The 144,179-nt window shown below is 44.5% G+C and overlaps 1 protein-coding gene across 1 annotated transcript; it reads left to right on the top strand.

The window, feature by feature from the left end:
• The first annotated feature begins 88,963 nt into the window (after positions 1 to 88,963).
• LOC141128393 (uncharacterized) lies at positions 88,964 to 127,208 on the top strand. Its single transcript, XM_073615662.1, has 5 exons — positions 88,964 to 89,104; positions 102,793 to 102,875; positions 113,057 to 113,183; positions 114,801 to 114,914; positions 122,788 to 127,208. The coding sequence occupies exons 2-5, from the start codon at positions 102,801 to 102,803 to the stop codon at positions 123,531 to 123,533; spliced, it is 1,062 nt and encodes a 353-aa protein (XP_073471763.1). The 5' UTR covers positions 88,964 to 89,104; positions 102,793 to 102,800; the 3' UTR covers positions 123,534 to 127,208.
• The last annotated feature ends 16,971 nt before the right edge of the window (positions 127,209 to 144,179 follow it).

Raw genomic sequence — 144,179 nt, 5'->3', positions numbered from 1 at the left:
TGGCCCGGGGTGTACACATGTCATGGTCACATCAGGAATTCTACACCCTGTCACACTTGGCAGGTAATGCCCATTAAGTGTGAGCCATTAAAGTGAAGCACTCTGCCCCCTTGTGGAGTAGAGGGAAGGGTGTGAGTTGTATTCCCTCCTCACCACCTGATTTCACCCCACAAGCTGCAACTGTGTGCATTGCATGGCGTTCTCAGAGGGGCTCATAATCACCCAATGAAAACAACGGGGTATAATCCCTACCGCAGTACGTGTGCACCTTCATCTACTACCTCTGCAGCTAAAGATAGTAGAGATTGGGGGCAGTAAAACCATGGCTCAAATGTAGGTTTTTACCCCCCAACTTCACGTTTGACCGAGCCCTAAGGGTGCTGTCACCGAATGCAACGAAGGGCTCATTCACAAGTGCGGTAGGCAATGCTGCTCCTCTGAAAAGTGATCCGAGTGTGTTTGACAGGTGGTGAGGCAGAATGTTACCTCCTCACGGCCTGGTTTAACCACTTAAGGACCGGAATGGTTTGCACCCTTAATGACCAGACCATTTTTTGCGATATGGCACTGCGTCAATTTAACTGACAATTGCGCGGTCGTGCGATGTTGTACCCAAACAAAATTGACGTCATTTTTTCCCCACAAAAAGAGTTTTCTTTTGGTGGATTTGATCATTTCTGCGGTTTTTATTTTTTGAGCTATAAACAAAAAAACAATATTTTTTACTTTTTGCTATAATACATATCCAAACAAAACACATTTGATAATCAGTTTAGGCCGATATATATTCTTCTACATATTTTTGGTAAAATAAATCGCAGTAGGCGACAGATATAGGGACTTTTATTATTTTTATTAGTAATGGCGGTGATCTGTGATTTTTAGTGGGAGTGCGACATTGCGGCGGACAAATCTGACCCCAAATGACACTTTTTGGGGACCAGTGACATTGATCAGTGCTATAAAAATGCTGTAATCAATGTATACGTGACACTGGCAGGGAAGAGGTTATCACTAGGGGGCAATCAAGGGGTTAAGTGTGTTCTAACTGTAAGGGGGGATGGGCTGCCAGGGACATGACAGAGATCACTGTTTCCGATCACTGGGAACAATAGATCTCTGTCATGTCATCTGTCAGAATGGGGATCCGCCTTCTTTACAAAGACAGATCCAGATTCTGCCTCTCCTCACTGCAAACGCAGGCCGCCACTGGACATCAAGTCCGCCTGACCCGCAGGCATGCTCCCGTAGTGAGAGTGGTGTGTGCCCGCCCGCCCGCAACAGTGCCTGCGCGAGCCCACATACAATGACAGCGGTTCACGTAGGAGAGACGACCTGCCTCAGTACAACTGCAGCGGGCGGTCGTTACGTAGTTCAGAGGTTTATGATGGGAGGCGGGGCGTAAGATCACATGACCGCTGTGATTGGGACCTTTTGGTTAAGCAATGGTAACCGTGGTGGGCGTGCTCTCGGCACAAGTGTATTGGCTGCACGTTACACAAATATGTGGTCCCTCGGCACTAAGGACCAGACACCAAGATACCACATATTTGCATTCGGCCAGCGCCAAGGGTTAATTGACTACTGAGTATGCAGCTCCTCCATCTTTTAATCCTTGCTTATGGTCCAGTTTAAAGAAGTAAACTGTTTATTTACCTGCACAGTAAAGGCATAATGTGCTAGTATGCATTGCATACTAGCACATTATGTGACACTTACCTGCAAATGATGCCCTCGTTGTCCCCGCTGCAGGCCACATCCCTCTTCGCCCGTCTTTCTTCCGGGTCCGTGGACTCTAGCTCTGTGATTGGCCAGAGCTGCGTGATGTCACTCCAGTACATGTGCCCGGGAACCACCGGTCAAGGCACAGGGCTCTGAAGAAACCCCACCTGCAGCCGTTCCTTTCCAGCGCATGCGCCGATGATGTAATTAGCGCAGTATACAGTAAATCTCTCCTAAGCTGTGCAAGTTTAGGAGATATTCACAGTACCTATAGCTGCACCTCAACCGGTTCCCGACCAGCGCACGACGATGTACGTCGGCAGAATGGCACGGCTGGGCAAATGGGCGTACCTGTACGTCCATTTGAATTCCCCGCCGTGCCATTGCGTGCGCGCCGCCGGCCGGGAGCTCCGTGAGTCGGGTTGCGGGTCCCGCGGACTCTATCGCCACAGGGATACCCGCGATCGCCTCACGGAGAGGACGAACGGGGAGATGCTAATGTTCTGCCTAGTGACAAGTGTCACTGATCACTGCTCCCTGTCATCCGGAGCTGTGATCAGTCTAGTGACACACACAGCCCAACCCCCCTACAGTTAGAAAACACTCCCCTAGTACTGATTAACCCCTTCACTGCCAGTGTCATTTACACAGTAATCAATGCATTTTTAATCGCACTGATCGCTGTATAAATGACAATGGTCCCAAAAATGTCTGACATGTCCGCCATAACGTTGCAGTCACAATAAAAATTGCTGATCGCCGCCATTACTAGTAAAAAAAAAATTATTAATAAAAATGCCATAAAAATATCCCCTATTTAGTAAACACTATAACTTTTGCGCAAACCAATCAATAAACGCTTATTGCAATTTTTTTTTTTTTTTACCAAAAATATGTAGAAGAATACGTATCGGCCTAAACTGAGGAAAAAAATGTTTTTTTTATATATTTTTGGGGGATATTTATTATAGCAAAATGTAAAAAAATAATGCGTTTTTTTTCAAAATTGATGCTCTTATTTTGTTTATAGCGCAAAAAATAAAAATCGCAGAGGTGATCAAATACCACCAAAAGAAAGCTCTATTTGTGGGGAAAAAAGGACGTCAATTTTGTTTGGGAGCCACGTCGCACAACCGCGCAATTGTCAGTTAAAGCGACGCAGAATTGTAAAAAGTGCTCTGGTCAGGAAGGGGGTAAAATCATCCGGGGCTGAAGCGGTTAATATAGACTTACCTATCGGTACAAACATTAGAGGGAAGTTTATTTGCTCTTTAAGCTGGTGACATTACCCAGTAAGGGAGGGTTAGAACCCTTCTCAGTTTTGTTTTTTCTTTGCCTTCTGTGTGCCATTGGAGAGATTTCCTTCACTACCTGCCCCATAGCCAAAGGAAATCCCTCCAAAGTGAAGGAATAGCTGCTTGTCCCCGGGGTCAGCAGAACTAGTGTCCCCTTTGGAAGATTTACCCTCTATTACTGTTCTGGGGACAACCCAAAATGTGGGATTTTCTTTCAGTGACAACAGGACAAAAACAGAGGGAAATACAACTAAATAAAATGCCTTTAGGTATGTTTTAACTATTTTCTACGAAGAGTGAAAGTTCAGGGAAGCAGCACCGAGAGAGCAATTGAAGGCAGCATTGACATTTTGAGGTTTTAATAATACTTTAATATCACTTGAAGGGTAAGTTTAACTCCTAAAGCGGTATTAAGTCCAAAAGCAAAAATGTAATATATTGTAGCTTACCAATCATTAGTTGTGGTGGCTGTCTTTCTTTTCTTTTTTTTTCCCCTCTGTTTTCACCTGGAGGTCTTGCCAGTAACACAGCTCCTATATTAGAGTCCCCCCACCCACTCTGGATGAACACAGGGGGGCTCCTATGGACAGCAGCATTGTCAGTCTGGAGGTAAGGGATTGGTAGTTGTATTAGCAGATTTAGATACACTAACACATTGAAGCCAACCTCCAGCTAACACTATAAGCAGTTGGGCTCGGTTCACATCTATGTGAGTCTGCGATTCCTGCAGGAAAAAGGTTCCTGCCTTTTATAAGGCAGCTGCACAGAAATGACGTTTTTTGCACAATGTCTTTCCATGGAAGGTAAACTGCACGGCATTTTTCAGTGCTCGGGGGTCTCATGAAGAGTTCATCGCACTCCTGTGCATCTTCTGTGCAGCAACGTGTTATGTGTGCAGGAATACGTGTGAGTATATGTATTCCCGCACAGATGTGCACCTAGCCTTACACCAAACACATTCTTTACTTTTTAGGATAAAGCTTTTACAGAAATAAAAGCTGATCATTGCAAGCACCCCTGCTAGTGTTAAATGGTTCCATCCCTGTACCTGATACATTCTGCTAGAGAGCTTGTTCTATTGAAAAACAGCAGACTTGCTGGCTGGATCACCAAGTGAAAATAGAAGAAAAACAAGCATAAAAAGAAAACAAATGCAGCCATCACATCTAAAAATGAGCAAGCTGCAAAATAATCAATGTTGGCCTTTGTGTTTATTACTAAGAGGAATCAGTGAAACCCGTGTAGTGGTGCTGTCTAGTAGATGGCTGCTCAGAATTCCAGATCCTTGGTTTATACAGTTCTAATGCATGTTGGTGAGCTATCTATAGGGGCACATGTCCTATATGGCTCCACAAAGTACCCAATGAGATAGACTTTTCAAGTGTCCAAGGACTACACAATATATTGATATTCCTGCTTGTGAGGCCTAATGATATTTGGTGAATATCTCTTTAGGTATAGCAGCGGCCATAGGTAACAATAGTATGGGGGGATACAGCACCTAAAAAGTACTTTCTATAGCTCCAAGATATTTATTTGTTTAACCACTTCCCGCCCGCCCACCATCAAATGACGGAAGAGCGGTGCGGCTTTTGTTCTGGGTGGACGTCATATGACTTCGCCCCAGAACTGCCGCTCTCGCATGATGACGCTGCTCTTTAACCACTTGCCTACCGGCAATTTCACCCCCTTCCTGCTCAGGCCAGCTTTCAGCGCTGTCATACTTTGAATGACAATTGCGCGGACATATTACACTGTAAACCATGTGAATTTTTTTATCATTTTCTTCACACAAATAGAGATTTATTTTGGTGGTATTTAATCACTGCTGGGTTTTGTTTTTAACAAAAAAAATTTGAAAAAAAAAAAAAAGTTTTTCTTCAGTGTTTCTGTCGGTAAATTTTGTAAATAAGTAATTTTTCTCCTTCGCTGATACTGATGTGCGCTGATGAGGCGGCACTGATGGGCATTGATGGGAAGCACTGACTGGCATCACTAATGGGCACTGATTGCTGGCACTGGTGGTGCTTTATAGTAATCAGTGCCCTGATTACCTGCCAATTACCGACATCTCCGTGTTTACATGTGACCAGCTGTGATTGAACACAGAAGATCACATGGTTAAAGGGCCGCGGCTCTTTACAGAGATCGGGGTCGCGCTGTGTCCTAGCAACATGGCTGAAATTGCTGTGCTGCACACAAGAATGCCCTTTCTGGGGCAACGTCATATGACCTCGTCCCATAACGAGAGCCACACTGTCCCTCCGTCATTTGAAGGTGGGCGGGCGGCAAGCAGTTAACCATGTGATCGGCTGTGTCCAATCACAGCCGGTCATATGTATATGCAGAAGTGTGTGTGTATGTATATATGTGTACATATATATATATATATATATATATTTCTTGATTTCAATGAGCGTGCATGCTCCATTAGACAGTGCAAAGGCCTTGTTCACACGGAGCATACTACAGTGTATGTCTGTGTGAAGGCCGTGTTCACCTGCACTGGGATGCACACGTGTTCCATGAACTCTGTTCAGACAGTCCCATTGATATCACTTAGGATGAAAGTGTCTTCATGGACAGCCACTGCTCCCAATTTGACATCTGTGCAGGTTCTCGAACGCAGACAGTATGAGTTCAGTAGAATATTCCATACGTTCCTATGTGGGTAAGCATGGCCCTTGCATTGGCGTATGCTGTAGTACAGCCCATGTAAATTAGGCCTCAAGCCAATCGGAGTGGCTCTGTGTCTTGTGATTGCTGTAAACCAATCACAAATATTATAGTGGTAATCACTGGCCCGTCCAGTGGGGGCTGGGTTTATTTTCATTTTCCACCATGTTCTCTCTTAAAATTCATTCTTTTTTCCCTTCATTTATTTATTCATTAAAAAAAAATTCTTTTAATTCCCAAAATAACTGACTATTAGAGTGGGTGGGGCTTGCGTGCTGACATCATGCCACTGCTTCGAATCTGAGAGGCGTCCATTGATGCTGGTTTGTGACAGCGGTGTACATGTCTCTGTAAGCAGTTTTATGCTATTGTGAATTTGTTTTATTGGGTTAATAAATTCTACACTACGATTCCCCCCATCTCGCTCCATTTTGTGAGTTTTGTCCTATACAGCAATGGTCATCAACCCTATCCTCAGGGCCCACTAACAGGCCAGGTTTGCAAGATAACTGAAATACATCACAGGTGATATCATTTGCTGCTCAGTGATTGCAGAATTCTAGTCTGCATCTCCCCAAGGTAATACATAAAACCTGGCCTGTTAGTGGGTCCTGAGGACAGGGTTGATGACCACTGCTATACAGCTACCTTTGTCACTACTGCCCCTAGTGGAGGAATTGAACACAGTTGGGTTCTAGTGACAAGGCTTGAGAAGACACAATGAGGGGACTCTGTCTATAGCAGGGGTCCTTCAACTATGGCCCGCCAGGGTGATTTACCCACTCCACGGACTTCCCCTTTAACATCGCAGCACTCCCCCCCTCCCCTCTGCTACCTTAAAGTGGAGTTCCACCCAAAAATGGAACTTCCACTTTTTGGATTCCTCCCCCCCTCTGGTGTCACATTTAGCACCTTTCAGGGGGGAGGAGGGAGCAGATACCTGTCTAATACAGGTATTTGCTCCCACTTCCTGGCATAGATCACCGCAGTGATTGCGGTGACCTACGCCACTTCTGCCGCCTACTGTGTCCTCCCCCACCGTTGTATTCTGTGAGACACAGAACACAGCAGGGATCTGAGAGGACGCGCAGCATGACTCGCGCATGCACAGTAGGGAACCATGTGGCTTCACTTCCTTATTCCCTTACCGAGGATGGCGGCGGCAGCAGCTGAGAGCCAAAGGACGGATCGGCTTCGTCTGCCGACACTGCGGGCTCCCTGGACAGGTAAGTGTCCATATATTAAAAGTCAGCAGCTGCAGTATTTGTAGCTGCTGGCTTTTAATATTTTTTTTTTCAGCGAACCTCCGCTTTTATCACACAAGACAAGAAACATGACAGGTCCGGACAAAGGGCGGGACCTTTTCAGTTAAAAAAGCAGGTGATTGGTTACTAGGGAGCGGGGAGGTCCCAGTAATCAATCACCTGCCTTTCACTTGAAAAGTCCCGCCCTTTGTCCGGACCTGTCATGCTTTGTGTTTTGTGTGATTAAGGTAGCAGAGGGGAGGGGGAGTGCTGCGATGTTATAGAAGGGGCAGTGTAATACTACTAGAGGGATCTGTGATGGGGGAGTCGGTGATGGGGGAGTCGGTGATGGGGGAGTCTGTTATTGGGGGCTTTTTGATGGGGGGAGGGATCTGTGATGGGGGGGGGGGGTCTGATTTTTTTTTTTTCAAACTATAGTCCAGCCCCCCAACAGTCTGAGGGATTGTGATCTGGCCCCTGGACCCCTGATCTATAGAGTGAAATAAAGTGTTTTATGTTGCTTCTTATTTTACAGCAAATTCCTCCGGTGAGGGCACACTGTTGGTGGTGGTTTGGTGACATCCGCAGCTGGGATTTGTCTTCCATGTTGGATAAATCTGTATGAACAGGGGAAAGCTTTATTCATTTATTCATGTATTTATTTGAACTGGTGGAAGTTAATTAATATGAAACGATGATTGATTTATTCACAATTTTATGTAATATTTACACTTGATTGCATTGTTTCTGTAATATTTATTTACACACTCATTTATTGTTGATTTATACACACATCCATTTGTGGCACTGCAATTATTTATTTGAACCAGGCACAGCTAATAAGTATCTTCTTGAACCCCAGTTCAGGTATGGATGATTCCCCATTTATATCTTCCTCTTTCTCTGTGATTACTCCAGCTTCGAGTTCATCACTGAAGACTTATTTTACCAGCTTTCAAAAAAATGAGATCAACTTGAGGTGTCTACTTTCAAAAAAGAAGTCCTTTTGGGGTGTCCGTTAACGTCCAGGCATTTTTTATTAGATGTGTTTTATAACAGAAAATAAAGGCAAGTTTTTTTTTTTCCAAAAATGTTGGTCTTGTTTCCTTTTTATATATTAAAAATCTAAGAAAAAAGTGGTTATTAAATGACACTCTATCTGTGTAAATAGCACACTATCCATATAAGTACCTCTCTATCTGGTAGAAAAAAATATATATAAATACACACTCACCAGCCACTTTATTAGGTACACCTTGCTAGTACCAGGTTGAACCCCCTTTTGCCTACAGAACTGCCTTCATTCTTAGTGACATGGATTTAACAAGGTGTTGGAAACATTCCTCAGAGAGGCCATTGGAGTGCAGTGTTCCCATTGTGTTCAAGAAACTAGTGGTGAGATGATTTGAGCTTTGTGACATGGTGTATTATCCTGCTGGAAGGAGCCATCAGAAGATTGGTACACTGTAGTCATAAAGGGATAGACATGGTCACCAACAATACTCAGGTAGGCGATGGCATCTAAACGATGCCCAATTGATACTAAAGGACCCAAAGTGTGCCAAGAAAATATCCCCCACACAATTACACCATCACCACCAGCCTGGACTGTTGATACAAGGCAGGATGGATCCATGCTTTCATGTTTATGCCAAATTCTGACCCTACCATCGGAATGTTGCAGCTGAAATCAAGGCTCATCAGACCAGGCAATGTTTTTGCAATCTTCTATTGTCCGATTTTGGTGAGCCTGTGCAGATTGTAGCCTCAGTTTCCTGTTAGCTGAAAGAAGTGGCACCCGGTGCGGTCTTCTGCTGCTGTAGCCCATCTGCTTCAAGGGTCGATGTCTTGTGAGTTCCGAGATGGTATTCTGCATACCTTGGTTGCAGGGCTAGATTAAGAACATCATGGGCCTGGTGCTGATGATTTTAGTAGGGCTTTTTATAATAAATAAATATGCAAATAATTTTTTGTTATAACAAATTAAATTAAATAGAGAGAGGGAGGTTGAGAGAGAGAGAGAGAGAGGGGGGGGGTAAAGGAGGGGGGATGAGAGAGAGAGGATGCGCGTGAGCATGCGTGGGAGTGACAGCAACACAGCCTGGCCAAGGCAAGTGACCGAAGGCACAGAACCTGGAAGGAAGACCGGGTGATGATGGAAGCACCCGGGACCCGCGGGGATGGATCACAGCACAGTGCTGGAGGGCTCAGTCTGACAGGTAAGTGTACCATAATGTGCTAATATGCTGTACATACTAGTACATTATGGCATAACCTACCTCAGGGCCTCTAAAAAGTAGTAATGTTACTACCGCTTTAATATCACTGAATTCCAGGAGCCTTTCTTGGAGCCCCCTCCTGACCTGTTGGCCCTTGGGCAGTGACCAGGTACATAGTTGCCAACATTTCAAAAATATTTTCAGAGACACTTTTTTTGTGGTATATTTAGAGTAGCTGACATCCCCTATGTTCCTTCATACATCACAGTAGTAATCACAAAATTAAATGAGTACTAATAATGAGCAGAACAAATATGAGGACTGAGAAGATTTCCTTTAGTTGAACTAACAAAAGTGTGCCCATTCTAGAGCTGGTAACATTGAGGATATTCAATATAATTTTAAAGAACTGTTTTGTGGGTAAGAGGCATAGGGGAGGAGTATGGATGGTATAACAGTGGGCACTATGTACAGGAGATGAGTGTGCAGGGTATGACAGTGGGCAGTATGCAGAGCAGAGGGGTGTGGAGGGTATGCCAGTGGGCATTATGTACAGGAGGGGAGTGTGGAGGGTAAGGCAGTGAGCAATATGTACAGGAGAGGAGTGGCAAGGGGGTATTACAGTGGGCAATATGTACAGGAGAGGAGTGTGGAGGGTATGGCAGTATGTACAGAAGGAGAGTGGAGGGTATGATGGGGCAGTATGTACTGGAGAGGGGTGTGGAGGGTATTATGGGGGCAGTATGTACAAGAGAGGAATGTGGAAAGACAGTTGGCAGTATGTACAGGAGAGGAGTGTGGAAGGTATTATGGGGGCAGTATGTACAGGAGAGAAGTGCATGACAGTGGGCAGTATGTACAAGAGAGGATTGTGGGGGGTATGACAGGGGGCACTATGTATAGGAGAGGAATGTGGAGGGTATGACAGTGAGCAGTATGTACAGGAGAGGAGTGTGGAGGGTAAGACAGTGGGCAGTATGTACAGGAGAAAAGTGTGGAGGGTATGACAGTGGGCACTATGTACAGGAGAGGAGTGTGGAAGGTATTATGGGGGCAGTATGTACAGGAGAGAAGTGCATGACAGTGGGCAGTATGTACAAGAGAGGATTGTGGGGGGTATGACAGGGGGCACTATGTATAGGAGAGGAATGTGGAGGGTATGACAGTGAGCAGTATGTACAGGAGAGGAGTGTGGAGGGTAAGACAGTCGGCAGTATGTACAGGAGAAAAGTGTGGAGGGTATGACAGTGGGCACTATGTACAGGAGAGGAGTGTGGAGGGTAAGACAGTGGGCAGTATGTACAGGAGAAGAGTGTGGAGGGTGTGGCAGTGGGCAGTATATACAGGAGAGGAGTGTGGAGGGTATGACAGCGGGCACTATGTACAGGAGAGGAATGTGGCAGGTATGACAGCGGGCACAGGAGAAGAGTGTGGAGGGTGTGACAGTGGGCAGTATGTACAGGACAGGAGTGTGGAGGGTATGACAGTGGGCACTATGTACAGGAGAGGAATGTGGCTGGTATGACAACGGGCACAGGAGAAGAGTGTGAAAGGTGTGACAGTGGGCAGTATGTACAGGAGAGGAGTGTGGAGGGTATGACAGCAGGCACTATGTACAGGAGAGGAATGTGGCAGGTATGACAGTGGGCACAGGAGAAGAGTGTGGAGGGTGTGACAGTGGGCAGTATGTACAGGAGAGGGAAAATGTAAAGGTTTGTGGAAGGATATTTAGGGACTGCGTAGTGGTTAAGCAGGCCATACATGGATTGAAATTAAGCCAATTAAAGCGGGGGTCCACCTATCTATCGTTTTTTTTTTTTTTGAGTTCATTCACAAACTTTTCTTCTCAGCATTACATACTGACATATTGTGTGTAATATGTCCGCCTGTGTCAGATTTCGTCGGAAAAAATAACTTATATTATTCAATGCAGGCGGTTTCCATCTTCATTGTGGGCATTTGAAGCCCACAAGCATTTATTTCCTGGATGTGGTGAATGCTGTGCTCCCAGCATTCACCGCTCGTTCCCGCACATGCTCAGTGGCATCCTGGGAAGCCTGAGACTAGCTCCCAGGAGTCTGGGAGAGGCTAGAAACACGCCTACTCCCACGGGAGGAGAACCAGGAAGTGCAAAGAAGAATAGAAAAATAAAAGGTAATTACGGCGATTTAAATTTTTTTAAACGGCATGTCAGCATCTAGGCAAGGAAGCGAATACATACAGATATTGTTAAAAATTTGGGTGGAACCCCGCTTTAAGCAGAGACCAGCCATGTATAGGCTAGCTGGTTAAAATCTTTAATATTTGCAAACAAAGTGAAGGTTTCCTATTTAGAATAATAAGCTGTCAGGTTACTAAAACAGCAATATCAGAACCAATTTAATCGTACAGTTTGTAGTGTACATAGATTTGCAAAACAATGGGATAAAGGAATATTCCTGAACTTTGTTTTATCTCATAGTTACTGTGACATTGTGTTAATGCATCAATGCAGTGCATGTTATCTCATGGAACATCTAAGGAGATACAAACGCACAAAAGATGCATGTACATCCATGTGTTTTAACCACTTGCTGCCAAATCACATACCTGAACGTCATTGGCTTCAAGTGGTTGTTAACGGGGTGATGCTTGAAGCTGCAGGCATCACCCCGTTACCATTTTTTAGTGCCAATGGTCAGCTTTCTTGTAATAACAACTGATGTGGCTAAGCAGCCGCTCATCTGTTATTACAAGCGGCGAGGGGGGTCCCCTCCCGCCGCTTGTAATAACAGCCAAGCGGCTCACCTGGGCTCTCCCGTCCCACTGGGAGACCCGAGCCACCAGCCGGCATGTCCCCCGGCTGTCTAGGGACCGGAACAAAGCCAGAATTGGCTTTGATCTGGTCTCGGATGTAGAAACACGGTTACGATGCCATAAAGTCACTTTCTGTTAACTAAAATTTCAATGGAGGGGTTTGGGGTCTTTTAGAATCCAGGGGTAGCTACATGTATATTTGTATGCATTTATGCACTTTAGAGCAGGGGTCCTCAAACTACGGCCGGCCCGCGGGCCGAATCCGGCCCTCCAGCGTTTTTTATCCGGCCCGCGGACTGCCCCTTTAACATCGCCCTGCCCTCTTCTACTTTTATCACACAGGACGGGAAACATGACAGGTCTGGACAAAGGACCTTTTGTGTTAAGAAGCAGGTGATTGGTTACTAGGCATCGGGGCGGTCCCAGGAATCAATCACCTGCCTTTCACTTGCAAAGTCCCGCCCTTTGTCCGGACCTACCATGCTTCGTGTCTTGTGTGATACAGGTAACAGAGGGGAGTGGGAGTGCTGTGATATTATACAAGGGGCGGCAGTGTAATATCGATGAGGGGAGTCTGTGATATGGGGGGATCTGTAATATGGGGGGGAGTCTGTGATATGGGGGATCTCTGTTATGGGGAGTCTGTTATGGGGGAGTCTGTGATATGGGGGATCTGTGATGGGGAGATCTGTGATATGGGGTGATCTGTGATGGGGAGTCTGTTATGGGGGATCTGTGATGGCAGAGTGTGATATGGGGGAGTCTGTGATATGGGGGGATCTGTGATGGCGGAGTCTGTTATGGGGGATCTGTGATGGCGGAGTCTGTTATGGGGGATCTGTGATATTGGGGATCTGTGATGGGGGAGTCTGTGATGGGGGAGTCTGTGATGGGGGAGCCTGTTATGGGAGAGTCTGTGATATGGGGGATCTGTGATGGGGGAGTCTGTGATATGGGGGATCTGTGATATGGGGGGGTCTGTTATGGGGGGATCTGTGATGGCGGAGTCTGTTATGGGGGGGATCTGTGATGGCGGAGTCTGTTATGGGGGGATCTGTGATGGCGGAGTCTGTTATGGGGGGATCTGTGATATAGGGGGACTGATATGGGGGATCTGTGATGGGGGAGTCTGTTATGGGGGGGCTGATATGGGGGGATCTGTGATGGGGGAGTCTGTTATGGGGGGGGATCTGTGATATGGGGGGACTGTGATATGGGGGGATCTGTGATGGCGGAGTCTGTTATGGGGAAAGTCTGTGATGGGGGAAGTATGTGATATGGGGGAGTCTGTTATGGGGGGAATCTGTTATGTGGGGCTTTGTGATGGAGAGGAGTTTGTGTTGGGAGGCTTTGTGATGGGGGGATCTGTCATGAGGGGGCTTTGTTATGGGGTGAGTCTGTGATGGGGAGGGGGGTCTGTGATTGGGAGTGGTTCTGTAATGAGGGGGGCCTGTGAAATACTGATAAGTTCATATTGATTACAATTGTTCTTTATTTTAAATATAGTACTGTTAAATATAGTACTGTTTTTTCCTGTTTTTTTTTTGCACTACAAATAAGATGTGTGCATAGGAATTAGTTCATATTTTTTTAAACTATAGTGCGGCCCCCCAACAGTCTGAGGGACCGTGAACTGGCCCCCTGTCTAAAAAGTTTGAGGGCCCCTGCTTTAGAGTATACAATTTTATGAGATTGCACATTTATTTATGGTAATTATTTTTGCTAATCCACTAGAGACATCTAGTGGTCGTTTATGATATCACACCTAATTACGTTGATCTATGTTTACACATAGTAGTAGGGTGCGTGGTTCATTATAACTTTCACATATTAAAGTTATCACCCTTACAACCAGCACCCCCTATAATCAAATTACATTAAAATCATAACGTTTGCACAGGTAAGGGAATCACACACAATTTTTCCCCTTTAACATAAAAAAAATAAAATAAATAAGACATTTTTTTTTTTTTAAGCGCCCCATCCCTCCGAGTTCACTCGTCAAAGCAAATGCATACATAAGTCACGCCTGCAAATGTAAACAGTATTCAAACCACACATGTAGGGGGATCGCCGCGTTCGTTAGAACGCAAGTAATAATTATAGCACAAGACCTCCTCTGTAACTCTAAACAGGTAACTGTTAAACATTTTTAAAAATGTCGCCTAAAGGACCCCGCTCATCGCTGTCACCTGCTGCCCCACAAGACAGAGTAAGTGCCGGGCAGAAGGCGAGCGGGCGGGGGGCACACTGTCACACTGGTAGAATTTGGCACACTGGCAGCATTTGGCACACTGGCAGCATTGGGCACACTGTCACACTAGCAGAATTTGGCACACTGGCAGCATTTGGCACACCGGCATTGGGCACATTGGCAGCATTTGGCACACTGGCAGCATTGAGCACACTGTCACACTGGCACACTAACAGAATTTGGCACACTGGCAGCATTGGGCACACTGGCAGCGTTTGATGGGCACACTGGCAGCATTTGATGGGCACACTAGCAGCGTTTGATGGCACAGTGGCTGCGTTTGATGGGCATAGCCACAGCATTTAATGGGTACAATGGCAGCATTTAATGGGCACAGTGGCAGTGTTTGATGGGCACAGTTGCAGCGTTTGATGGCACAGTGGCAGCGTTTGATGGCACAGTGGCAGCGTTTTGTGGGCACAGTGGCAGCGTTTTGTGGGCACAGTGGCTGCGTTTGATGGCACAGTGGCAGCGTTTGATAGCACAGTGGCAGCGTTTGATAGCACAGTGGCTGTGTTTGATGGCACAGTGGCTGTGTTTGATGGCACAGTGGCTGCAATTGATGGCACAGTGGCTGCAATTGATGGCATAGTGGCTGTGTTTGATGGCACAGTGGCAGCGTTTGATGGCACAGTGGCAGCGTTTGATGGCAAAGTGGCTGCGCTTGATGTTTTTTTTTTCACATTTTTTTCAGTTTATTTGTGCCGCCCCAAATTTTTTTAGCACCAGCCGCCACTGCACTGCAGAGTACATGAGCATCAGGGGAAATGTAATTCCAAAACATCTGGTGGGCCAAGGTTCGCCATCACTGCTTTAGGATCTTTGCTAAAAATATATATATAATGTTTGGGGGTTCTAATTTTCTAGCAAAAAATACTGATTTTAACTTGTAAGCAACAAATGTCAGAAATAGGCCTGGTATACAAGTGGTTAACCATTGAAAAAATGTGAATGGACGAAAGCAGGGGAAATTATAATAACCAGTTACAATTACCGGTAACGGTGTTTCTGGGAAGTCTTCCAGGACGGCACCCTGAGAGATGACCGGTCCACCTAACAGGAAACACAATCAATCAAGAGGTTAAAGGCCTCCGCCCCTCCTGATGCTCCTCAGTTGTGACAAAGTATTGACCCACACCAGTGCACAAGAGTGAAAAACATAACCACCACCACACTCTAAATATTGCATCATACCTAAATAGAACAGTGGGAAGTAGGCCTGCCGTCCTGGAAGACTTCCCAGAAACACTGTTACCGGTAAGTGTAACTGGTTATTTTCTCAAGTCGTCTTCCAGGACGGCACCCTGAGAGAAGAGCAAGTAGCTCAGGCCTACCTCTAGGGCGGGACCACCGCTTGCAGGACCTTCTTGGCGAATGCCAGGTCCTGAGGGGATAGTAACTCCACTCTGTAATGCCTCAGGAATGTGTTCTGGCTTGACCATGTAGTGGCTCTACATATCTGCTCCACTGAAGCTCCGGCCCTTTCTGCCCAGGAGGTTGCCAGATATCGCGTGGAATGCCCTCTAAGATTTCTAGAAGCTGCCCTACCGGACTGCTCATAGGCTAAAGAAATGGTATGTTTAATCCATCTAGCTATAGAAGCCTTGGATGCCTGTTGGCCCTTTCTTTGGCTAGAAAAATTAACCAAAAGATGGCTGGACCTTCTGAATTCCTTAACCCTTTCTAGGTAGGATAATAAACAGCGTCTGACGTCCAGACAATGAAAAGAAACTTCCTCTTCACTCTTGGGGTTACTCCAAAAAGAAGGCAGCACTACTTCTTGAGTCCTATGGAAACTTGATGCTACCTTAGGGAGGTACAGGGGGTCCTGCCTAAGTATAACCCTGTCCTCAAATAAAGTAAAAAAAGGTTCTTTAATAGAGAAAGCCTGAATGTCACCTACTCTCCTAGCTGAGGTGATTGCTAGTAAAAAGGCCAACTTAAAGGTCAGGATCCTAAGAGGGATCTGATCTATCGGTTCAAATGGGGCCCTTGTTAACCCATCTAGTACTAAGGTAAGGTCCCAAAGAAGACACCTAGATATTTGAACAGGGGACAACCTCTCTCTGACCAAGAGAAATCTCTTGATCAGGGGGTGTAATGCCAAACGTTTCTCGAGGAAACAGGACAAAGCTGAGACCTGCGCCTTAAGGGTCTTGGTTGCCAAGCCTAGATCTGCTCCATCCTGGAGAAATTCTAAAATAGCAGGGAAGTCCCTCTCTCCTGACACCAGTGAGAGAAAATCGCCCAGGTCTTGGCGTAAATACGCCTTGTGATTGGCTTTCTACTAAGGAGCAATGTATCCACTACTCTGTCCGATAGTCCCTTCTCCCGCAGGTTCTGCCTTTCAAGAGCCAGGCCATCAGCTTGAAGAAGCTGGGGTCTGGGTGGCGGACTGGACCCTGAAGAGGAAGGTCGCCCCGGACAGGGAGGTGAAGTGGTGGGGCTATGGACCAACCCTGCAGGGTTGGAAACCAGGCTCTCTTGGGCCACCAAGGGGCTATCAGAATCAATTTGCTTTCCAAGAGGAACAGTTTTTGAAGAACCCCCGGAATTAACCCCAGATGGTTAAAGGCATAGGCCAGTCGGAAATCTCAGACTTGTGCCAACACATCTATCCCCTCTGAGCCTCTCACTCGAGCAAGGGAAAAGAATCTCCTTACCCTTCTGTTTTTTCTGCGGGCAAAGAGATCTATTTATGGAACGCCAAACTGCCGACTTATCAGGGAAAAGACCTTTGGATTCAGTTCCAATTCCCCCTGCAGAATCGGCTGCCGGCGGAGGTAGTCTGCCTCTACCTTCAACGTCCCCTTTATGTGGATTGCGGAGATGGAAAGAATCTGACTCTCCGCCCAGGACAGGATCTCCACTGATAGGGATAGGAGTGTTGTGGATCTGGTACCCCCCTGATGATTCAGAAACGCTACTGCCGTGGCATTGTCTGACAAGACCTGCACCTCCTGGCCCCTGATCCTTCCCTCGAAAGCCTTTAGTGCTTCTCCTATGGCCAACAGCTCCCAAAAGTTGGAGGAGGCCCCTCTTTGTTCTGAATCCCAGGACCCTTGAGCTATTAGATCCTCCAGGTGGGCTCCCCACCCCCAGGAACTTGCATCTGTAGTTATCCTTAGAGGCTGAAGTTGGCTCCAAAGGAGGCCCCCCTGAAGCCTCTGAGGAAGAAGCCACCAGTGAAGGGAGTTCTTTACTTCGACCGGAATGGCAATCTCTATGTCCAGAGAGTCTCTTCTCCTGTCCCAAGAGGATAGGAGGAAGTGCTGGGGGGCCCTGGAGTGTAGCAGTGCCCAAGGAACTGCTGGGATAGATGCTGTTATCAGACCCAGTACTCTCATGATACCTCTGTAGGAGATGGTCCTTGCCTGTAACAGCAACGTGACTGCTGATATGAGGCCCTCTACCTTGCCCTGAGGAAGAACTAGGTTTTGTTCTGAGGAGTCCACCAGGAAACCTAGATACAACTTTGTCTGAGCAGGAGTCAGCGAGGACTTTTCCCTGCTGACGATCCATCCCAGGGTTTCTAAGGTCTCCATTACTCTGGATAGATCCAGAAGTAGTTGATCCTGACTCAGACTGTAAATCAAAATGTCGTCTAAGTAGGGAATCAATGCCACTCCCTGGAGGTGCAGGAAAGCCACTACCTCTGCCATGACCCTTGTGAAGACTCTCGGACTGGATGCCAGTCTAAAGGGGAGGGCCGCAAACTGCCAGTGCTGCACTCCCTCTGGAGAGGCAATCGCGAACCTCAGGAAGATTTGATGGTCCTGAAATATGGGGACATGAAGGTAGGCGTCCTTTAAATCTAAGGTCACCATAAACACGTCTTTGAGGAGATGTCTCCTGAGAGAATAAACACTCTCCATGCGGAACTTCTTGTAACGAAGAAAAACATTGAGGTTCCTTAGATTTATAATAAGACGATACCTTCCTGAGGGCTTTGGTACCACAAAAATGTGGGAATAAAATCCCCAACCTTGCTGGCCCACTGGGACAGGTATTATGACCTCCTGACTGGCCAGTTCTCTTAAGTTCTGAAGGATTCCTGCCGCTTTGCAGGGATCCCTGGGAAGGTAGGTCAGGAGAAACTTGGGTGGTGGAGGGGAGAGGAACTCTAATCTGTAACCCTCTCTTATAATTTGAAGAACATGGGGGCTCTGAGTGACCCTTTCCCACTGAGAGGCAAAGTGGGAAAGTCTTCCCCCTACCGGAAAGTCATTTAGGGGCCTTGTCATCTGACTTCTGGCTGGAAAAGAGAACTCCTGACTTTTGCTTGTCTTTTCCAGCGCCCCAACGTCTATTTGGGGAGAGCTTTTTCTCTGGGAAGTGGTTCTTTGCCTAGGGGCTACGAAAAAAACGCTCCCTCTCTCTCCTAGGCTTGGTAGGAAATTTCTTCCCTTTTTTCGGTAGATCTGGCCAGGGCCTGATCCAGGCCAGTACCAAAAAGGAGAGTCCCTTCAAAAGGGAGACCACATAGATGGGTCTTGGATGAGCTACCCTCATCCCAAGTCTTAACCCAGAGGGCTCGCCTGGCTGAGTTTAGTAAAGCACTTGATTTGGCAGTTGTACGTACTGTCTCCACCGCAGCATCCGCTAAGTATGCGACAGCATTCCCTATGACCTCCAGAGAATCCAGGACTTCCTTGGATTTGGAGGTTCGGGATACATGGTCCATCAATTTACAGACCCACATGTCCGCATTCCTTGCGATGCAGGCTGAGGCCAACGCGGGGCTCATAGCCGCAGCGTTAGCTTCCCAGGCCCTACATAAAATGGTTTCAGCCCTTCGATCCATTTGATCCTTTAAATTACCGGTATCTTCAAAGGAAAGATCAGACTTCTTAGAAACCTGTGCTAAGGAGGCGTCTAGTCTAGGAGTCTTGAAAAAATTTTCCTCATTCTCCTCAGAGAAGGGGCATCTACGCTTCCACGTTTTACATTTCAGGAGCCTCCTTTCTGGTTCTTTCCATTCCCTTAAGATGACTTCTTTGAGGGCGGAATGCACCGGGAGAACCCTGGCCTGAGGCTTAATTAAGCCTCTATACGTCTTATCCTGAACAGACACCTGCACAGCAGGCTCCTGAATCTCTTCTGAGGCATAAATAGCCTTCAGAAGATCTTCCATGTCGTCAGCAGAAAATATATTCCTGCTAGACCTGGAATCCTCCCTCCCATCCTCCTCTTGGCTGTCTACCACCCCTTCATCCAAAAACCCCTAATTAGGGGCTTCTGACTCGCACTCCTCCTCTGAATCCTGAGGGAGTGGATACTTCAGAGCATCCGCCCGGTATCTAGACCCCCTAGAGGAGGCGGAGCCCTCCTGGGAGGAGGCGTCCTTACTAGAATGAGCCTCTGAATCCCTAGGCTTAAGGGTGGATTGAAAAGACTTTAAAGTAGACAACATCTCAGTCTGCACAGTGAGGAACTCCTTCATAATCTGAGATGTCTCTTTCCCTGTCAACTTCTGTATGCACTTAAAACAGAAGGGCTTTGGGTGGTCTGGGGGTAATCTGTCATTACAGTTCCAATATCTCTTAGAGCGGGACGGCTGGCAACCTCACGGGCAATAGCATCATCCCCTGAAAAAAACACACAGGCATAACACTGTCAGACTCGGAGGAGAAGCGTTGGGGTACCCTCCCCATCTAAACCTCCGGAGGCCGGTCAGACTCACCCCCTGTGGTCTCTTCCGTGGCTGCAGACCCTGCAGGTCTCTCCTTCTCATGTTCCATACTGTCCTCTGAATCCTGAGGGAGTCTTTCAAAGGAACGTAGAGGAGACGTGGGCGCCTGTCCCCTCTGGCTTTTATATTCTTCTGAGTCTTGCAGCATCGCGCCGCCGCCATTTTGCCGAAGACCGGAAACGGCTCGGCACACCTGACTGCTGAGGTCACTTCCTCTCCTCTAGAGGAGGAAGTGATGTCATTCCCTGAGCTTCCGAAAAATGCCACCAAGCGCTCTCAGGACGCTGAGCTGTACCCAGCAAGGGAAGTACCGTGCGACCTCAGCGAACGGCTGGCTGCTTGGCCGGTTGGACGGCAGACGACCCGGCCAGATTATTTGGATAGGTGCTCCACAGCCCAGGTGAGGAAAAACCCCTAGACAGCCACTTAGAAGGAACACCAAAAACACCCTTATCTGCACGGCCACCGCACAGGGCAGGGAAGGTGACAGAAAGGTTGGCCCCTGAAGTTCTGGGTACACCCCTATACCCAGGGTCCTTCAGCATCCAGGGGGGCTCTTCTATGGACCCATGTATGGTCATCCGCCCAGGGTCCAACTTCTGCTGCCCCCCCGAGAAAGGAATTGGGAAGCCCCCCAGGAAGGATGGAAACATCTGGCCGGACCCAGCGGCTGCCCAGGCATTTGGTCCGGCTCCCAGGGGGAGACCACCAGCCCCAGGCTTTTGGTCACAGAAAAATAACAAACGGTTTCGCTGTGGGGAAACACAATCAAAAACTGAGGAGCATCGGGAGGGGCGGGGGCCTTTAACCTCTTGATGGATTGTGTTTCCTGTCAGGTGGACCAGTCATCTCTTAGGGTGCCGTCCTGGAAGACAACTTGAGAAATATTGAATATAGCATACACATGCTATATTATAGACATTTTATAAACATGTAATATCTGTACTGTGTTTCACTTCTTATCCCCCAGAGTAAAAGGAAAAGTGAAAAACCCCATAGTAAGGAGTAGAGATGAGCCGAACACCCCCCGGTTCGGTTCGCACCAGAACCTGCGAACGGACCGAAAGTTTGCACGAACGTTAGAACCCCATTGACGTCTATTGGACTCGAACGTTTGAAATCAAAAGTGCTCATTTTAAAGGCTAATTTGCATGGTATTGTCCTAAAAAGGGTTTGGGGAACCGGGTCCTACCCCAGGGGACATGTATCAATGCAAAAAAAACTTTTAAAAACGGCCGTTTTTTCGGGAGCAGTGATTTTAATGATGCTTAAAGTAAAAAAAAAAAAAAGTGAAATATTCCTTTAAATATCGTACCTGGGGGGTGTCTATAGTATGCCTGTAAAGTGGCGCGTGTTTCCCGTGTTTAGAACAGTCCCTGCACCAAATGTCATTTTTAAAGGAAAAAATCTCATTTAAAACTGCTTGCGGGTTTAATGTAATGTCGGGTCCTGGCAATATGGATGAAAATCAGTGAGACAAACGGCATGGGTACCCCCCAGTCCATTACCAGGCCCTTTGGGTCTTGTATGGATATTAAGGGGAACCCCGCACCCAAATTAAAATAAGGAAAGGTGTGGGGCCACCAGGCCCTATATACTCTGAACAGCAGTATACAGGCGGCCAAACAAGACAGGGACTGTAGGTTTGTTGTTGAGTAGAATCTGTTTGTCATTTTGAACGGGTACATTTTTAACGTGTTTAGCTCCAGCCAAAAAATATTTTTTAAGCTTTTTGGAAAACCTAGGGAAGGGTTATCACCCCTGTGACATTTGTTTTGCTGTCTTTCCTCCTCTTTAGAAGATTTCACCTCACTTTTTGTCTGAATGACAAATGTTTTTTGTGAATTTGGGGTTTTTTGTGGAACAAGGATTGGAAAGCATCAGTGGAAAGGAGAAATGTTTTTCCCATATTAACTCTTACAGGAGAGAATTTCCCTTCCTAGGGGTAGATTTCATCTCACTTCCTGTTGTCTCCTTCCGTTTGCAGGTAGGAGTCGTTTGTAAGTTAGATGTTTGAAAGTAGGGGCCTGCCCTATATACTCAGCAGAAATTTGGGCCTTAGGTGTTGTTGTGGCCACAACAACGTAAGCCCTCACAGGGCCCTGCTGTGAAATATTAGATCGAGAATTGTAATTACATGCCCCTGTTGAACAGGGGCAGAAAAACTGGGCCTTTGGTGGTGGTGGTGGTGGTGGTGCTGGTGCCACAACACTGTAAGTCCTCACTCGCTCTTGGTGGGTGCAGAAATGGGCCCTGCTGTGAAATATTAGATCAAGAATTGTAATTACATGCCCCTGTTGAACAGGGGCAGAAAAATTGGGCCTTTGGTGGTGGTGGTGGTGGTGCTGGTGCCACAACACTGCAACCCCTCACAGACACTCTAGTTGGAACGCAGGAACGAGCCCTGCTGCAAAGTATTGCATCAAAAAATTGTAATTACACGCCCCTGTTAAACAGGGGCAGAAAAATTGGGCCTTAGGCACTGGTGCTGGTGCCACAACACTGCAACCCCTCACAGACACTCTAGTTGGAACACAGGAACGAGCCCTGCTGCAAAGTATTGCATCAAAAATTGTAATTACACGCCCCTGTTAAACAGGGGCAGAAAAATTGGGCCTTAGGCACTGGTGCTGGTGCCACAACACTGCAACCCCTCACAGACACTCTAGTTGGAACGCAGGAACGAGCCCTGCTGCAAAGTATTGCATCAAAAATTGTATATACACGCCCCTGTTAAACAGGGGCTGAAAAATTGTGCCTTAGGCACTGTTGGTGGCGCCCAGAACCAAAAATGTTCTTACAAGCTATCAGCGTGATGATTGAGGAGGAAGAGGATAATTACTCAGGGATAGTCACTCAGCATCAGCATAGGCAGTCTTTGAAGGGATCTGAGATTTCCAAAAAAATTATTCGGTTACATCAGCATCAGGTGCTTGGTAGCTGGTGGTGATCCAAGACTGATTCATTTTTATGAAGGTCAGTCGATCGACCGAGTCGGTGGACAGACGCACCCTGTGATCGGTTACCACGCCTCCAGCAGCACTGAATGTGCGTTCCGAAAGAACGCTGGATGCAGGACAGGCCAGTAGCTCAATTGCATACTGTGCAAGCTCTGGCCAGTGATCCATCCTCAAGACCCAGTAACCCAGAGGATTTTCGGTGGGAAAGGTGTCCAAGTCTGATCTTGCCCCTAGGTATTCCTGCACCATGTAAAACAGACGCTGGTGATGGTTGCTGGAACCGATCATACCTTGGGGCTGCGGACCAAAAAATTGTCTGAACGCATCAGTCAGACGGCCACCTTCTCCACCGCTCCTTCTTTGACTGACCGAAGCCTCAGCAACACGTTGTCCAGAAACAGGAGTTTGTAACCTCCCAGTCTCTGGGAACGCGTTGCACAGACCTTTCTGCAAGGCCTCCCGAAGATGTTTCATCCTCTGCTCCCTCTGCGATAGCAAGATAAGGTCCGCAACCTTACCCTTGTAACGTGGATCAAGGAGGGTTGCCAGCCAGTATTGGTCCTTCTCCTTGATACCACGAATACGAGGATCCTTACGCAGGCTTTGCAGGATCAGGGAGGCCATGCAGCGTAGGTTTGCTGAGGCATTCGGTCCGGAGTCCTCTGGGTCACTAAGGACGACATGGTCCGCAGCCACCTCCTCCCAGCCACGTACAAGTCCATGTGTTTCTTGGGACTGATCCCTTAAAGACTGCTGCTGATGCTGAGTGCCAGGCTCCACCTCCATACTGACACAATCTTCCTCCTCCTCGTCCTCTTCCTGTGTGATCGGCGGGCACGCAGGAACACTGTCTGGATAAAGGGGGCCTTGAGAGCTAAGGAAGTCCTCCTCTTCCTGCCTCTGTTCTGCCTCAAGTGCCCTGTCCATTATTCCACGCAGCGTGTGCTCCAACAGGTGGACAAGGGGGACAGTGTCACTGATGCATGCACTGTCACTGCTCACCATCCTCGTGGCCTCCTCACATGGTGACAGGACAGTGCATGCATCCCTGATCATGGCCCACTGGCGTGGGGAAAAAAAAACAAGCTCCCCTGATCCTGTCCTGGTGCCATAGTCGCACAGGTACTCATTGATGGCCCTCTGCTGCGTGTGCAGCCGCTGCAGCATGGCCAACGTTGAGTTCCACCTGGGCAGATTAGGCGGTTCTTGTGCAGGTTAAACTCCTTTTGAAGGTCCGTCAGCCGAGCACTGGCATTATATGACCGGCGGAAATGCACACAGACTTTCCTGGCCTGCCTCAGGACATCCTGTAAGCCCGGGTACCTGCCCAAGAACCGCTGCACCACCAAGTTAAGGACGTGAGCCAAACAGGGCACATGGGTCATTTGTCCCTGTCGGAGGGCAGAGAGGAGGTTGGTGCCATTGTCGCAAACCACCATTCCTGCCTTAAGTTGGCGTGGCGTCAGCCACCTCTGAACCTGCCCCTGCAGAGCTGACAGAACCTCTGCCCCAGTGTGGCTCCTGTCCCCCAAGCACACCAGCTCAAGCACCGCATGGCATCTTTTGGCCTGCGTACTTGCGTAGCCCCTTGAACGGCTACGGAGCACCGCTGGTTCCGAGGACAAAGCACAGGAAGAGGCCATGGAGGAAGAAGAAGAGGAGGGGGTGGAGGAGAGAGGTGTGTCACAATCATTAGCATTTTGGAGGCGTGGTGGCGGAACAACCTCCAACACTACTGCACCTTGTCCTGCATCCTTCCCAGCTGCCAGCAGAGTCACCCAATGCGCCGTGAAACTTAGGTAACATCCCTGTCCATGCCTGCTGGACCATGAGTCTGCGGTAATATGCACCTTACCGCTGACCGCCCTGTCCAGCGAGGCATGGACATTGCCTTCCACATGCCGGTAGAGAGCCGGAATCGCCTTCCGTGAGAAAAAGTGGCGTTTGGATACCTGCCAATGAGGAACCGCACATTCCACAAACTCACGGAAGGGGGCAGAGTCTACCAACTGAAAAGGCAGCAGTTGAAGTGCTAGCAATTTTGCCAAGCTAGCATTCAACCGCTGGGCATGTGGATGGCTGGGAGCAAACTTCTTTCGGCAGTGCAGCAGCTGGGGCAGGGAAATTTGCCTGGTACAATCTGACGTCGGTGTACCAAAAGCAGATTGCCCACAAGTACTTGGCTGTGACACACCTAATTCTACACCTTCATTCCTCTCAGTGCAGGTCTCAGAGAGGACTGAAGGTATAGTGGGGTTGGAAATCTCAGCTGATGAGGAGCAAGGAGAGGTCCTCTTTGTTCTTTGATGTGGGTCTTTTAGATACGCTTGCCAACGAACTGCATGGCAGGTCAACATATGTCTGGTCAAGCATGTGGTACCCAAGCGGGAGATGTTTTGGCCACGCGAGATACGCTTGAGACATATGTTGCAAATAGCAGTGGTGCGATCTGATGCACTCATCTCAAAAAAGGCCCACACCAAAGAACTTTTTGAATAACGCGCAGAGACTGCAGCGCCCTGCACATGTGGAGCTTTGGAGTGTGATGCAGTCAATGTGCTGCCCTTAGGCTGGCCCCTGGAGGGCATCCTGCCTCGTTGGTGATGTGCCGCCTCCTCCTCCTCCTCCTCCTCCTCTCTCCTATCAGGCACCCACGTTGAGTCAGTGACCTCATCATCCCCTCCCTCCTCATCACTGGAGCAAACCTGGCAGTATGCTGCAGCAGGGGGAGCATGACTGCCAGATTGCTGTCCTTCTTGGGCACCCCCTCTGTCCGTGCTCATGTTACTGCCTTCATCGAGCTCAGTATCATCATCAGAGCCTTCCAAACGCTGGGCATCCTCCTGAAGCATGTACCCAACACTGTGGTCAAACAGTTCGAGGGACTCCTCAGGAGGACATGGTGGGGCTAGGGAAGGAGTCACTGATGACATTGAGCCGAGGGAAGAGGCCGCTGCTTTGCCAGACAAAGTACCCTGGGCATGGGTGAGAGAGGATGAGGAGGATGAGGACGGCTTGGTCACCCACTCGACCAAGTCTTCCGCATGTTGCGGCTCAACACGGCCAGCTGCCGAAAAAAAGGCCAAGCGCTGATGAGGATGCACCGTCTCCACGACCAGCACTAGACACAGAGCCTGCTTGCCCTCTCTTATTGGCTTGTGACTGTCTGCCTCTCCTTCTTGGCCTTCCAGACATACTAATGGCCTGTAGCTGAACTAAGCTGGGATATATATATATATATATATATATATATGTACTGATACTGCAGCTAGCAAAATCAACTGCCTGCCTGTAGTATGAGAACACCACCAACCTTCTACAGGTAGCTTTAGCTGAACACTGTGAGGTGGACGCACCCCACTAACTTGTAGGTTTAGCTAAACACTGTGAGCAGGACGCACCCCACTAACTTGTAGTTTTAGCTGAACACTGTGAGCAGGACGCACTGCACTAACTGTAAATAGTCTAGCTGCCTGACTGTGGTACTAATAGGATCAAAAGAACACCAGCAATTTTCTTCAGGTAGCTGTATTTACTGTAACAAGACAAGCCTGCCTGTCAGTAAGAAGATAACAGGAACGGATCTAGCTGAACACTGTGAGCAGGACGCACCCCACTAGCTTGTAGATTTAGCTGAACACTGTGAGGTGGACGCACCCCACTAACTTGTAGGTTTAGCTGAACACTGTGAGCAGGACGCACCCCACTAACTTGTAGTTTTAGCTGAACACTGTGAGCAGGACGCACTGTACTAACTGTAAATAGTCTAGCTGCCTGACTGTGGTACTAATAGGATTAAAAGAACACCAGCAATTTTCTTCAGGTAGCTTTATATACTGTAATAAGACAAGCCTGCCTGTAAGTAAGAAGATAACAGGAACGGATCTAGCTGAACACTGTGAGCAGGACGCACTGCACTAACTGTAAATAGTCTAGCTGCCTGACTGTGGTACTAATAGGATCAAAAGAACACCAGTAATTTTCTTCAGGTAGCTGTAAATACTGTAACAAGACAAGCCTGCCTGTCAGTGAGAAGATAACAGGAACGGATCTAGTTGAACACTGTGAGCAGGACGCACTGCACTAACTGTAAATAGTCTAGCTGCCTGACTGTGGTACTAATAGGATCAAAAGAACACCAGTAATTTTCTTCAGGTAGCTGTAAATACTGTAACAAGACAAGCCTGCCTGTCAGTAGGAAGATAACAGGAACGGATCTAGCTAAACTGAATACAGTGTATATATATATATATATATATATGCAACACCTGGGATGCATATATATACACAATACACTGTAAGTGCAGCTAACTGACTGACTATTCTGCCTAATCTAGCTAACTCAAATGAAATGACACTGTCTCTCTCTCTATCTCTCAGCACACCGGAACACACTGCACAGGGCCGCCGTGCAGGCGGCCTTATATAGTGTGGGGCGTGTACTAAATCCCCTGAGCCATAATTGGCCAAAGCCTCCTTGGCTTTGGCCAATTACGGCTCTCTGTTCAGGCGGCGCTGTGATTGGCCAAGCATGCGGGTCATAGTGCATGCTTGGCCAATCATCAGCCAGCAATGCACTGCAATGCCGCAGTGAATTATGGGCAGTGACGCGCCACACGATTTTGGTGCGAACGGCCCATATCGTTCGCAATTCCGCGAACGACCGAACAGCCGATGTTCGAGTCGAACATGGGTTCGACTCGAACACGAAGCTCATCCCTAAAGCTGAGTCATCCTCCAATAACCATACCAGAGATTCTACCTGAGCCATACTGAAGGGGGGAGAAAAGTCATTACTGCCTTTAGGAGTACTAGACAAAGCCAATTCCGCACAGACTTGAATTAATGGCTGAACATCACCAAATAACATATTGCCCTGATCAACTAGGGAATGAGCAAAACAAATGAATTCTAACAGCTGATCACTGGCCCATTCCTTCAGTATTTGGCGACAATATTTTTTTTCCTCTGTCACAAGCAAAGAAAGGTATACAACCTCCTCCGTAAGCATCTTGCCACAAACAGCAGAGCCAAGATGGCTTCCCTGTGCTGCCACTGCCAAAAATGTGTGGACTGCTAGAGAATGCCAGACACAAGTAGTGTAAAATAATAATAATTTATTTAAAAGATAAGTGAACAACAAAGATATAAACGCGATCAAATGATATCAACGAATTCGCGATTCACCCTCTCATTGGGCTTCCTACTGAGGAAGCCCAATGAGAGGGTGAATCACGAATAGAGGGGAGGAGCCGAGTCTGTAAGAACACATTAATCACCGTGGATGAGACCTGCGCTGAACAAACCAATGTTTATATGCTTATCTGAGGTTTTTACTTTGTAAGTGTAATGCCCTGTACAAACGGTCGGATTTTCCGACGGAAAATGTGCGACTGGAGCTTGTTGTCAGAAATTTCAACCGTGTGTGGGCTCCACTTTTTCCATCAGAATTTCCGACACAAAGTTTGAGAGCAGACTATAAAATTTTCTGACAACAAAATCCGTTTGCGTAAATTCCGAGTGTGGACAATTCCGACGCACAAAGTGCCACGCTGCTCAGAATAAATTACGAGACGGAACTGCTCGGTCTGGTAAAATTAGCGTTCGTAATGGATATAGCACTTTCGTCACGCTGCAATGTTTTAAATTGTTTAATGTAGCGCACTCTCTTCTTCTTTATAATTCTAGAAGAATGAAGCTGTTTTGCTGCTCATATTCACACAGACTTCTCACAAACTTCTTTCTTTATTATTTATCGTGATTTCATGAATATAATATTTTGATTAGTCACATCTCCCGAAAAGAATTTTTTTTTAGATTTTGTATTATTTTGTTTTAGTTTGTTAAATCCTGATCTCCTGTTATTTTTTTAATTATTTTTTTTTTTACTCCAGAATAGTTTTGGGTGTGTTTTGTGTGTCAAGTTACCACAACACCATTATTATATTGTATTATTTAATCTCAAGGAGATTGCTTGGTGTTGGGTGTCTCTTGTTAATTTGACATTGTACTTTTGAAATGTACCTGCCTCCTCACAAACAAACTGTACTTTTTGAAGGAAAACACATAGGGGAGTATAATAGAAAAAAAAATACCTTTATTAAGCGGTCATAATCAAGGAAAGAGGGAGGCAACGCTGAAGAAACTGCAGAAATTGGCGAAGCCTTTGGCCCCCAGGGCACACATCAACTATTTTAATGCAAAATTGGTGGCCTAAGGAGTCCATATATAAGGGAGTACAATTTGGTCCAGAAGTCCAAGAGATCATGAACAGCAGCAGATGACATGTATGTCCCCAGGCTGTGGTCATACAAGAGCCTGCATCTTTTGTCAGACCAGACAAAACCCAGGTCATCACTCTCTGGTCTTCCTTAGATGCTTCCTTCAAGGCTGTGACTCTGGTGTTGGAGGTGTGGCAGGAGGATGAGGAGGAGGAGCACCTGGAGGAGGAGGACCATGGTTGAAATCACAAACGTGGCTTTGGTTTGTGAGTTGGCCCCTCAACCCCTTATTTAGGGCTTGTAAGATGAGATACTCACATATTAGGTGTTGGCCCTCCTCAATTTCCAGCATTTTGCAGGCTGTTAGGTATGCAAAGTCCTCTTGAACACTGTGGGGGGTTTTGAGGGCCACAGTAGCCTTCCAAAACAGGCCAATTGCTGCCTCCTTCATGTTACTCCTCTTCCTGACACTTTTTGGTTAAAGGCGGAGGGGAGGGACGTGGATATCGGGCAGGCTATTGGGCCCGGCCACCTCCTGGCTGAGACTTTCCTGTGTATGAAAAAGGGACATTGTTTTAGTTTTTGGTTCATCAATCACGCACAATTTTCATCTCATGACTGTTGCAAATTGAATGTTAATAAATAGAAAAGACTATCATTCTGACCCCAGCATTTTTCATTCTTGTCACAATCAGTTGTGGCCACTACTGTCTATTGATATGTAAAACACTTTGTGAAATCAGAAATTAGGAATCCAAACTAACATATATTTAACATCATTAATTTGACCAACAGAAATATTTAGAAGAATGCTATACCTGGCTCAAGCTGGGCTCCTCCACATGTTGCTGCCTGGAAGGCCCAGGTTGGGCGTCAGAAGCCTAAGCTGAGGTGGAAGGAAGAGTGGAGAGTGCTGGCCTGGGTTCAGTCTGGCCTGCCAGAAAATGCAGTCTGTCATAGCACCACAGCCTGGGGACATAAATGGCATCTGCAGCTCCTGATCTCAGGGAATCCTGGACCTTCTTGTGCTCCCTTAGATAAGTGCTCCTCATGCCACCAATTAGGGCCTTTAAATAGGGTATGTCTGCCGTGGGGATCACCGGCTTCACAAATTAAAGCAATTGATCCAGCGCTGCCTTCCTCTTTGGTTTATTGTTATAATGTGGGTGGTTTACCTGCCACAGACAGGGCGGCTCCCTGAACATATCAATGAATATTGGCATAAAGTCATGATCATTGACTAGATCCATTTTCTCTGCAAGACACAACACAAGACAAACACTAATGTCAGGCTAAAGTCTCCTAATCTTGTCCCAATATAGGCCTCAATCTATAAGCAGTATAGGCCCAATTTTAAATGTTACCTTCGTTATCATGATCGTCGCTTCCTATACGTACGACGCACGCATGTTACGCTTTATATACACTGCGCATGCGTAAAACTCCGCCCGCCCCTGACGTTCTTTCTAGTCTATTCGCCGCCCCTTCTCTTTCGGCGCAGTGGGGAAGAGCACATGGCGGAGAAAGAACAGGTGTGTGATAATTACAGCAACGAGGAGGAGGAAAGGCCGGAGCCAGAAACGTCACGATCCTGGAGGAGAAGATTTAAGGCCTCAAATATGGCCTTTGTTGAGATGGTGGAGATGGTCGACATATTGAAGAGGGGCGACTATGATGGGAAGTATGGACCTTACCCCAACCCAAATGTGAGAAAGGCCAAGATCATGGTGAAAGTTGTGAAGAGTCTGCACAGGAATTTTGGGGTACGGCGATCCGAGGATCAACTGAGGAAGCGGTGGTCGGACCTCAAATTAAGGGAATACGATCAGTTTAGAAGGATCAGGAGAGTGCTGCAAAAAAGTAATTAGTTAGCCTGTGTTCCTATTTTTTATTTTTCTAACGTTCGTGCTGCTCCATGTGCTTTTCTTTAGTGTTGTACATTTTAAATTGGCAACTTTCATGTTCATGGACACATTATTCGTTCATAGGAAACATTGTTTGTTCGGCCAATAAAACACCATGTTTGTTCAGATGCAGTTCAATACATTTTTTATGCCCTACTTCTCTTAAAATAAGTTTGTTGTCTGGATGGGTTTGTAACTAGAATAAAATGCAAACTAGATTCTGTGTAAGGAGAGGACACTCAGCAGCTGTTTACACATCTGGACGCTGGAGCACTAGTGTGGGGAACCTAGAACACCCTTTTTATCGGGGGGCCCCACACAGGTGCTCCAGTGTATACTATAGGGGTGTCCCCATCTGTGAAGCTTGTACAAAACAGGTAAGTATTCAAGCTTGACAAAGGACAACAATATTTCTTCATCTTGTTACTCTGCCAACACAGACAATTGTACCCCACTTCCAAGCAATGTTTCATATTCCTATTTCTGCCATCAAATATCTGTGCGCTAAATATACCTATTTTTGTTCACATAGGGGAGAAAAGACTCAGAGGACACCACTCATCAGAGGAGACCACGGACCCCCCACCTCAGGAAGAAGGGGGAATCTCCCAAACCCAACCAGAGGAGGAGGAGGGAGACGTTGTGGAAATTGTCACCACAACAGGTGAGTGTCTGCGACCACAGCCTCAGGTAAGAGATGGATGCCTGCATATTTATAATACATGGTGTGTTTTTTTATCTCTTTCTTTTAGGTGATCGTGATGTTGTGGAAGAGGAATGTAATTTCACAAGTGAAAGTGCCCAGATCCTCATCGGGGAGATAATGGGGTGTAATAGGGATTTGGAAAACATCAAGCAAAACATCAATGATGTTCAAAACAAAATGAAGAACATCATTGATGTTTTAGGGAGAATTTAAAACACCTAGAAATCCCTAACGTATTGCAGCTTTATTATTGTTATGACAAATGTTTGACATATTATAGAAAAGCCAAATTTTGAAGATGCACACAGTGTGTCAACATGTGCTATCTGCCATCACGGGAGATCAATGTACGCCTTTTGTGGGTGCAACCCCTTCCTCAATAGTTTATAAATACTCATGTCTGATATTGCCTTCACTTTCTTGAAAAGTTGAACTTTGTAAGTTCCAGAGTTGTGTATTTTTTGATGGTTTTAAACATGCCTGTTTATTTTCTACTTATTTTAATGTGACCCAAAAATTGTTCTACAACAAACATGTTGGCTTTTTAAAAAAACTTTTAGAAATGCACATGTGATTGTGCTTTGATTAAAAAGATTGATAATCAACAATGTGTGGCTTCTTCTTTCAATGCTCCAAAGCATTTTTTGGAGTAAAGTTGGTGTTTTCAGTGGCAATGGTGGTTATTTACTAAAGGCAAATCCACTTTGCACTACAAATGCAGTTTCAGTGCAGTCTCAAGTGCACTTGTAGTGCAAAGTGTATTTTCCTTTAGTAAATAACACCCAACAGTGCTTTCTAATTTTACACAATCACGCCATTTTCAGGACTCCATAAATTTCGGTCATGGTGTTGAAAATTATTATTATTTTTGTCAGTAATGCATTACATACATTCACAATAAAAACAAGGTGTGTGTAGCAGACCCACAACATAATAATTAAAAGTTAGCTGAAGAAGAAATTGTCACCTCACGTGTCAACGAAATTTCATTTGCACTGTTGAAGAAAAAGCCCCAAAAATTAGACCATTAATAAAAGATAACCGAGGAGACAGCTAAAAGAAAGCCAAGCAGGGAATCAAAGCAAATATTTGTTCAGTTTAAAATATATTTTTATTAAAAAAATGTCTCAGACATTGTCTGGCATATCGATGGCCCCCTACCCGCAAAGTATTCCATGTATCTTATACGGACCTCACGGGCACTCTGGGGGGGCAAGCCAGGACGGCCAGCTTCAAGCGGCGTCAGGGTTGGTTCATTAATATTAATTCCGGCCTCAGGCCCAACTGAGCCAGCATAGTTCCAAGAATTTCTCCTTATAAAGTTGGTGAGAACACAGCAACACAGGATGATGTGATTCAGTTTATATTCCGCCATGTGTATGGGTGTAAGAAATAGGCGGAACCGGCTGGCCATTATTCCAAACGTGTTCTCCACCACTCTTCTGGCTCTGGCCAGCCGGTAATTAAAAACCCTCTGGTCTGGGGTGAGGGTCCTCATAGGGAATGGCTGCATAAGATGGTCCCCCAGCGCAAATGCTTCATCCGCAACCAAGACGAATGGGAGTCCTTCCGCATTGCCTTCTGGAGGTGGCAAGCCCAAGCTACCATTCTGGAGATGCCTGTAGAACTCCGTGTGGGTGATGACTCCACCATCTGACATCCGGCCATTCTTCCCCACGTCCACATACAGGAACTCATAAGTAGCCGACACCACCGCCAACATCACAATACTATTGAACCCCTTGTAATTATAATAGTATGACCCCGAGTTGGGGGGTGGGACTATGTGGATGTGTTTCCCATCAATTGCCCCGACGCAGTTAGGAAAGTCCCACCGCTGGGCAAAGTGGAAGGCCACAGTCTGCCATTCCTGTGGGTTGGAAGGAAACTGTGGAGTCAAACAAGAACCAAAAATTAATAATTTTGCACATAAACATTGAAAGCAGATTAGACACAAACATTCTTGGCCAACATCAGTATAACATTTATTTAGGGAGTATTTAAAGACAAAGGTATAAGATCCACCTATCAGATTCCTCCCCCCCTCTCATGGGCCATTTCAAAAAATTTTTTGGGGGGGGAGATGTTTTGGACAGGTAACCCTCTCCACTTCATTGACAGATGAATGCCTAAATATTGTGTATTACTTTGGCCAGCCCCTCCTTACTTACACTATTGACAGCCCACTGGACAGGTAAGAAGTGTCATAATACAAAGATATAAATACACACTGTACACATTTTTACATTCTGCTATTACCTATCAAGATAATAATAGGATACAAAAACTTGAAACAGTACCATTTGAAAGTATTCAGGCAGGCCCTTGCACTACATGCTTTGGTGAATTCATCCATAAATCTGACCACAAAAGAGGTAGGTATAGTGTGTATGGGTTTGGCAAAGTCAGCAGATAAAGGATTGGTATCAGCCGAGTTAGCAGATGGGGGGAGAGGGAGGGTTCCAAATGATTTTGGGACCCAAAAAAAGCCTCTGGCACTCTACCAGAATTTAAAGCACAAAAAACATTTTTAAACATTTTAGGGGGTATTTAGGGTAAAGCACTATTATGGAGCTGACAAAATACATTGTTAAGTGACTAGACGAGGTGGATATAGGCCCAGGAGAGCATGCTGGGGAGGTAAGTGAAGGCAAACATGCATGAAGAACAAAAAAAAGGTAAAACCAGCTTGCATGAGGACAAAGGGGACATTCACAGCATATTACAATCATGGCAATTAGGGAATAAGGAAATAAATACATTACATTAGCAAACATTAAATACAATAAAATGTGATGTTAAAGGATAAAAATCTTACCTTTAATATAGTCCTTCTGCAGGACCTGGATGATGGCAGAACAAGTCTCTGGGATAATGATCCCCAGAGCCTGGGGGGAGATGCCTGTCGAGAACTTGAGGTTCTGCAGGCTTCTCTCCGTCGCCAAGTACCGCAGGGTGGCGACTAACCTCTGCTCCGGGGTGATGGCTTGCCTCATGCAGGTATCCTGCCGGCTGATATAAGGGGTCAGCAAAGCCAACAAACGGTGAAATACGGGGTCCGTCATCTGAAATAAGGTCCTGAAATCGTCAGGATTATTCTCACGGATCTCACAGAGAAAAGGCATGTGACAGAATTGGTCACGCTGGAGCAACCAATTCTTGGTCCATGAACTCCTCCTCGCCCTGTTCATAGACTGGGCTTGTGTCAAAGTAAGAACTCCAACACCAAGCCCCTGCACAGCATGAACTCTACAATGAGTACGTACATGCAACATGGCTAAAAAACGGTCGGCTGGTCAGAACGAAGTAATAGAACGCATTGAAGAACAGCAAGGCCTGTGAAGAGCGACCTGAAATTCAGTAACGAACGGACAAGAACACAATGACAAATCAATGGGAACTCGCTGCACGCACTGAAGACCAGATACAAACCCACAAGCACAAACTGAACAGCAGAAATACGATCTGAAAACCACGAGTCTGAAAAAGCGTGAATCGTCTCTCACCAAACTTTTACTAACACGAGATTAGCAAAAGGAGCCCAAAGGGTGCTGCGCTTGGTATTGAGCTGCTCTTTTATAGTCTCGTCGTACGTGGTGTACGTCACCGCGTTCTTGACGTTCGGAAATTCCGACAACTTTGTGTGACCGTGTGTATGCAAGACAAGTTTGCGCCAACATCCGTCTGAAAAAATCCATGGATTTTGTTGTCGCAATGTCCGATCAATGTCCGACCGTGTGTACAGGGCATAACTCTTTGGGGGTGGTTTAATAAATGTAGCAACAGAGAAACAGGGCCGATCCTAGGGTCACAGACGCCTGAGTGCAGAAATATTTCTGGGGCCCCCACATGGGCGTGGTCATCTTACCAACTCCTCCCCTTTACAAATGTTTCTATGGCAACGACTCAAACACAGTGATGCTCCTCTAAGAAGTCTTTGTTACCCTGGGATCCTCCCATGATTTTTTAACAATAAAGAAAATACAGGAAGAGCGTACACTAATGAGGCCTGGAGGGGGTCTCTCTGATGCACACAGAGAGGGCTTCTGTTAGAGAGTCTGTTAGAAAGAGCCCCTAGACATAATACAGGAGATGGTCAGAGACTGCAGACATGATACAAGAGACGGTCAGAGACTGCAGACGTAGTACAGGAGATGGTCAGAGACTGCAGACATAGTACAGGAGATGGTCAGAGACTGCAGACATGATACAAGAGATGGTCAGAGACTGTAGTTATGATACAAGAGACGGTCAGAGACTGCAGACCTAGTACAGGAGATGGTCAGAGACTGCAGACATAGTACAGGAGATGGTCAGAGACTGCAGACATGTTACAGGAGATGGTCAGAGACTGTAGTTATGATACAAGAGACGGTCAGAGACTGTAATTATGATACAAGAGATGGTCAGAGACTGCAATCATAATACAGGAGATGGTCAGAGACTGCAGACATACTACAGGAAACAGTCAGAGACCGTTACTACATACTAGATACTACAGGAGACAAGAATATACCAAGTAATTCTGCGCTGCCCAGAAAAACAAAACAAATAAGCAGCTAACACGGCCAATAGGATATATGCATATGGAAAGAAAACAAAATAAGTGTAGCGCTAAAACAAATCTTAAATGTCCAACATAGAGACAATGTAGTCCAAGAGATGGTGAAAACATCTAAGTGAGACTTAGAAGAAAGTCCTCCATGTTTATAAGACTCATAATAACTGATAGTCCATAGAAATTAGGTGACTTCAAGTCAAGTCAAGAAAAGATTTGTGTGTGTCGCGCAACATCTCCGAGATTACTTACAGAGATTGTCACTGATTGTCACTGTGGGAAACAGTATGTAGGTCGCACCATCCGCTCTTTTGCTGTTAGAGTAGCTGAGCACATTGCTCTTATCAAGAGGGGAGATACCAAACATACTGTCCCCAGACACTATAAGTTAAATCACAACCGTGTAATTGAGGGGACACAATTTGTGGTGATAGACAGATATATTGCCCCCTGGAGGGGTGGTGCTATGACCAGAGGGGTGTCTCGTTTAGAGACCTTCTGGATCCACGAGCTCCGTACATATTTCCCTTTGGGTATTAATGTTGAACTGGACGTCAATGCCTTCATCAACAGAGCTTGATGCCCACTTCCATCGTTCTTTCTTTGTTTTTTTCTTTGTTGCTCTCTCCTTTTTAAATTTTAAATTTTAACTTCATACATTTTTGTCTCGTTTTATTCTACCTGCATGTATAGATACTGTCATTCATACTTGTATGCATTACGTGCATGCGTTCTATTGGATTATACATGTGGGAGATGGTTATTTACTTGTGCATCATCATGGGAGCCCACTCCACACATGTGCATCCATACTAGATTTTAGGTTTATTATGGTCAACATCCAACCATCTCACAGTATTGTATCTGTGCATGGGGAATTCCATTCCCCACGTCTACACTTGCACTGAACTGCTACACGATGTATACACTTTTGATATAACACATAAAGATACACATCGTTTCTTGTATAGCATCACCATTCACACACACTCATGTGTTTATATACACATTGTTCCCCCCATTGGAGGGACAATATATTACACTAATCCATGCATTAGTCTAAGATTATGATTCATAATCTCTCTTTCACACATAACGTATGTTTTTCTTTACACTAAATGTGGATACACATATAATCACTATGTTCTTTATAGTTTTATACATGTATGTTCAACATATGCACATCCAGATCCTGTATACTGCGCTGGTCCCCATCGCTTTGTTCGTTTGGGACCACCGCATGGATTTCCGGACCAAATACACGTTATAACGTTAGTTTTCACATGGGATGCATCATTCCCCATACACGTAGCGTGAGTCTCCGGGCGGTGCCCTCCCAGCACAGAGGAGGGACCGCCTCTCGAACAAGGAGGAATACCAGCCATTTCCTCCTAGCTGGTGCGCACGCGCATGGCGTGCATGTGCATCACTGCTTGTTCGACCGAGGTGCGCACGCACATCACTGTCTGTCATGACGCGCAATCTCTGTAAGTAATCTCGGAGATGTTGCGCAACACACACAAATCTTTTCTTTTATTTTTTATTCATTTTTTCATTTATGCACAAGATGAGCATGCCATAAGTCAAGATGGGACACTTTTGGGTAAATCCATCTAGTACACCATTGACCTCAATGGTTTTACTTCCGGTATCCACAATGGGCTTCATGGCGAGGCGTGGAACGCACGCCGAGCGGCCATCTTGCCCGAATACCCGAAGTAACAATTATACACAATGTGGAGCTGTCTCTCATCATTATGGCCATATTCTCTATATATACGTTGTTGGCTGCAGTGGGGGGACCCCCCAGACGACATCTAAGAGGACGAAACGCGTCGGGTAGGACCCCACTGCCGCCACACATTTACAGCGCTGATTTTAAACATTTACATGTGAGTATATCTCTCATTTTTAATAAATTCGATACCTGTTTTATGGATTTACACTATGTGGCCTTCCTTTTTTCCTCTCCACCTCATACTATTGCCATCTGCTTCCTAACATCATCCTGAGGGACACACCAGTCCACGGCTTATTCCAGGACCTCCATCTTCACAACCCCTCTGGATCACTTACAGCCACCCACCACCCAAGCCTGTTTTGACCCAATTGGGCGTATGTCTCTTTGGGTCCAATAGATCCGGTAAGCCTTCTTATTGTCGGTGGTGGTGTGCTTCTTTTGTCTTCACTCCAGATGTCACGCACTTATTGATTTGTTCCTCACATGAAGTCACGTAATTTCTATGGACTATCAGTTATTATGAGTCTTATAAACATGGAGGACTTTCTTCTAAGTTTCAATTAGATGTTTTCACCATCTCTTGGACTACATTGTCTCTATGTTGGACATTTAAGATTTGTTTTCTTTCCATACTACAGGAGACAGTCAGAGACTGCAGACATACTACAGGAGACAGTCAGAGACTGCAGACATAGTACAGGAGACGGTCAGAGACTGCAGACATGGTACAGGAGATGATCAGAGACTGCAGACATAGTACAGGAGATGATTAGAGACTGCAGACATAGTACAGGAGATGGTCAGAGACTGCAGACATAGTATAGGAGATGGTCAGAGACTGCAGACATACTACAGGAGATGGTCAGAGACTGCAGACATAGTACAGGAGATGGTCAGAGACTGCAGACATAGTACAGGAGATGGTCAGAGACTGCAGATATAATACAGGAGATGGTCAGAGACTGCAGTTCCTATGGACGTTAGTAGATAATGGCCGATCAGCCCTCTCACCTGACCCAGCGATACAGCAATGGTTCCTCTGATCAGTAGTCAGCTCACGCTGAATTGCCCGTGGCGACTCCGCTGGATAGCACCCAGATCTGTATTCTGGCAATGACTCCATTCCTTTCACCGCCAGGGATGGTGCTAAGCTGTGTGGCGTTCCCTCTGGTGGCGCAGGGCAGCGGAGTTCTCTCTCTGATGGTGTTCTCTCAGCACAGTCCTCTCCCTATGGAGTCTTGGGTGCACTCCCCTGAAAGCTTTCCCGGGCTCCTGGCTCTCTCTTCCATTCAGCTGAGCATGCTGTGTGGGCTGCAGTTTCCGTGTTACAGTGGGGCTGCCAGTCCTCGGAACTATATGTCCCACAATCCTCTTCTTTCCCCTTTTTTCTATTCTATTTCTTCTTTGGCTGATATGAAGGCGGGGAAGAAACATAGTGGGCAGCTGTGCTGGCAAGCGCCGCTCTCTAGTACAGCAGCGCGCAAGGAGGAGAGGGAGAGGGAGGGGGGAAAGAAGAGCCCGCAGCTGCACTGGCGTCACTAGGGTTGGGGTCACCCCCCCTTCCACCAACTATAGTTGCCCCTCAGTACAGACTCTCCTCCACTAACTATAGACCCCCCTCCCTCAGTGCAGAACCTGCACTAAGTATAAACCCCTCCCTCAGTACAGACCTTACCTCCATCAGTATAGCCCTCCCCAGGACAAACCACCCCCCTCCATTAGTACAGACCCCCCAGGAAAACCCCCCTCCATTAGTACAGACCCCCTCCTCCATTAGTACAGACCCCCAGGACAGACCTCCCCCTCCATTAGTACAGACCCCCAGGACAGACCCCCCATTAGTACAGCCCCTCCCTGGACAAACCCCCCTCCATTAGTACAGACCCCCCCAGGACAGACCCCCCTCCATTAGTACAGACCCCCCCAGGACAGACCCACCCTCCTCCATTAGTACAGACCCCCCAGGACAGACCCCCCTCCTCCATTAGTACAGACCCCCCTCCTCCATTAGTACAGACCCCCCCAGGACAGACCCCCCTCCATTAGTAAAGACCCCCCCTCCATTAGTACAGACTCCCCAGGACAGACCCCCCTCCTCCATTAGTACAGACCCCCAGGACAGACCCCCCTCCATTAGTACAGACCCCCCTCCTCCATTAGTACAGAACCCCAGGACAGTACCCTCCCTCATTAGTACAGACCCCCCTCCATTAGTACAGACCCCCCTCCTCCATTAGTACAGACCCCCCTCCTCCATTAGTACAGACCCCCAAGGACAGACCACCCCCCTCCATTAGTACAGACCCCCCCTCCATTAGTACAGACCCCCCTCCTCCATCAGTACAGACCCCTCCTCCATTAGTACAGACCCTCCAGGACAGACCCCCCTCCATTAGTACAGCCCCCCTCCATTAGTACAGACCCCCCAGGACAGACCCCCTCCTCCATTAGTACAGACCCCCTCCTCCATTAGTACAGACCCCCAGGACAGACCCCCCTCCATTAGTACAGACCCCCCCCTCCATTAGTACAGACACCCCCCTCCATTAGTACAGACTCCCCCTCCATTAGTACAGACCCCTCAGGACAGACCCCCCTTCATTAGTACAGACCCCCCCTCCATTAGTACCATTAGTACAGACCCCCATGACAAACCCCCCCTCCATTAGTGCAGACCCCCCAGGACAGACCCCCCTCCATTAGTGCAGACCCCCCCAGGACAGACCCCCCTCCATTAGTACAGACCCCCCCAGGACAGACCCCCTCCATTAGTACAGACCCCCCAGGACAGATCCCGCCTCCTCCATTAGTACAGACCCCCCTCCTCCATTAGTACAGACCCCCCAGGGCAAACCCCCCTCCTCCATTAGTACAGACCCCCCCTCCATTAGTACAGACCCCCCGCTCCATTAGTACAGATCCCCCAGGACAGACACCCCTCCTCCATTAGTACAGACCCCCCTCCTCCATTAGTACAGACCCCTGGGACAGACCCCCCTCCATTAGTACAGACCCCCCTCCTCTATTAATACAGACCCCCCCTCCATTAGTACAGAACCCCCCTCCTCCATTAGTACAGATCCCTGAGGACAGACCACCCCCCCTCCATTAGTACAGACCCCCCTCCATTAGTACAGACCTCCCCTCCTCCATTAGTACAGACCCCCCAGGAAAGACCCCCTCTCCACCATTAGTACAGACTCCCCAGGACAAACCCCTCCTCCATTAGTACAGACCCCCGCCCTCATTAGTACACCCCCCTCCATTAGTACAGACCCCCCAGGACAGACCCCCCTCCTCCATTAGTACAGACCCCCCTCCTCCATTAGTACAGACGCCCCCCTCCATTAGTACAGACCCCCCCTCCATTAGTACAGACCCCCCCTCCATTAGTACAGACCCCCCTCCATTAGTACAGACCCCCCCCTCCATTAGTACAGACCCCCGAGGACAGACCCCCCTCCATTAGTACAGACCCCCCCTCCATTAGGGTGCATAAAAACACCCGGGAGGCAGCTGGAGACGAGAGGACAGTGTGCAGCCGCACCGCCCAGGTGGAGAACAGAACAGTTCACAGCAGGCCAGGCAGGAGTGAGAGACACAGAGAGGAGGAAGAGAACATGTCACACACAGACCCCCCCGTATCAGAGGATCTGCCCCTGCGTGGGCACAGTTGGCTCATTTGTGGGCAAATTTTGTATGTTAACAAAAAATTCAATGAAAAGATTTTGCAAAAAAAAAAAATATATATCAAACTATTAAAGAACCCTGAGCTGTAGAAGATTATTAACTACGAGTCAGTTTAAACTTGCTTTAGTCCTCTAAATGAACTTTGAAACAGTTTGTATAAATAGACTTTCAAGAGGTAGTTCACCTTTCCTGCACTTTTTTCACAAAACCCCTATGCATTTCAGGATTCCCAGCCTTACATACCACTGCTCAGCTAGTAAAAAAAGGTGCACCTTTTTGACTCCATGTGGTTGTGCCTGGCCTGTCAGCAGAAACTCCTTGGTGGTCAATCCCCATCTGTCCTATCTAAATGGCAGGATGGGACAAATTTTAGAAGTGCGCCCCCAACAAGCTCCTTTAAACCGCACGCATGCATGATGCACCCCCTTGCCCTCCAGCATCAGTAGCTAAGATGCTGCTGCTAGAGGGGAGAGAGTGTACTGTACATACACACAGTAAGTATGAGGCACCTGATACTATAACATTCTATTGGTGTATGCTGTGCTGAATTGTTTTTATTATCAAAATGGCAAATAGGCAAAATGAGTAATAAAACTTTCAATTTTTTAATACATCTTTTGAGGGTTATTTCACTTCAGTCTTTTCATGATTATCTGTCACATTGGTCACATGATGGGAATCGTACCTCCCAATTTTTTGAGATGGGAACGAGGGACACCTATTAGCAAAAGTATGTAGGCATAGGACACACTCCCTGCTACGCCCCCTTAAAGGAGAATTATACAGAAAAAATGATTAGTTAAACCCACATCTGCTTTTTTTACTGTTATTTTTAATGTTATTTATACCGTTATTTCTATTACCATTACCGTTATAATATTCCCTATTACTGCCTTTTGAAATTTACAAATGCAGTAATTTTGAAATTGAACAAAAGGTTTAGCACTGGAAAATACTTTTTGAAAGATAAAAAGTACATTTTATATAGACTATATAGATCAGACCAAAAGAGGGACAGAGGGACTTTGTTCCAAATCAGGGACAGTCCCTCAAAATTTGGGACAGTTGGGAACTATGTGGGAACCCATCCCACTGGCACCCAATCATAAGAGACCAGGAGCTGTTAGCGACAGCTTGGTCACTGCACTGTGAGTATGCAGCACAGATACCTCATGTATGCATATGTGCAGCAAGTGGCTATTAAGACCCACCCTTTGTTTTGGACTGAACAGAACCGCTCGGTACCCTTGTTTCTGTCCCCCTGGCCAAATTAACCTTCGATGTGAAAATGTGCACATTCAACCACAAATCACTGACACGGACACGTTCAGTAAGTTTGGTACTTCTGTCGTTTACTTCCTGGGCTCAAAATGATATATTGAGAGCCGGATATTTCGTTATCAAATCAAATATCAAATAAAACAAGCATGTACAAACCACAAATTATACATATTCATTATTGTGACGAAATGTAAGCTTTGCTGGGTTATATCTGTATAAGGAGATAGCAGACTATCATAGCTAATTACGGTGTCTTATTTTCAGTTCCTGTTTGTCTTGAGTGTAGCCTCATAGGCCTGAAAATAGGTGCAATCTTCTTAACTTTGTTCTTTGTACTTTAACTCTTGCAGTTCTGTTCCACATGAAAGGAGAAGCTGGCAGACATCTAATTTGAGCATGATTAAGGCTAATAGCTGAGTATAAGAAAATAAGCACTTATACTTATGCGATTATATTAGAAATAGGCATTTCACAATAACACTCATAATCACATTTCATTACAGTCCCCCCTTGAAATGCGTATTTCCTTAAAACTGTCCCTCACACTGGAGAACAACCTGTCATTTTCACCCGGCTCATTTCACCGACTGTAACTCTTTTAAGCTGTAAGTAGAGAAAGGGCTGTAACTAGCTCACCACCCCCCTCGATACAGCTGGTGAAATGCCGCCAGGTGCTATCTGTCCCTATAGCCCTACGGTGTTGCATCTCGGGGAAGGTTGACTGTAACGGAGTGTAATGTGTAACTTTCATCATGGGTTTCATCAAGCCCTACATAGACATCGTCGTCATCTGGGATCTCTTGGTTCACAAATGTGGGGATATTTTGGTCAACAGCTTTTTCTACACACTTCTTAATACAAGGGAAGACACAGCAGATTATGGCAGCTATTGTCAGGACGGCTATCCCTATCTGGGTCAGTAGTCCCTGCCATCCTCCATTTATCCAGGAAAAATACTGGTCCCATGGGTTGGTGAGCCCTGAATTCTGTTTCAGTTCTTTGGATAAGTCCTCAAGTTTCTGGATGGCTAAGGTCACCTTACCATTTGGGCCGGTGTTGTCTGGGATGTAAGTGCAGCATGTACTTGTCTCAGGGATCATCTTGCATACACCCCCCTTCTCAGCTATGAGCATGTCTAAGACCATACGGTTTTCAAAAGTCATGTGTGATGCTGCCTCTAACTGTTCGGCCAGACCTTGGAGTGCATCCCTGGTGTAACTGACAAATCTTTACTGGTTGTAGTAGATGTAATTTATCCAGTCTACATTCTTATTTACAGTGATAATGGGAATCAGTGACTCGAAACCTGCTGCTACAATGGTCTCTTGCTTTGAATTCATCTGGGACCCCCCTTGGGACCCCTATGGTGTCTATGTATACATGGGGGTCAAAGCTTCTTGCTGGGGCACTCCTACGTTTCCTGTTGGGTTTGGGTACATCGCTTGCTTCTGGCTCTGGGTTCTCTGAGAAAATATGCAGGGGCATTATGGTTTTAGCCATTGCACATTCTCCTGTTCACTGTCCTGTCATTCTACTTCTAACTTTCATGTCCCCACAAATCCAGTACACATCTCCTAGGGACTGGACTTGATTCTGCACTAGGTCTGCAGACACCTCACTATAAGACTCGCAGTAACCCTCAGTGAAGTTCCCAGGGGGTTTTCCCACCCCATGGTACTTCCCATAACATGTATAATTGCCAGGATATAAAGGTAATACCTTCTGCTGGTTTAGGGGCTTTTGTGACTATGGGGTACTCCTTTTTCCAATGCTCACATAGGGAGTGGTTTGTAGCTGTGTTGGTAAACAAACTAAGGACACAGGTCTCATGTTCTGGGGGTATGTTAAGGGGGACTGTTCCTAGATGTGGTTTAGCCCCCCCACACACGTAGCAATTAGTCTTGTTATGTTTCCCTGCATTGTACCTCATCCATTCGAGCCATAAGTTGACATCTGAAAAACCGGTCTCAGCAGCCATGGTGTCCTCAAAGGTAGGGTCTGCCATGGCTACCATGTCTCCTGTTTGCATGTGAGGCTTTAGGGGGTTCGAATTGGATGTAGATTGGGGAACTGTCCACTCTGGGTTATTGAACATGTCTTTCAGTTGAAAAGGTTTCCTAAAGCTGGGATACCCATTTGCCCACCACAGACCCAGTACATAGGTCCCACTGTCCCCTGGGCTGGGATTCTCAATGGTTAGTCTAAACTCTTTTGTGACGTATTGATCTGTGTGCTTGTTGATTGTCATTCTGTCTAGGAGTGATTTCCCATTCTTGTCTTTCTTATTTTGGGCGATTTCAGGCTTATACCCCCAGTTTGTTTCCCCAGTGTTCCAACCCACTGCTCCCTAGTAATCACAGTTGTCGCTCCAGTAGTCGTCGGTAATACATACATACACAGTCATGGGACCTATTGTTCCTTCATAGGATCGGATTCTGTAATCTGTACCTGGAAGTATCTTACTATAAGGGGATATAAACGTGGCAACATATGTGTTGGATGAGTTGTACCAGAATTGAGTTATACCATTTTTCTGTTTGATGGCCACCTCTTGGGCCTGAGCAAAGATTATAACACAAAGGATAAGCAGGATCATGGCTTGGTCTTCTCAGCCCCTTCCTCGGGCACAGGACTTGCGGTGAGAGGCGTGTATCCATGAGTTCCTTCTGGCCACTTTTACTGATGTGGTGGTTGTCAGAAGGACTTGGAAAGGACCATCATATCTGGGTTCAAGGGTGTGTTTCCTCAAAAACTTCTTTATCAGGACCCAATCACCAGGGACAAACTTGTGCGATCCTGTGTCTAACTCAGGAACTGGAATGGAAGAAAACACTTGCGCATGGATACGGGTTAATTCTCGAGATAAGGCAGTCACATAATCAGTTAATACATCAGATTGCAGTTGCAACTGTTGTGAAAAATAACAACCCAGTCTGGGGGCTGAACCAAACAATATCTCATAGGGTGACAAACCATGATTTCCCCTTGGGGTGTACCTGACACTGAACAAGGCAATGGGTAGGCTGTCTGGCCAACTCATTCCTGTTTCCTGAGACATTTTTAGCATTCTAGACTTTATTGTGCCATTTAGTCTTTCCACCTTCCCACTACTCTGAGGATGGTATGGAGTGTGGAAAGCTAGTGTGACCCCTAAGGCTGTCCATATCTCCTTGGTTACTGAGGCCGTGAAAGCCGGCCCCTGATCACTCTCTATAACCTCTGGGACACCATATCTGCACACAATTTCTGTTAAAAGCCTTTTAGCTGTGGTCTTCGCCGTCATGTTGGTAACGGGATAGGCTTCCGGCCTACGTGGCAGACGCAGTCTCTAGTTTAATTCAGTGATTCCTTCAACTTCTGTGGCTCCTTTTTTGATCCACACTTCTTTTTCTTCTTTGTCAGCTGTCTCTTCAGGGGTGTCTATTGGGTCATCCAGGATAGGTGCATTGACTCTGCTGACCACTTCTCGCGTTCCATCTGCAGCTTGCTTTGCGGCAGTATCTGCCAAATAATTGCCTCGTGCTTCTTGGGAAATCAGTTTGCCGTGTGCTTTTACTTTAAGTATGGCCACCTGCGTTGGGAGCAGTAAGGCATCCATCAGGTTCTTGATAGCTGTGCTGTGTTTTACAGGAGTTCCTGCTGCTGTCAGGAATCCTCTAGTTTTCCAGATGATCCCAAAATCGCAGGCATCTTGTGCAGACATGGGGGGGGGGTAACGCTGAGGCTTGGAGGACCGTCTTCTGTGGTAACTGCATATCCTGTATGGTACCGCCCAGCATCATCTGCATATCTGGAACCATCCACAAAGATTGTCAGGTCAGGATTTTCAAGGGCAGTTTCACTGACTGTCGGCAGGTGTGATGTCTCCATCTTCATCACTTCAAAACAGTCATGGGCGGTATAGTGGTAATCATCTTCCACAGAGGTTCCCCCCTCGAGAAGGGGAAGTAGAGTGGATGGGTTGAGGGTTTCACATCGGGGAATGGTGATGTTGTCAGGGAGAAGTAAAGCACACTGGAGTCTGAGGTGTCTTGCTGAGGACAGGTGTTTGGGCTGGATCTGGTTCAGTATGGCAGTGATGTCATGAGGAACAAGAAGGATTAAGGGGTAACTCAAGACGAGGTCTGCAGTCTTGTCCAAGAGAACTTGGGCTGCAAAGACGGCTCTGAGGCAGGAGGGTCCCCCTTGGCCACTGAGTCCAGTTGGCAGGAGTGATACACTGAGTCTGTTATCATGGGCCTGAGCCCAAAACTCCTGTGGCATGTCCTTGCCTCTCTGAGACAAACAGTCTTGAAAGTCTTTTAGTCCAGAAGCAGAAGCTGCTGAGAGGATCTCCTTCAGGGTTTCAAAATTGTCCACAGCTTCTGGAGAAAGCAGGAAAGGGTCAGATCTCAGGGCATCATAAAGGGATTGCTTGACCTTGAGGCAAAGGGATTGCTTTGATTGCAGCAACTCTTTCTTCAGTGAGATGTCAGGTGCCTTGGGAGATGCAGAGGCCTGGGAAAATCACCTTCTTTCTGGACTTTTTGCTTTTTAAGGCCTTGCAACCTTGCTCAACCAGGTAGTGGAGGAGACTTTCTGAGAATATGGAGGCGTCACCGAAGGAATCTGCACACACCAGGAAGACATCTACATATTGGAGAAGTACAACATCTGGGTGTAGTCTCATCCATGTGTCCAGGATGAGAGCCATTGCTTTGGCAAATTCAGTAGAGGAGTTCTGGGCACCTTGTGGCATAACAGACCAGGTGTAGCTCTGCTAGCAACGTGTGGGGATTGGGGACGGTGGGGGTCTCCAGGATGGTAGCTTCATTCACTGCTCTGAGGTCTTGTACCATCCTGTACTTTTCTGGTTCCCCTTTTGCGGTTCGCTTCTTCACTGGGAACAGTGGTGTGTTGCAAGGAGATGTACAAGGTACCAAGGCTCCATTTGACAGAAGAGCCTCAACTTGTCTTGAGATGGATACCGATTGTGCAGGCTTCAAGGGTATTGTGGTTTTCTGGGTAGGGGAGCCCTAGGCTTCAGTTGTACCATGACTGGCGGCACTTTCAGATGTCCTATGTCCTCCGGCCCTGTGGACCATAGGCATGTGGGGACCCGATCCAAAACTTCTTCGGGGACTTTAGGTTCGTCTTTTGGGTTCAGGGATAACAGGAGTGGGATGGAGCAGAGTGCCGATGCATCATCGATGGCCAGTGGTGAGGTGATCAGAACACCACCATCAGGTTGGAAGGAGATAGAAGCTTGGAGCCTGGACAGAACATTAGTTCCTAGTAGGTTCAGGGGGCATGTGGATGAGACCACAAATCTCGCTAATAAGTCAGGAAAGTTGCCGACTTGAAGGGGGCGGGTCAACGGGCTCTTTCTGGGCGTTCCATCAACCCCTACACATGCTATGTTGATGTCCGATAGGAATGAGGTATCGGGTAATTCTTCTGCCCTGATTACGGGCCGGGCTGCACCTGTGTCATGACAGGGGCAGGTGACACAGGCTTGCTGGAATCCTAGCAGAGAAGGTCCATGTGTTCCGGAGTGGGGTGTGGTGGTTGGTGAGGTGGGTCCTGAGATTCTTGGCAATGAGTGTGACTGGTTCTGTACGGCCCAGTTTGACTGTGGTTGGGGTTTGGGGGACTATGGGTGAATTTCCATGAGTTTCGGTATTCCCTTCTGGAGTTGCTGGGTCTTTCGCAGTTGTAGCAAGCAGACACATAGAGTTGGTACTGGTGGGCGCAGATAGGGTGTGTCAGAGGTCATCATGAGAGGAGCTACTCTCTACTGTTCTGTGAGGATTCTGGACCTAATAACTACTAATAACAACGTCTCAAGCTCAAAGGTTGTGGGTTCTCTATACTCAGACCCTTTCGGATTGACTCTTTAAGACCTGAAATAAATGCGGCAGCTAACATGTGTCTATGTGCTCTGTTCAGCACGCTAAAACCCAAATCAGTAAACTTCTTGTACACATATTGACTTCAGGCATTTTAGAGTAGAGATGTGAACCATCTCCATACAGAATAATTTTTTATAGGGAGCCTCGGTCCAGCCGATCTCCACAACATAGATATTTATCTTTCTTTCTAAACATTCTAATTAGATACTGACTCTTTTTTTTTTTTTTTTTAGAATATAAAACGCTCAGCACATAGATTTAAGCAAAGAAAGCACTTCCTCTTTTGCTCTTCTGGCATAATGCCTAGAATACATAAACTTCCTCTTTTGCTAATACAACTTAAACACAATTAAAACCAAATATTCAGACTCTGACTGAAATATTCAGAAATATTCAATACATCCTATACATAAATTATTTATTCAATTAAAATGCTACATTGGTTGCTACTATGCACCATCACTGGAAACATGTGGGTGGGTTTCGGTGTTGGGCGGTTGCGTAGGGCGGTGGCTTAGGGCATGTTGCCACAGGGGGAGGTGTCACTTAGAACAGAGGGGCGGTAGACGAAGGGCAGTGTCTACTTGGGGACCAGACGCCATGATAGGGCGGTGGCTGACTACTTAGCTTCCTCTTTTCTAGTTTTCTTGTACACGATGCAACCATTTTGGTTCCATCCACCCTCTTCTTCATGAATAGCGTTTGCAACTTTAAACCAAGCATCTGCTGCCCGTAGCAACCTATAATCTGACAACAGACCTTATTTACGTTTCAAAAAACAGTACACCATTCATCTACTTGTAATCTCCCACCCAAATGCATATCAATTCCACAAACTTTTGCTAATTTCTTTCCCTTTTTTACAGCATCCTCTCCCTCCCGCTCTAGTACCAAATCACAAGCCAAACTGCCCTCAGTGGGCCTAATTAACTTATTAACCATTTCACACAACTCTTGAATTGAATAGGAGGAGAGGAAAGCAAGAAAGGTTGAGGTAAAACAGAAAAGAAATGAAGATATGCAGTGACAGGGTGATGTGGAAGATGAGGAAGTGAAGAGATCTCTGTTAAATCTGCAAAAGGGGAGACATGAAACAGACCAGACAAAACACAGAATGTAAGTCAACAGCTGGTATTCAGTAAACCATTTTAAATGTCTTCTACACGTCCCAACTCAAAACCCAAACTCCTCACCCTGGCTTTCTCTGCCCCCTCGTAATCTTCTGGCTGCTGAGGTTGCAGGGGACAACTTTTTACTTCCCTGTCCTCTTATCCTAGCCTCAGCCTCAATAACTTCCAATTTCTTACCAACTGAAAATTTCACTGGATAATGTACATTCAGTCTGAATACCATTACTTGGGGGACCTCTGGCACTAGAGGTTTGTAACCGAGAATAGATCTCTTATAACCTGGCTCTACCTTTTTGACCAAGCCCCAGGCCTCCTCATTAATGCCAAATAACAGTCCACAGACACATCTAGGACATGACATTACCAACAACAATTGATGTGACGACTGGAGTGAATTCTGGACTTAATCAGATCCTCACGGGATCCCCACGCCACCGCTGGGCGTAATTTGACGCCTCCTTTCCTGGTAACCCGTGCTTTACCGCACCTGTGCTTTACCGCACAATTATTTGCCCCAGGAGGAGTTTACCGCGTCCCAACGCCCTCTCTTGATATCAATCCTCAAGAGAAGTTTAACCACGTCAATTCCATCCGTGAACATATAATCAATCCCTCATTCACAACAGCTGTCACACAACACGATTGATCGACAAAACAAACCACAATATACTCCAAATACAAATACAGGCGGGTCAGAAACAATTGCAGGTTTGTACTATATAAATAGGCTCGAGACAAGATATATACCTGTCTTTGTGGACCTCGGGAAGCTGATGCGGAGACAGAAATTAACCAAATACAATGCGGATCAAGCAGCAGACAAATTATTAAAAAGTGTCTTACCGTTTTCTCCAGAGTTGATCAGGCTCTGCTCCGCCCATATTTGATTCTGTTTCAGCGTCCTCTAAGTACGGTTTCCTTTTGGGCCAAAATCTTGAGCCCCACTTCTGGGCGCCAAAATGTTTTGGACCGAACAGAACTGCTCGGTAGCCTTGTTTCTGTCCCCCTGGCCAAATTAAACTTCGATGTGAAAATGTGCACATTCAACCACAAATCAATGACACGGACATGTTCAGTAAGTTTGGTACTTCTGTCGTTTACTTCCTGGGCTCAAAATGATATATTGAGAGCCGGATATTTTGTTATCAAATCAAATAAAACAAGCATGTACAAACCACAAATTATACATATTCATTATTGTGACGAAATGTAAGCTTTGCTGGGTTATATTTGTATAAGGAGATAGCAGACTATCATAGCTAATTCTGGTGTCTTATTTTCAGTTCCTGTTTGTCTTGAGTGTAGCCTCATAGGCCTGAAAATAGGTGCAATCTTCTTAACTTTGTTCTTTGTACTTTAACTCTTGCAGTTCTGTTTCACATGAAAGGAGAAGCTGGCAGACATCTAATTTGCATGATTAAGGCTAATAGCTGTGTATAAGAAAATAAGCACTTATACTTATGCGATTATATTAGAAATAGGCATTTCACAATAACACTCATAATCACATTCCATTACACCTTCTTACCGCCGCACATATTCAATCAGGGAGGATTTTTGTCTACACAGACAAAGGTGCATTTTGACCAAATAAATTGGTCCTGTACCATGTGAACACTATGTCCACTCACAGTGATCAAATAGTAAACATCGAAACTGAAAGTAAACACTGGTTCTCTCTCTTCCCACAGAGCTTGCCTGTGAGAGAAGAGAAAATTGTTACAGGAGCCTGTCAGTGTACTCTGCCTGTCACACAGCATGTACACTCACAGACATCAGTGCCAGCCTGCCCTTAGTGTCCCTTATCACTGCCCCCAGTGTAATGCAAATACACAGTGCAGTCTTGTTACTAGGTTAGGTATTTTGGTTTTATGGTTGTAGTTCACTTGTATCTTCATGTTTGCTTGTTGCCTGTTTGGTGTATGGATGTCTTTGTTTTACTATTAACAAAAACATACTTTACTATATATAGTCTGGTCTCGGTTTCTAAGTGTAGCCATGCAGATCTGGTCATCTCTGCTGGAGATTCCTGAAAGTAGGGGCTCGTTTACACTTGCTTCAAAATGTGGCTCTGAATGCCAATCAAAGAACCTGTCGCTAAATAAAATGGTTACCTTACAGTCCTGTTCACACGTTGTGTTTGCTTTGCTTCGCTTCAAAAATTATACTCTATTTCCCTTTCTTGTTGTTTCAAAGCTTCTCCAAAGACTCCATAGAAGTATGACAACGCTCGCTTACAGCATATGAAGCTTCTGAGAGGCTTTTTTTTGGCTTTATTTTTAAATAGGCAGCGCTAAACCCCAAAAAAGTGTGATAATCTTTTAGTGAACAAATTTTCAGCTGCTATCTTAAACAAAAAACAGGAAATGATGTAATCTCTCCTCGGCTCGGTATTTTCCGTTCTGATAAGGTTGGAAATAATGGGTTAGAGTTCTACTTAAAATAGTTTTTTTTTTTTCTTTCTCTGCATAAATGTGTACGTGTCAGTATATGTTGTAAGACTAGTCTTAAGTTTTTCCAGATGTGTCCAGCGTCATGTATGTTGAAATTATACTGCTTGTTACCTTATATGGAAATTTGCTGAAATATGCGATCCTGTAACCAGTCTATAAAAAGCCCCAATAAAGAGCCGACAGTTCAGTTGACAGTACGGGGCCTTTAAGGCTCGGAGCTGATATACAGATACTCCTGATTCTGTGTCTTACTTCTTTAATAGAGCTAAATTTGGCAAAGCAATATAAACTAGAAGCAGTTAAGTTGAAAACTGCATCTAACATTCTGGCGCCCGGAAGTAGGGACACACCGATGATACTTCAAGAGGTGGATGAATTGGACTGACGGAACAAAAGGACAGGCATTCCGGGAACCACAGATTGAAAACCTGGCCAGGTAAGAAAAAGCTTTATTTTTCTTATATTCTGTGCTCCCCTGATTTGTGCCTATCCGTTCTGTCAGTTACGGTTCTCCTGGTTTTAAAACACCAGCCTCTGTAGTGGTGAGTCTAGAATTACTGCATATTTTGGTTTATATTGCTGGAATTATTTGTTGTTTGTTGTCTGTCTGTCTTGTTGAGAAAGTGAATGAGCTTTGCCAAGGTTGGTATGAATTGAAAGAATATCATCCCAATGAGGGACAGAATGCGCCTTTACCTCACATGATGAGTTTGGGGGTCTGACGCTTAAGTTTGATATTCAATTTAATTCATAAACCATAGACGGGTTGAAAGTATAAGCCCTGTCTGCTCCATAAAGCAGGGATAAGAGTGTATGAGAGGGATCCCAGATACGGGGGGGGAATGAGGTCTCCATAAAGCCCGGAGATCTAGTCGGATACCTGGTCACTTAAAGGAATGCTTGTATATGTTGTAGCTGTCAGTCTGGTCATAATATTTGTCAGTTGGCTAGCATATAAAGTAATTCGATTTCAGAAATCTCATCCTGGAGAGGTTTTTAGTATTCTGGCACCCTAGGAGGAAGGCAACGAGGAACTAGTGTAGCTTTTTTAGTATTATGTATTGTACACAAAGTGTCCCACACGCTACCTAGGCACGGACTGTCAGAATGGGCCAGCAGAACACGAAACCCCGTCAGGGAATTGTGGCGCATTATACGGTGCCACAGATAATTAAAAACATCTATGGGAAAGATGAAGCGCAGGACTTAAAGGATGTCCTTCGTAAATTTAAGGTGAAAGGAGCAGCGGGTTTAGACCCGGATGTATGGAGTGAAATAAAAAGGGACAGACAAGGAGAGGTGTTAGAGAAGCAATGGATGCGTCAGGTTCAATGCTTAATTAAGGTCTCAAATAGAGCGAAAGAAGAGGGGTGGAAATATAATCCAGATTGTGATGGTTGGGATATGAAAGATAGAAGAACAAAAAATGTTAAAATTTTAAATAATCTTAGTTCAACCATCCCACCCCCATACACTGACATAGAGCAAAATTCGCATAAGCCAGGGTTATATCCTGTACTTGAGGGGAGAGGATGGGTTTGTCAGGTTTGTGGAACACAGAATCCAGAATGGGCAATAGAATGTGTGCATTGTGGGGCACAAAAACCTCATTCAGAAACTGTAGCCCCCGTACGCACTGATACACGCATTGTACAGGTAAATAATCCAGAATTTGGACAAGTAGCCCATCCACACGCCCCACCTACTATTACTCGTAGGATGCAAATAAGGACTTTGAAGCCTTGGTCAGCAGACACCCTTATGGCATTAATACAGAGCGCCCCAGACCCGGTAGCAAAGCCAGCTGCTTTCTGTAGATTTGTGACACAGTTAATGAATACACATGAAGCAACCTGGCAGGATGGGGAGGATTTATGCAGACATAAAATGACTCTGACCCTGTTTAACCAGTTTATGACTGAAATAGGTCCGCACCGACCTGCAGACCGAGCTGACGGGGATGGCAATCTAGAGGCAGGACACGTCAGACACATAGACTCAAGGGCCCCTTTTATTGTTAGATTAGAAGCTTTCTGTCAGGCAAAACAACAGGAGAGGGGGTCAATATCACCCATGAAACAAATGCCAGGACAGACTGTATCGGAATTTTACTTATCTATGGAAAGTATGATGGCAGATGAGGGATTGGATTTGGCTCTGCCAGTCACGATCCGAGCCTTCAATAGACAGTTTATGGAAGGATTAAATCCACAGATAAGTGAAAGACTGAAAGCCTGCACACCAGAGTGGAGGGCAATTAGAGATAGAGGGTCGTTGTTACAGAAGGCACAAGGCATAGAGGCGGACTTAGCAGAAACCAAAGGGAGGAAACATCATGCAATCAATGCGATTGTGGGTCCCCAAGAGCAAGGTAGAGGTTCCTCTCGCAAACCCCTTACCTGTTACTATTGTAACAAGATTGGTCACATCAGACGCCACTGCAGGAAAAGAATAAGGGATGAAGGAGATGAAGGTGTTGATTCTCCAGTTAATCAGAGAAGAAACCAGCCCAGGGGCAACAACAATAATGGCGACATAAGGCGACAGGGAGATGATCCACGGGCATGACTCGCCCCGGTTTTAGAAAGATCCAAAACAAAGATGCTTAAGACCACTATAACGGTTGGTAATAAGAAAATTTCTTGTTTAGTTGACACAGGAGCTTCACGCTCGTTACTTTCTGATTCTGAACTACTCCCTGAGCAAGAATCACCTGACACTATATTGATAACTGGATATGATGGCATTTTAGCCGACGCCCCGCTGACAAAACCTCTAAAAGTTAAAATAGGGAACCACATGTTCCTTTCACGTTTTCTGGTATCTAGAGGAGCCCCCACTAATTTGCTAGGAGCTGACATTTTGCAGAAAATAGGAGCTAACATTACCTATCACCCAGATGGTACTGTCACCTTAGCTATAGGGGATAATCAAGAACACATGGAGATGTGTAACCTGATACAATACCTGGAGGAGGAATCGGAACTGTCCGGTCCATCTTCTCCAGATTTGGATCAGATCTTGTCATCCCTTCCGGAAGAACTATGGGAGAAACATCCAGCTGATGTTGGACTTTTGCCCATACCTCCAGTTACCCTACAGCTGATTCCAGGAGCAGTGCTTCCCCAACAAAAAAAGTATCCACTCAGTGCACCCCAAGAGGCGGCTATAGAAATGCAGGTCCAATCCTTGTTAAAAAGTGGAGCTCTAAAAGAGGTAAAATCACCGGCCAATACTCCTTTGTATCCGGTTAAAAAGAAAACAGTAGCCGGTAGTCCGGTTAAGTACAGAATGGTCCAAGACCTCAGAGCAGTCAACAAAATACTAGCCCCGATGACACCTTTAGTACCCAATCCACATACGTTACTGTCACAAATACCATCAACCAGTATGTACTTTACGGTTATAGATTTGGCCAACGCTTTCTTTTCCGTCCCGCTTGCGGAAGAATGCCAACCGTGGTTTGCATTTTCCCTCAAAAATCGGCAACTAACCTGGACACGCCTACCTCAGGGTATGGCGCATTCACCTACCTTGTATTCGCAAGCATTGCAAACGGTGTTGGGAGAATGGGTACCACCAGATTCCTGTGTGTTGTTACAAAATGTGGATGATTTATTGTTATGCTGCCCGGACAAGGAAACTTGTTTGGCTACCACCCTTAATTTGTTGCGATTTTTGGCAGAAAAAGGTTGCAAGGTTAATAAGAAAAAGTTGCAAGTGTGTCAGAAAAAAGTTATCTTTTTGGGACATTGTATATCACAGGGTACAAGACATCTCACTGAGGAGAGGGTCCAAGTGATAAAGGGAATGTTACCCCCACGGAATTTCAAACAATTGCGTATGTTTTTAGGTATTGTGTCATATTGTAGACAATGGATACCACACGCTAGCGCTTTGATGCAGCCATTATACGATTGTTTGAAAATTGTACCGTATATGCTTACAGAAGTAGCTTATGAGTCGTTTGTCACTTTGAAAAGGTTATTGATTTCTGCCCCGGCTATTAGTATTCCAGATTACACCAAGACATTTCATTTGTACATTGCTGAAATCACTGGACACGCCACAGGTGTTTTGACACAGGCACATGTAAAACAAAGACCCGTTGCTTACTTTTCAGCAGCATTAGATCCAGTGTCCAGAGGTTCACCGTCCTGTGTACGGGCGGTAGCAGCGGTGTCGATAATCCTAGATAAGTCATCAGAGATTGTTCTAGACAATCCAGTTGTAGTGCACACTACACATGACATACATGCAATCTTGTCTCAAGTACAGCCCAAACACATTTCAATGGCTAGGCAATTAAGGTTACAGTGTACTTTACTTTTACCTCCAAATGTCACTTTTCAGCGCTGTACAACCTTAAATTTGGCCACCTTTTTGCCTCTTCAGTCACCAGATTTGGCAAGGGGGAATAATAGTGCTAATAAGGAAGGAGATGAGGAAACTGACACCCTTCTGTTTAAAGAGATAGATGAGCACGATTGTTTTCAGCTCATGGAACAGGAGACAATGGGATTCCCACATGTTACAGATACACCAATCTTAAATGCTGAGCACACTTTGTACATAGATGGTAGTAGGTTTGCTGATGACAAGGGTAAATATCACACAGGGTATGCTGTAGTGACTGATACACAGGTGATTGAAGCACAGCCCTTACCAGCCCACATGTCAGCACAAGAAGCAGAATTAAAAGCTTTAGAACAAGCCCTAGAATATTTAAAAGGACGAGAAGGGAATATTTACACTGACTCTGCCTACGCTTATGGTGTAGCGCATGATTATGGCCACATATGGAGGGCTAGAGGTTATCTGACAGCAGCAGGTACACCTGTAAAACATGGAGAAGGGATTAAGAGAGTCCTGAACAATCTTCAAAAGGTTAAACGAGTGGCCATTATGAAGATAGCGGCACACACAAGCACAAAAACAATTGAGGCAAAAGGAAATGCATTTGCAGATTTGACTGCAAAACAGGCAGCTCTGGGGAAAGGAAGCCTGAGACCTTAGCAGCGGTAGAGGTGAGTATCCCAGAACCAACATGGCAGCAGCTGAGTAAATTACAGGAGCAAGCAGGGGAGAGCGAGAAAGATAAGTGGGTCAGGATGGGAGCAGCACCAGACCTTGACAATGTATGGAGGGAAGGAGGCAAAGTATGCCTACCTGCCTCTCTGTACCCAGCAATGGCAGCGGCAGTTCACCTACCCACACACGTCAGTTCCAATTCCATGTATAGGATTGTGAACCAAGGATGGCTCGCCCCTGGATTCAGTAGTACTGCAAGAAACTACTGTGCAGCCTGCCAAATCTGTCTCCTGAATAACCCAGGACAGAGAGTAAAAACCCCACGAAAACACCAGGTTCGGGCCCAATACCCCTTCCAGAGACTGCAAATTGACTACATACAAATGCCTAAGAGCGGCCCCTTTGAATTTGTCCTCGTGTGTATCGATTTATTCTCAGGTTGGCCCGAAAGCTATCCAGTAAAATCAGCCACAGCAAAAGCCACAGCCAAGAAACTGATCACTGAGTTAATACCTAGGTTTGGTCTTCCTGAAACCATAGAATCAGATAGGGGGACACACTTTACAGGAGAAATCATGCAGAATGTGATGACCATGTTAGGGGTTCAACAAAGTTTCCACACCCCTTATCATCCACAGAGTTCAGGATCAGTGGAAAGAGTAAATGGGACAATAAAGTTGAAAATACAAAAAGCTATGCAAGAGTTAAACAAGCCATGGCCAGAATGCCTGCCTTTGGCTTTGTTCTCTATAAGATACACTCCAACAGGGAAAACAGGATTGTCCCCATATGAAATACTTTTTGGGAATGCACCTAGATTAGGTCTATACTTTCCACAGAGTATGCAATTGCAATGTGATAGTTTGACTGCATATGTGATACAATTACAACAACGTCTAACTAAGATCCACAAAAGTGTGTATTCTTCTCTTCCAGACCCTAACTCAATAGCAGGTACACATACACTGCTACCAGGAGATTATGTATATGTTAAGAAACACACCAGAAAGACATTGGAACCTAGATTTGAAGGTCCTTATCAAGTGCTTTTGACCACAGCCACTTCAGTGAAATTGGAAGGAAAAGCAGCCTGGATCCACACATCACACTGCAAAAAGAGTCTTGAACCGAGAGAAACAGAATGAAGATCCTTCTAACTATGATAATAGTGCTTGAATGTTTTCAAATGTTTGTTTATACATGGACTCCGGGTATCAATGTAACAGTTCATGAAAATAGTACTGATCTTAGATGGGTAAATCAGGATAAGAGTATAACACAATATCCTTACTACGAATGGTATACGGTAGGAAATTTCACGGTGTCAGGACAGGAGGGTCCTTTTTATATGATGCAGAATATGGAATCACCAGTAGTGTGGATAAAAGCCAAAGCACAAGTAAACATAACTTTCCATTGGAGGGACAATTTAACATGGCCCTTTAATAACACACCACATAAATGTCACAAGTTAGGTCCATCTGAAACATGGAGAGAAGTAAAAGACAAATTACTACAGTTACTTAGAACTCCGAATTCAAAAGAATACGAGATAGCACAGAAGGGAAAAGGTCCTAGACCAGCAAGGGGAAGTGGGCAATTCAATCTAATAGGTCCTCTTAGTACCAATCAATCTGCAACTTATATTTGTACAGCATGGTATTTTGTACCAGTAAGGAAATGGGAAAACACAACAGGAGGATATATACAATGGCAACATTATGGTTTCAATATAAAAATAGAAGACGCTCTACCCACCATCTTCGAATCCTCTGTATTAACTTATATTCCTAGATCTTGCATAAATGTTTCGGTATCACAACAGAAAACAAAAATCAAATTTAATGTAACTTTTCCCCAGCTACCAGAATGTAGGTATCGCCGAGAATGGTATGATACAGTTCTGGGAGCTGCAGGAACTGGAATGGGAATAATGAATGGGATACAGATGGAAATGATACAAAATAAGTGGAACCGTGCAGGAAGTCACATAGCTGATAGTTTAATAATTACAAGCAAATGGTTACCTACAACATTCGAAACACAAATTAGCCAGGTACAATTAACTAAATATCTCAATATTATGGTTAATCACACAGCACTAGCCAGTCTGGAATTGTGGAAAGAAAATCAGGAGTTCATAAACATTACTCAATGTGCTTTTTCTACACTATCTTATCACATTCAAATTAATAGAGCTCGAGATGAGCTACGATTAGGGAATTATCGCACTTGGATGAACTATTTCAAGGGTTTAAATTTAGAAAGTACATGGTTTGAAGTACCAGGAAAAGAAGTTGAATGTGAGGAAAGATGGTGTGCTGGAAGGTTTGATGTATACAAAGTTTGATGTATACAAAGTGGAGGAGGTTCAGGTAATGTGTAAGTTAATAGTGATGCCACTCCTGATAGGAAAGGATCTACCTGAATTTTGGTATCCTGAGATTTATGAACACTATGTAGATACACAAAACATGACTCATGATCTAAGTTTATGTGCTAAAACTAATAAGGGAATAGTCTGTGGAAGAAGTTCTCCAGTCTATGAACCTTGCTTATTGAAACATCAATCTAACATATGTAAGTTTCAGAGATTACCAGTAGGTGTAGGAAACAGATTTATGGAGATAGGACCACAACATATTTGTTTAGTCACAAATGATCAGGAAACTATGGAAAGTTTAAATAAAACGGCCCCTTTTTCAGGATGCGTAAAGAATGTTAAAATGCTTAAATGGCAAAATGACACTTTCCTTTTTGAACCAGATGCACATAGAATATTTAATCTAGAATGGACGGTAGATAATCTTACTGATACTACTCCTTTTATAATATCATTAGAGCCCTTACGGCAAATCTTAAATGAGTCCGAAATACTTAGAAAACACATAGAGACACAAGAACATACCCTTCAAAATAATCTAATATCTGCGGTTATAGATAAAGGGAAATTAATACATTTATCCTCACAAATAAGAGATGAAACAACACGTCATTGGTATGATGTATTTGCTGGATGGTCACCCACTGCTACGGCAATTTTTAATTGGATGCTCAATCCGATACTTATTCTAATTTTAGTTTTTGTACTGCTTACCGTGATAAACTGTTGCTTATATAGGAAGATTAAGGCACGAACAGATAGAATGGAAAGAGAAAGGTATTAGGAACTCTAATGACAAAAAGGGTAACTTGACATCACCCCTTTTCTATTCTCTTTGCTTATAAGATGCAGGTATGGATTTGAGGGATGAGGGTAAATAAAGAAGACTTATCCTCCTCTGACAACCCGCGGTCAGGGATAGCACTCTTTGAAGTATCGGCTGTTCACTTGTTTGCAAGGACCCAGAATCGTGGAGGGGATGATGTCAAAGGGGGAAATTGATAAGGTTGGAAATAATGGGTTAGAGTTCTACTTAAAATAGTTTTTTTTTTTTTTTTCTTTCTCTGCATAAATGTGTACGTGTCAGTATATGTTGTAAGACTAGTCTTAAGTTTTTCCAGTTGTGTCCAGCGTCATGTATGTTGAAATTATACTGCTTGTTACCTTATATGGAAATTTGCTGAAATATGCGATCCTGTAACCAGTCTATAAAAAGCCCCAATAAAGAGCCGACAGTTTAGTTGACAGTACGGGACCTTTAAGGCTCGGAGCTGATATACAGATACTCCTGATTCTGTGTCTTACTTCTTTAATAGAGCTAAATTTGGAAAAGCAATATAAACTAGAAGCAGTTAAGTTGAAAACTGCATCTAACAGTTCCGGCGCCGAGGAGAGAAGACATCAATGTGAGTGCACAAACACTACACACACAGTAGAACATGCCAGGCACACAAAACACCCCCGATGCCCCCCCCCCCCCCCCCGTCACAAACTCACACCAAGCAGTTTTTTTTTTGTGTTTTTTTTCTGATTACTGCATGGTGTCAGTTTGTGACAGTTACTGTGGTGGGACAGTTACTGTTAGCCCCCTTTAGGTCTAGGGTACCCCCCTAATAAAGTTTTAACCCCTTGATCACCCCCCATCACCAGTGTCACTAAGCGATCATTTTTCTGATCGCTGTATTAGTGTCGCTGGTGACGCTAGTTAGGGAGGTAAATATTTAGGTTCGCCGTCAGCGTTTTATAGCGACAGGGACCCCCATATACTACCTAATAAATGTTTTAACCCCTTGATTGCCCCCTAGTCAACCCTTTCACCACTGATCACCGTATAAGTGTTACGGGTGATGCTGGTTAGTTCGTTTATTTTTTATAGTGTCAGGGCACCCGTCGTTTATTACCGAGTAAAGGTTTAGCCCCCTGATCGCCCGGCGGTGATATGCGTCGCCCCAGGCAGCGTCAGATTAGCGCCAGTACTGCTAACACCCACGCACGCAGCATACGCCTCTCTTAGTGGTATAGTATCTGAACGGATCAATATCTGATCCGATCAGATCTATACTAGCATTCCCAGCAGTTTAGGGTTCCCAAAAACGCAGTGTTAGCGGGATCAGCCCAGATACCTGCTAGCACCTGCGTTTTGCCCCTCCGCCCGGCCCAGCCCAGCCCACCCAAGTGCAGTATCGATCGATCACTGTCACTTACAAAACACTAAACGCATAACTGCAGCGTTCGCAGAGTCAGGCCTGATCCTTGCGATCGCTAACAGTTTTTTTGGTAGCATTTTGGTGAACTGGCAAGCACCAGCCCCAAGCAGCGTCAGGTTAGCGCCAGTACCGCTAACACCCACGCACGCACCGTACACCTCCCTTAGTGGTATAGTATCTGAACGGATCAATATCTGATCCGATCAGATCTATACTAGCGTCCCCAGCAGTTTAGGGTTCCCAAAAACGCAGTGTTAGCGGGATCAGCCCAGATACCTGCTAGCACCTGCGTTTTGCCCCTCCGCCCGGCCCAGCCCAGCCCACCCAAGTGCAGTATCGATCGATCACTGACACTTACAAAACACTAAATGCATAACTGCAGCGTTCGCAGAGTCAGGCCTGATCCCTGCGATCGCTAACAGTTTTTTTGGTAGCATTTTGGTGAACTGGCAAGCACCAGCCCCAAGCAGCGTCAGGTTAGTGCCAGTACCGCTAACACCCATGCACGCAGCATACACCTCCCTTAGTGGTATAGTATCTGATCGGATCAATATCTGATCCGATCAGATCTATACTAGCCTCCCCAGCAGTTTAGGGTTCCCAAAAACGCAGTGTTAGTGGGATCAGCCCAGATACCTGCTAGCACCTGCGTTTTGCCCCTCCGCCCGGCCCAGCCTACCCAAGTGCAGTATCGATCGATCACTGTCACTTACAAAACACTAAACGCATAACTGCAGCGTTTGCAGAGTCAGGCCTGATCCCTGCGATCGCTAACAGTTTTTTTGGTAGCGTTTTGGTGAACTGGCAAGCACCAGTGGCCTAGTACACCCCGGTCGTAGTCAAACCAGCACTGCAGTAACACTTGGCGAAGTGGCGAGTCCCATAAGTGCAGTTCAAGCTGGTAAGGTGGCAAGCACAAGTAGTGTCCCGCTGCCACCAAAAAGACAAACACAGACCCGTCGTGCCCATAGTGCCCTTCCTGCTGCATTCGCCAATCCTAATTGGGAACCCACCGCTTCTGCAGCACCCGTACTTCCCCCATTCACATCCCCAACCAAATGCAGTCGGCTGCATGAGAGGCATTTTCTTTATGTCCTCCCGAGTACCCCTACCCAACGAACCCCCCCCAAAAAAGATGTCGTGTCTGCAGCAAGCGCGGATATAGGCGTGACACCCGCTATTATTGTCCCTCCTGTCCTGACAATCCTGGTCTTTGCATTGGTGAATGTTTTGAACGCTACCATTCACTAGTTGAGTATTAGCGTAGGGTACAGCATTGCACAGACTAGGCACACTTTCACAGGGTCTCCCAAGATGCCATCGCATTTTGAGAGACCCGAACCTGGAACCGTTAGTTAGTTACAAAAAAAGTGTAAAAAAAAAAAAAAAAATATAAAAAAAAAAAAAAAAAATAGTTGTCGTTTTATTGTTCTCTCTCTCTCTCTATTCTCTCTGTCTATTGTTCTGCTCTTTTTTTACTGTATTCTATTCTGCAATGTTTTATTGTTATTATGTTTTATCATGTTTGCTTTTCAGGTATGCAATTTTTTATACTTTACCGTTTACTGTGCTTTATTGTTAACCTTTTTTTGTCTTCAGGTACACCATTCACGACTTTGAATGGTTATACCAGAATGATGCCTGCAGGTTTAGGTATCATCTTGGTATCATTCTTTTCAGCCAGCGGTCGGCTTTCATGTAAAAGCAATCCTAGCGGCTAATTAGCCTCTAGACTGCTTTTACAAGGCGTGGGAGGGAATGCCCCCCCCCCACCGTCTTCCGTGTTTTTCTCTGGCTCTCCTGTCTCAACAGGGAACCTGAGAATGCAGCCGGTGATTCAGCCAGCTGACCATAGAGCTGATCAGAGACCAGAGTGGCTCCAAACATCTCTATGGCCTAAGAAACCGGAAGCTACGAGCATTTAATGACTTAGATTTTGCCGGATGTAAACAGCGCCATTGGGAAATTGGGAAAGCATTTTATCACACGATCTTGGTGTGGTCAGATGCTTTGAGGGCAGAGGAGAGATCTAGGGTCTAATAGACCCCAATTTTTTCAAAAAAGAGTACCTGTCATTACCTATTGCTATCATAGGGGATATTTACATTCCCTGAGATAACAATAAAAATGATTTATAAAAAAAAAAAATGAAAGGAACAGTTTAAAAATAAGATAAAAAAGCAAAAAAATAATAAAGGAAAAAAAAAAAAAAAAAAAGCACCCCTGTCGCCCCCTGCTCTCGCGCTAAGGCGAACGCAAGCGGCGGTCTGTCGTCAAACGTAAACAGCAATTGCACCATGCATGTGAGGTATCACTGCGAAGGTCAGATCGAGGGCAGTCATTTTAGCAGTAGACCTCCTCTGTAAATCTAAAGTTGTAACCTGTAAAGGCTTTTAAAGGCTTTTAAAAATGTATTTATTTTGTTGCCACTGCACGTTTGTGCGCAATTGTAAAGCATGTCATGTTTGGTATCCATGTACTCGGCCTAAGATCATCTTTTTTTATTTCATCAAACATTCGGGCAATATAGTGTGTTTTAGTGCATTAAAAGTTAAAAAAGTGTGTTTTTTCCCCAAAAAATGCGTTTGAAAAATCGCTGCGCAAAATACTGTGTGAAAAAAAAAAATGAAACACCCACCATTTTAATCTGTAGGGCATTTGCTTTAAAAAAATATATAATGTTTGGGGGTTCAAAGTAATTTTCTTGCAAAAAAAAAAAAACTTTTTCATGTAAACAAAAAGTGTCAGAAAGGGCTTTGTCTTCAAGTGGTTAGAAGAGTGGGTGATGTGTGACATAAGCTTCTAAATGTTGTGCATAAAATGCCAGGACAGTTCAAACCCCCCCCCAAATGACCCCATTTTGGAAAGTAGACACCCCAAGCTATTTGCTGAGAGTCATGTCGAGTCCATGGAATATTTTATATTGTGACACAAGTTGCGGGAAAGAGACAAATATTTTTTTTTTTTTTTTTGCACAAAGTTGTCACTAAATGATATATTGCTCAAACATGCCATGGGGATATGTGGAATTGCACCCCAAAATACATTCTGCTGCTTCTCCTGAGTACGGGGATACCACATGTGTGAGACTTTTTGGGACCCTAGCCGCGTACGGGCCCCCGAAAACCAAGCACCGCCTTCAGGCTTTCTAAGGGCGTGAATTTTTGATTTCACTCTTCACTGCCTATCACAGTTTCGGAGGCCATGGAAAGCCCAGGTGGCACAAAACCCCCCCAAATGACCCCATTTTGGAAAGAAGACACCCAAAGCTACTTGCTGAGAGGTATAGTGAGTATTTTGCAGACCTCACTTTTTGTCACAAAGTTTTGAAAATTGAAAAAAGAAAAAAAAAAAGTTTTTTCTTGTCTTTCTTCATTTTCAAAAACAAATGAGAGCTGCAAAATAATCACCATGCCTCTCAGCAAATAGCTTGGGGTGTCTACTTTCCAAAATTGGGTCATTTGGGGGGGGTTTGTGCCACCTGGGCATTCCATGGCCTCTGAAACTGTGATAGGCAGTGAAGAGTGAAATCAAAAATTTACACCCTTAGAAATCCTGAAGGCGGTGATTGGTTTTCGGGGCCCCGTACGGGGCTAGGCTCCCAAAAAGTCCCACACATGTGGTATCCCCATACTCAGGAGAAGCAGCTAAATGTATTTTGGGATGCAATTCCACATATGCCCATGGCCTGTGTGAGCAATATATCATTTAGTGACAACTTTGTACAAAAAAAAAAAAAAAAAAAGTGTCACTTTCCCGCAACTTGTGTCAAAATATAAAATATTCAATGGACTCAACATGCCTCTCAGCAAATAGCTTGGGGCGTCTACTTTCCAAAATGGGGTCATTTGGGGGGGTTTTGTGCCACCTGGGCATTCCATGGCCTCCGAAACTGTGATAGGCAGTGAAGAGTGCAATCAAAAATTCACACCCTTAGAAATCCTGAAGGCGGTGATTGGTTTTCGGGGCCCCGTACGCGGCTAGGCTCCCAAAAAGTCCCACACATGTGGTATCCCCGTACTCAAGAGAAGCAGCTGAATGTATTTTGGGGTGCAATTCCACATAGGCCCATGGCCTGTGTGAGCAATATATCATTTAGTGACAACTTTTTGTAAAATTTTTTTTTTTTTTGTCATTATTCAATCACTTGGGACAAAAAAAATAAATATTCAATGGGTTCAACATGCCTCTCAGCAATTTCCTTGGGGTGTCTACTTTCCAAAATGGGATCATTTGGGGGGGTTTTGTACTGCCCTGCCATTTTAGCACCTCAAGAAATGACATAGGCAGTCATAAACTAAAAGCTGTGTAAATTCCAGAAAATGTACCCTAGTTTGTAGACGCTATAACTTTTGCGCAAACCAATAAATATACACTTATTGACATTTTTTTTTACCAAAGACATGTGACCGAATACATTTTGGCCTAAATGTATGACTAAAATTGAGTTTATTGAATTTTTTTTATAACAAAAAGTAGAAAATATCATTTTTTTTCAAAATTTTCGGTCCTTTTCCGTTTATAGCGCAAAAAATAAAAACCGCAGAGGTGATCAAATACCATCAAAAGAAAGCTCTATTTGTGGGAAGAAAAGGACGCAAATTTCGTTTGGGTACAGCATTGCATGACCGCGCAATTAGCACTTAAAGCGACGCAGTGCCAAATTGGAAAAAGACCTCTGGTCCTTAGGCAGCATAATGGTTCGGGGCTCAAGTGGTTAAAAACACCTGTACAAATATAAATAGCACATGAGTTAACCTAAAAATAACACATATAACAAAATAAAAAAAAATCTAATAAATTTAAAGTCCATTTCACTTTCATAAAAAAAAATAAAATAGAAAGTCCAACTAATGTGCTTGAATAATTAAATAAACCATTCGCTGCTCAACTCCAAATAGAAAATGCAATGGTACTCCAAAAGTGATAAAAGTTTCTCAGCACACCCCTTTGGAAAGCATAAACTCACCAAAACATTGATGTGATTCACCTAATCACAAAAATTGGATTCTTCCACTCCTCTGGACCCACCAACCTCCACAGGACATGGGTGTAATATACTCAATTGCAGGTATTAATCCTCTGAACACACCAATCTCCACTCATAGGATGAATGGGAAACATAGAAAGTAATTCATCACATAAAATCGCCAAAAATATTTATTATTAAAAAAGATAAAACATAAGAAACGCACTCACATTGTTTGGTGCCTTGATATTATCGGACAATTGGCCGAAATGCATTTGGTTGGATCCGAAGGGCTGTGAGATCATTTTTGGGTGTTTTGGATCTTGTGAATGCACTGTAGAGCACAGGCTGGCTCAGATGACAAGCAGATTCCTTTACACTGTAAAGCTATGTAAGTTAGTGGCGAAAATATCAAGGCAACAAACAATGTCAGTGTGTTTCTTATGTTTTGTCTTTTTTAACCTATGAGTGGAGATTGGTGTGTTCAGAGGGTCAGAAGAATAATACCTTCAATTGAGTATATTACACCCATGTTCTGTGGAGCTTGGTGGGTCCAGAGGAGTGGAGGAATCCAATTTATGTGATTAAAATGGATGTAAACGTGATTCATGAAATTTGACCTAGGAATATACAGTGTTTTCTTATCTCTCTCTCTCTCCAAAGCCCTAAGTCCTGTGTATTTCTGCTGTTTCTTCCTTTGCTATCAGCATGATAACTTCTGACAAGTTCTCAGACTGGAGATAAAAGCAGCTGAAAATTTGTGTCATTAGCAGAGAACTTGTCTTGTCACTGCAAGTCTCTGCCTATGTGGAGGGGAGGTGTGTGCCTTTCCTCCAATCAACTGTCTCACACAGTGTATGTCTCACACAGTGTATGCCAAGAATCCACTACTGCTGCTGAATGAGAAAGTAAAAATTCTAACACGATGTTAGAATTCTAAAGAATATATAAAGATGAAGACAGCAGATATACATGTAACAATTGTGTAAGGAGGTTTGTTTTATCCCTGTGTATCATCTAGGCTGTTCACTTCACTGGGTATAGGAGGGGGTTTACATCCCTTTTAAGTGAATTACATCTATGTTCTGGTGAGTTTATGCTGTCCAAAGGGGTGTGCTGAGGAACTTTTCTCACTTTTTTTGTCTGGAGCCAATTGCAACCCTATTTGGAGTGGGGCATAGAGTGGTTTATTTAATTATTCATGCACATTAGGGGGACTTTCTATTTATTTATTTTTTATGGATGGTGAAACAAAAATTATATTTATTAAATTTTTTTAAAATTAAGTTTTACCTGTTATTTTTAGATTCACTGATTTGGTGCTGTTTATATTTATATTTTTACTGGTGTCTTTAGCGCTGTCTTGGGAATATATACATTTTTGTATTTGTCTTTAGCTTTGATTTGTTTTGGAGGTATTGCGGGTATGAGATATTCAAGGATGCACTGAGAAACCCACAAGCGAACTGGAAAGACATAATCAGCAGTCACTTCGGGTTCATGTGTATATATTCTGGAAGTGTCTGGTGCAGATGTAACATCTGGTGTGCAGCATGGAGCAGCATGAAGGTGAGCGGGGTCCAGACTGGAGCAGAGCAGCTAGCAGATGGCACATGTGTGCAACATGGGAAGGCTCTAATGGAAGGTGAATGGCACTGGAGAGTGAGATATGAGTGGCAGAGTATCAACAGAGCTGGGGGACCAGAGCAGGAGAATCTAGCAGATGTCAAATGTGATGTGCAGCATAATAGCAACATAGCAGGAGGTGAGCAGGGACCAAAGAGAGAGCAGAATCAGAAAACCAGACGATCAGCAAAGCTGGGGGTTTCTACTGAGTGTTGGATCAGCAGAGCTGGGAGTTACTACTGAGTAGGGGATTAGCAGAAGTGGGGTTACTACTGAGCAGGGGATCAGCAAAGCTAGGGGTACTACTGAATGGGGCATCAGCAGAGCTGGGGGTACTACTGAGCAGGTGATCTCACCGCTGTGGGTGCACATGCAGTAGTTCAAATCTGTCCTGCCCCTTGCCACCTTTTTCTCAGGCCAGCAATGTATAAATGCTAGCTGTTTGTCTACTGGTTGCTTGACAAAGGGGCAGAGCCCCTAAATTTCATATCAGCCCTGCCCATCCCCAGCATCTCAGGTTGGATTTGACAGCTGCACTCCCTCTCATTGTTGCCGTACACCCATCGGCTTCCCCTCCAATCCCTGACTGTGCTGGATGTTCACACTGCTCCAGGTCCTGCTTGGCTGTCCTGCCCAATCCAGGACTGTTGGGGGTATGGATTAGTCAGAATGTAAGAAGGGGGAAAACAGTTTTAAGCCCCCCTTGCTTCATGGGATTGCGGCAATGGGGTTTCTAGTATCCCCTCAGGTTTAAAATTTGCAGGAAGACTTCCCATTGGCACTTGGCCTCTGGAAAGGTCAGGTGACACTGTATCTGGGCAGTTTAAGGGGATTGTGGTGTGGAATTGAAAAAGATCCCCTCACGTTTTAAAAATTGCAGGAAGACTTCCACTGGCCCTTGGCCTCTGGGAAGGTTAGGTGACCACTGTATCTGGGCAGTTTAAGGGGTTTTCTGTGTGAAATTTCAAATAAAAAGGGGGGTCCTGAGCCCCAGAGGTTTAGTCGCCTCAGTAGCAACAGCTGTGGTGTTCCCTCCCACCCTCCCAAAGTCGCAGCTAAGAACTTAATTATGTGGCTAGTGTCACCTTTCACGGGGGACAGTTTATTTTAAACAAAGATAAACAAATTATTTAAAGGTGATAAAGTTATATGTTGAAAGTGGGGAGATTCCCCTTTACTTGATTATACAGCTTGAGCCGTAGTGGCTGAGCTGTTTTACGTGTTCTAAAGTTTAACTTTTAATATTTATTTATTAAAGCCAATAATAGAGGCTGCGGCCAAATATTTTTCAAGTCAAAGGTTTTAGTGTGTTTTATTGTGTTTAAATTCTGCTGTCTGGTATCCCATAGATGTTAGGAGGGGGGAGGGAGCATTTTTAAAACTAGATGGGTTTTGCCTGGAATTCCACTTTAAAGTAGTTGTAAATGTAGCGCTACCCCCGCAAGGGCTGCTGTGACATACGGGTCTTCTGCCCCACACCAGTGATGGCTCACCCTCACCTAGATCCAAGAAACACCAAAACACTGTTTAAACTTTTAGCTGGGCTTTATTAGAACTAGCAATAAGCCCTGAAAAGAGATAAACTGATTAACAGAATACCAATATTAAATGCAATGATATAATACAACACACAGAGTCTGCCAGCATTGTGGCCATTTAAATCCTGTGTTTGGGTACTCAGACTTTTGTGAAGTAATATTTGTAATCCACAGAATGGAAAGGGGTATCTTTGCAAAGTGTCACAAAGATTAACAGATGTGGTGATCCACCTTCAGATAGAGCTGCATTAGCACTAAATAGGACCTAGCAGGATTAAGCAAGATCCACTTACACAAGGATGGCAGAAGATCTCTCACCATTAGATGCACTTGATATAGCTTCCTTCCAGCAATTGGTAGATTGATCGCTTGCAGTACTTGCTGCAGTACTGAAATTTGTCTCTAGATTTCTCTGCACTGTTAGCACATCTTCAGTAATCAGGTAGAATAACACACTGCAAACTCCCCTCTCAAGTGTGCACCTTCCTTTAGGAGAGTCACAGACAGCATCACAGGCTCTGGAAGTGCTAAGGAGACAAACACATGGGATACTTTTTCTGTCTGCATGCCACAATGCCAGTCTGTCTCCCTTCCTGTGTCCTCCTCTCTCTCCCCCAATCACAGCTCTCCTGGGCTGCTATCCAATCCTGTCCTTCCTTGTTTTTGTTGTTAGGGTGGGCTTCTTTCTTAGCTACAGCAGTACCCAATAGAGTCTCTCCTCCTGCTATCAGTTTAGCCAGAAAATGCAATGCAATGTTTCAGAGAGCAATACTCTGCATATATTACAGAGGCAATACTAAGCCGGTGCTACATCCACCCCCTTCTAAAAAATCTTTGGTCTCCCAAAGAGAGAAATGAGTGCAGTTAATAATAACATAGCATTTGTACAGTAACCTTACACATGGACCAACAACTTAGGCCTATGATCTTAGGCTGATTTTATGACATTTCCTAACAAATGCATTAGGTAATGGGACCTGCCACCAAAGTGTGTTGGGAGATGGGTTGGGGACATTAGTCACTGGTACCATCATAGAATGTGCCTGAGAATCAGGAAGTCTGCGAACAGTGAGAATAGCTTCTTCTGAGCTTGTTCCAGGGGTGTCATATGTTAATCTGAGTGGGGGTCTCACTGTTCTCTTAACTCTCTGTTCTTTGGGCTCAAGACTAGTCTCTTCACAGGATTCTCCATCAGGTTCAAGGTTGCTTTCCTCAAACAGTTCTTCTTCAAGTTCAGAGGAACTCCCATCCGGAAACCCTTCATCAGGCTCATGGACTAATTGGTAGGCTTGCTCTACTAGCTCTGAATTGCCTTGCACCTGGGGCACAAATTCTGACGCATCAGGCCGGAACACACTTGAGGGCTGATTAGCAGTTGATGTGGAGTGGAGTGGCATCCATGGGCTCAGATGGCCACAACCATCCTACCTCCAGATCATCATCACTGTCATCTTCTATTGTTGTGGCCTCATCTTGCAGTAGAGGTTGAGACCTAGTAACTGGAACTTGCCTGGAAGAAGATGGTTTGGGTAATGAAGCCTCAGTTCTCACAGGTACCCTGACGGTTTCACTCAGAGGCAGTAAATGATTTTGATGCCGGGTCTTCAGGGGATCTGTTTTCCCATCAGGCCGGATTTGGTATACAGGATGACCAGGCAGTTGCTTACAGACGACATATTGTTGATAGCTCCACCACTCAGCTAACTTATGCTTTCCAGAGAGACCCAGATTCCTCAGCAACACCTTGTCACCCGGCTGTAAATCATGAATCCTAACTTTCAAATCATAATTCTTCCTGTTCCGCTGACCTCTAACACCAGAAGCTTTTTGTGCCTTCTCATAGGCTGTCTTTAGGTTCTTTCTGAGCCTATCCACATAGCCCCTGTAGGATGTAGTGGAAGTTCTGTCTATTGAGACACCGAAGGCCAAGTCCACTAGCAGACGAGCTTCTCTTCCAAACATCAGTCTATATGGTGAGTAACCCATTGCGTCATTTTCAGTACTATTATAGCCATGAACCACAGCGGAAATGTGCCTGCTCCAATGCTGTTTTCTGTCAGATGGAAGGGTTCCAAGCATGTCAAGGAGGGTACGATTAAACCTCTCTGGTTGAGGATCCCCTTGAGGGTGTAAGGTGTCATTCTCGATTTCTGGATGCTCAGAAGATCCAAAAGCTGTTTAATGAGCCTGTTTTCAAAGTCTCTTCCTTGGTCAGAGTGAATTCTCTGAGGTAATCCATAATGAACAAAGAATTTCTCCAATAACACTTTGGCGACTGTGGCAGCTCGTTGATCTCTTGTTGGATAAGCCTGGGCATAACGGGTGAAATGATCAGTCACTACCAACACATTCCCTTGACCACTCGTGTCGGGTTCCAGACACAAGAAATTGATGCACACCAGATCCATAGGACTTTGACTCTGTAGATGGCCCATTGGGGCAGCTCTGGAAGGCAAAGTCTTTCTCTGGATGCAGTGAAGGCAGGAGTGACAGTAACTTTCGATTTCAGTTCGCATACACGGCCAGTAGAAACGATCCCTAACTAACTTAAATACTCGATCAGGTCCCAAGGTCCATGTTGATCATGTAATGCATTCAGCACTGCCCCCCTATACTTCTCTGGGAGGAACAGCTGCCAACTCTCCTCTGGATCATCCGAGGGGCCCCTTCGGTAGACCACCCCATCTGAGAGCTGCAGTCGATTCCACTCCTTGTGAACCAACTGAGCCTCCTTTGGGGAGTCTGCTGTGAGTAGAAGTTCTGGGCGACCACTCTCCAAGGCTTTCAAAGCCAGAGAACAAAAGGGGATATTCTGTTTGATCCTTCCTCAAGTCTTTTTTGGAAAGGGTATGCAGTCCCTCATCCCTCACTTAGGTCAAGTCACAGTGGAGCTTTTAGGACCCCAACAGTGGTGACTCCAATGGCTTCGGCCCGTCGCTCCTCTGGCTCGGTACTCAATCCCTTGACACAAAGCCTGAATGCCTTCTGTTGTCAGTTGAGTCCACCCTTCCTTATGAGTTAGCGGGTCTTAGGGTCTCCTTGACAGAGCATCGGCATCCCTATTTCCAACTCCAGGTCGGTACTTCAAGCTGAAACGGAAACTAGAAAGTGCTGCCAACCATCGATGTCCCATGGAATCCAGCTTGGCCATGGTAAGGACATATGTGGGCGGGTTGTTATCCGTTTTGACTTTGAATTCTGCACCATACAGGTATTCTTTAAGCTTGTCCACGACAGCCCATTTCAACGCCAAAAATTCCAACTTGTGGGTAGGGTAATTCCTCTCAGATAGAGTAAGGCTTCGACTCACATAAGCAACAGGTCTCAGACGTCCATCATGTTCTTGGTACAACACACCACCTAGTCCTTCTCTGCTGGCATCAACATGGAGCTCATAGGGCTTGCGGTTGTCAGCGTAGGCTAAAACTGGTGCATTGGTCAAGCTCCGTTTCAATTGAAGGAAAGCTTGTTCGCATTGATCAGACCACTCTCCCTCTACGGACTACCGAGACTTTCTCGCTCTACTAGTTTGCCGGACTACTTCTGGGACCTCTTGCTCTCCTTCATCGTCTCCAGCCCGCAAAAGTTCAGTGAGAGGTCTGGCTATTTTGGCAAACCCCTCCACAAACCTCTTGTAGTAGGAGCAGAACCCAAGAAAAGATCTCAGCTCTTGCACATTTCTGGGCCTGGGCCAAGTGGTAATGGCTTCCAACTTCTTGGGGTCAGTGGCCACTCCCTCCGCTGAGACAACATGCCCAAGGTAAGTGACTGATGACTGGTAGAACTGGCACTTCTCAAGGGACAGCTTCAACCCCTCTTCATAGAGTCGCTTCAGAACCTTCTTTAGACGCTCCTCATGTTCTTCCAAAGTCCGTCCAAAGACAATTATGTCATCTAGGTACACTAACACTTCAATTAAGTTCATATCACCAACAGTCCGTTCCATCAAGCGTTGGAATGTAGCAGGGGCTCCAGACAGACCCTGTGGCATCCATTCCAACTCAGAGAACCCCACTGGGCAGATGAAAGCGTTTTTCTCTCCCGGTCATCTGGATGCATCGGGATCTGATGGTACCCACTTCTCAGGTCCAACACACTGAACCATTTGGCTCCTGAAAGGCATTGCAGGGCATCTTCTGTTCGTGGAGTGGTGTACTGATCTGGGATGGTTCTTTTGTTGAGAGTGCGATAATCGATACAGAGCTGTAATGACCCATTTTTCTTCCTCCCCACCACAATGGGAGAAGCATAGGGACTTCGGGACTCCCGAATAATTCCCGTCCTCTTCAACTCCGCAATATGTTCTCTAAGGTCATCTAAATCAGCTAATGGGATTCGTCGAGACCTTTCTCAAAATGGCCTATCCTCTTGTAGACAAATATGATGCTGTGCACTCTCTGCGCATCCCACGTCAAACTCATTTTTAGAGAAAATTTTCCTCCACTTTAAGAGTTGTGTTTTTGCCCGTTCTTTCCATTCAGATGTCATAGGAGAGCCTTTTGGATAGAAATACTCCTCTGGTAGCTCTTCCTTGGCTTCCCTCTCTACACCATGTTGTGTGATGGGTGTGGCTGAATTTACCTGCCCTATCATCATTCGGGTCCGAAGCTTCACTGGAGAATCAGTAACATTACGAACACTGACAAGAACCTTTCCATGGGTTCTCTGTAAGGCCTTCATAGAAATTACTTCCGGAATCAGTTCCAAATCTGAATTTGTCTTCTGTGGGTATCCTTCAAGGATAACATAAGGACCAGGTTGGTCCCAATTCAGTTTGACTGAAGCCCGCAAACATGTTACTTCACCTGGCTGCAAGACCTTTTCCGTCTTGTTCAACTTCCACAATTTTCCCACTCCTTCTGTTGGGGCCTTTTGTTCCTGGACCAATCGCTGGTACACTGAGCGCAACATCGGATGTACACTTTTAGCTGCATCCTCACCCTCTGAGACCTGAGGAGTGAGTAACCGTCGAACCAAGTCAGTGTTCGTCCCCACAATCAAGGAACTCCGATTAGCCCCCAGGGGGCGGGGACATACAATGCCCAATGTGTCGGAAGTCTCTTTCTGCCCTACAACAGATGGGCCAAATTCAAGCTTGACTGGAAGATATCCGTCATAGGGGAGCTTCTTAGTTCCTATACCCCAGATCTCTAGATTTTCTAACTTCTACAAGGGCAGATGTTTCAGGTGTTTAACATAGAAATCACGTTAAATTAGAGTCACTTGGGCACCAGAGTCTAGAAGGGCTTTTGTGTATACACCTTCCACCTGAACTGGCACTATAGGAGAAGGACCCACCAGCTTCTCAGGGAACTTGCTTGGCTGTTTTGATGCAGCTTGCTCTCTGTTTGGGCTTGAATCCCTCTTTTGGCCTGGGCCCGTTTCCGTTGTCGTCTGGACTGACGGTTTTGGTTGTGGCGTGCACCGATCTCCCGTGATCTGGGACCTGACTCTGAGAGTAGCTTGGGCAGCCTAACTGAGGGTTTGGGTGAGGCTTGGTACAAAGGTTTAAGCCTTACCCGCCCTTCATTTAAGACTTGTGAACTGGAGCGAGTTGACTTAGATGGGCACCCAGCTGGCTCCCTCACCAGGGCCCTCTGGAGTTTCCCGCCGGCTTATGATGTACTCTTCATGGCTTTGGTGGGCTGGGACAGTCACGTTGATTGTGACCAATACCCCCACAATTATAGCAGACCACTGAACTAAAGGGTTCTCCAGCAGGAACATTCTGTATTGGCTCTGCCCTGGTTGGTTTCAATGTCTTTCCCCCCTCTGGTATGGCAATTCTGGCAGACAGTGATGTCATCAACTCCATCATCTGTGACATCTGAGTTTTTAAAGCCATTACTTCGGACTGGACTTCTACTATGCCCATGGTTCCTACTTCTAATGTGAAAGCCACATGTGAAGCACTAGCAGGTTTTTTAGCCTTAATTAAAGCCTCTTCTTCTAGGATAGTTTTGACCAATTTGGAATAAGTCAGTGGCTTGTTCTGGTCTCTAGTCCGAAATTTCAACATTATGTGATCCAGTCGGAGTGCTCCTTTAAGAATGTGATCCAACAAAGCTTTGCTTGCATGACTCGGCTCCATGCCTCCTTTTAGAATGACCTGATGAAGGATTTTATCCAGCCGCCAGACATAAGCAGATAACTCTTCTCCTTCATTTTGATAGGTGTGTGAGAACATATAAATTAGCTCAGCACAATCCTCCACCCCTCCAAAAACCTCGTAAAGCTTCTAGACACTCAGTGGCTGTGCAGCCTGGCTTGTCCCTTTTTAGATTTCTGGTTACATCTGAAGCAGGAGCTCTTAGGCTCTCGATTAACCTTTGTCTTTTTACTGTGTCAGTGACTTCCCATTCTTCCGCAGCCTCCACTGCCTGATCTATCCAGGTTTCAAAGTCCTCTTCCCCAGATGGCACAGGGACCTTCCCGGAATGGAACCGCAACTTTCAAAATCCATAATTGTACCAACGATTCCACCAGCTTTCCCATATCGGTAAAGAATGAAGCAGGAGGGAACACTGTAGTTGGGGTGGAAGTAGTAGCTGATACTCCTGGTCCTGATGTTGTTGAGCTAGCATTTTCAGGGTGATCATCCAGCATACTTGGCTGTATAAGCTGAGCTTCGAGATCTCGTGGTAACTATATGCTAACTCCCTGGAAACAGGTCGGGATCCCTCTTTTCCATTCTAGCAAAGCATAGGTGCGAGAGGCTGTCTGATCAACTTTCAGGTCCAATATGAATGTTTTCTGATCAGGCATCAAAGCCGACACTACTTGCTGGACCTGTTTCTCGGTCCAGGTGGCACCAGTGAGACTCATAATTACACAGAGCCCCAACCTGCCATTTTGCTCTTCACACCACTTGGCAGCAATGACAGAGTCCATCATGGTGACTTGGTTGGTAGAGGTAGTCATCACTCTGTGACAGGGACCAGAAGGTATCCCGGACGAGAACCCCACATGTAGCGCTACCCCCACAAGGGCCGCTATAATATACGGGTCTTCTGCCCAACACCAGTGATGGCTCACCCTCACCTGGATCCAAGAAACATCAAAACACTAGCAATAAGCCCTGAAAAGAGATAAACTGATTAACAGAATACCAATATTAAATGCAATGATATAATACAACTGCTCAGTAAAGGAAAACAGGATGTCAGGGAAGTCATCCACAGAATACAGCTGATGCTCGCAGGTGCACACCTGTGCGCAGGCACCAGCAAGGGATTAGCAAAACAACCACGGGTGCATCAGTAAATGCACATGCGCGTGTGATCGCGTGCGCACGCCTGTCATCAGAACTGGCGCCAGGCGGCCTATTTAAGCACAGACTCAGTACTGGCTGGTTGCTGCTTGGTCTACAGCGTGTACCTGAATTCTTGCTACCTGTGTTGATTCCTGAGTACTGTTCCGGCCTGCTACCTGACTTCTCTCCTGCCTGCTGTTTATACCTGATCTGCCTACGTGCTGCCAAACCTGCCTGTGACCTGACTTCTCTCCTGCTGCTGTTTATACCTGATCTGCCTACCTGCTGCAGAACCTGCCTGTGACCTGACTTCTCTCCTGCCTGCTGTTATACCTGATCTGCCTACCTGCTGCCGAACCTGCCTGTGACCTGATCTCTCTCCTGCCTGCTGTGGTACCTGATCTGCCTAGCCGTTCCCTAATCTGCCTGTGACCTGACTACGTTCCTGCCAGCTAGGTCATCTGATCTGTCTCTCTGCTGCCGAGACCTGCCAGTGATCCGTCCACCTGTGTGTTTCCGGCAACTTCCTGCACAGACTTCGGGACTCCCATAGGCACTCTTACTCCACCGTGCTCCAGCGCCAGCTGTTCCACTACCAGCGGCCCTTGAGCCAGAGTTGTACGGGAGGCCTTCCACTACACGTCAGGCTCGCCATCAGGTACGTGACACAGGATTTGTGTTCGTTCACTTTAACCGCCAGTGGGAGGCCTTACCTGAAATGCACTGATCGAGTGGTGAACGAAACTGTACAATACAATACAAAAATAATGTTCAACAATTTCCCAAAAGTGATATTACTGACTATAAGATCCTACCTAGGTCTTGTAGGTTCTAGCTAACCACTGGCCAGTGGGAATTCTATTCACACAAACACACACAGAGTCTGCCAGTGTTGGGGCCCTTGAAATCCTATGTTTAGGTACTTAGACTTTTGTGAAGTAATATTTGTAATCCACAGAATGGAAAGGGTTATCTTCGCAAAGTGTCACAAAGATTAACAGATGTGGTGATCCACCTTCAGATAGAGCTGCATTAGCACTAAATAGGACCTAGCGGGATTAAGCAAGATCCACTTACACAAGGATGGCAGATGATCTCTCACCATTAGATGCACTTGATATATCTTCCTTCCAGCAATTGGTAGATTGATCGCTGTCCCAATCAACTGGATGGCGATGGGAGCAACACATGCCACAGAAATCTCCAAACAGGATAATGATGATGATTGCTGCAGTACTGAAATTTGTCTCTAGATTTCTCTGCACTGTTAGCACATCTTCAGCAATCAGGCAGAATAACACACTGCAAACTCCCCTCTCAAGTGTGCACCTTCCTTTAGGAGAGTCACAGACAGCATCACAGGCTCTGGAAGTGCTAAGGAGACAAACACATGGGATACTTTTTCTGTCTGCCTGCCACAATGCCAGTCTGTCTCCCTTCCTGTGTCCTCCTCTCTCTCCCCCAATCACAGCTCTCCTGGGCTGCTATCCAATCCTGTCCTTCCTTGTTTTTGTTGTTAGGGGTGGGCTTCTTTCTTAGCTACAGCAGGACCCAATAGAGTCTCTCCTCCTGCTATCAGTTTAGCCAGAAAATGCAATGCAATGTTTCAGAGAGCAATACTCTGCATATATTACAGAGGCAATACTAAGCCGGTGCTACATCAAGGTAGAAGTTTTTTGTTTTTTTTACCTTAATGTGTTCTATGCATAAACCAGTTCCCACCTGCCCAGGACATGGGCAGCCTGGATCACGTACGTGTACGTCTTCCAGCCTGTTTTATGCATGAAGGTAAAAAAACCTTTAGTATGCAGCTCCCCCAGCCCGATCGTGATCCAGTGATGTGCAAGAGAGCGGCTGTTTTCCTGGGTCTCTGCCTCCTCGTTGACTGGAAGAAAGAAGCCATTGGTTCTTACTGCTACCAATCACAGCCAGTAAAGAGGGTGTGGGGGCAGAACTCAGGAGCACGCACCAGTGCTGCCATAGCAATTGGCACTCGTAAGCATAACTTTTTTTTTTAATTTAACCTTTAGGCCCCTTTCACACCAGCGGACCACCAATTGTTCTCTATGGGGCGGCTGATGTCAGCGGACATGTGTCCAGCATCCGATCCGCTAAAAATAGACAGATGGGGATATGTTTGCCATCGGATCAGATGATTATCAGATGGAAACGGACAGGTGGTCCATTTCCATCTGACCGCCCTATAGAGAGCAGCAGGCTGTGTTTGTGTCCACTCTGCATACCGGAGCAGACACGGACCTGCTCCACCTGTTCAGCGGAGAGATCCCCTGCTGAGCAGGCGGATCTGCTTGGACGGATTTCGCACAGTGTGAAAGGGGCCTTAATATCACTTTAACATGCTGCCACCGGAGGCTGGAAGACAGGCCTGGGTGAGGACGGCACTGGATCCTTGGTCTAGGGTTGACAAACACAAAAACATATGAATTCCACAGGTTCTGAGGCTAATTTAATGCAGATAAGGCACCAAGTGAGTTTATTTACCACCTTAACCACTTCAATACCAGGCACTTTCGGCCATTCCTGCCAGGACAATTTTCAGCTTTCAGTGCTGTCGCACTTTGAATGACAATTGCGCAGTCATGCAACACTGTACCCATACTAAATTTTTATCATTTTCTTCCCACAAATAGAGCTTTCTTTTGGTGGTATTTAATCACCTCTGGGGCTTTTATTTTTTGCTAAACAAACTAAAAAAGACCAACATTTTTGAAAAAAAAAAAGTTTTTCTTACTTTCTGTCATAAAATTTTGTTTTCCCCTTCACTGATGGGCACTAATGAGGCGGCACTGATGGGCACTGATGAGGCAGCACTGATGAGATGGCACTGATGAGGAGGCACTGATATGTAGAATTGTTGGGAACTGATATGCAGCACTGTTGGGCACCAATAGGCGGCACTGACAGGCGGCTGTGATGGGCACTGACAGGCAGGACTGATTGGCACTGATAGGCGGTACTGATTGGCACTGACAGGTGGCACTGATGGGTAGCACTGATGATGAGGTACTGATAGGTCACTGACAGGTGTTATTTCTGGGCACTGATTGGCACTGTGGTGGGCACTGGGAGACTTTATTATTGTGTGTGTTGCTAGGGATTGATTGGCAGCTGATTGGGACAACTGAGGGGGCTGTGCTGATAATCAATTTGCCGCAGTGCCGGTTCACACTACCGCGACTTGGGATCCGACTTGTCAGACCTCAAGTCGCCCCAAGTCGCTTGACATCTGAAAGTCCATGTAAGTGAATGAGAGCCGTCTATATGTACGCTACTGAAGTCGCTCCGACTTCAGAAAAGGTCCCTGTACTACTTCAAGGCGACTTGTAGGCGACTTGTACCCATTGATTTCAATGGAAGTCGCCTACAAGTCGGATCGTGGTCTATAGTGAAGCGACTTCACAGGAAGAGAAGATGTTTTTTTCAAGCAAACCCCTCCCTCCCCCAGAGCGGATTGTAGTTTGATTGGCCACTGGAAAGTCGCCTGTCTTGGAGGCGACTTGAAGTCGCCTTGTAAGTCGCCCCAAGTCGCGCTGAAGTCGCGCTGAAGTCACACTGAAGTCGCCTTGCTAAGTCGCGCTGTAAGTCGTGTTGCCCCTGTGTGAACCAGCGCTAAGGACCAGAGGTCTTTTTCCAATTTGGCACTGCATCGCTTTAACTGCTAATTGCGCGGTCATGCAATGCTGTACCCAAACGAAATTTGCGTCCTTTTCTTCCCACAAATAGAGCTTTCTTTTGATGGTATTTGATCACCTCTGCGGTATTTATTTTTTGCGCTATAAACAGAAAAAGACTGAAAATTTTGAAAAAAAATGATATTTTCTACTTTTTGTTATAAAAATAATCCAATAAACTCAATTTTAGTCATACATTTAGGCCAAAATGTATTCGGCCACATGTCTTTGGTAAAAAAAATGTCAATAAGCGTATATTTATTGGTTTGCGCAAAAGTTATAGCGTCTACAAACTAGGGTACATTTTCTGGAATTTACACAGCTTTTAGTTTATGACTGCCTATGTCATTTCTTGAGGTGCTAAAATGGCAGGGCAGTACAAACCCCCCCAAATGACCCCATTTTGGAAAGTAGACACCCCAAGGAAATTGCTAAGAGGCATGTTGAACCCATTGAATATTTTTTTTTTTTTTTGTCCCAAGTGATTGAATAATGACAACAAAAAAATATATATATATATATTTACAAAAAGTTGTCACTAAATGATATATTGCTCACACAGGCCATGGGCCTATGTGGAATTGCACCCCAAAATACATTCAGCTGCTTCTCCTGAGTACGGGGATACCAGATGTGTGGGACTTTTTGGGAGCCTAGCCGCGTACGGGGCCCCGAAAACCAATCACCGCCTTCAGGATTATTAAGGGCGTAAATTTTTGATTTCACTCCTCACTACCTATCACAGTTTTGAAGGCCATAAAATGCCCAGATGGCACAACCCCCCCCCCCCAAATGACCCCATTTTGGAAAGTAGACACCCCAAGCTATTTGCTGAGAGGCATGTTGAGTCCATGGAATATTTTATATTTTGACACAAGTTGCGGGAAAGTGACACTTTTTTTTTTTTTTTTGTTGCACAAAGTTGTCACTAAATGATATATTGCTCACACAGGCCATGGGCATATGTGGAATTGCACCCCAAAATACATTTAGCTGCTTCTCCTGAGTATGGGGATACCACATGTGGGACTTTTTGGGAGCCTAGCCGCGTACGAGGCCCCGAAAACCAATCACCGCCTTCAGGATTTCTAAGGGTGTAAATTTTTGATTTCACTCTTCACTGCCTATCACAGTTTCGGAGGCCATGGAATGCCCAGGTGGCACAAAACCCCCCCAAATGACCCAATTTTGGAAAGTAGACACCCCAAGCTATTTGCTGAGAGGCATGGTGAGTACTTTGCAGCTTTCATTTGTTTTTGAAAATGAAGAAAGACAAGAAAAAAAAATTTTTTTTCTTTTTTCAATTTTCAAAACTTTGTGACAAAAAGTGAGGTCTGCAAAATACTCACTCTACCTCTCAGCAAATAGCTTGGGGTGTCTACTTTCCAAAATGGGGTAATTTGGGGGGGGTTTGTGCCACCTGGGCATTCCATGGCCTCCGAAACTGTGATAGGCAGTGAAGAGTGAAATCAAAAATTTACGCCCTTAGAAAGCCTGAAGGCGGTGCTTGGTTTTTGGGGTCCCGTACGCGGCTAGGCACCCAAAAAGTTTCACACATGTGGTATCCCCGTACTCAGGAGAAGCAGCAGAATGTATTTTGGGGTGTAATTTCACATATTCCCATGGCATGTTTGAGCAATATATCATTTAGTGACAACTTTGTGCAAAAAAAAAAAATTTGTCTCTTTCCCGCAACTTGTGTCACAATATAAAATATTCCATGGACTCGACATGACTCTCAGCAAATAGCTTGGGGTGTCTACTTTCCAAAATGGGGTCATTTGGGGGAGTTTTGAACTGTCCTGGCATTTTATGCACAACATTTAGAAGCTTATGTCACACATCACCCACTCTTCTAACCACTTGAAGACAAAGCCCTTTCTGACACTTTTTGTTTACATGAAAAAATTATTTTTTTTTGCAAGAAAATTACTTTGAACCCCCAAACATTATATATTTTTTAAAGCAAATGCCCTACAGATTAAAATGGTGGGTGTTTCATTTTTTTTTTCACACAGTATTTGGGCAGCGATTTTTCAAATGCATTTTTTGGGGAAAAAACACACTTTTTTAAATTTGAATGCACTAAAACACACTATATTGCCCAAATGTTTGATGAAATAAAAAAGATGATCTTAGGCCGAGTACATGGATACCAAACATGACATGCTTTACAATTGCGCACAAACGTGCAGTGGCAACAAAATAAATACATTTTTAAAAGCCTTTAAAAGCCTTTACAGGTAACCACTTTAGATTTACAGAGGAGGTCTACTGCTAAAATTACTGCCCTCGATCTGACCTTCGCGGTGATACCTCACATGCATGGTGCAATTGCTGTTTACGTTTGACGACAGACCGCCGCTTGCGTTCGCCTTAGCGCGAGAGCAGGGGGCGACAGGGGTGCTTTTTTTTTTTTTTTCTTTATTATTTTTTTGCTTTTTTATCTTATTTTTAAACTGTTCCTTTCATTATTTTTTTTTTAATCATTTTTATTGTTATCTCAGGGAGTGTAAATATCCCCTATGATAGCAATAGGTAGTGACAGGTACTCTTTTTTGAAAAAATTGGGGTCTATTAGACCCTAGATCTCTCCTCTGCCCTCAAAGCATCTGACCACACCAAGATCGGTGTGATAAAATGCTTTCGCAATTTCCCAATGGCGCTGTTTACATCCGGCGAAATCTAAGTCATGAAATGCTCGGAGCTTCCGGTTTCTTAGGCCATAGAGATGTTTGGAGCCACTCTGGTCTCTGATCAGGTTCCCTGTTGAGACAGGAGAGCCAGAGAAAAACACGGAAGACGGTGGGGGGGGGGCATTCCCTCCCACGGCTTGCAAAAGCAGTCTAGAGGCTAATTAGCCGCTAGGATTGCTTTTACATGAAAGCCGACCGCTGGCTGAAAAGAATGATGCCAAGATGATACCTAAACCTGCAGGCATCATTCTGGTATAACCACTCAAAGTCGTGAATGGCGTACCTGAAGACAAAAAAATGGTTAACAATAAAGCACAGTAAACGGTAAAGTATAAAAAATTGCATACCTGAAAAGCAAACATGATAAAACATAATAACAATAAAACATTGCAGAATAGAATACAGTAAAAAAGAGCAGAACAATAGAGAGAGAGAATAGAGAGAGAGAGAGAACAATAAAACGACAACTATTTTTTTTTATTTTATATTTTTTTTTTTTTACACTTTTTTTGTAACTAACTTTTATAACTGTAACCGGTTCCAGGTTCGGGTCTCTCAAAATGCGATGGCATCTTGGGAGACCCTGTGAAAGTGTGCCTAGTCTGTGCAATGCTGTACCCTACGCAGGTGCTAGCAGGTATCTGGGCTGATCCCGCTAACACTGCGTTTTTGGGAACCCTAAACTGCTGGGGACGCACCACTAAGGGAGGTGTACGGTGCATGCGTGGGTGTTAGCGGTACTGGCGCTAACCTGACGCTGCCTGGGGCTGGTGCTTGCCAGTTCACCAAAACGCTACCAAAAAAACTGTTAGCGATCGCAGGGATCAGGCCTGACTCTGCGAACGCTGCAGTTATGTGTTTAGTGTTTTGTAAGTGTCAGTGATCGATCGATACTGCACTTGGGTGGGCTGGGCTGGGCCGGGCGGAGGGGCAAAACGCAGGTGCTAGCAGGTATCTGGGCTGATTCCGCTAACACTGCGTTTTTGGGAACCCTAAACTGCTGGGGACGCTAGTATAGATCTGATCGGATCAGATATTGATCCGATCAGATACTATACCACTAAGGGAGGTGTACGGTGCGTGCGTGGGTGTTAGCGGTACTGGCGCTAACCTGACGCTGCCTGGGGCTGGTGCTTTCCAGTTCACCAAAATGCTACCAAAAACACTGTTAGCGATCGCAGGGATCAGGCCTGACTCTGTGAACGCTGCAGTTATGCGTTTAGTGTTTTGTAAGTGACAGTGATCGATCGATACTGCACTTGGGTGGGCTGGGCTGGGCCGGGCTGAGGGGCAAAACGCAGGTGCTAGCAGGTATCAGGGCTGATTCCGCTAACACTGCGTTTTTGGGAACCCTAAACTGCTGGGGACGCTAGTATAAATCTGATCGGATCAGATATTGATCCGTACAGATACTATACCACTAAGGGAGGCGTATGCTGCGTGCGTGGGTGTTAGCGGTACTGGCGCTAATCTGACGCTGCCTGGGGCGACGCATATCACCGCCGGGCGATCAGGGGGCTAAACCTTTATTCTGTAATAAACAGCGGGTGCCCTGACACTATCAAAAATAAATGAACTAACCAGCGTCACCCGTAACACTTATACGGTGATCAGTGGTGAAAGGGTTAACTAGGGGGCAATCAAGGGGTTAAAACATTTATTAGGTAGTATATGGGGGTCCCTGTCGCTATAAAACGCTGACGGCAAACCTAAATATTTACGTCCCTAACTAGCGTCACCAGCGACACTAATACAGCGATCAGAAAAATGATCGCTTAGCAACACTGGCGACAGGGGGTGATCAAGGGGTTAAAACTTTATTAGGGGGGGTTAGGGGGGTACCCTAGACTTAAAGGGGGCTAACAGTAACTGCCCTAACACAGTAACTGTCACAAACTGACACCATGCAGTAATCAGAAAAAAAAAAAAAAACTGCTTGGTGTCAGTGTGATGGGGGGGGGGTGATTGGGGGGTGATCGGGGGACGATCGGGGGGGGGGATCGGGGGTGTTTTGTGTGCCTGGCATGTTCTACTGACTGTGTGTGTGTTTGTGCACTCACATTGATGTCTTCTCTCCTCGGCGCCGGAACGGAAAATACCGAGCCGAGGAGAGATGACATAATTTCCTTTGCTGCTGTTTAGCATACAGCAGCAAAGGAATGTTCTGATTGGCCGGCAGCGATCGCGAGGGGGGGGCCACGAATGGATGGCCTCCCCCTCACCTCCGATCGCCGGGGGACAAAAGAGGACCGCCTCCGATCGGACCCCCCACCTGCAGGAGGCAGATCACATATATGTACGTGATTCTGCCTGCCCGTGCCGCCTTGCCGATGTAAATCGGCGTGAGGCGGTCCTTAAGTGGTTAAAGGGGTTATAAAGTTTCGTGTTTTTCCTATGCATTAAGGTGAGAAAACACCTGGCAGTCACCGGCCCCCCAGCCCCCCCCCCTTGTTTTACTTACCTGAACCCCTTCATTCAGTCGGCGGGGACGCGCTGTCTCTCTCTCCATGGGCTCCCGGCTCTTGATTGGATAGATTGATAGCAGTGCAGCCATTGGCTCCCGCTGGTGTCATTCAAATCCAATGATGCAGGCACCAGGGGCGGAGCCGAGTCCAGCATTGGGCCTCTATGGACGCCCAATGCTGGACTCGGGAGCGCGCCCGCAAGGTAATCCCCCGAGAGAGCGCTTCTCCTAGTGGGTTATCTGATGCGGGGAGGAGCCGAGACCCACGAGGGACCCCTAGAAGACCAGGATCGGGGCCACTCTGTGCAAAACGAGCTGCACAGTGGAGGAAAGTATGATATCTTTGTTATTTAAAAAAAAAAAATACCCTTACAATCACTTTAATCAGTCACAGAACCTGTGTGATTGGTATGTGTTTGGTTCTGGCTATGTTCACATTGGAGGCAGGTTTGAAATTGTGCGAGTTCCATAGTTGCCAACATTGTAAAAAAAAAATGTGGGACACTTTTGTGGCTGTAGGGGGAGCTGTCCAATAATTAGGGGGCGGGGCATTCGTCAGTAGGCGTGGCCTAGCAAAAATAGACAAGTGCGGCGCGCGTAGCGCGCTGCGGCGAAAAATGGGCGTGGTTTACGTGAAATAGTGGGCGTGGCTTAAATGGGCATGGCTCTAGAGGGTGTGGTTAGAGTCTGAGATGAATGAGGGATGGAGAGGGGGAGAGAGGGGGGGAGAGGGGGAGAGAGGGGGGGGGGAGAGGGGGAGAGAGGGAAATGACGGGACAGCAGGCCCAGATCCTACACAAAAAAAATATGTGTATTCTAGAAAGTTTAACAATCAGCAGATAAAGATACTCCAAACACCTGGTGTTAGCACTTCAATCATCCCGGCACCATGGTTGTTATGGTGTCAGGATGATTGAAGTGCATTATTTCTATTATTACATTGTAATATAAAATTAAATCATTCAACTTACCATAATGCAGAATCAGTGGGAGCCCCGAGTGTGTCACCTGCCACGTCGCCTGCCACCAGCCATCCGTCCTTGCATCAGGTGTCCCAGCAGAATCTGTCCTTGCATCAGATGTCCCCAGCGGAGCCCCTCTCACACCAGGAGTCCCCGGCGGAGCCCCCCCTTTACACCAGGAGTCCCCGGCGGAGCCCCCCCCTCACATCAGGTGTCCCCGGCAGAGCCCTCCTCACATCAGGGGTCCCCGGCGGAGCCCCCTCACATCAGGGGTCCCCGGAGGAGCCCCCCCTCACATCAGATGTCCCCAGTGGAGCCCCCCCTCACACCAGGAGTCCCCGGCGGAGCCCCCCCTCACACCAGGAGTCCCCGGCGGAGCCCCCCCTCACAATCAGGAGTCCCCGGTGGAGCTCCCCCTCACACCAGGAGTCCCCGGCGGAGCTCCCCCTCACACCAGGAGTCCCCGGCGGAGCCCCCCCTCACATCAGGTGTCCCCGGCGGAGCTCCCCCTCACATTAGGTGTCCCCGGCGGAGCCCCCCCTCACATCAGGTGTCCCCAGTGCCCCCCCCTCATCAGGTGTCCCCAGTGCCCCCCCTCATCAGGTGTCCCCCCTTCATCAGGTGTCCCCAGTGCCCCCCCTCATCAGGTGTCCCCCCTTCATCAGGTGTCCCCAGTGCCCCCCCCTCATCAGGTGTCCCACAGCGGTGCGCGCGCCCCCCCTCCTACCTCAGAGGTGTGTCCGCAGCATGGCTAGAACCCCCCGCCCCTTTCCATATCAGACTGGCAGCGGGGCGGGGGGTAGGCGGGCCGAGGCGGGGCGGGCCGAGGCGAAGCGGGGCGGGGGGTAGGCGGGCCGAGGCGGAGCGGGGCGGGGGGTGGACGGCGACGCAGAAGCTTCGTCTAGCCCCCCCCCCAAGCCGTCTTCCTTAACTTCAATAAAATGGCGGCCGGCGGAGACCTCTAGCGGCGGCGGTTTCGAAAACGGGAACCGGATTTTTCGGGACATTTCCCGGGACACCACAAATTCGGGAATGGAGTCCAAGTCCCGGGAATGTCCCGGGAAATCCGGGACAGTTGGCAACTATGGAGTTCAAATGAACTCGCACGATTTCAAACCCACAATTCAATGTGATTGAGAGAAATCTGTGCAGGTTCCTGCACAGATGTCTATTGAAATGGCCCCCCAAAAGTAGTGCAGGAACTACTTTTGGGAATCGATGCGGCGCTGCAAAGTCGTTGCCGGCAATAGGCTCCGATTTGTCAAATCGCATGTTAAATCAGCCTAATGTGAATATAGGCTTAAAGAGATGAGGTGGCAACCCTACCTTGGACACCTGTTTTCTGTGTCTGTTCATGAAGAGTCAGCACTTACAGTTTTTATAGCTGCTTTTCATTTTTTGGAAACCCTGCTGAAGCTCCCCTTTAATATAGTGTTGTCTTTTATTCCACACAAGAAATAGATGTTTTCACATTCGCAATTGATATTAGCAGTGACCAAACAAGAATTCCTCTCAGAACAGACAATTAGAAAGAGGCTTGGATGTCTAGAAGTCTAGCAATCCAAAAAGAGACGTGGATAGCAAGAAGTAGAAGATATCCAGAACGAGGCTTGGGTATCAGTAAAGCCCGCTATCCAGAACGAGGCTTGGAATAATCAAGGCGCTTTCTGTGTGTGGCAGTTACTGCAGACTTGCGTGCTATATAGAACTACACCCCCCAGCATCCCTTGCAAGGCCCCTGTCGCAACCCCTATACCTGGGCAGACTGAAGCCGAGGCTTGGAGCGCCCGTCTCATCCCCACCATTGTTGCTGTACTTCCGGCCAGGTCCAATTTTCTGCTTATAAAAAAGGTAGATTGCGGCTCCCGGTATGGTTGGATGCGGGTTTATGGCATGTGGATGTGTCTAGGGCAGTGCACGGGGATTAGAACGGTGTGTGTGGTGGAGCTCGGCAGGCCATACAGGCGACATTCTGTGCAGAGAGTCACAAGCTGAGCTGTCAGTGCAGCCTATTGATAGCTGAGTGTACAGGACTGCCTGCCCGGCCACACAGTCATCTTTAGTCTCCCATAGGAGCCCTGTGTAATCTCTGCTCACTAATGTTCAATGACAGTGCTGGCTGGAGGGGGAACGATGGGGGGAATGTTCTGCTATTGGAATCCTGCCTTGTAAATATGTATAAGAATGTGTATTGTGTGCCATGTACTCTCCTCTACTACTGATCACTATATACAAGATGCACTATTCTACCCAGCTAACACCTGCTATTTCTGCATTGTACACATTCAAAGAGATGGAAACAAGAACACCATGACATGTAAACTTTGGTGTCACTCAAAGGATTGAGGTAACCTACTGCAACGCCTGCGCAGTGCTCTGATGTGATCCCAGCCTCAGGGCCACTTCGCACTACAATGCATGTGTTTTTGTGCATTTCGGTTTTAACAACCCATTCACTCTAGTGGGCTGCCAAACGCACAGAAAGTAGTGCAGGTGCTACTTTTACAAATCATGCTGCACCAAATTGTACCAAGCAATTTGGTGGCTGCAAGCTCACTGCGTTTGGGGGTGACATTAACAAATAATGGTGCCCACGCGTGGGTAAGGTGCACGGAACCTGGCCTTTTCCGCACCGCGTTAGGCCCCATACACTCTAGGCAATTGCCCTGCTCTCCTGAATGCCTTTCTCCTGTCAGGAATAAAGCTGCATTAAAAATGTGTGTGCTGGATGAGCAGCTGTGTCCATGCTGTTGCTGCATCCTAATAGACTTTATTGGGCTGCCTGCACTCAGAAGCTGGGGGTCTAGCTGGCGTTGCACAAAATGTTCTATTCGCTGTATATGGGCCTCTGCACCACTGTGCATGAGACCTAAGAGATGATTCTGACATCATTCAGAATTTATTGCGGTGTGACATCTGACTATCAGTTGACCTTTTTTCTGACTTGCGTCTGACCATTGCTATATACTTGTATAGGATTGCAAAACCCATTCAAAGAAAACAAAAGCCCATCAAGGCTGGCTCTTAAAGTGATTGAAAAGTCTTGTTTTTATTTTTGCTCTAAAAATAACAAGCATGTTCTTACCTTCCCTGTGTAATAGTGTTGCGCAGAGCAGCCCAGATCCTCCTCTTTGGCGTTCCTGGCCCCTCCCTCCTATTGAGCGCCCCCATATCAAGCAGCTTGCTATGGGGGCACCCGAGCCACAGCTCTGTGTTTCTATTCAGACACAGAGCTGCGGCCCGCCTGCTTTCTCTCCTCATTGGCTGACTGACTTTGACAGCAGTGGGAGCCAATGAGGAGGGGAGTCTCGGGCAGCCGAGACACTGCTGCAACATCACTGGATCTAGAGGGGGCTCAAATAAGTATTAGGGGCTGATGCACACAGAAGGTTTTTTATTTGAATAAAGTATGTGTTTTTTTTTTTTTTAGAATCATGCTTACCTAGGTGGATGCAGCATCAGTCCCCAGTGCCTCTAACACTGAGAACCATGCGGTCGATTACCGACGATCACTCTGTTCTCACAGCTCCGTGAGCAGAGAGCTACAGATTGTCAGTCACAGCTCTCTGCTCTGCCCCTTCCTCGCTCATTGGAGTGCTGAGCTGTGGAGGGGGCGGAGTGGCTGGCTCAGGCTCTCAGTGGCTCTCTGAGAGGCTGAGCCGGAAGTCTGTCCAGTCACCTGGCGGATCCCGACTCCATGGTCATGATGACGTGGAGCCTGGACCGACTTTTGTGGCGTCAGCAGAGAGCAGAATTCAGCCCGCTCTCTGCTGAAAACGGGTCACAGGAGTGCAAAACCAACTGCACTCCTGTGATTTATAGGAAAAGTACAGCCAAACAAGCTCAGGTTGTACTTCTCCTTTAATGCATAGAATGCATTGAGATAAAAAAAATACCTTCTGCCATTGCAACCACTTTAACCCTTTGCTGCCAGAGCCATTTATCTTTTTTTTTTTTTTTATGCATGCATGTTTAACAACTTACTGAGACACAGTGAGAGGAACGGATGCCATTCCTCTCTTTATGTGATGCCAGAAACCTAGAGTGGTTTCAGTCTCATGTAAACAAGCCATTACTGGCTTGTACAAGCATCAGATCAGACTGATCTTGATTTGAACTGATGCTTTGGAGGGTGGAGGGGAGATGTGGGGGACCCCAGATCTGTCAGTAAAGAGAACCTGTCATGGCCCATGCTATCACAAGGATTTTGTTCATCCCTTGTGATAGCAATAAAAGTGATAAAAAAAAAAAAATCAGTCTTGCATGCAGTGTAAACGGCCATCGCATCACACATGTTGGTTATAGCCGCAAACGTCAGAATGAGAGCAGTAATTCTAAATCCAGACCTCTTGTGCACTGGCAACTTGTAGAGGCTTTTAAACTGTTGCTTAGGGAAATTTTTAGGTGCTGTAATAAGGTGCTGTTCCACAGGCGTACGCCGTTTTAAAGCGTGACAAGGTATCCATTTACTTAAGTGTTTTATGTTTGTTTTACCAAAAAATTGAGTATTCTGTTGAGTTTGTGTGCACTAAAATTCATTAAAGTGTATTTTTTTCCGAAAAATTGTGTTTATAACTACTGCGCAAATACCATGTGACATAAAAAATTGCAACACCCACTATTTTATTTAGGGCCTCTGTCCTAGATATATATATATATATATATATATATATATATATATATATATATATATATATATATATATATATATATATATATATACTATATTACTAAAAGTATTGGGACACCTGCCATTACATGCACATGAACTTTAATGGCATCCCAGTCTTATGCTGGCCATACACTATACGAAAAATCGGCTGAAAAATCGTTCGTATAGACACTTCGTTCGTTTTTCGGCAAGTTAATGGGCACAAATCGATAATCGTTTGTGACGTTTTTGTGGGGAAAAAACGAACGGGAAGTTTGGAAAATTTCTGCCGAACGTACGATAAATTGCAAGGTTAATGTGTTTCCCGTCCGAACTGTCTGCACTAGGTATATGTAAAAAAACGAACAAAAAATTATTTATTCATGTCCACTGAACAATTTATCGGTCATTATATGATGGCACGATCGTTTGCGGTCACGGTCGAACGTTCTTTTTTCGAAAATGGGTTCGGCCGATTTTCTGTATAGTGTATGGCCAGCATTAGTCCGTAGGGTTCAATATTGAGTTTGTCCACCCTTTGCAGCTATAACAGCTTCAACTGTTCTGGGAAGGCTGTCCACAAGGTTTAGGAGTGTGTCTATGGGAATGTTTAACCATTCTTCCAGAAGAGCATTTGTGAGGTCAGTTACTGATGTTGGATGAGAAGGCCTGGCTCGCAGTCTCCGCTCTGATTCATCCCAAAGGTGTTCTGTCGGGTTGAGGTCAGGACTCATCCATGTCTTTATGGACCTTGCCTTTTGCTCTGATGCGCATCATGTTGGAACAGGAAGTGGCCATCCCCAAACTGTTCCCACAAAGTTGGGAGCATAAAATTGTCCAAAATGTCTTGGTATGCTGATGCCTTAAATGTTCCCTTCACTGAAACTAAGGGACCAAGCCCAACCCCACACCACAATCCCCCCCCCCCCCCTCCACCAAATGATTTGCACCAGTGTACAAAACAAGGTCCATAAAGACATGGATGAGCGAGTTTGGGGTGGAGGAACTTGACATGCCTGCACAGAATCCTGACCTCAGCCCAGAGTTGAAGTTGTAGCCGCAAAGGGTGGGCCAATTCAATATTGAACCCTACAGACTAAGACGCCATTAAAGTTCTTGTGTGTGTAAAGGCAGGCGTTCCAATACTTTTGGTAATATAGTGTATAGCAGGGATATGCAATTAGCGGACCTCCAGCTGTTGCAGAACTACAACTCCCATGAGGCATAGCAAGACTGACAGCTACAAGCATGACACCCGGAGGCATGATGGGACTTGTAGTTTTGCAACAGCTGGAGGTCCGCTAATTGCATATCCCTGGTGTATAGTATAATATAATATTTTGTGGTTTTAAGTAATTTTCAAGCAAAAAAAATTTAGATTTTACTTTATAAGTGAGAAGTGTCAGAATTGTCAAACGGCTGAAGTGGTTAAAATGCACATAGGCCTGAAGATTACTAAAATCTCCCCAGAAAAATATATATTTTTCTGACCGTGGATACTAGATGGTTTCAGAGCATGTAGTAATCAAGTGACTTTACAGAACATGAGAGTAAAGATGTAAACAATCACCTAGGTCAGAGCAACCTAGGGCCCTTTTTAGGCACCCTAATCGGTTGTTAGTCTGTTTTGACATGTTAGTTTACGACTGATGGCTGGGATATGTAGGGCATGATTTGAAATGGTTTGTAAATGTAGCTGTTTGTGTTATGAATGTTGTGTTGTGTGTGTGTATACCGCAGGCTGAGGCTGGGTTCACACGGGTGCGATCACAGACATCACATGTGATTCGCACCACATTGCTGTGCAGATCGCTTGCGATGTCTGTGGATGCGAATTCAGCCATTCAAACTGTATGGCTGAAATCGCATCACATTCTCACCAAAATGGTGCAGGACCCTTTTTTGGTCTGCACTTGAATCAGATCGCACTGTGATCTGCGAACCGATCTGTGGGTGTCATTAACTTTACATTGACTGACTGTGGTTCACAGATGTCAGTGTGAACTGCCGGAAATTCAGGTGTGATTGTGGGGACCAACACAGGAATTGTGCTGGTTCCCGCATCGCACAAGTAAGAACCGAGCCTGAATAGTCATACTGCACTCTTCATATTTTTATATTTTTTATGACAAAATACGTTTTTTAGTATTGAACAAATTCTGGGAGTCGTTCATGTTATATACAGCAATTATTTTTTTTTCTGTTTATTTTTATTTTTTTTGCTGTCTTTGTCCTCACTATAAGACTTCCCATTGAGGACAGGTGCTCACTAAGACATTAAACAATGGGGAATCCTATCAATAGACATACAATTCAAAGTGCAATAGCCAGAAAGACCTGTTTGGTTTTGGTACAGGCAGTCCCTGAGTTACAAACAAGGTTCTGTAGGTTTGTTCTTCAGTTGAAATCGTATGTACAGTAAGTTGGAACAGATAACATTTTTTTTTTAAGTGTAATTCCAGCCAAAAAATATATTACATTTTTTTTGGATAGCATAGGCTATAACCACTAAAGATTCACCCAAATTTCGGCCGCCGAAACATATCAGCCGAAAACGGTGTTTTTCGGCATTTGGACAAAAGAAGAAAACAATGACAGCATGAGGAAAAGACAATTGAATCCTATGTAAGTCATCTCTAATTCCGAAAATGATGTCTAAAGTTTTTTGCTTTCCTATATCATTCCCCCCTAGATGAATAATTAATACATCTGGAGGTGGAAAACGCTGAAGAAGCCTACCTATTACAGGCATTAAATTCTCCCAAACCATACCTCTTCCAAACCTAAATTGTTAGTATACACTCTATTCTTAGCTCTCCGATGTGCCCAAAACACATAGGAATGTCCAACAATCCATATTATCAGGCATTTACCTGAAATTAATCAAAAAGATTGATTAGGACGAATATATAAAAGATAACTGTTAGATTTCCATCTACCAACTTTCTTTATCAAATTAGTATCTAATCCTAATCTAGCTGCTTCTGTAGCTGCTCCAATTCTAAAAGAGTGTGAAGTAAGATGTGAATTTTGTAAATTTAATCGTTCTAAACATCTTTTAAACACACAATTGAATTGATATCTTGTCAACGGAGAACCAGACTCATGTATGAAAAATTTATCATACATGAAAGGTCTAATAGAACAGTATGTTTTCATCAACCGAACAGGGCAAATAGGAGAGCTACTACACGCATATAAATTAATCCAAATACCTTTACCTAGTTGGTCGGTTTTAGATCTTCTTCTAATAAAAATTCTTAACATTGAGTCAGAAATAATAATATCATTGACCTGAATAAAAAACAATTCTGACACTCTAAACGCACCAAAAAAACGAAATAGAAAAAACTGCTTTAAATAATACTGACTCAAAGACGGCAAAACAAACTTGTTCCGTGATTGAACAAAGGTCACCTAATACAACTGGAGTAATAGGTTTACGCTGATCCCAAGTAAAACTCTTTTTCTTATAACCCTTCAATGCTTGACGTACTGAGAAAAATTGCAAGCAAGAAGGTAAATTTTCAAGCTTAAGAAAAAATGAAACTCCGGAAAGGGTCCTTTGCACATAAGACCATGAATAACCTTTGTCGAATAAACAATTAAAAAATATCAGTACTAAACTTTCAGAAAAGGAACCTGCAGGTTCTCGGATTGAATTTAAAAAAGAAAGCCAAAGCAGCCAGGCCGATTGATATCCAGCCAATGTCGAAGGAGCAATTGAATTTTTTATATATTCCGATATGGGTCTCAAACCACATCCCATAATATGGGAGGACACTGTATTCCTACTCTGTCCGCATCTGGAAACAGCTGAAAAAATCGATCCATCTGTCATGTCATTGTCCTTACCTGACACATGAATTGCTTTCAACCAAATGTTCAAATGTAGACATTTGAAAATCAAGTAACGCAATAGGACAATGACCGGCGGAGATTTAGATGTTAGACAATTAATCGCATACATGACTCTTTTATTATCAGTCCTAACTAATATTCGCTTATTTTTAAAATAGGGACCCCAAATTTCTAGCGCTACAATTATCGGGAACAACTCTAAAAGGACTATATTTTTTAAAAGACCCCTCTGTTGCCATTTTGGATTCCAACGATCTGCACACCAGTGAGCTTGCCAAATTGCAGCAAAACCACAAGATCCAGCAGCATCAGTGAACAGAAAAAAGTCTTTATCCAAAATAAACTCCTCTTGCCATACAGATTTTCCATTAAAATGTGTAAGGAATTGTAACCAATCTAATAAATCCTCTCTCATATCATGAGTTATTCTAATATGAGAAAAGGGTGATTTTAAACCTGAAATAGACACATATAATTTTCTAGAAAAAACTTTGCCGATTGGCATAATTCTGGAAGCAAATGCTAACAAGCCTAATAGCGATTGCATTTCTTTTAAACATACTTTTTTCTTTCTTATTATAACCAACAATAAAGCCGAAAGTTTATTTATCTTCTCTTCCAGCAGCCTAAATTCCATCAATTCTGAATCAATGGTAATACCTAAAAATTCGAGACAAGTTGAAGGCCAGGCCGTTTTTTCTTGTGCTAGTGGAATACCAAAATCACTACAGATCTTAAAAAATGTATCTAATAAAAAATGCACAATCAAAAGAATTGGCTAAACCTAAAAATAAAAAATCATCTAAATAGTGAAGTAAAAATTGAGAATCAGACTTTACACTAACCACCCACTCTAAAAAAGATGAAAAAGACTCAAAATAAAAACAGGACAATGAACAACCCATTGGTAAACATTTGTCAAAATAAAATTGCTTATCAATGAAAAAACCTAAGGAATTAAAACATTCTGGGTTAATAGGAAGAAGGCGAAATGCCGATTTAATATCGGCCTTCGCCATAAGGGCCCCTTTACCTAAATATCTCAGTTTGGACAAAGCGTCTTCAAACGAGACATAGGTAACCGACGAAAGACTATTATCAATCTGATCATTAAGAGATTGACCCGTAGGGAATGACAAATGATGTATTAATCTAAAAGAATTTTTTTCTTTTTTCGGTACAATACCTAACGGGGAAATTTTGAAATTCCTAAAAGGAGGAGAACTAAAAGGACCTGCAATCCTACCTTCTGAAATTTCCTTAAAAATCTTTGAATAAACTACATCTGAAAATTGATCTACAGATTTAAGATTATTAACTAGGGTACACCCTATACCTGAAAATTTTGGTAACCAAAATCCATCCCTAAAACCTTCAATTAACAACTGAGCCGTCAACTTGTCTGGAAACATTCTGAGCCACGGGAGCATATCTTGCAACTTCACCAGTGTAGTTGCCTTTTTGAACCATCCCTGATTGCTGGTTATTTGTTGACACCTTTTTGAAACACTGTGAAATTGGATGTGTTCCTGTGCAAAAAGCACACTCATGTCGATATTTGCACGAGTTTGGCCATTTGCACTGACCATCGTTGAAGTTGAAGCAAATGCCTTTTCTATAATTGGAATTGTTTGCTGGCTGAGAACTTTGGCTCTGCTTAACAAAACTTGGTCTTTGGGGAAGAAAAAGATTGAGCCAAAGGCCCACGTCCTTCACTCCCCAATGCAATGTTGGATGAACCGACAATTTTTGCCGAAACGCCTCATCATAATTAAACCATGCAGTGCCACCAAAATTCTTAAAAGCCTCTAAAACAATGTCCAAATGTTGAAAAAGGCCAACGCTTTTTTCCGGAAATTTCTCACACATAATTCCCGAAAAAATGCAAAAAGCCTGCAACCAGTTATTAAATGACCTTGAAACTGGTCTCCTTCTATCATCCTCTTCTTTCTTTTCTTTATTGATAAACTCTTTGGCAGAAGGGAGTAAAGATAATATATCTAAAAATTCTCCTCTCCAAATTTTTTCTTTTACTGTAATAGATAAATGATAACCTAACGGAGAAATTTTACAAGCCATGGGTTCTTTTAAACATGTTTCAGGTAAATTCTGTGATCTAGCTAATTGATATAAAGCATTAGAATCTGAGGACTGATCATTAGCTAACAAGCCACTAGATGGCGCCCAAACTCCCATAAGAGTATTTTCTTGTGCTGGTGAAGCTCGAGCCTGACTAGTAGCTACAGAAATATCTTTAGCCAATTTAGCCAATAGCTCAGCTATATTCACTAAACTAGGAACAGTATTTAACTCACCCTTCCCTTGTATTTGTGTGTGCTGACCATCCTGAGATATCATTAAGCCTTCTTCCTCAAATTCTCTGTGTGCTTGACTAATGGTAGATGGATTGCCAGTCAATTCAACAGAATCTCTATTACTGATCTCAGGCTGTGCTATTTGTTGCCATAGCGATGATTCCTCCTGTTGAGGAATGAATGATTGCCGTGTTGAAGCCCGGCCCCTAGCTCCGCCTCTTGACACGCCGCTTGCCACTCCTCCGGCCGCACCTGCTGCCGAGCTTCTACTTATTCTGTCGTTAGTTGACGCTCTGGCCGCGCCCCTAGCCACGCCTCTCGATGCGCTTCCTCCTCCCGAAGCCGATCGCTCCATTCGCCGGGCTGCTGGCGGTGAAGGGGAGTGTCTTCGGCGAGGGATGCGCCTCCTCTTCACCGCTCCACTTCTCGATGCTGAAGGGTCACGAACTCTGACACGGAACTTCTCCACTTTGTCCAGCGCCTTCCTCTTCCTGCCGTGACGCCGGCTCGCTGGAGATGGGTTCCGCCACCGACATCCTGACTTCGGCCGCCGAGCTTCCCGGACCTCCTATGGCCGTTGTGGCTCCCACCGGAGCCTCTTGACACGGAGCCCGAGGTTGGTCTAGGCATTGCCGGATCCAATCTTCACCTCCTTCCTCTCCAGCCCTCTCGATCAGCCGCCGCATCAGGCTCATCTTCTGGCCTCAGAAGACTCTGTTTGCTCAATGGAGAAAAACTCCTAGAACACCACAGCTCCTGTCTTCTGAGGCGAATGAGTCTGACTGGACGGAACCCCGTTTATATAGCCTTATCCTTTACTGGATCTGACCAGATTTATCCAGCTTTCATCCCTAGCACCCCAAAAGGCCCGGGAAAGTCACATGTACTACTCCCCCCAGGCCATGTGAGTACCAGGTGTCCACCTGAGAGCCTCAGCTGGCTCCCAAAGGGGAGACTTGAAACTGCCCCATCCTGCCGCTCTCCCATGAGGAAAAAGGGGGTTATTGAAACCTTTTACCCCTTTTTCCTATCATATTAATTAAAATTGATGATATTAACCAATTTCGCCTGGAGAAGTTTTACACCCTTATTGACCAGGCCATTTTTTGTGATACGGCACTGCGTTATTTTAACTGACAACTGCATGGGCGTGCAATGCTGTACCCAAATAAAATTTATGTCCTTTTTTCCCACAAATAGAGCTTCTTTTGGTGGTATTTGATCACCTCTGCGGTTTTTATTTTTTTGCGCTATAAACAAAAAAAGACTGACAATTTTGAAAAAAAAAACAATATTTTTTACTTTTTGCTATAATACATATCTAATATCAAAATGTAAAAAAAACGAATTTATTCAGACCAATATGTTTTCTTCTATATATTTTTGGTAAAAAAAAATTGCAATAAGCGTATATTGATTGGTTTGCGTAAAAGTTATAGCGTCTTCAAAATAGGGGATAGATTTATGGCATTATTATTATTATTATTATTATTATTATTATTTTTTTTTTTACTAGTACTACTGACAGTAATCAGCGATTTTTTAGCGGGACTGTGACATTGCGGTGGACGGATCGGACACTTTTGACACTTTTTTGAGGCCAGTGATATTATTACAGTGATGAGAGCTAAAAATATACACTGATGACTGTATAAATGACACTGGCAGGGAAGGGGTTAACACTAGGGAGCGATCAAGGGGTTAAGTGTTCCCTAGGGAGGTGCTTTCTAACTGTGGAGGGAGTGTACTGACTGGGAGTAGAGAGACATCTCTGATCCTGATCACTAGGAACAGACGATCTCTCTGTACTCCCCTGTCAGAACAGGGATCTGCTTTGTTTACATAGGTCACGTTGTTTTCATGCAATAGGGCTGCCCTGCCGTAGTATATATGCGGCAGGCAGTCCTTTAGTGGTTAATTAAAAAGTCAAATATAATGCAATTTATTTATAAAAATACAAATTTTCCGTTTTCGACTAAGTACGGTTTCGGCACACAAATTTCCATTCGATGCACCCCTAGTTACCACCCCTGTAACATTTGTTTTGCCGTCTGTGCCCCTGTTCAGAAGATGTTGCTTCCCTTTCTGTCACTGTGACAGTTGGTTTTTGAAAATTTTCAGTTGTTGTGGAAACCAAGGATTGGTGATAAAGCTTCAGTGGAGACACCTTTTTCCCATGATAACTCCGTTCCTAGGGGTAGATTTCTTCTCACTTCCTGTTGTCTCCCTCTGTTTGTAAGTATGAGCTGTATGTAACTTGGGGACTGACTGTGTACTGAAAGCATCTCCGTCAAGTTTAAAGTGCCTACATATTCTTCCAGCGGCCCACAGAAGGGCAAAGCTGTCCCCCCTCCCCCCCCAACATTGAGCCAGGACTATACTACTGCTATCAAGCGGAGGTTACTCACAGTACTACATGCGTTCTTTCTGTGCTGGGTGCTGAAGCAGTGTTCCTGAACCCTGCTGCCACTCTGCAAGCTTTCCAGAGATGCCCAATGTGGGGGACCCAGTCTTAGACATGGCGGGCCACATGCAGGGAGAAGGCAGGCTGCGTGTTGGGCAGTAGGGGTTTAGGGGCTGTTGTCCTTCCCTTTTTTTTTTTTTTTTTTTTTAATACGGTTTAGCACTTTACAAAGCACTGGCATACTTCAAATGAACACAGAATGCATTCACTGTAGTGCACATATACACAAATAGCGTTTCCGACCAAGCCTTCCTACCAAGTAGAATGTTACATTTGTGGACTGCTGCTGTCCATTTTTACGCCTGCACTGGAAAAAAATTGCTCATCAAAATATAGTTGGGATGTAAAGCTGTCCATACACTAGTAGAATTTTATTTGAAAATACTCGTTTTCAGAACATTCGTTTGATGTTTGCCTAGTAGAGTGAATTGTGGTTTTCAGTAAGTGTGCAATGCCACTCGCAGTTGGTAGCTAGTATTGCAGCTCTTCAGTCACCTATGTACATTGAAGGAGTGTTATTCTGTATGAGACAGCAATAAAAGTATTTACAAGATAAGGATGCTGAATTTGAAACAAATTTGAATATAAGCAGTATGTATTTTGTAACATTATATTAGTAGTTCGTATTCGTTAGCCACATTAAACTAGAATTGTCCTATAACATTGAAAACATTTTGTATTATCTCTAAGCCAGTTCTTTAACGGCAAGAAGTGGATGAGACAGGCTTCATAATGTCTTCAGCATTACAGAACAATTCCATTTGAATGTGACGAACACTGGCCATATACCATGACCTGGATAAATGAGAACCTTTACAGACATTATTTTCATAAAATATTAATTTTTCAACATTGTGTAACTCCCTGGTGCTCAACTTGCATCTCTTTGGTACTTGCTATGTGACCCTTGGACTCCAGCAGTCTGTAGTATTAGAAGTATTGACTTGAAAAGGAGTAAAAAATGTGATCTCTAGTAGCCTTGTGTAACATGCCTCTAGTCTCTGACTGCCTTGTGCAGCAGGTCTCCAAAGCTGTAGCTTGTCCAATGTATCAGACCATTGTTTCCTCTAGTATGTCTCCAGTCTTGCCCAGCATTACTTCCAGTATAATACCCATTACATGCAAGCTCCCACTGTATTATTATTATTATACAGGATTTAAATAGTGCCAACAGTTTGCCCAGCGCTTTACAACATGAGGGCAGGCAGTGCAATTACAATACAGTTCAATACAGGAGGCATCAGAGGGCCCCGCTCATTAGAGCTTACAATCTAGAAGGGAGGGTCAAGTGAAGCAAAACTTAATAACTGTGGGGGATGAGCTGATGTAGAAAATAGACATACAGTTGTTAGGTGTGGGTAGGATAGGTTTCTCTGAAGAAGAGGGTTTTTGGGGATTGTCTAAAAGCTAATAGAGTAGGAGATAATCGGACAGATTAGGGTAACGAGTTCCACAGGATTGGAGAGGCTCTGGAAAAGTCCTGGAGGTGAGCATGGGAGGAGGTGACGAAGGAGCTAGAGAGCAGGAAGTCTTGAGAGGAATGAAGCAATTGATTAGGTTGGTATTTTGAGATTAGGCTAGTGATGTAGGTGGGGGCTGAGTTGTAGTTGGCTTTGTAAGTTGTTGGTAGTATTTTTAATTGAATTTGTTGGATGAGCGGAAGCCAGTGTAGAGATTGGCAGAGAGGGTATAGCATACTGAACGGTTGGTAAGGTAGATGAGTCTAGCAGCAGCATTCATGATGGATTGAAGGGGGGATAGATTATGTAAAGGTAATCCAATGAGAAGGGAGTTGCAGGAGTTGAGGCGAGAGATGACCAGCGAGTGAATTAAGAGCTTTGTTGTGTCATTGGTTAGAAAGGGGCGTATTTTGGAGATGTTCCGGAGGTTGAGGCGGCAGGATTTGGACAGTGATTGGACGTGGTGCTTAAAGGAGAGTTCAGAGTCCAGGACTACACCTAGAACCTTGGCATGTGGGGATGGGCTTATAGTTGTGCCATCGATTTTTGACCGCGATCAAGGAAGGGGGCACGTGGGGGAGGAAAAATTATAAGTTCAGTTTTGGATAGATTGAGTTTGAGGAAATGGTGTGACATCCAGACTGATATATCTGAGAGTAAATTAGTATTATAGCCCTAATCGGGTGTTTTTCTTTTGTGACAGTTGGATTGTACTTTTTTTTTTTTTTCTAAATTTTTTTTTTTTTTTTTTTTTTTTCCTCCCCAAATGTTTACTTTCTTTTAACCAGCGTTTCAAATGGCTGAGTGTGAGACAGATGCTGAAAGCAGTCATTCTATGGATGAAGACGACACAGGAAATACATCCTTGCAGGTAATTGATGCAGTTTTTGTGGAGTCATTCCCGTATCCTTTTTGTGCATTAACACAGGAAAACTTTTTTGTGATGCTTCAGATTTTTGGCTTTTCTAAAGGTAATAACAAAAGATATATACTCTGGATCAGACCTCAGGGTTACATGCATGAGTAGCTACAGAAGATGCAAAAATAGAAATTGTATATAAGTGGAATTGGATCTATTTCTCATATAGACACCATTCAAGCAGGCAGCAATATTAGATATATGGCACCCTTTTTCTTGATGCTTTAAATATACAAGTACCACTTCCAGTAATTTTAAAGCATAGTCTCAACACACCTTAGGTGCCGATTGTAAAATTATAGAATACTTCAGGGCCCTGGAGTGTGGAATATTGATCTTATGATCTTAGATATTATTTGTTTTACTGTTACGTTAATATGTATTTCTATTCACTAAAATGTAGTTGTTTAACGTCTCATAATGCACTTATTTTGTGTTCTTGGTTCCGATGTAATTGGACTTCCTGAGTTTGTATGTTGGTCTAAAAATGATTCCAGTGTGGACATCAGTGTTATTTTCATCTACAAAATTTAACACTATTTTAGTCTACTAAAATACGACTAAAACAATTCAGATTCAGAAACCATTAAATTACAGTTTTTGTTTTTTTTTTTTGTATTTCTGTTTCATAAACAAAAATATTGTTTTTTGACAAACTTATTATTATAACTTTACTAAGACATTATATATCACAAACAGCTAAATCTGTGTCTGTACTGCATAATCAAACCTTATACCATAAATAATAACACGTTATTCGATTTTTACTCCAGGAGTATATAATGAGTTTTGCAATGCTAGAGAATGCTTAAATAATGCATTACAATTTAAAGTGATACTAAAAGTCTTGTTTTTTTTTTTCTTTTTTTTTTAGTTAAAAATAACAAACTTGTCATACTTACCTGCTATGCGCAGTTGGTTTTGCACAGAGCAGCCCAGATCCTCCTCTTCTGTGGTCCCTCAACGGTGATCCTGCACCCTCCCTCCTGTTGAGTGCCCCCACAGCAAACAGCTTGCTATTGGGGCAGCCCAACCACAGCTCCCTGTGTCCATTCAGACACTGAGCTGCAGTGCGTCTCCGCCCCCTATATCTCCTCATTGGCTGACTGACCTTAACAGCAGTGGGAGCCAATGGCACCACACTGCTATCTCAGCCAATGAGGAGAGGAGTCCCAGGCAGCCGAGACATTGCTGAAACATCTCTGGATCTAGATGGGGCTCCGGTAAGTCTTAGGGGGGCGGAGGGGGACTGCTGCACACAGAAAGTTTTTTTATTGTAATGCATAGAGCGAATTAAGATAAAAAAAACTTCTGCCGTTACAACAACCATTTTAACTAAACCCATTAGATTTTATCCAACTAAAATGTACTGGAGATTTTGGTCAATTAAAATATGACTAAAACAATTCAGATGACTAAAATACAACTAAAACGGCATTTTAGTCAAGTCTATGACTGAAACTAAAGTGAAATTTTACATCAAAATTAACATTGGTGCACATGGCATTATCTTATGAAACTCCTTATCTGGTAGAAAGTGTTAGGGTTGTCACATGAACAAGGAGTTTTTACATTTGTATTAACTAAACCAGGGTTATAACCATACCTGCCAAGGTGAGTCATACTGGGGTAACATCCAGTTAGTGGTATGTATCAGTAGTACAAGATGTCCATGGTTGACAACAGGAACCAGCATAATTCCATGCGGTCTGCCTGGATACAGGTGTTCTGGTCCTTAAAACTAAAATCATTTAAAGTGGTTCTAATGGCAGAAGGATTTTTACTTTCAGGCATTATGTGCATTAAGATGAAAAACCTTCTGTGTGCAGCAGCTCACCCAGCTCCCCCCTAATACTTACCTGGGCCTCATCTCGATCCAGCGATTTGCACAAGAGCAGCGGCTCTCCGAGGACTCTCCCTTCTTATAGGCTGAGACAGCAGTGGCGCCATTGGCTTCTGCTGCTGTCAATCAAAGTCAGTGAGGAGAGAGAGGGGGTGGGGCCAAACCACGGCTCTGTGTCAGAATGGACAGATGAAGCAGCGGCTCAGGATCCCCCATAGCAAGCTGGGAGGGGCCAGGAGCATCAGTGGGGGTCCCTAAAAGAGGAGGATCAGGGCTGCCCTGTGAAAAATCACTGCACAGAGCAGGTAAGTATAACATGTTTGTTTGTTTAAAAAAAATAAAATAGCCTAAAATATCACTTTAATGTGTGAAGGGAACGTCTAAAGAAAATTACGGTACATGTTTACCATGGTGAATCTGAATCAGCAGGGAACATTCAACCGGGTAGGATGGACACCTTTATATGAGTTACCAAATGTCACAAGATTATAGCTTTATGGTATAACTACCATAAACTTGAGTCTTCATCTCAGCATGAGCTGCACATCATGAGCTTCACAGAGCTGCCATTCAGGAAACCATTCTATCCAGTGACCAGTACACAGACACATTACCGTGATGTAAGAAGCACCAATCCTAGAAAAAAAAGCAACAGTCTCACAGTCATCTTTCAGACTATATCCTACAGCTGGAAAAGCTTGGACGTGGGGAAAGACAAGGGTGACTTTAAACCACAATGTGAGAAATTGTTAAGAATATCAGGGGACCATTAATGGTATGTGCAACTATGTCAGGGAAGTCATTATATATGGGGCTGCTTGAATTTATACAGTACCTTTGAAAAACTATTTATACCTCTTTCTAATTTTCCACATTTTGTCATGTTACAACCAAAAATGTAAATGTATTTTATGTGATAGACCAACACAAAGTGGCACATAATTGTGAAGTGGAAGGAAAATGATAAATGGTTTTCAATTTTTTTTTACAAATCTTTGAAAAGTGTGACATGCATTTGTTTTCAGCCCCCCTGAGTCAATCACCTTTCACTGCAATTACAGCTGCAAGTCTTTTTGGGGATGTCTCTACCAGCTTTGCACATCTAGAGAGTGACATTTTTGCCAATTCTTCTTTGCAAAATAGATCAAGCTCTGTCAGATTGGATGGAGAGCGTCTGTGAACAGCAATGTTCAAGTCTTGCCACAGATTCTCAATTGGATTTAGGTCTGGACTTTGACTGGGCCATTCTAACACGTGAATAAGCTTTGATCTAAATCATTCTGTTGTAGCTCTGGCTGTATGTTTAGGGTCTGTGTTCTGCAGGAAGGTGAACTTCTGCCCCAGTTGTAAGTCTTTTTCTTCTAAGATTGCACTCTATTTGACTCCATCCATCTTCCCATCAACTCTGACCAGCTTCCCTGCTGAAGAAAAGCATCCTCACAAAGTGATGCGGCCCCACCATGTTTCACAGTGGGGATGTGTTCAGGGTAATGTGCAGTGTTAGTTTTCCGCCACACATAACGTTTTTGCTTTTAGGCCAAAAAAGTTAAATTTTGGTCTCATCTGACCAGAACACTTTCTTTCACATGTTTGCTGTGTCCCCCACATGGCTTCTCGCAAACTGCAAACAGGACTTCTTATGGCTTTCTTTCAACAATGGCTTTCTTCTTGCCACTCTTCCATAAAGGCCAGATTTGTGGAGTGCACGACTAATAGTTGTCCTGTGGACAGATTCTTCCACCTGAGCTGTGGATCTCTACAGCTCCTCCAGAGTTACCATGGGCCTCTTGGCTGTTTCTCTGATTGATACTCTCCTTGCCCAGCCTGTCAGTTTAGGTGGACAGCCATGTCTTGGTAGGTTTGCAGTTGTGCCATACTGTTTCCATTTTCGGATGATGAATTGAACAGTGCTCCGTGAGATGTTCAAAGCTTGGAATAATTTTGATAACCTAACCCTGCTTTAAACTTCTCCACCACGTTCCCTGACCTGTCTGGTGTGTTCCTTGGCCTTCATGATGCTGTTTGTTCACAAAGGTTTTCTAACAAATCTCTGAGGGCTTCACAGAACAGCTGTATTTTTACTGAGATTAAATTACACACAGGTGGGCTCTATTTACTAATTAGATGACTTCTGAAGGCAATTGGTTCCACTATATTTTAGTTAGGGGTATCAGAGTAAAGGGGGCTAAATACAAATGCACACCACACTTTTCACATATTTATTTGTTAAAAATTTTGAAAATCATTTATCATTTTCCTTCCACTTCACAACGCTTTGTGTTGGTCTATCACATAAAATCTCAATGTACATTTACATTTTTGGTTGTAACATGACAAAATGTGTAAAATTTCAAGGGGTATGAATACTTTTTCAAGGCACTTTATAAAGGCCAAGGATTATGAGGTCATGACGGAGTACTCATTATGGTGCAAATGCTGTTTCTTCTTGATGTGCCCATATTCCAAGATACAATTTAATTGAAGGGTTACTTCAGCTTTCTGCAAATTTCCCAAACCATCTTTTATGCTTTCCATCACCCCCAGCATATTGTAAAGAACTGTTCAGATTAAAAAAAAAAAAAAAAAATGACCATTTCCCTTTGCATAACTTCTATGTCCTGCTCAGGACTGTCTGCAAAAAATAAAATAGAAAAAGTGCAGTGCTTAAACAGGTGAATATAAATTCTCACATAATAGTCCGCAGTATCATCCGTCCATAGCTTCCACGAGTGAGTTCATTAAACACAAATATGTGTAATCTTCCGCTTTAAATCCATAACAGTTGCAAGCAGACACCAGCTTGTTCTCCCCCAACCACTCTGAGGCTTACCAGAGAGATTGTGACCCTCAAATGAGAGGTCAACAAATGCTTGTTGTTGCACCATTAATATGGAGCACCATGAAATGAAGTAAATCACAGGTCCGCTTTAACCCTCCATTCAGTCAAGGCCGGGCATATAAGCATAAAAAACAAGACAGACCACTTCCAATAGTGTAAATCTGGTATATATTTGACTTAAAATTGGTTATAAACACTCAATGAATGCTGTACATAGAAAGGCATGCCAAACTACAATTCCCAGAATCCTCGGGGTACACATGCATGCTCACTGACGTCACGCTTTCTGGCTCGTGTTTCCTCATGACATCATCAGGGCCAGAAAAGCTGTAGGTGGTTAACCCCACTCCACCCAGGAGGGCTGGCTGAACATTAGAAGTGCTCCCCCAGGGGCCATCCAGACTTATTCAAACTACACTCATGTGCAGTGCACTCTGCAGTGTGCAGTCTCTCCGTAGCTTCAGCAGCTAAGCTCAGCCGCTGCCGCTAGAGGGAAAGCGCGCTGTGCATGGGCAAATTTTGAAGGATTTGGGAGCGGCCACTGGGGATACATTTCGCCTTTCCTGCCATTTGACCAGAACAAAGGGGGTGTTGGCCACTCAGAGCTTTTTGTAAACGGGCTGAGCAGGACATAGAAACATACAATGGGAAAGGGGAAGCTCTTTAATCAATTGCCTACTAGGCACTTTCATTCCCTTCCTGCCCCGGCCAATTTTCAGCTTTCAGTGCTGTCACAATTTGAACGAAAATTTTGAGGTCAAGCAACACTGTACTCCTATGGCATTTTTATCTTTTTTTTTCCCACACAAATAGAGATTTCTTTTGGTGGTATTTAATCACCACTGGGTTTTTTATTTGTTAAGCAAGCTAAAAAAGACAGAAAATTAAAAAAATAAATTTTTTTTAGTTTCTGTTATAAATTTTAGCAAATAAGAAATGTTTCTCCTTCACTGATGGGTACAGACGAGGAGGTACTGATATATGGCACGGATAGGCAGCACTGATCATCAGGACCCTGATTTATCATTGTTGATTCCCCCTGTCACGCTTCACGGTTACTGGCTGCCTTCTTCTCATGCTGTGACAGCTCGTTAGGAAAGGAATGACAATAACCGGCAAGTGTGTTTACAATGTGATCAGCTGTGATTGGACACAGATGATCACAACATGGTAAAGGGCCGCTGTGATTGGGTCATTGCCCCAATCTGTAATCCGCTGTGTCCTCAGAGGTGCCAGATAAGCACTGTAGCACAGTTCTGGGAAGACGTCAATAGACACTTTCTCAGGACTAGGCGACTATGATTTAGCTGTCATTCACCTTTAGCGAGGTCAAGAAGTGGTTAAAATTGAAACCGTGCTCTGCAATGTGCTGGAGTGATGGTAAGCCTGGGAGATTTTTTGGGGAAAAATGCAGAAAGTTGAACCGATCCTTTTAATATGGGTGCATCAAGAAGAAACAGTGTTTGCACCATAGGGAGCACCTAATCTTGGCCTCATACTCCTTGGGCTTTATACAATCCTTTAAAGCAGCACCCAAATATAATGACTGCCCATGCCATCAATGATTCCCCCCCCCCCCCCATATGCTTAACATTTGATGACATCTTTGGCTTCCTTCACATCCAAGCTTGTCTAGCTGTAGGAAATAGTGTGAAAAATGATCGATAACACTGATTTTTGTCTAGGATAGTGCTCCATACACCAGGGTTATGTGTCTGTGTACTGATCACTAAATGCGGGTGGTTTTTAAATGTCAGCTTTGTGAAGCTCATGATGTGCTGCTCATGCTGAGACTGTGCCAGAAGTGCTGACTCACATTTGTGTTAATTGTGAAGGCTATGCTTTTGTGGCATTTAGCAAATATCTCATTAGGTGTACATCCTCCATTTCAGGACAGCATAAGAGTATGAATCTGCCCACTAAAAACACAAGGCTACAGACAAAAAAAGAACAAGCCTAGGCTTGCTACCTTAGGGCCTTGTGCTTTCTCAGGCCTAGCAGGAACGACATCAGAAAATTGATATTGCAAGTGCTCTGTGCTTTTTTCAGGGGCCTCCCAGGTTATCCAGCTCAGATTCTACCTCAGGGACAAAGGACCTGCCTGGCTTGGGTAGGTGAGATTGGGAAATGGATGTCTCTTCTAAGGCAGGGCTGGAAGTTCCTGATCACTAGGTCACTATAGCCACTGAAAAAAGACCGGCAACCATGTCAGGGCTGTGTTGCATTAGAGCCTTGTTTTTATTGTCCTTATCCCACCTGCAGTATACTGTAGTTTTCTTTGACTGTGACTCCCATTTTCTAATGCTTATTATTTCCTGCTGAACTGCACGTTACCTGCAACATGCAACCCACATCTGATCCTGCAGGCTCTAATAGTTTTCCCAAAAGATTCCTATCCATCCCTCATATCATGAATGCATAAATCTGCCTGACCTATGTCTGATTATTAAGGCCTCTTAAAGGCTAAGCTCGCCTTTTGGAACATGTTACATGGTACACCTGTATTCGGGTTCAGCGTGCTTTAGCTCATGACCTGCTCAACCTCTCAACCCAACTCTAGGTGGGAGCTTCCTCCACATTTCTAACAGAATTCTAACGGAAGTACAGTCAATTAAGCTTAATTGAGTGTCTGCAGGAGCCTGACATTGTACCTGCAATCCACTGATTGTGGGTACAATACTTTGCAGCCTCCTGTAGGATATATGGCACGGATAGGCAGCACAATAAATGCACATTTTTTTTTCAGCAAAAGTATGTGCATTCCTTTTAAAGCTTAGCCTTTAAACTGTTACATAAGGGATCCCCACTGGTATTTTTAGAAACCAGTATTATACCCCAGGCTTTGATTTACCATGAGGCGCAACAGGTCCATGACATACGTTATGTGAAGCAGCCCATTGGCTGCTTTACAGCACAATCACTGTTGCATTATGGGGTGAGATTTAGCCTGGAACCGCAGAAGGCGGCATACTCTTTAGTATCCGCAGGACTCTTAGCAGGTAAGTCACCTTTTCTCTTTTTTATTTCAAGAGTTGGGCATGTCTGGGCATAAGCCTGAGTCATGGACTGCTGGGCTATGTGCACAGAGGCAGCTAGTATAGCTTACAACTTCTCTGCTTATGCATGTATTTTTTTTATATTCATATGGTATTGTTTGATCATGTACATGGATTAGATAACTCAGGAGCAGGACCCCTTACTGTTGGGGTTGACTAGCTTATCTCCATGCTGCGGATCAGGACTCGCAGCCCTAGACATTAACCTTGATTTAAGCTTTTCTGCCTTTCCATTTAGTTACTGTACTAACACAATAGACTGTCAAGAAAGGCAAGGATAATCCCTACAGTCCTTTGTGACCAAAGAGTCCTTTGAATTGCCATGCTACACAAATTGCACAAGACTCCTCATGGGATACTCCCAGTCAGCAAACTGATACATCATGACCCAGTCCTAAACCCCCAAGTACCAATGCATGGCCCCATGGCAATCTAGCCATTTCCAAAATGTATGTATAGTGATCACAGGGCTTATATAGTCTCTTTTTGGTCAAAAACCTATATTAAGACTGTGTTGTCAGTAGATTTTGGCCATATTGGGAGTTTTAGTGGATTTCACCTCTAAGCTATTGTGGAACTCTACGTCATGGCTTTTCCACACTGGATAGTTTTAGTAGATCTGGGTTTCTGACTAATCAGAAAATTAAGTCCTGTTAGATCACTTCAGGCTGGCCCTTTTTGCAGGTATAGCTATTTAAAACACAAAAAAGTGCTTATACTGTTTAAAACCTAGTAAATACACTGTCTCACCCTGCTCTGCACATGCTCAGGTGCTCTATATTTTGGGCATTTTTAGGCACTGCTGAATTTGTTGAGGCCAATCTACTGACAGCCTTAAAGTGGAATTAAACCCTCCTATTTTTTACAGCCAAGGAAGCTGCTTCTCTTTGATCTGCAATTGCCTTGGTGTTGCCATTTGATGGTTTGACAGTTTGGTTGCGAAAACAAGCAATTGTGACAGTTAGCAATCCCGCCATTCCAGGAATTTAACTGTGTTTGTTTTTTGAAACCTTTAAAATCGATGGGGTTACTTCTGCTTTATGATTTACTGCTGTTCAGGGTCTCTGGGCTTCAGCAAAATGTCAGTCTCCAGCAAGAAGAAACAGGAACAATGCTGGAGGCAATTTACAGCACAAACTAGTGTTGGTAGCATAATTATTAATTCTTTAAGTTCTTTAACAAGGAAAGTATGTTCCTTGTTAAAGAACATTATTTTTTAGCACGTTATTGTGGTTCTGCTTTAAACTCACCCCATGTTCTTAGGACATAGGAAATAGTAATTCCTTCCCTATTTATAAACCAATCCAATGATAGGAATCAGATTTTTATGTGCTTAGGTGTATGCCAAGCAATACAACTTTTATTCTTATGAAAATCCAAACTATGAAAACAATTAAACAGCTTGTTTGTACTATTAGGAGGACCCACGAGGGTTGCTAAGGGGTCAAAGAACACCATGTCAGTTGATCAGATACACCATTTTGGAGCATACTGTATATCCCGGTGGTATTCAAGGTAATTTCACAGGGCTTTAGCCTCAGCAAGGACAAAAACTAGTGGTTGGCCTGAACTGCTCTTCAGAGCTGCCACCTGATTCAACTTTCATATGGTTGTTCAACACAACCGAATTGCCCTACTCTCCATTTAGGACTGCTGCCCATTCACACTTGTGCAACATGTTGCTTTTTTTGCATGACAGCATAGGACTGCCCTACCTGTGACAAACGCTCCAAAGTAGCTCCTGCTACCTGCTTTTGATGTGCTGTTAGAAGTTAATGGCACTGCATGCATGATGCACGTTTTTACCTGTTTCCGGAACACCCACAGAAGTACCCAGAATGTCAAGATTTGAATGAGGCCTGAACCTTTAGGAAATAGGTTCTGCAAGTGGTAGCCCCAGCCTAGTTTCAATTATTTTTATTAAATTTTTATACATATAAAAACATATCATTTCAATTCAATCCCATATAAATATATACAAGCGTATACGAAACATTCATAATAAACAAAACATAAAACACAATCAACATAAACATGGACCCATCTCATAATATACTGCATCATATTAAGGGTATTCCATCATGTTAGAGGTATTCCATCATCCCCCACCACCCAGTCCCACCCCCCCCACCCCCCACCCCCTGGCATTGGGACAAAACAAAAAACAAAAAAACAATCTAACCCCCTAGAATTACCCTCACCCATTACCTATAGTGTTTGATTCTCTGTTTGCCTTTTAGTTCTTTTAAGGCTAATAAGGGTTGTTATTGTGTCTGGGCTTGTTCTTTTATTGTCTTTGAGCTTTGTGTTTCCTATTTTAGATGGGTAGAGCCACACTTTTTCTTGTGTTTCCAGAAAATTCAGTTAACAGGTAACAAACTATTTTTCATTACAGGTACCAATGAAATCCGATAATGTCACCGTCCGTTTCTCAGTAGAAGAGTTGGAGTCATTTGAAGAAAGACAAAAAAAATCTTGTAAAAATGAACCAACTGATATCCACCAGACCCCAACCTTAGTGGGTAAGAAGATTTACTGAAAGTTAACCTGATGAAGATAAGGTAGCTGTATTTATTGGTTTGGTCTGCTGGCTAATTTAAAGAATACATCCAAGCATTACCCATATTTACTTTAAACCTACCTGCCCCCCATTAGAACACGTTCCAGTATTTTTTTTGTTTTCTTTTACCTGGTTCATGCAGCAAAAAAACGCTTTTATTACTCCTTGTAACATCATCGCCAGGTTTATAAGAGGTTTTCATTGAAAGCTGCTGATAGGTTAGCAGTAGACAAACCCCAAAAACTACATCTCCCAAGGGGCCTTCCCTTACGCAATGTGTGGGATGTCTTTTAGACTTTAAGGGAGCAGCATTGTTCTGCTTGGAAATCAATAAATTCATGCATGTGGATTGAGGGAGTGGGAGAATTCTGTAGTCCAGCAGGCAGGGCTGGCAAAGCTGGCAGTGCTTTCATGCAAAAAAGGCATTATGTTGCAAGCCCAAACAGGATATTAGGAGCACACTGTATATCCTGCAAATCAACAGGTATTTGATTTACTTAAAGGAATGAAACATGGGGAAATTTGCAAACATTGCAGAGATGTGCTTATTTGTTTTACTCTGACAAACATTTTTTTAAGTTGTCTTAAATACCTTTTAATCTCATGCAATATATATAGCATATACACTGATCAGCCATAGGATTATGATAACCCGTCAAGGCATGAACTGCACTAGACCTCGGAAGGTATGCTATGGTATCTGGCACCAGTCTGCCGATATGCAGCCCCGCACACAGCAAATTGCGATGCACTGTGTCTGACACTTTTCTATCTGAACCAGAATGAACTTTTTTAGCAAGTTGAGCTCCAGAAGCTCTTCTGTTGCATTACACGAGCCAGCCTTCCCTTTCCACATGCATCATCAATGAGCCTTGGCTGCCCATGAGCCTGTTGCTGGTTCACCAGTTTTCCTTCCTTGGACCACTTTTGGTAGAATCTGACCATTGCAGACTGGGAACACCCCACAAGAGCTGCAGTTTTGGAGTTACTCTGACCCAGTCCTCTAGCCATTACAGTTTGGCCTTTTGTCAAAGTAGCTCAAATCCTTACATTTGGCCATTTTTTTTTTTGCTCTCAACACATTAACTTCAGGGACAACAGGTTAATTTGCTGCCTAACATATCCCACCACATTCAGGGGCCATTGTAAGGTAATCATCCAATGTTATTCACTTTAACCATAAGTGGTCACAATGATATGGTTGATGGGAGTTGGATTTGTCCTGAATGGGTGAGAGTCATAAGTCTTTAACAGAATTTATTTGACTTCACAAAATTGCAACCATGTCCATACATCCACATTGCTTTATCTTGACAAATAATCTAGCTTTTGCCATTTGATGGGCTAAATACTAATGCCTTGTAAGGGGACAGCTCAAATGCTGGGCTTATACATTACAGAATTATAAAGTGGATGTGCAGTAACCCATAGAAACCAATTAGAAATTGTGTACCTCAGCTTAATCTGAATACAGCTGTAATTTAATTGGTTACTGCAATTTGCTGATTTATATGGTTTATTGCTTGTGGAATTACCTGCTGATGAATTTGACATATAATTCCTATCTGTTCACTAACAGGTTATATCTATGTAAAGCCAGAGATTATGTCTCGTATTCACCAAGGAGAAGAATTATGTGTAAAGAGCAATTTGTATTCTAAGAAGAGGAACTGCAGAATGGGTCCTTCCACAAGTGAGTATTCTTAAAGTGTAAGTCCACCCTACCACTAAAATCCCTGCATCTACAGACATCCACGATCTAACATTAACCTATCTTTCCCTGTAAAGAAGAAATCTTTATGCATACCTGTTCTGAAGCTGATCCAACCCGGTTTCCAGCGGCGGAAGCTCTGCAGAGGACATGCCGTCAACGTCTGTGAAATGAATGGGGAGTGACTTCACCCACAGACTTACTATTGGGCTTCCATTGTCGGCTGTGTCCTCTGCACCCGCCTACACAACGAAGCCGCAGCTGACAGCTCGGCGTGGGATCGGGTCGGATTGGCTTCAAAAAAGGTATGTATACTGATTTCTTCTTTACAGGGCTAGATAGGTTAGTGTTAGATCGTGGATGTCTGTAGGTGCAGGGATTTTAGTGTTAGGGTGGACTTCTACTTTAATGGATGTATCTGCACACGTATCAAATTAAGAAAATATGTATGTGGTCACTCAGGGAAACAAATGGAGGATGCCGTTTGGGAACTGTATTAAAACTATATCAAGTTTTAATTGTTTTAACAAAGTAAATGTAGAGACTGCTGGAGTAAGTAATAATCTGTTGGCAGTTTTTTTCTATTATTGTTTACATTAACAGTGAGCATATCCTCCAATTTCATCATATACATTTTAGCCAAAAATGGAAGAACTGTGTAGATACAGTGAAAGTATTAATTTCCATCAGTGCTTCATTTGTCCTAAGATGTTTAACATCAAATTATTTGCGATTTGCAAAACGGTATTAAAAACTCAGTGGGTTTGCAAAGTATATTGGGGTTTCTAATATTAAAGAACTTCCTACACACTTGTTAGCAGCCTGTGTAGCAGGCCAATCCAGATGGTTCCTTCTCAAATAATTAACTCCTCCACAAGACCATATCATACATAGGTTGGATTAACAGGTAAGATTCTAAAAACGGAAAGTGATTTAGACCAGGCCTAAAATGGTTCAGGCAAATCTTGGTGCTTGCAAGTACCTTTGCCAATCTCCACCCAAGTCCCTGCAGAGCCACTTTGGATCCTAGGCCCAGGCTGCTTGTCTAGATGAAAGCCAAACTCTAGGAAGACTAGAACTATTCCTTTGCAGTGAGGCTGGGCCTGCACTGCAGGGGTTGCTTGTTTGTTTATGCCTAGGGTATGGTGAAATCCTTTTACTAACCTGATCCTAGATCCCCAGGCAGTTGGCTCTTCCCCATGCTCCAGCAGTGGACTGTCCCTTGGCGAGCTCACATCCAGTGCAGATCTATTGACTCGGTCTTAATAACTTCTGAGGACCTTGGACCACGAGAGCATTAAGAGGCTACAGAGAACTGTCTAGAAGCTTGGAGGAGCTTGTAGAAGCAGAGGATTGTGTATGTAAAAAGTGCTTTTCCAAATCCCCTAGACCTCAATGAGCAGTTAACCAAACACTGCAGGTAGAGCCCCACTGCAAGGGAGGAGTTTTTTTTTTTTTTTTTCTCCCCACAGTGAATCACATAGCAGCCTCGGGAGAGAAGCTGTGCTCACAGAAAAGTCTAATTTGGTTTTTCTCACACTCCATGTGGATGATGTCTGCATGGAGGAAGCTGAACGTCCAGAATACACAAGAAGGAAATACATTGTAGCAGAAAGAAGAGGACCTATAGAGGCATGTCAGTGCAGGTAGTTGTTTGAGACACATCAGACCCATGGATAAGACATTAGAAGCCAGTGCGATCTAGTGGTCCTGAATAATTTGGCCTTTGGACAGTGTGTATATCATGCTCGTTTTGATCTCTGTAATTGGGGATCCCATTGATCCAGAAAGAGGCTTTCAGTGCGATGGAGGGCACATGTTTATGTTGGAATTTCCAGTACTTTCCATGCGTTTTGGTGGTTTTGGAGTGCACCATTACATAATAGAAGAAATGGTACTTTATTTTCACTTTTTCTGAACTTGTTTATGTTATATTTGTTTGTGATACATTGATCATTGATTTTTTTTTATCCAGTTATTTATATTACTGCAGGATTTAAATTAGGATTGAAATTTTTGCATGCTTTTACACATACCGTATTTATCGGCGTGTAACACGTACCCCAATTTAAGAGGGAAGTTTCAGGAAATTTTTTTTTTTTTTAAATAAACCACTTTGAAGCAAAATGGTCAGTGAGAATCAATGCAGCCTGATCTGTGCCCATCTGCAGCTTCAGTGCAGCCTGATCTGTGCCCATCTGCAGCTTCAGTGCAGCCTGATCTGTGCCCATCTGCAGCTTCAGTGCAGCCTGATCTGTGCCCATCTGCAGCTTCAGTGCAGCCTGTTCTGTGCCCATCTGCAACCTGATCTCCCCCATCAGTGCAGCTCGCCATCTCTCATATGAACTCACCGAGCCGTCATCTGTTTCCTCGGCTCTCAGTCAGCAGTCACATACACAGTCCCGCCTCCGCCATCGGCATTGGACCAGCTCCTGTGATAGAAAGAACACTGGTCCAATGCCGATGGCAGGGGTAGGACAGTGTGTGTGACAGGAGAGCCGAGTGGAGAGGAGATGACGGCTCAGTGATTTCCGGCGGCACTCGTCCCCCTCCTTCCCCTCTGAGGTACGCTGTTGGCATATAAAACGCACCCACAATTTTCCCCCTATTTTCATGGGGAGAAAAGTGTGTGTTATACGGCGATAAATACAGTATTTATCAATAACTTTTGCACTGTATTGAATAGGGTTGCACTGATGCCATTTGTTTTATTGACGAGCATGAGTACAGATACTTTTCGTCAAGTTCTAGCCGATGCTGTGTACTTATACTTTGCAGTGTGATTTGCATCAATACATAAAAATTGGCAAGGAAGTGTGTGTGTGTGTGTGTAAAGGGATTAAAGTGTCATCTAGTCAGTTTAAACAATGTCAAACTCACAGTACATATCTGTAGAAAATCAGGTCCACTGGAGGTGATCACAGGGCTGGAGGAGAAGTTCCGGGACCTCCTGGGTATAGGGCGGAAGTGAAAGTGATGTCAGCTTGGAGGCGGACTGCCTCTACATCTCCTCCAGCCTCGTGAGCACCTTCAGCGGCCCTGATTTCCTACCAGATATGTACTGTGAGTACACACACACACACTAGCAGGAGAAATTGCAAGTGATTCAGACAGGAATCGCACCGCTTTCCTGTTCAAATCGCATTTGATTCTTTGCAGTACGATTTTCGCCCATTTGTTTTGTATTGATGCAAATCGCATTGAAAATTATCAGGAGCATTTGGGTGAATACCAATACCCACGCAAATGCTGATATCGGTGCATCCCTATGTATGTGTGTGTATGTGTATATGTGTGTGTGTGTGTGTATGTATGTATATATGTGTATATATATATATATATATATATATATATATATATATATATATATATATATATATATATATATATATATATATATATATATATATATATATATAATATAAAAGCTCTAACGAGCAGGGCCCTCTGATTCCTCCTGTATTGAATTGTATTGTCTGCCCTAATGTTGTAAAGCGCTGCGTAAACTGTCGGCGCTATATAAATCCTGTATAATAATAATAATTATATATATAAACACACACACACACATATATATATCTCTCTCTCAATATCAAATGATGGGGTGAGTTACTTCCCTCTTATCTGTGTTTTCCGGGAGCAATGTCACGGTGGGCTCCCAATGATTCACCAATATTCAATAGAAAAACAGACGGGATACGATCTCCAATGCAAAGAGTTTACTGAAAAATCTTCATGACATGAAATATAGCAGCTATTGTACAGTTACAAGCATACCATGCTCTTCATCAGGCTGTGTGCAACCATTTGCAACAAACATCATACCTATATACCAACACCACAGGGTGCACAGGCCTAGGCACGTACCTAGTTTTATGTTACGTAGGTTTTTTCTGCCTTTCCCATTACTGCCGGAAGTGATCTAGGAATCCCTATGGTGGGGTACAGGCAAGTGGTTGTTTTTTTTTTTTTTTTTCCCCTTTCCAGCCCTTAATAGCCAAAACCCTTTTGGTGCCATGCTACACAGACAATGCAAGTCTCCGCATGGGATACTCCTAGTAAAAAATGATCTGATGCAATCCTACTCTTTGAGGCCATCGCATGGCTTAGTGACTATTCAGTGTGTCTTTCTTTTATACACTGTTGAACAAGAACAATTATTTTTAGGATATGTAGTCTTCATGAAATCCCACTATACGTTTATCCCAGACTGGTTACTTGTTATAATAGATCTGAAGTTCTTAATGCTTAAGCTTTGGGCTTAGGTATTGGTGATTCCTGCCCTATTTTTAAATAGGACAAAATAACAGAAAAAGTCAGTGTGCGTAACTATTCACCCCCCTGAAGTCAATACTTTGTAAAGCCATCTTTTGCGGCTATCACAGCTCCAAGTCGCTTTGGATAAGTCTCTATGAGCTTGCCACATCTTACCACTGGGATTTTTGCCCATTCCTCCTTGCAAAACTGCTCCAGCTCCTTTTTAAGTTGGATGGTTTGTGCTTGTGAACAGCAATCTTTAAGTATGACCACAGATTTTCTATTGGATTGAGGTCTGGGCTTTGACTGGGCCATTCCAACACATTTACATGTTTCCCCTTAAACCACTCAAGTGTTGCTTTAGCAGTGTGTTTGGGGTCATTGTCCTGCTGGAAGGTTAACCTCCGTCCTAGCCTCAAATCACACACAGAGTGGTACAGGTTTTGTTTAAGAATATTTCTGTATTTAGCACCATCCATCTTTCCCTCATCCCTGACCAGTTCCCCAGTCCCGACTGCTGAAAAACATCCCCACAGCATGATTCTGTCCCCACCATGTTTCACTGTGGTGATGGTGTTCAGACATAGGTTGGGTTTGTGTCAGACATAGCGTTTTCTTTGATGGCCAAAAAGTTCAATTGTAGTCTCATCAGACCAGAGCACCTTCTACCATACATTTTGTGAGTCTCCCACATGCCTTTTCGCAAACTCAAAACGTGCCATTTTGTTTTTTGCGGAAATTAATGGCTTTCTTCTGGCCACTCTGCCATAAAGCCCAACTCTATGGGGCGTACGGCTTATTGTCGTCCTATGTACAGATACTCCAGTCTCTGCTGTGGAACTCTGCAGCTCCTCCAGGGTTACCTTAGGTCTCTGTGCTGCCTCTCTGATTATTGCCCTCCTTGCCAGGTCCATGAGTTTTGGTGTGCGGCTGTCTCTTGGCAGGTTTGCTGTTGTGCCATGTTCTTTCCATTTGGTTATGATAGATTTGATGGTGCTCCTAGGGATCATCAAAGATTTGGATATTTTTTTTATAACCTAACCCTAACTTGTACTTCTCAACAACATTGTCCCTTGTTTGTAGAGTTCCTTGGTCTTCATGGCAGTGTTTGGTTAGTGGTGCCTCTTGCTTAGTTGTTGCAGCCTCTTGCTTAGTTATTGCAGCCTCTGGGGCCTTTAAAAAAGGTGTGTATAATTTATATGTAATGACAGATCATGTGACACTTAGATTGCACACAGGTGGACATCATTTCTCTAATTATGTGACTTCTGAAGGTAATTGGTTGCCCCAGAGTTTTTTATGGGCTTCATAACAAAGGGGGTGAATTTATACGCCCATGCCAATTATCAGTTTTTTTTATTTCTGAAAATAGTTTTAGGTATAATATTTTTCTAATTTTACTTCACCAACTTAGTCTATTGTGTTCTGATCCATCACATATAATTCAGATTTAAATAAAACATTGAACTAAAGGCTGTAATGTAACAAATAGGTAAAAAGCCGGGGGGGGGGGGGGGGGGGGGTGAATACTTTTGCAAGGCACTGTAGTTCCTTGAAGCAGTAGCCCACCCTAATAGGTTATTTCTATATGTCCTCTCATGTTCTGTCCTGGAAGATGAAATGGGAAAACTAGAGTTAGTTACCTGGTAACTCCATTTCCATTAATATTTCAGGACAGCTTGGACTCCCACCCTATATTCTGTGTTGTATTGGGGTATTATGTTATTTCATTACTTGCCTTTGGTTCTTCCTTACTACTGAGGACACTAGGTGACTGCTCTTTTTTTTATTTGATTGTGGATGATGTGTTTCCTGTTTTAGGTGGTTGGAGTCACTCTCTCATCTCTGTCCTGGAAGATTAATGGAAATGAAGTTACCAGGTAACTAACTCTAGTTTTCCAGACATGTGCGATAGAATAAAGAAAAAAACAGGATTTGTTTTACGTGCACATGATTAAATGATTGTCAGCACAGTTTCATCCCATTCACTAAGCTAAGTGGATTTTATAATTGCAAAGTGAATTTCCATTTAGCTTAATTAATGAAGTGAAGTTTTTACTGCCTTCAGTCATCCGGTCATATGTGAGCAAAAGGCCTTTGTCTTAATAAGGGCTCAAAATTTCAAGTCCTGAGCTACTAGCCAGGCCTCAAGGTTACTCGCCACCAGTTGCCCCACCCAACCTCCACCCTGCCCCGCCCCCAATTCCACCCCTAAACATGCCCTCATAAATTATATCATGAAATGACACTTAAATATTTTATGCAGAATTAAGTTACAAAAATAAATATTAACAACAACTTTATCAGTGCCCACCATTGCATCGTGACCTGTGGCCACCATTGCAGCCTCACTGTGCCCACCATTGCAGCCTCGCCTGGGCAGAAAAAAAGAGAGGGCGGCCGGATCATGACTGGATGAAGAGGAAAGCCACAGGATCACAGAGCAGGATAGCATGCTGGAACAGCTTACATTACAATTGCCTTCACTCTGCTCGCTGTCACACACAGCCCGCCTCCTCCTGACCCGGCGCCTGTGATAGAACGCATCCCAGCATTGGACCGGCATTCTGCCTGTCACAGGCGCGGCGTCTATAGGAGGCGGGGCTGTGTGTGACGGCGAGCAAAGCTGAGGCAATTGTAATGTAAGCTGTTACAATGGGCTATCTGCGCTCTGTAATCCTGCGGCTTTCCTCTTCCTCCATGCTCTCATCCCCCAGGCCGATCGCTGGGAGAATGGCTCCCGATCAACCATGCCCACCGGCGGTGCTTTGCCCCCCCCCCTTCATCTCCCAGGCAGCCCAGCTCATCGCCAGCCCTCGTTTTCCACTCGAAAAATGCGAGTAGGCAAGTGTAAAATTTGAGGGCTGGACTTAATTGTCTATGCACATGATTTGGTGTTCTTTGCAAAGTGAATTTTCACTTAGCTTTGTAAAATAAGATGAAGCTAAATGAAAATTTAAGCTGGCCATAAATGGAAAAAAATGCAGCCAGTTCAGCAGTGACCAGCCAAATTTTGATCCATCTTTGACCATTTTTGCTCAATCTTTCTGTGACCGTTCCCACTTGACAGGCATTGGTCCAACTTTTGTCAAATGAGATGGTGGAAAATTTTCATTCGATTAGCGACTGCAGCGCTGATCAGTATATTCCCTTGTCTGGATAAGGAATTTAAAAAAAAAAAAAAAAAATCTGCCTGGTATGTATAAATCTGCCCCTTTGGACAGCCATAGATAGTTAAAATCTCAGTAGGAACCAGCCAGCCGCTAGCAATAATCACTGTCTTTTCCCGCCGCAGACGATCTCTACTGCCCCCCGCCGGGAGAATACAATGGCTTGGTGGGAGGGATTCCTCTGTCAGCAGTATTTGTGCTGATGGCAGAACCCATAGTTGCAGGAAAGAAATTTGCTCTGTGTGTGGCCTGCCTTAGTTATATATTCATATTATAACACTGTAAAATACTTTGAGAAAAAGTCTGTGAAAACTAACTACAAAAAGGAAAAAAAATCATAGAAATCTTTGCCTTAGTAACTTTATTAACTGACATGATGGACCCAGTTTCAGCACAAATTTATTTTCAATTATTATTTCCTCCATCAGGTGACAAATCTACAGAAGCAAGTAAAGCGCCCAAGGTCCCAAAAGAAGAGAATGAAACTGAAACATTGCTTTGTGCAAGTCCATCAAATTCCAACACCATTTTAAAGAAACAATACTTATCAACGCTGGCAATGAAAAATGCTAAAGAAAAACCCATAAAGCATGAAACACAGGAAGAAAAGACAACTGAAGCAAGAACACAGAGAGGTCGCCGAAGAAGGAAATACGTGATGAGTGGAAGCACAAATGCCGAAGGAGCTGATGGCACTTTAATGAGCAATAAAGCCAAAGCTAACTCAGAAACTAAAGTGGCTAAGCCAGCTAGATCTTTCCTCTGCTCAGTTTGTGGCAAGTGTTTTACCCAGAATGCCAGTCTGATCATCCATCAGAGAACTCACACAGGTGAAAGACCCCATGTGTGCAAAGTATGCAACAAGAGTTTCATCAGTAGTGCTTACCTCGTAATGCACCAGAGAATTCACACTGGAGAGCGTCCGTACGTGTGCACAGAGTGTGGGAAAAGCTTCATAAATAGCTCCAATCTCATCATACATAGGAGAGTGCATACAGGAGAGCGTCCCTATGTCTGTACCGAGTGCAGCAAGAGCTTCCGCCACAGCTCTGATCTCGTCAGGCACCAAAAAGTTCACACCGGAGAACGGCCCTATACCTGCGCCGAGTGTGGCAAATGCTTCTTCCGCAGTTCACATCTCATCAGACACAGGAGGGTTCACACCAAAATTTAGAAAATGTCTTCTTTGAATTAATCAGCATACTATGATTTTACTTCATATATTGCCAAATATTTAGTTTGACTTAAACGGGCTTAAAGAGTAATTCTAGGCAACTATTAAAATCAATCAATCAAGTGCTAATGTTATCCAGGAAATGTTACACCTGTGCTACAGTCATAACAGTTAATCAGTTTATCTATGTGAAAGTGTTCGAGTCCAGGCCAGTATTTTGCTGGCTTCTCGCAGGCATATTGGGTGGGGACTGCAGCCGCTTCTCTTGATGCTGTGTTTTGCAACCTTCTGCTCATGCGTTGTTGTGTGTGGGCAAGCCAGGAATGGGCTCGGAGTGAAAGGTGATGGAACCTTGATAAAAAAAAAAAAAAGCCGGGTGCAGAAGATGAATGCCAGGATTAGAGCCATTCAGGGGGCGGGCTGTACCCTTGATGTACCCTTGACTAGCTTAAACCTTTTAAAGATCATGGCTCAATATTGGTTGGACTCCATTTGGTCAACCTCTGGCCTATTGCTGGAAAGCACCTGGAAAAAACCTCAAAAGTTAGTAATATATATGCAATATGAACAGTTATGTAATGGAGTTGTTTTAATTTTATTTATTTTTTTTTATTTTTTTTGCTTTTTTTCATTTTTTTTTTTTATTTTTTAATTTGAATGAGAAAAAAAAAAAAAAACAATATTCCAGGAAACAATATTCTGTTTCTGTGTGTTTTAGACTAGTTGTCACTTACAGTGCACTTTGACCCAACGGCTGTTTCCTGTTTGCTGCTCACATAGGAAACCCAGAATTTGTAATCTTAAACATAGGTTCTGGTGTACCTTACAATTAAAGGCACAAGTTCACTAGCAATTTAAATCCAGAATCAAGGATCACAGAGGGAAGTTTTCCCTTTTAATTTCCTTTCTCTCCAGATGTCCATCATGTTGTAAAATACCAGTATTGACACCATTATGTAGTACAGGAACTCCATGGGTATTCATTGAGAAACCACTGTAGCTGAATGATAATAAATTAAGGTATGTCAGGTCCTAAGAGTTTTTAACAAAACAGTAGGTGTTGAACCTGCTGGCATGCATCCTACAATGAGTAGTTCCTTTTCATATGCTTTAATCAGACCTTGATGGTAGAGCTACTAAACACCAATGTGCCAAGGATGTCAGTGATTTCCAAAATAGGCTGGGTAAAAATCAGAATTCCTGGTCTTAATTAATACTTCAATATTAGAGTGGAATATTTTTTACGTAAATGCATAACATTCCTTTTTTCTTTAATTTAATTTATTCTCTATACAGGTATAACTGATTATCTTTTCCTATTTGGTAACTGATGACCTTCCCTGATCTTTACCTAATTTTCTCTTTTGTGAAAAACTCCATTCATTTTTAACTGGAAATAGTCTAATGCAGCAGATAATAAGCCCTAACTTTCAAGTGACAAGTAACTATTACCATATCCCTGTTACTTCGACTATCTCCAGTTGTATATGTAGACGGAAAAATAAAATGGTGAAGATTTGAATTTTTGACTTGCAAATAGTAAAATATTTCATTTCTTGACAACAATGTGTCTACTGTGTCCAAGTGCAACACACTTCTCTTCTTGTATGAATGCACTCAGGGGAAATAGATGTAAGAAAATATTCTCTATAGTAAATGTTGACAATGTATATAGCTTTGTACATGTTTTTTTCTTTTTATTTCAAAGAATCATAAGGAGTTAAAAAACAAAATATAAATGCATACAATCATGAAAAGGTATTCTTATTTTCCAAAATGGTTTTAGATCTGAAAATGAGGTGTTGGATTTTGTTACATTCCTGGGTCAGGATTAAAAAAATCCAAGTAAGTCTGTAATTTTTAATTTTAGGTAGAGTTTTAAGGCCATAGCTTTGTCGCTATAAAATTCTCCTCTGTGTCCTCCCTTTGCACTGCTGCTAGTTACCAAAATTGGTATTGCTCTAAAGGATTTCAGTGAGAAATTCTGCAAAGGCGAGAAAAAGAAACACTGGTAACTCTAAAACCCCCCAGAGTTGACCCCACTACAACACCAAAACTAGTAAGGATTGTGACATTAGTGTGAAAGAGAAGACTGCTGAACAAATTTTACAAAAATGGATGCAAAGAGCGAGACTGAAAAGGACAGTACATTTTATGCACAGGCTGCCCCGTCACTTTTTGTACCTGGCAGAAAATCTGTTATTTTTATTGAATGAATAAAGTGGATCCAATGTGTATAACATCACCCAGAGTAGAGCGGTCAGCAATACTAAAGCCGGACGTAAATGGTTCGAATCTCAGGAGATTCAATCCATCTATAGGCAGGCTGTGCAAATATTGCCAGTGGATATAGCTGCTAGCGATAATCACTGTTCTCCCAGCAGGGATGACTCCCCAGTCCCCCCCCCCCCCCCCATCCTCCGCCAGGAGAACACAATAGCTTGGCGGGAGGGATTCCCCCATCAACGCTAACTGTGTTAAAAGGGAGATCGAGTGATTTTTCTGTCCCGCAACCCGTGGTTGCATCATCTATAGCCTACCTAATGTTCAGGCAACATTGTCATCAATTAGAGCCTAATGAGAAAACGAATATGCTTTTTGACGTGTCAAATTTGAGGTGAATAAATCAGCTGCACTTTTATTATTAAAGGCCATAGACACAGGCCGAATATTGGGTGGCATCGGCCGGATCAATAGAAACCAGCCAACGTTCAGCCCATGTGTATACGGCAGCAGGTCTGATAGAAGCCAGCCAAATCCGGCTTCTGCCGAAGGGACATGACCGAAAAAGGTCTTCCGGTTGACATCCGATTAGTGCTCTCAGCCAACGGACCAGTGTGTTCTAGCAGGGGTGGGGTGGGGGTTGTCCCCCTGTCAGAACAAAATAGCTCAGTGGGGGAGATTGCTGTACTATCATCGTATAGTTAGTACAGTGGCTCCTCCCGAGCTCTTTAGTTTTTTTTTTTCGTTCAGCCCTTTGAGTTGGATGAAAAAAAATAAGAAGAGTGTGCACTAGGCTTTAGAATTGAACCAATAATGAAACAGATTCATTCTAATCAAAAACATGCCAAACTCTAAAGTCAAATGAAGTATGTGATTTTTGTCTGCTACGAGGCGAAAATGATCTACTAAATTCAGTGGCATTCTGTGTGCCTCAAGTATATTAAAAAAAAAAAAACTGGAAAAAAGATTATTGTGGGTATTGCAAATACTGACCAATCTCTTTGACCTGAACTAAATAAATAACTGTTATCTTTCTTGAGGGCGCCATCTGCAGTTTACTATTTCTTCTATACACATCACCGCCTAGATTTCCTCCTTTACCAGTGCTTGTAGACTTGGGGGCTTACTTCATTTTGCCTACTATTTCTCCCTATTTTAACTTTTTTTTTGTTTGTTTGGTTTCTGAATGTATTGTATGGTTTTGTATTACATGTGAAGTAATTGTATTTCATGAAAATATTATATGACTAAGTAAGTATTGTCATGCTGAAAATGACTTTATTGTACAGAGAGACAATCCATATTCTGGAGTAGTTGGAATCTTTGCAAATTATAGTAAGATAATAGCTCTGTATATGCTTGGTCATCAGTTATTCTGTAAATTACATTTTCAGTTATGTTTTAATTATATAATAATGTATTTATATCAATAAAAAATGAATGTTTTCCCAAGTTTTTCCACAAACACTAAGCTAAGTCCACCTTCCACCCATGTCAGGTATGAGTCCTAATGTAGCAAACACCTTGAAGTCACGTATATGAATGCTTCATGCCATGCTCTTACCTTCTTTGTCAGTGCTGATGGGTAAGAGCGCACATTGTGGTGCGACTCCATAATATTCCTCTCAATGTACTGTAAACTGACTCCATCATTATACATTATCAGCCGAGTGGAGTCATTGAAGAGAACACCTACACTGTTTTCACACAGCTGGTAACCTGGGGAGAAAACATTTCAGCTTAGTAGCCATCTAAAATATAATGGCTATATAAAGTAGGTCTCTGGTCAAGCTGATACATACCTAGTCCGTACTTTGCAGAATAATCCATCTATCCATTTGCTGATACAGAAAATTGGACTGCAGGCCGGATCCTCCGCTTCCTCTGTAGAAGAAATAAACTAGAGCTATTGGCCAAGTACAGTTAGCACTTCATGACCTGGTGTTTTAATTGTCAGGTTCTACAATTCCAAAATCCCCCAACACAATTGTCAGGTTCTACAATTTCAAAATCCCCCAACACAATTGTCAGGTTCTACAATTCCGCTAGATACAATGACTGGGGCAGGACTGTAATTGGATAAGTAAAAAAAAAGCAGCTCAATTCCCACCTGAATTCTTGCTTTCTTGTTACTTGAAGGAGCATAGTGGCACTGGGAGAAGCCACCCTGTTCTGAGAAGTTGTGTGTTATGCCCCTATGCAAGTGTGGTAGCATAATGTTATACTAAAGCTGCCCATAGATGGTTCAAATTTCGACTGGTTCAGCAGGGACTGGCTGAGATTCGATCCATGTATGGGCAAGCTGATTGTACCAAAGTTGATCCATCGATCGACTTGGGTACTACCAGCTTGTCGGATTTCTAGCATGTAGTTATTGCCAGTGGCTATAGCTGCTATTAATTATCATTGTGTTCTCCATGTAGGAAAGGTTGCAGGAAAGAAAATGTTATCTTCTATGGGCTGCCTTCTGACCTCTGAGCCATGAAGCAAGCAGAGATCAAGCCTAGAGAACACAGAGAACCTAGGTCTTGCAGTTACACCTGCACAGTAGCTGGGAGCCCACTTTAGAAAGTCACAAGACACAGTTTTGCACATTTGCATGCAAATGCTGTTTTTAGATTTCAATTTTCACAAGAGCAGATGACTCGGCTGCACACAGAGCAGATTACCATACTGAAACACCAGCAAATAATCAATGTTCCAATAAGGGAGGAGTGCTAAAATTAATCGCTGCATCGCAATTCAGGTGTCCCCGATGCAGCATCGAGGCATGCGACTAGAAAAATCAATTTCCGGGTGACATCATTTTGCTCCCCCCAGGGGAGCGCTCCAAGTGTATAGCTGTTACCTCATTTCTCAGTCTGTGTACATGTGACTGCCTGGCACGCCTCTCTCCTCTCACGTCTCTCCTGACGTCAGCCCCATCTGCTTCTCTTCTGATCTGATATTGATAGCTACAGTCAGTGGGCGGGGCTGAGAATTCCCTGCTGACTTCAGGAGAGATGTGAGAACACCGGCGGCTGGAATGGAGATGGGGGATGGTGAGCAGGAAGATCGCCCTTCTTGTTACAGGCTGCCATGGTCAGAGGGACAGCAATGACACATTTCTTCAACTAAGTCCAAGTTCCCTCCAATGATCCTGTATAGGATTACAGCTCTATCGCCCGAGTAGGATTACAAGGTACGTGCCTGCCTGGCCACTCCTCCTTCTTATCACTAGGCAACTCAGTGTTTACAGCGTTACCAGGGAGACCAGCAGCCGGAGCATGCAGAACAGCAACCAGCAGAGCAGCATGTGAGTACGGAGGGGGGTGCTGTGATCCGGGGACACGGGGGAGTCCGGGCATGTAATGGAATCTGTGTCCCAGAAGATTGCAGGGAGGAAGGGCCGTCTAGGCGACCCAAGCGGAAGTGGGAGCTCGTCGGTAATCGTGATGCATAGCGGAATCGAATCGTTGACCAGATGATCGTAATCGAATTGTGAGATCAGTGAAGATGCGCACCTCTATATTCCAATACATATATTATATACAGATTTATTGGTCCTTAAAGTGAAACTTCACTCTCTCAATCAACATTGACTATTTTTAAAATGGTTGTAAAGGCTTGAGGTTTTTTACCTTCATGCATCCTATGCATGAAGGTAAAAAAAAACACAGCTGTGTGCTGCTTCCCCCATTACTCGCCTGAGCTCCCTCTCGATCCAGTGATATGCACGAGAGCCTCGACTGTCCCTGGACTCCCTCTCCTCATTGGCAGCTAGTGAGCCAATGAGGAGACAGCTAAGGGCTCGGCTGATGTGTCTTATGGATGCATAGAGAGAGGCTTGGGAGTGAGCATGCACCAGTGCCCCCATAGCAAGGGGCTTGCTATGGGGACACTGGTCAAGGGGGAGGAGTGAGGAGCACCAGCACTGGACCCGAGTAGAAGTGGATCAGGCTGCTCTGTGCAAAACCACTGCACAGAGCAAAAAAGTATGACATGATTTTTTTTTTTTTTTTAAAGCCGAACCTTTAATACCACTTTAATCCTTATGCTGCTAGCAATCGTAGTTGGATAGGAAAGTATATCATATTTGCTTGTTTTAAAGGAGAAATACAGCCAAAGCTCATTTGGCTGTGCTTCTCCTGTGGATCACAGGGGTGCAGTTTGTTCTGCCCTCCTGTGACCCGTTTTCAGCAGACAGTGGCTGAAGTCAGCTGTCGGCTGATGTCACAGAGCCAGTCCAGGCTCGGGAAGGATCACAACCATATGGTTGGGATCCACCCAAATCCCTGAACTGGCATCTGTCTCAGCCTCTCAGCGAGCCACTGAGAGCCTGAGTCGGATGCTCCCGCCCCCTCCACAGCCCAGCGCTCCAGGGAGCACAGAATGAGGGGACGGAACAGAGAGCCGATGACTGACAGTCACCAGCTCTCTGCTCCAGAGAGCTGTGAGAACCGAGCGGTCGGTGGTGTTTGATCGCTCGGTTCTCAGTGTTAGAGCTGGCGGGGGACAGATGCAGCATTGGACCGATACTGCATCCACCTAGGTAAGTATGACTACCTAGGTGGATCCAATACTTCTCTTTTCAAACTTTTTTTTTTTTTTTTTTTTTTTTTTTACATTTCTTCAGTTACTTCCTAGTTTCCATGCCTAGGCAGATTATGTCATACATCTTAGGAATCTTAAGTAGGGTTGGAGGGGTTTTCTCAGCTAAGCACACCCTTTCCTGCTTGCATGCCTGAGTTACGGGCAGGTGGTTTCCAGGAAGTAAATGCTATATGAGTTACCTGCCCTTACTCAATATGGCAGCAGCCAGAAATGCTAGGGGGTGTTTTTCAAAGTGATTTCTCAACAAAATAATACATGGAGACATGGATGGGGGTGTTACTTTGAATTAAAAATTAATTAAAGTGGTTCTAAAGTCAGAAGGTTTTTTTATCTTGGACTCCATTCATACTTGTACAACTCCAAGGTTGTGCCGACTTTGGAGTGCAACTTTGGATAGGTGCAACTAGGATGCAACTTTGGCTTTGACTAGTGATAATGGACAACTGTTACATTGTAAAACATTCAGGTGTGACATTCATGCAACTTCTAAGGGTTAACATTGAAGTCTTTTGCCCTAAAGTTGAACTACTTTGAAGTTGCTGCAACTTTAGGTTGCACATATATGAATGGGTATCATTAGAAAACATGGGGAACGACTTGTCATGCAACTCTGATGCCAAAGTTGCATGACAAGTTGCACAAGTGTGAATGAAGCCTTAATGCATACTATGCATTAAAGTGGAGTTCCACCCAAAAATCGAACTTCCACTTTTTGGATTCCTCCCCCCCTCCGGTGTCACATTTGGCACCTTTCATGGGGGAGGAGGGAGCAGATATCTGTCTAATACAGGTATTTGCTCCCACTTCCTGGCATAGATCACCGCGGTGATTGTGGTGACCTACGCCACTTCCGCCGCCTACCCCGTCCTCCCCCGCTGTATTCTGTGAGACACAGAATACAGCAGGGACCTGAGAGGACGCGCAGCGCGACTCGCGCATGCGCAGTAGGCAACCAGGAAGTGAAGCCACGTGGCTTCGCTTCCTTATTCCCTTACCGAGGATGGCGGCGGCAGCAGCCGAGAGCCGAAGGACGGATCGGCTTTGGCTGCCGACATCGCGGGCTCCCTGGACAGGTATGTGTCCTTATATTAAAAGTCAGCAGCTGCAGTATTTGTAGCTGCTGGCTTTTAATATTATTTTTTCAGCAAACCTCCGCTTTAAGATAAAAAAACTTGTGTGCAACAGTCCTGTTCATCGATCCAGAGATGCTGGGCAAGAGTCTTGGCTGTCCGAGAGTCTCCCTCTTAATTGGCTGACATTAAATTAAAGTGATTGTAAAGTCTAATTTTTTCACTAAAAATAACAAACATGTTATACTTACCTGCTCTGTTGCAGTAGATTTGCACAGAGCAGCCCAGATCCTCCTCTTCTTGGGTCCCTCTTCTGTGATCCTGGCCCTTCCCTCCTGTTGAGTGCCCCCACAACAAGCAGCCACATTCAGACAGAGCTGTGGTCTGGCCATGCCTCTCTCTCTCCTGATTGATTGAATGACAGCAGCGGGAGCCAGAGCAGCAGCTTGGCTCGGGTGCCCCCCCCCCCCCCCAAGCTGCTTGCTGTGGAGGCACTTGGCAGGAGGGAGGGGCCAGGCACACCAAAGAGGGACCCGAGAAGAGGAGGATTTGGGCAGCTCTGTGCAAAACCAAGGTAAGTATAACATGTTTGTTATTTTTAAATGAAAAAAACTAGTATCACTTTAAATAGCATTTTTGGTTTATGGTGCTCATATGAACTGTAGTTCCACTTTAATGCACTGCATTTGCTGTGCTCATAAGTTTACATACCCTGGCAGAATTTATGATTTCTTGGCCATTTTTCAGAGAATATGAATAGCACAAAAACTTTTCTTTCACTCATGGTTAGTGTTTGGCTGAAGCCATTTATTATCAATCAACTGTGTTTACTCTTTTTAAATCAATCGCAACAGAAACTACCCCAATAACATCAATGACAGCTTGAAGTCTTTTGTGGTATTTGTGGATGAGGCTCTTTATATTCTCAGATGGTAAAGCTGCCCATTCCTCTTGGCAAAAAGGCTCCAGTACCTGTAAATTCTTGGGCTGTCTTGCACGAACTGCACATTTTGATATCTCCCCACATTGGCTCAATGATATTGAGGTCAGGAGACTAAGATGGTCACTCCAGAACCTTCACTTTATTCTGCTGTAGCCAACTTGGCCTTGTGTTTTGGATCATTGTCATGTTGGAATGTCCAAGTATGTCCCATGCGCAGCTTCCTGGTTGATGAATGCAAATGTTCCTTCAGTATTTTTTGATAACATACTGCATTCATCTTGCCAACAATTTTGACCAAATTTCCTGTGCCTTTGTAGCTCACACATCCCCAAAACATCAGTGATCCACCTCCGTGTTTCACAGTAAGAATGGTGTACCTGTCATCATAGGCCTTGTTGACTCCTCTCCAAATTTAGCATTTATGGTTGTGGCCAAAAAGCAAAATTTTGGTCTCATCACTCCAAATGACTTTGTGCCAGAAGGTTTGAGGCTTGTCTCTGTGCGGTATATTGTAAGGGGGATACTTTGTGGCAATTGCATAGTAATGGCTTTCTTCTGGCGACTCGACCATGCAGCCCATCTTTCTTCAAGTGCCTCCTTATTGTGCATCTTGAAGCAGCCACACCACATGTTTTCAGAGAGTCCTGTATTTCACCTGAAGTTATTTGTGGGTCTTTCTTTGCATCCCGAACAATTTTCCTGGCAGTTGTGGCTGAAATTTTAATTGGTCTACCTGACCGTGGTTTGGTTTCAACAGAACCCCTCATTTTCCACTTCTTGATTAGAGTTTGAACACTGCTGATTGGCATTCTCAATTCCTTGGATATCTTTTTATATCCCTTAACTGTTTTTTATACAGTTCAACTACCTTTTTCCGCAGATCCTTTGACAATTCTTTTTCTTATCATAGGGTGAAGATGGTTACCTTTTAATAGCCATTCAAACACCTTTGTGTCAACTTGTGTGCATGTTATCAGGCCAAAATCACCAGGGTATGTAAACTTTTGATCAGGGTCATTTGGGTAGTTCCTGTTGCCATTATGATTCAAAAAGAGTAAACACAGTTGATTGATAATAAATGGCTTTAGCCAGATATTAACCATGAGTCAAAGAAATGTTTTTGTGTTATCATTCATATTCTCTTTAAAATGGCCAAGAAATCATAAATTCTGCCAGGGTATGTAAACTTAAAGTGCTGGATACTGATTGGTTTGCAAATAGTACACCACTTTGGGGCGAAAAGGAGCCCCAGTATGTTCTCCCATCAGACAAGTGTTACAATAGGGACATCAAGACTCACCCTGGAGGATCACATCCTTCTTAAGCCGCGTACACACGAGCGGAATGTCCGACAGAAAAAGTCCAATGGGAGCTTTTCATCGTCTGTTCCGATTGTGTGTAGGCCTCATCTGACTTTTTTTTTCGAAAATTCTGACGGCCCTAGAAATGGAACATGTTCTAAACCAGTGGTTCTCAACTCTGGTCCTCAGGACCCACTAACAGGCCAGAATTTAAGTATTACCTTGGGGAAATGCAGACTAGAATACTGCAATCACTGAACAGCAAATTATATCACCTGTGATGTATTTCACTTATCTTGCAAACCTGGCCTGTTGGTGGGTCCCGAGGACAGGAGTTGAGAACCACTGTTCTAAATATTTCCTATGGAACCAATTCCTATCGGGAAAACTGATCGTCTGTATGCTGTTCCGACGGACAAAAAATGATGCATGCTCTGAAGCAAGTATGAGACGGAAACTATTGGCTACTGGCTATTGGCTATTGAACTTCCTTTTTCTAGTCCCGTTGTAAGTGTTGTACGTCACCGCCTTCTGGACGGTCGGACTTTGGTTTGACCGTGTGTAGGCAAGACCGCTTGAATGGAATTCCGTCAGAGTTCCATCGGAGAAATCTTCGGAGTTTATTCCGACGGCAAAACTGGTCATGTGTACGCGGCATTAGAGGGCATAGCAGCATTGATACTGGTCAGTTGCATCATATCAGACAGGTAACAATCCGCAGGCTCTGTGCACTTTGGTGGGGCCATCTCCTCAACCTTCGCTGGCGCTACTTTCTTCTCAACCAATGGAGGATTTTGGCCTGTAGCAAACACACCGCATGTTAGATACACTACAGTAGACATACAGTACATGGGAAAAGACCTACCATCAGCTACTCCAAAGAGCTCTAAACTTAAAGGCTAGTCATGTTCCTAAGGTGTACTACTACTGCTTCAGCTAACATTTACAAAAAAGTAATGTAGCACTTCTCACGGTGGAGCTGCTAGTTTAAGTGGGTCTGTTACCTTCACCTTGCTTCCCTTGGTTTTACCGGCACCGGTCTAGGGGTTCCGTTGAGTTTACTTCTGGACGACACACGCACCAACACTGGAGTACGTTTTCAATGCTTTATTGAACAAACAAACTTTAGGAAGTAGCAGGAAAGAGGCGGAAAAGGAAACTCTCAGGAGAAACTCAAATATCTTCTTACAAGATCTTAGCGACAAATGTCCCGGTAGAATTCAGATAATTATGTGGAATGCGCTCCCCTCGTGGGACACACTCTTTGCGTGTCTGGATAGGCCTCTCTCACCGGTCTAGCAGCCAGTACGCAGCACGAATCTAAAGACTCTGCCACATACTAGTTTGGGGGGATAAATCTGCACAATCCTCTGCCACAGGATGTATCAGATTCTCTGCAATGAACAGTCAGTCACAGTGCCTGAACCTTTAAGCCAAACCGGCAACACTATACTGTCTTTTGAATACGTCCTCCAGCCGAGTCACCAGGCCCCTCTATAGACCAGCATGCTGCGTGATCTCTCCAAGACCGGTCCCCCCCTGGGATCTCCTCGGCTGTCCAGCTTCGTCACACAGGACCGACAGCTCAGGACCATTCCTCGGCCGCAGTGGTAGGCCCCAGACAAGCCTCTGGACCCACCCCTGCGCCGCAGCATCGTGGGCCTCCCGATCGGGGGACCACAAGGTAGCTCCTTAACGCATACCAGTCGGCCAGGAGGGCCAGCAGGTGACTGTAAAAACGAACGCTAGAACATGGCGTCTATCCCATAAATACCCTGTTCCCAGAATGCAACTCGGAGGACCACCTCCACCGAGCTTGTCTCTGAGACAGAGGAGCATCTATACACTTTGACACGTTGCCCTTCCAACACTGACTAATGGTAACAGCGACACCCACCGGTCAGTACGGAAGCACACACAACGTCAGCCAAGCTGGAACAGAGGCGAACTTTTACCCTTCTTAACACACAATTTACTAAATTTACCTAATCTGCGGTAGATTGTAAATCTACCAGTGCTACAGTGCTACAGTAATATTAGTATAGCATTAAGTGACAGAACTGTAGCAAAAAAAAGAAAAAGTTTAAAGTGTTCATATTCCTACGAAGCAGTAAAAAAGCTTTAACCACTTGACGACCGCCTCACGCCGATTTACGTCGGCAAGGTGGCACGGACAGGCAAAATCACGTATATATACGTGATTTGCCTTCCGCAGGTGGGGGGTTCCCCCCCCCCCCGGTGCCCGAGGCGGTCGCCATTTCTTCCCGGGCGATGAGAGGTGAGGGGGAGGCCATCCATTGTTGGTAAACAGAGGGAAAGGAAGTGATGTCATCCCTCCTCGAGTCGGTCTTTTTGATCCGGCGCCGAGGAGAGAAGACATCAAGTAAGTCTGCACAACACTACACTAACAGTAGAACACGCCAGGCACACTTGTCACCCCCCATCACCCCCCGATCACCCCCCGATCACCCCCCTGTACCCCCTGTCACTCTGACACCAATAGCATTTTTTTTTTTTTTTTGCATTGGTGTCAGTTTGTGTCAGTTACAAGTGTTAGGGCAGTTAGGTTAGCCCCCTTTAGGTCTAGGGTACCCCCCCTTAGGTCCAGGGTACCCCCCTAACCCCCCCTAATAAAAGTTAACCCCTTGATTACCCCCCGTCACCAGTGTCGCTAAGCGATCGTTTTTCTGATTGCTGTATTAGTGACACAGGTGACGCTAGTTAGGGAGGTAAGTATATAGGTTCGCTGTCAGTGTTTTATAGCGACAGGGACCCCCATATACTACCTGCTAAAGGTTTTAACCCCCTGATTGCCCCCTAGTTAACCCTTTCACCAGCGATCACCGTATAAGTGTTATGGGTGACGCTGGTTAGCTAGTTTGTTTTTTGTAGTTTATTACAGTTTATTACAGTTTATTATAGTTTATTATAGTTTTAGGGCACCCGCCGTTTATTACCCTATAAAGGTTTAACCCCCTAATTGCCCGGCGGTGATATCAATTACATTTTTAGGGTCAGCTAAGGTCTGCGTCGCCCCAGGCAGCGTCAGGTTAGCGCCAGTACCGCTAAAACCCACGCACGCAGCATACACCTCCCTTAGTGCTATAGTATCTGAGCGGATCGATATCTGATCCGATCAGATCTATACTCCCCAGCAGTTTAGGGTTCCCTGAAACGCAGTGTTAGCGGGATCAGCCCAGATACCTGCTAGCACCTGCGTTTTGCTCCTCGGCCCAGCCCTGCCCAGCCCACCCAAGTGCAGTATCGATCGATAACTGACACTTACAAAACACTAAGCACACATAACTGCAGCGTTCGCAGAGTCAGGCCTGATCCCTGCGATCGCTAACAGTTTTTTGGTAGCATTTTGATACAGTCGCTGACAGTCAGGAGCTTTTTTGCCTGTGAGTCTCACTAGTGTACCCCTAAATTTAGAGCCCAAAATGGCAAATCGAAGGTACACTAGTGAAGAGGCCTACACGTTTCTGAGTATGACAGATAGTGAAGAGGAAGTCACTCATCTGTCAAGTTCAGGCTCAGAATACGAACCTGTAGAGGACAGCGGCTCCATGACAGATAGCTCTGACGACAGAGTTGTGGTCCCTGCTAAGGTCAGGCGTACCAGACCCCAATCTTCTTCTGTCCTTGAAGTGCAAGAACCTCAGGGCTCTCGTATGGAGCAGAGAAGTACTAGCGCCGCTATTCCTTCTGGTGAACTGGCAAGCACCAGCGGCCTAGTACACCCTGGTCGTACATCCAGCACTGCAGTATCACGTGGTGACGTGGCGAGTCCCATAAGTGCAGTTCAAGCTGGCGAGGTGGCAAGCACTAGTAGTGTCCCGCTGCCACCAAGAAGACAAAGACAGGCCCGTCGTGCCCATAGTGCCCTTCCTGCTGCATTGGCCAATCCGAATTGGGAACCCTCCACTTCTGCAGCACCCGTACTTCCCCCTTTCACTGGCCAACCCGGAATTCAGGTGGAAACAGTTGACTTTACGCCACTGGATTTTTATTCACTGTTTTTCACCGAAGATCTCTATAGATCTATTGTGGACCAAAGCAATTTATACGCTGGTCAACACATCGCCGCTAATCCCCAGTCCTCCCTTGCCAGAGATTGGAGACCAATTACGGTCTCCGAATTTAAGACCTTTCTGGGCCTTTCCCTCCTCATGGGGTTGAATAAAAAGAGTAAGTTGCGGTCATATTGGTCCACTGACCCAATTTACCATTCACCCTTGTTCTCTGCTTCCATGGCCAGGGCACGATACGAGCAGATTTTGCGGTTCATGCACTTCAACGACAATGAACTCTGTCGTCCTCGTGGAGACCCTGCATACGATTGGCTCTACAAAATTCGGCCCCTCGTAAACCACTTCAACCAACGTTTTGCAGACTTGTTTACCCCCCATCAAGTTGTCTGCATTGATGAGTCCCTGATTAAATTTTCTGGCCGCTTGTCATTCAAACAGTACCTTCCCAGCAAGCGTGCCAGATACGGGGTCAAGATGTATAAGCTCTGTGACAGGGCCACAGGCTATACATATAGTTTTATGGTTTACGAGGGCAAAGATAGTCACGTAGAGCCGACAAACTGCCCTGACTACATAGGAAGCGCTGGCAAGATAGTGTGGGACTTGGTGTCACCCTTATTCGGAAAGGGGTACCACTTGTACGTGGACAATTATTATACGAGCGTGCCACTTTTTAGTCACTTGTTTGATCAGCAGATTGGAGCATGTGGCACCGTGCGACCTAATCGCCGGGGCTTTCCCCAGCGGCTTGTAGATTCCCGTCTTAGGCTGGGGGAGAGAGCCTGCTTGAAGTATAATAATTTGCTCGCTATGAAGTGGAGGGATAAGAAGAATGTTTTCGTTCTCACCTCCCTTCATGCAGACACGACGACCCAAATTCCTACGGCGACTGGTGTTGTGGAGAAACCCCTCTGTGTCCACGAATACAACCTTAATATGGGAGGGGTGGACCTCAACGACCAGTTGTTGGCGCCGTACCTAGTTGCCCGTAAGGCCAGACGCTGGTACAAAAAAGTGTCTGTTTATTTATTTCAATTGGCTTTGCTGAACGCTCATGTGCTATACAGAGCTTCAGGACAGACTGGATCCTTCCTTAAATTCCAGGAAGAGATCGTCAGAGCCCTTCTGTTTCCAGACGGTGCTCTACCTCACCTTCCCCAACCAAATGCAGTAAGCCGGCTGCATGAGCGGCATTTTCTTTATGCCATCCCGAGTACCCCTACCCAAAAAGCCCCCCAAAAAAGATGTCGTGTCTGCAGCAAGCGCGGATTTAGGCGTGACACCCGGTCTTATTGTCCCTCCTGTCCTGGCAATCCTGGTCTTTGCATGGGTGAATGCTTTGAACGCTACCATACATTAGTTGAGTATTAGCGTAGGGTTCAGCACTGCACAGACTAGGAACACTAACACAGGGTCTCCCAAGATGCCATTGCATTTTGAGAGACCCAAACCTGGAACGAGTTACAAAAGTTAAAAGTTACTAAAAAAAAGTGTAAAAAAAAAATAAAAAAAAAAATAAAAAAAAATAAAAACACAAAAAAAATATAAAATAAAAAAAAAAAAAAATAGTTGTTGTTTTATTGTTCTCTCTCTCTCTATTCTCTCTCTATTGTTCTGCTCTTTTTTACTCTATTCTATTCTGCAATGTTTTATTGTTATTATGTTTTACCATGTTTGCTTTTCAGATTTTTTATACTTTACCGTTTACTGTGTTTTGTTGGTAACCATTTTATTGTTTTCAGGTACGCCATTCAGTTGCAGCGCGGATTTATTTATCTTGACAGCAACAGCGTTTGCTCCCACGATATATAAAGCCGTGACTCCAGCGCTGTCGGAGGTGATTTCACCACCACAGTTACATACTTCAGCATATATGCCGAAGCGTGGGGGCAGCAGTGGGTGGAGGAGCAATTTGCTCCTGCCTTTTGCGGGAGGATGCCCCCATGCTTCGGCATATATATATTTTAGGCACAGGTTGCGTTAAATGTTTTATTTTTTACTATGTTTTTTTTTTTTGTATTTGCTTTGCAGGTATGGTAAGTCTTACTGTTATACTGTAATGTTACTTTGTTTTATTGTTAACCATCATTTGCTTAGCAGGTACGCCATTCAGTTGCAGCGCGGATTTATTTATCTTGACAGCAACAGCGTTTGCTCCCACGATATATAAAGCCGTGACTCCAGCGCTGTCGGAGGTGATTTCACCACCACAGTTACATACTTCAGCATATATGCCGAAGCGTGGGGGCAGCAGTGGGTGGAGGAGCAATTTGCTCCTGCCTTTTGCGGGAGGATGCCCCCATGCTTCGGCATATATAAATGGTGCATGTATGCCCATCATTAGAAGTGGGTGGATGAAGGAAGGTATTCTAATGGTGGGCATACCCACCGATCAATATCTTTTTTTCGTTCAGCCCACAGGCTGCATGAAAAAAAAGTTTACAATATATGCCTAACAAGGACCAGCAACGTACTGGTATGTTGCTGGACTTTGAGTGGTTATACCAGAATGATGCCTGCAGGTTTAGGTATCATCTTGGTATCATTCTTTTCAGCCAGCGGTCGGCTTTCATGTAAAAGCAATCCTAGCGGCTAATTAGCCTCTAGACTGCTTTTGCAAGCAGTGGGAGGGAATGCCCCCCCCCCCAGTCTTCCATGTTTTTCTCTGGCTTTCCTGTCCCAACATGGAACCTGAAAATGCAGCCGGTGATTCAACCAGCTGACCATAGAGCTGATCAGAGACCAGAATGGCTCCAAACATCTCTATGGCCTAAGAAACCGGAAGCTACGAGCATTTCATGACTTAGATTTCGCCGAATGTAAACAGCGCCATTGGGAAATTGGGAAAGCATTTTATCACACCGATCTTGGTGTGGTCAGATGCTTTGAGGGCAGAGGAGAGATCTAGGGTCTAATAGAGCCCAATTTTTTAAAAAAAGAGTACCTGTCACTACCTATTGCTATCATAGGGGATATGTACATTCCCTGAGATAACAATAAAATTAATTAAAAAAAAATAAAAATGAAAGGAACAGTTTAAAAATAAGATAAAAAAGCAAAAAAATAATAAAGAAAAAAAAAAAAAAAAAAAAAAAGCACCCCTGTCCCCCCCTGCTCTCGCGCAAAGGCGAACGCAAGCGTCGGTCTGGCGTCAAATGTAAACAGCAATTGCACCATGCATGTGAGGTATCACCGCGAAGGACAGAACGAGGGCAGTAATTTTAGCAGTAGACCTCCTCTGTAAATCTAAAGTGGTAACCTGTAAAGGCTTTTAAAGGCTTTTAAAAATGTATTTATTTTGTCGCCGCTGCGCGTTTGTGCGCAATTTTAAAGCATGTCATGTTTGGTATCCATGTACTCGGCCTAAGATCATCTTTTTTATTTCATCAAACATTTGGGCAATATAGTGTGTTTTAGTGCATTAAAATTTAAAAAAGTGTGTTTTTTCCCCAAAAAATGCGTTTGAAAAATCGCTGCGCAAATACTATGTGAAAAAAAAATATGAAACACCCACCATTTCAATCTGTAGGGCATTTGCTTTAAAAAAATATATAATGTTTGGGGGTTTAAAGTAATTTTCTTGCAAAAAAAATTATTTTTTCATGTAATCAAAAAGTGTCAGAAAGGGCTTTGTCTTCAAGTGGTTAGAAGAGTGGGTGATGTGTGACATAAGCTTCTAAATGTTGTGCATAAAATGCCAGGACAGTTCAAAACCCTCCCAAATGACCCCATTTTGGAAAGTAGACACCCCAAGCTATTTGCTGAGAGGCATGTCGAGTCCATGGAATATTTTATATTGTGACACAAGTTGCGGGAAAGAGACAAATCTTTTTTTTTTTTTTTTTTTTTTTGCACAAAGTTGTCACTAAATGATATATTGCTCAAACATGCCATGGGAATATGTGAAATACATTCTGTTGCTTCTCCTAAGTATGGGGATACCACATGTGTGGGACTTTTTGGGAGCCTAGCCGCACACGGGACCCCGAAAACCAAGCACCGCCTTCAGGCTTTCTAAGGGCGTAAATTTTTGATTTCACTCTTCACTGCCTATCACAGTTTCGGAGGCCATGGAATGCCCAGATGGCACAACCCCCCCCCAAATGACCCCATTTTGGAAAATAGACACCCCAAGCTATTTGCTGAGAGGTATAGTGAGTATTTTGCAGACCTCACTTTTTGTCACAAACTTTCGAAAATTGAAAAAAGAAAAAAAAAATACATTTTTCTTGTCTTTCTTCATTTTCAAAAACAAATGAGAGCTGCAAAATACTCACCATGCCTCTCAGCAAATAGCTTGGGGTGTCTACTTTCCAAAATGGGGTCATTTGGGGGGGTTTTGTGCCATCTTGGCATTTTATGGCCTTCAAAACTGTGATAGGTAGTGTGGAGTGGAATCACAACTTAACGCCCTTAGAAATCCTGAAGCCGGTGCTTGGTTTTCGGGGCCCCGTATGCGGCTAGGCTCCCAAAAAGTCCCACACATGTGGTATCCCCGTACTCAGGAGAAGCAGCAGAATATATTTTGGGGTGTAATTCCACATATGCCCATGGCATGTTTGAGCAATATATCATTTAGTGACAACTTTGTGCAAAAAAAAAAAAAAATTGTCACTTTCCCGCAACTTGTGTCAAAAAATAAAATATTCCATGGACTCAACATGCCTCTCAGCAAATAGCTTGGGGTGTCTACTTTCCAAAATGGGGTCATTTGGGGGGAGTTTGTGCCATCTTGGCATTTTATGGCCTTCAAAACTGTGATAGGAAGTGAGGAGTGAAATCAAAAATTTATGCCCTTAGAAATCCTGAAGGCGGTGCTTGGTTTTCGGGGCCCCGTACGCGGCTAGGCTCCCAAAAAGTCCTAAACATGTGGTATCCCCGTACTCAGGAGAAGCAGCAGAATGTATTTTGGGGCGTAATTCCACATATGCCCATGGCATGTTTGAGCAATATATCATTTAGTGACAACTTTGTGCAAAAAAAAAAAAAAAAAAAGTGTTACTTTCCCGCAACTTGTGTCAAAATATAAAATATTCCATGGACTCAACATGCCTCTCAGCAAATAGTTTGGGGTGTCTACTTTCCAAAATGGGGTCATTTGGGGGGGTTTTGTGCCATCTTGGCATTTTATGGCCTTCAAAACTGTGATAGGTAGTGAGGAGTGAAATCACAACATTACGCCCTTAGAAATCCTGAACGCGGTGCTTGGTTTTCGGGGCCCCGTATGCGGCTAGGCTCCCAAAAAGTCCCACACATGTGGTATCCCCATACTCAGGAGAAGCAGCTAAATGTATTTTGGGGTGCAATTCCACATATGCCCATGGCCTGTGTGAGAAATATATCATTTAGTGACAACTTTGTGCAAAAAAAAAAAAAATTGTCACTTTCCCGCAACTTGTGTCAAAAAAGAAAGTATTCCATGGACTCAACATGCCTCTCAGCAAATAGCTTGGGGTGTCTACTTTCCAAAATGGGGTCATTTGGGGGGGTTTTGTGCCATCTGGGCATTTTATGGGCTTCAAAACTGTGATAGGTAGTGAGGAGTGAAATCAAAAATTTATGCCCTTAGAAATCCTGAAGGCGGTGATTGGTTTTCGGGGCCCCGTACGCGGCCAGGCTCCCAAAAAGTCCCACACATGTGGTATCCCCATACTCAGGAGAAGCAGCTGAATGTATTTTGGGGTGCAATTCCACATAGGCCCATGGCCTGTGTGAGCAATATATCATTTAGTGACAACTTTTTGTAAATATTTTTTTTTTTTTTTGTCATTATTCAATCACTTGGGACAAAAAAAATAAATATTCAATGGGTTCAACATGCCTCTCAGCAATTTCCTTGGGGTGTCTACTTTCCAAAATGGGGTCATTTGGGGGGGTTTTGTACTGCCCTGCCATTTTAGCACCTCAAGAAATGACATAGGCAGTCATAAACTAAAAGCTGTGTAAATTCCAGAAAATGTACCCTAGTTTGTAGACACTATAACTTTTGCGCAAACCAATAAATATACGCTTATTGACATTTTTTTTACCAAAGACATGTGGCCGAATAAATTTTGGCCTAAATGTATGACTAAAATTGAGTTTATTGGATTTTTTTTATAACAAAAAGTAGAAAATATCATTTTTTTTTCAAAATTTTCGGTCTTTTTCCGTTTATAGCGCAAAAAATAAAAACCGCAGAGGTGATCAAATGCCATCAAAAGAAAGCTCTATTTGTGGGAAGAAAAGGACGCAAATTTCGTTTGGGTACAGCATTGCATGACCGCGCAATTAAAAGTTAAAGCGACGCAGTGCCAAATTGGAAAAAGACCTCTGGTCCTTAGGCAGCATAATGGTCCGGGGCTCAAGTGGTTAAATGCATGCCACCTATCTCTGCAGCTGTTGGCAATGTGGAGCAGTCCAATGTCAAAGCTCACAATGCTACCCCTGAAGTCCTAGTTGTCTCTCAGCACTTCTCTCTCTTCCTGTTCATGTACTCTGTG

This window comes from Aquarana catesbeiana, linkage group LG02, assembly GCF_042186555.1.
Source record: "Aquarana catesbeiana isolate 2022-GZ linkage group LG02, ASM4218655v1, whole genome shotgun sequence".
Lineage (NCBI taxonomy): Eukaryota > Metazoa > Chordata > Amphibia > Anura > Ranidae > Aquarana > Aquarana catesbeiana.
Note: the sequence above shows the minus strand (reverse complement) of the source record. Positions and strands in the feature narration are given on the sequence as shown.

Excerpts from the sequence above, each read along its gene's own strand:
- LOC141128393 (XM_073615662.1), top strand. The coding sequence starts at position 102,801 with ATGGCTGAGTGTGAGACAGATGCTGAAAGCAGTCATTCTATGGATGAA. Across the intron at positions 113,184-114,800 it reads CCAGACCCCAACCTTAGTGG|GTTATATCTATGTAAAGCCA; the intron begins GTAAGAAGATTT and ends GTTCACTAACAG. Across the intron at positions 114,915-122,787 it reads CAGAATGGGTCCTTCCACAA|GTGACAAATCTACAGAAGCA; the intron begins GTGAGTATTCTT and ends TTCCTCCATCAG.